Source organism: Pleuronectes platessa, chromosome 17 (genome assembly GCF_947347685.1).
Source record: "Pleuronectes platessa chromosome 17, fPlePla1.1, whole genome shotgun sequence".
Taxonomy (NCBI): domain Eukaryota; kingdom Metazoa; phylum Chordata; class Actinopteri; order Pleuronectiformes; family Pleuronectidae; genus Pleuronectes; species Pleuronectes platessa.
Window position 1 is genome coordinate 6,466,101 of NC_070642.1, and position 121,881 is coordinate 6,587,981.

The 121,881-nt window shown below is 41.3% G+C and overlaps 5 protein-coding genes across 7 annotated transcripts; 3 read left to right on the top strand and 2 right to left on the bottom strand.

Moving 5' to 3' along the window:
• The first annotated feature begins 3,778 nt into the window (after positions 1-3,778).
• LOC128460001 (thrombomodulin) lies at positions 3,779-7,108 on the top strand. Its single transcript, XM_053444986.1, has one exon. It carries the CDS (start codon positions 3,939-3,941, stop codon positions 5,511-5,513), a length of 1,575 nt encoding a protein of 524 aa, XP_053300961.1. The 5' UTR covers positions 3,779-3,938; the 3' UTR covers positions 5,514-7,108.
• Positions 7,109-7,925: 817 nt separating this feature from the next.
• Positions 7,926-11,393, top strand: LOC128460000 (thrombomodulin). The gene has a single exon (XM_053444985.1). It carries the CDS (start codon positions 8,157-8,159, stop codon positions 9,780-9,782), a length of 1,626 nt encoding a protein of 541 aa, XP_053300960.1. The 5' UTR covers positions 7,926-8,156; the 3' UTR covers positions 9,783-11,393.
• A 598-nt stretch (positions 11,394-11,991) lies between these two features.
• LOC128460006 (intraflagellar transport protein 20 homolog) lies at positions 11,992-13,886 on the bottom strand. The gene is made up of 4 exons (XM_053444991.1): positions 13,760-13,886; positions 13,580-13,659; positions 12,928-13,031; positions 11,992-12,073 (listed from the first exon to the last, which is right to left on the bottom strand). The coding sequence occupies exons 1-4, from the start codon at positions 13,884-13,886 to the stop codon at positions 11,992-11,994; spliced, it is 393 nt and encodes a 130-aa protein (XP_053300966.1).
• Positions 13,887-15,475: 1,589 nt separating this feature from the next.
• tlr5a (toll-like receptor 5a) lies at positions 15,476-22,011 on the top strand. Of its 2 annotated transcripts, XM_053444983.1 has the most exons (6): positions 15,476-15,633; positions 15,718-15,848; positions 16,590-16,649; positions 17,486-19,775; positions 20,522-20,610; positions 21,232-22,011. In XM_053444983.1, the coding sequence occupies exons 3-6, from the start codon at positions 16,602-16,604 to the stop codon at positions 21,469-21,471; spliced, it is 2,667 nt and encodes an 888-aa protein (XP_053300958.1). In that variant the 5' UTR covers positions 15,476-15,633; positions 15,718-15,848; positions 16,590-16,601; the 3' UTR covers positions 21,472-22,011. The 2 variants fall into 2 exon arrangements, with proteins under 2 accessions (XP_053300958.1, XP_053300959.1); XM_053444984.1 differs by lacking the exon at positions 16,590-16,649.
• A 4,752-nt stretch (positions 22,012-26,763) lies between these two features.
• Positions 26,764-113,324, bottom strand: disp1 (dispatched homolog 1 (Drosophila)). 2 transcript variants are annotated; one of them, XM_053445690.1, is made up of 12 exons: positions 113,133-113,324; positions 110,949-111,033; positions 87,852-87,929; positions 51,917-52,664; positions 35,620-35,649; positions 34,999-35,122; positions 34,650-34,777; positions 32,585-32,679; positions 32,093-32,190; positions 30,380-31,969; positions 29,306-29,569; positions 26,764-29,158 (listed from the first exon to the last, which is right to left on the bottom strand). In XM_053445690.1, exons 4-12 carry the CDS (start codon positions 52,621-52,623, stop codon positions 27,359-27,361), a joined length of 4,836 nt encoding a protein of 1,611 aa, XP_053301665.1. In that variant the 5' UTR covers positions 52,624-52,664; positions 87,852-87,929; positions 110,949-111,033; positions 113,133-113,324; the 3' UTR covers positions 26,764-27,358. The 2 variants fall into 2 exon arrangements, with proteins under 2 accessions (XP_053301665.1, XP_053301666.1); XM_053445691.1 differs by lacking the exons at positions 87,852-87,929; positions 110,949-111,033; positions 113,133-113,324 and adding an exon at positions 58,991-59,381.
• Positions 113,325-121,881: the final 8,557 nt, after the last annotated feature.

The following is a 121,881-nucleotide window of genomic DNA, read 5'->3' on the forward strand; positions in this document are numbered from 1 at the left end:
TATATGTTACACGATATGGGAGTGTTTTCCTTGTTACTTCAACACTCTCAGAGTGTTTTTTTCATGATTTAATATCTTCCACATTGTATCAGGTTCAGCTAGAGTGTTAGCAGAGCAACTCAGTGTCTGACAAATGTTTCTAGTACAACAAGAAAGTTCATTCAATGACGACACAGATGTTTTGTAGAAAAAACACTTGTTGCAGATGAATTGAAATTGTTTTCATCCATGATTTCAACATTTTAGCACGAACAGGCAAATAAACTATAATTGTTGGCTGAGTTCATGTTATAATACTCTGCTTCGTTTAGTAAAATAATGAAGCAGCACTGGCATAAGCTTGAAAAAACCGCCACACCATCGTGTTATTATGCAGACATTTTCAACTTATTTGACATTATTTAAATTAACATTTTAAGATGCCTGTCATGTCTTGAAGTAATAACTTTTTAAACACCATCATTTCACTGTAATGTTTTGATGAGTCTTGATGAGGGAAACAAACCTTCAGAATCAGCAGAAGAGTTGAATAGCTCCAACTTTATTGTTATTTAGTAATGCATCCGCACCAGTCCATTTGAGAGCAACAGCAGGGTTCAGGTTCAATACTCTGAATACCTCTCTCATGTATCTATGGATTGTGTCTTTAGGTTTCCAATGTTTTATTATGCTAACTCTATACTGCAACCACCTGGGCTACACAGAGATCTTTGTTTGATTACATATATGTAAAGAGTAATACTCTCTGGATATAGCTGACCTTCCACCTTTCACTCAGGGTATAATACAGCTCTAAAATACTGTCAGTCACGTACATCATGTTTTATACTACTATTACGCCCAGTAAAGCCTCAATGGAAGGCACCCAGGAGGCACCCTGACTAGATGCCTGAACCACGTCCACTGACTTGAAGAAGCAACAGTTCTACTCCGAGGTCCTTCCAGATGCCCCCACCCTATCTCTCAGGCTTAGCCCAGAAACCTGATACAGAAAAAGTATTTTGGCTGCAGGTATTTGCAACCTCAATCTTTCAGTCACTTCACAGAGCTTGTGACCATAGGTGGGGGTTAGAACCTAGATCACACATAGACCGGTAAAGTGAAAGCTCTGACCTACAGCTCAGCTCCTTCTACACCACAACAGTCCAATACAACGTCTGCATTACTTGGATGCTGCACTAAGTTGCCTGTCTATCTCACGCTCCTTTTCCCCCTCACTCATGAAAAAGAACCCAAGATACTGAACCTCCTTCACTTTGGGCTGCAACTCACTGCCAACCTAGAGAGAGCAATCCACCATTTTCCAGCAGAGAGACATGGCCTCGGACCTCGAGTAAGTTGTTTGTTTTTTTAAGGCTAACAATGTTTAGGGAAACGACAATGGTGTACACGCGGTTAAATCTGTCAGCCCTTCGGAAAACCCTCTGGTTTTAGGGGATCATTTTCATACAACTCTTAGGTTTCAGAGTGGGTTTATATTTGGTGCATCAGGTCTTAATGGATTAATAAACTCTATTAATATTTACCATGATATCTTCTACAAATACATGGGGTTATCAAATAATAATGTTGTAACTTCTACAAGCATGGCAAAGACTCATTGAACAGGCAAGGGGGACCCACTGGGAGTACCCAGACCTTTGAGTTACGCCCCTGCAGTAGAGGGAGCACATATTACTCATCGGCCGTTGACGTCTATTTACTGAACTTCAACGATATGATAAAGAAGGGGACCTTAACATTTGGCCCTCAGTTGGACGTATTAAGTCTTTCACAGGGAGCAGGAAAACCGTCAAAGCCCACACAGTGTTAGTCAGGCAAGGCGTAATGGATTTTACAAATTTAAACAGAAAATGAAGCAATGTCACAAATATCCAACTAAAAACATAGTTGTACTGAGAATGTTGTTAGTGGCACTGACACCAAACCTTGTTCAAGTGCATCACATGGTTTTACTGTGAAAACACATCGAAAGCGACAACTGGAAAGAATAGTCTTTGATTTAGAAGAATGAAAACAGTCTTCAGGATCGCTTCAATGTCCTCCAGAGTAAACTCAGCGATGCCAATAAAGTTAGAAATCAGAGAAAAACATGTACCAGGGCCGTGCTGCCTGGTTTTTGTCACTGATTTGACTTTGTGTTACCGTTACACAGAAGTGTGTGTCACTGCTTTGGACTTAATCCGTCATCTATGCCATCCAGTGGTGGGCGTCCTGGCAAAGGTTATAATCAAAAAATCTGATTATTTTGTTGCTGCAGCACGAACAAAGCTCACATCCCCTCCACCCCATCCCATTGCACCACACCCCTGTCATAGGGGAAGTGCGGGGGCACTGAGTCTAACACCTCTGTGATTTATCTACAGTTCCTCACTGTGTCATGAATGTCTGTAATCACAGTGATAAGTCTGTTTTCTGATCTCTACGTATAAAAAGTAAGCTTACAGCTACATAGTAACGTCTTTATGATTCTACCTTTCCCCACACAAACACCTCTTTCATCTTCTGAGTCACTCTGTGTCACTTTGGGAGGGAATCAGTCGGATGTGATCACGTTCCTTCAAACCTACTCAACCCAGACTCCACCTGGAAATACAGCAGCTCAAGGAATAACAGCAGACAAAACCACTTTAAATAATGTGGTTGTCACGTATTGCCCCTGCGGCTATAGGACGTCCGTCCAGCTCCCTTGTTTCTACTTCCTCCTCTACGTCCAGTCACTTCCTCCCCTGAGGAAAGTGGAAGGTAGCTCTCTTCCTCCTCTGCTGTGCTGATGAAGAGAAGACATTGAACAATTTAGGAAGAGCTATGATTGATTTAGATTTACCATAAGTCAGACAATTGACTTTCTACCTCTGTAGCTATTATTGTGCCTCAAGGAAGTCTGTCTACTCCGAGAATCTGTGAGTCAGTGCCTGCTCCTGGAGACTTGTTTCTAATATAAGATAGGTCTCTCATCAACAATTTGGTCGGGTCCATTTTCAACAGGCTGTGGATTTATACTTAATAATTTACATAAGCAAAGTTGGTACAGAATATAGCAGCAAGATCCCTTTCAAACAGCGTAGAGAACACATCACACAGGTCCTATCCGAACAACACAGCCTTAAATCATCCGCTTTTTATTTCATAAATTAAACCCTGACTCTTCTCCGAGACCCCAGAGGACCGAGCATCATACGCTGTTTTGTGAATCAATGGCTCATTTTAAAACAGCAATTAAAAGTTAACAGTATGGCATTTTTATATTTCTATTTGGTTTTATTTGATTGTTATTCTTTTACCTGATTTATTTTATTGCATTTCTGAGTATGATCTATTATTACTTTTATAAGAATTATTTTACCATCTGTATACAGTATTATTTATAATATTATATCGATTTACCTCTGATGATACACCGGGCTCTGCCTCACCTTTAGCTTTATCAAGAGCCGCACTTTTTAAGCATTATAATGTGACATGATGACATTATGGAAAGTGTAACATTTATAAGTAATCAGCTTAAAAGACTGACATGAGCGATGAGCTATAATGTGAGAGCTGGATGTTTGGCAAATATCTTTCTTCCCATGAGCCTTAAACTTTCAATTTATCATCTAGATAAAGAAGGTCAAGTTTTACTCATCTCATGGGATTGAGCTCATCTCATTAAAAGTCCCTCTACTCCAGTGTGGGTGTGTCTGTGTGTGTGTTTGTGTGTGTTGGTGGGCTAGTCTCTCTCTGATAAGTGTGGGGGTTGAGCAATCAGACCAGGGCTTAAACCACAAACCAGGACGGAACTTCCTTCCTCGCCTGGTCCAACAAAAAAAAAAAACACACACTCAGCTGGAGGCCTTTATAAATGGAGACTATGTTCAGCTCTCAGTCACTGGATCAGAGTCGGATCGTCGAGCACAGAGTTTCACACCATCGTGGGTTTTTCTAACATCGACATCATGACTCCTACAACACAAGCTCTGCTGATTTGCGTGGTTTTCCTCTGCGGGCTGGAGGACGCGGTGCTCGCCCTGCGCGGACACTGCGACGACAATCGGTGTTTTGTGCTTTTACGCCAATCCGAGGACTTTCCGGGGGCGCAGAGAAACTGCAGTGGCACGGGGGGAAAGTTGCTCACGATCAGCTCTGAACAAGCGGAGGAGACATTAACGGGTCCACTGAGCGGGGAAAACGGGAGTTACTGGCTGGAGCTGCAGGGCACCGGCAAGAAGCCAGAGGAAGCCCCGGCAGATCTTGGAAACTGCTCCTCCGTCTCCATGTCGGGGGAAGGGAACATCCTGGTGTCCGCGAAGCCGTGTCGCAACGTACTGGACGGGTTTCTGTGCCAGTACACGTTCGAGAAGCCTTGCAGTCGCATCGAGGCGGACGGGGGAGCACAGGTGAGGTATAGTACTCAAATGGGGTTCGACGTCAACGATTCTGAAGCGTTTCCACCAGGAACCTTCGCTGTGGCGGAGAAGGTCGGTGGGAAATATCTGGACTCGAAACATTTGTGTGCCTTTGGGTTGTGGATGCGCGCTCCCTGGAACTGTGAGGTGTTTAAGGGAGGGTGCGAGCACAGCTGCAACGAAACAACTGGCACCTGCATCTGCCCCGAGGGACAAGCCCTCCACCCCAACAGCATCACCTGCGCCGCGAAGCCGACGGGTGGCTTTCCTTCCGCTGTCCTTTCCTGCGCCAGTGGCCAAAAGCCGGCGCAGGACGGGAAACGCTGCGTGGACGTGGACGAGTGCAAGGAGGGGGAGGACCCGTGCACAGCCGAGGGCCAGGAGTGTCTGAACACGGATGGAGGGTTCGAGTGCAGGTGCAGAGATGGCTTCGATTTGGAGAACGGGGCGTGCATAGACGTGGCGATCTGCTCAAGGTGCGAGCACATGCAGTGCGTGAAGCCCACTGGGGTGTACGAGTGTGCGTGCATGGACGGGTTCAGGGTGTCGGCCAAGGACCCCACCAAGTGCGAGCGACACTGCACTGAGAGAGACTGTGAGGCCGTGTGCACCGACGACGCAGATGTGCAGAACCCGGAGATGCGACACTGCGAATGCCCCGAGGGCTACATCAGAGACGGCAAGGCCCTTTGCACGGACATCGATGAGTGCGAGACGAAAAGGATGTGTGACCACAAGTGTGAAAACACGTTCGGTGGTTTCAGGTGTTCGTGCTTCGAGGGCTTCAGGCTGCAGGGTGACTCCATGTGTGGGCCAACCGAGGACGTGGATGAGGGTGGGTCAGGCGCTCCTCCTACACAGCCCATACCGGCCACCGCTCACCCAGCCGCGGTGCCCTCCTACATCAGGACCGGCAGCGTCCTGGGCATCACCGTGTTCATGGCACTGTGCGCGGCGCTGCTGTGTCTGCTGGTGCATACCATGGTGAAACGCTGCGGCAGGTTCGAGCTCTCCTCCTTCAGACGTCCAGACATAGATGTTTTCTACCTGCAGCAGGTGACCACGGATACCTACAAGAGGCTGTCCTTCGACAAACAGTTTAAAAGTGACTTGCAAAGACTGTGATGTGGAGTTGGCATATGGAACTTTTATTTTTCACACTTATCCGGAAGGCGGTCATAAGAATATTTTACAGCAGCGATGTATGAGGTGAAATAAGACTTTAAGGAGAAACCGCTTCATGCTTCCTGGATATGTAACAGATTTCTATATGGAATTGGCTGTAAATTAGCTTCATGGTTATAAAAGTTCATCAATTATGGATTTCCTGCAATCAGACCAATATATATCATACAAGGTGATGTTACAACAGTGTCAAGTAATGGTACTAAAAAGTAAGAGGGGTCAGTTTAAACATTTTAAATGCACTCAAAAGTAAAAGTACCACATACGTAACACAATAAGCTCCTTACATTTTATTAGATAAGAAAGTACAGATATTTGCTGATATATGTAGCAGAATAAAAGCTTTTTATATTTAATTCTTTATAGCACAAAATGTGCCTTCGTCTTTGCTCAACATTTTTACATTGCATTTAATGTGTTATTACACATATCAGCTGTTTTACTGTATTTCATCTTTCTATAAGGCCACACTGGATGTATTATCGATTAAAAAAAGCCCAAAAGAAGAAGAAAGTCTCTCCATAGTTAGCACTGACATTGGACCACCACTGTTAGTTTTAATATTAACTGGTTCCATGAATCATGCATGGCCGCCGGCGTAGAGGTCTTTATCAAAACAGCCCAGGACCATTCATGCCCGTTGGTTTATTCACATTCTGGAATTTTCACTAAAATAACTGACATCAGGAGCTTGAAACCTATGGCTGGGTTCCCTCTAACCATCATATTACACAAAGAGAAATAGAAAAGTAGAATATATTTGAAATTTGAAATTCCCAAATTCTGTTTCAGATATGTTTAGTGAAGATTAAACTGTGATTCTTCATGTCATGACTTGTAAAAAAGACCTGATTTTACATCCCCGGGAAAAAATCATAATTTATGAGTAATGAGCTGTAAGAAGTGTATTATGAATAGTTGAATAAGTCTACTGTGCAAATCTATCACACTGATGATGCAGAGATGTTGCACAAGCTGTACTTTAGCATGAAGCTGTATGTTATTCACTGTGTACCCGGCTGCTGCTGACAGATCTGCTAAACACGAATGTAAAACTGTGCTGCTAACGTCTATTTATGTAACAGGAAACACACATGCACCCCCTGATGCACCCAGTCTCTTTGTCTGTATAACAGGCTTTCTGCAAGATTGTTTTTTTTATATTTTGTGATTTAATGATAATGTAAAAAAAACATTGCAGCTAAAGGTTGTATTCTGATTATTCTCCAGGACCAGGGGATTTATTTTTGTTTGGGTGATAGTCCGAGGTGAGGTATTTATTCATTCTTTTATTCATTGAATTATTCACGTTTTCCTTTTTTCTACACCCAAAAGATTTCTTTCTAGCTTTTATTTCAGTTCATTTTCCTCCACTGGCTTCTGTTGACCTCTACTTGCAGATTTAACTCACAAAAAGCTGCTGTTTATTACATTTTTTTACTGTTCTACTATTTCCATTTAGCTGACTAAGACAAATGACCAACATTGTTCTAAATTTCCCACGGGATTAATAAAGTATCCATCTATCATCTACAGCGTGCAAAGGCTAAAGTTGCCCTCTTTGGCTGAGCTGCCCGTCAGGAGAAGAAAAAAAGTTGTTTTTATTGTTGTGGCTGCCTAAATATTAGCATAACAGTTGCTGAAGTTTGACCAAGTCAAATCCCAATATCGTCCAGTCATAAAGATTTTTTTAAAGATGCAAAGCAATGCAAATGGACTTTTTCACCTGTACAGTTTTTTCCTTCACATGATTTACACAATGTCCACTCATAATGAATTTAATTTACTTATTAAGAGTTTATTTTCAGAGTTTGAATATTGTGGCTTGTAGTCAGATGGATGACAATGGTAAGCTCAAGACGCAAAGTCACATTGCTGCTGAAAAAGCTCACAGGAAACTATGGGGGAGGGGGGGGGGGGGTATAAGTGCGAGCGTGGGTCCTGAAGTAATACTTACAACAGAAAGTAAGAGTAGGAGGAAGAACAAGCTTGGCAGAACCTAATCTCTTACTCTGGGTAAAGATATAAACAAACCAGAATTTCAACTTCTGGCCCTTACCACTTTTCACCCTCTGTTGCATTATCTCTGTTTCCTCTTCTCTCCTTTTATCTTGCCCAATAAATAACAGTTCCTCGCACTCCTTATTTTCGATATTATTGCGTTCATACTAGTGAAAATGTGCACGGAAAAAGTTTTATGACGTCACCTCAACTCTTTTCAACAAAAACCACACAACTTAACTCAAACTGACATTCTGTGTTGAGGGGAGTTGGGAGGGGCCAAACTGTAAAAAGAGAAGGGGGCGTTGGTTCGGAGGCCCCTCTTGCGTGCGTGCGTCCTGGTTACGTACGTGCGTAAAAGCCGTGAGTAATTGGGGATGTGGTCCGCCGTGCAGAGGAGAAAGTTTGAATAGACAGTGAGTGGCCCGGCAGGCTGATTAAGAGGGACTTCCTTCCTCCGCCGGCACTGTTGTGGAGCAAGGGCTGGTTTATAAATGCGAGCTAAACACTTTGCCAGACAAACACGTCTCGTCCAGGACCGCTGGACCGCGCCACAGCTCCAACAACAACAGAGGTTCAAACATGAGGGATGTAACGGGACTGTTTGCTGCCGTGTTGGTTTTCCTGTTGGGAAGAGCCGGCGGGATAGAGCAGAATAACGGATACTGTATTGGGACCAAGTGTTTCGCGGTGGCCCAAGAATCCAGCGATTTCACGACAGCGCAGAGGCAATGTAGATCTAAAGGGGGCCACTTAATGACAGTGCGCTCATCTGTATCACATGATGTTCTTTTTATCTTGTTGGGGAATTCGACGGGGCGGTTCTGGATCGGTTTGCATTTAAGCAGCGGCTGTCCTGACGTTGTTCCAGCACTGAGGGGCTTCCAGTGGGTGACCAAGGACATTCAGAGCGACTTCTTCAACTGGGCGCCGGGTTTTGACACCAGCTGCTCTTCTCCTCGCTGCGTCTCAGTTTCCAGAGGGGGCGACTTTACATGGGTACAGGAGCCATGTGGCGACCAGGCGGCCGGGTTCCTCTGTGAGATCGACTTCATTAACCCGTGCACTGGTCTGGAGCTTGCACTGGGCGACTCAGTCGTCTACAGTAACCCCATGGGGTTTTGGGGCGAGGATTGGGTGTCTGTGCCCCCTGGAAGCACCGCCATTCGCATGCCATCTGAGATTAAATACGTCTGCTTCTCCGAGACGTGGCTGCAGGCGCCCTGGAGATGCGAGATCAGCGAGGGAGGGTGTGAGCACAAATGCGCAACGGACCCAAACAGGGTCCCCGTGTGTTACTGTCCGAAGGGACAAACCGTCAACCCTGCAAATAAAGTGACTTGCGAAGTGGGCATAGAAGACCCGTGCCAAGACCTGAGCTGCGCGCACGCCTGTTACGCGACCGGAGATTCCTACGCGTGCTTGTGCGACCACGGCTTTAAACTGGCTGCGGACGGCAGGTCGTGCGTGGACTTCAATGACTGCACGGACCAGCGCCAGTGTCCCGGAGAGAATTTCATGTGCGTCAACACCCTGGGTGGGTTCCAATGCGTCTGCCAGGCTGGATACACGATGACCAGCAGGCTGTGCGTGGACCAGGACGAGTGCGCGTCCGCCCCTTGCGAGCACTCGTGCAAAAACACTCCTGGCAGCTACTTGTGCTCGTGTTACGATGGATATGAAGTGGATCCAACGGCACCGGACAAGTGTCGGCTCTTCTGCGGGATGGAGCGGTGCGCTGCGGAGTGCGACCCGAATGACGCGCTCATCTGCTACTGCCCCCCAGGTTACATCTCTGAGGAGAGAGGGGGCGTGACAGTTTGCATTGACTTGGACGAGTGTGAGCTTCAGTTTTGTGAGCAACGCTGTGAAAACAAATTTGGCGGCTACGTGTGCTCGTGCTATCGAGGATATGAGCTGCAAGACGAGTACATGTGCGTAGCAATCGAAGATTTCACAGGTGAAGCAGAGACCACAGCTCCATTTACATCGTCATATTTACCCTACCCCGACCCAACGAGTCGACCCTCGGGGGTGTCAGTGGGGGCTTTCGTTGGGATAATACTGTGTACTGTCTTTTTTATCGTGTCGCTGGTTTTTCTGGCGCATCACATCCTGAACCGCAGAGGGAAGATTGACCGCGCCAGTGCGCTCACGGCGCGCGAGGATGAGGCGCACGGTTTACGTCAACTAACCAGTTACACTTAAAAACACCTGAGAGAGAGAGAGAGAGAGAAAGAGAGAGAGAGAGAGAAGAAATGCGAATCCACTGTCCAGAGCCACCGAGACATGGACAGATGATAACAGATATGGAGGACAGCGATGTTGTTATGTCATTGGAGCAACAAGTCACTTTAAACTAACTCAACTATAAAATTTGAAAAATCTGAATGAAGGAAAAGTCTGTTTCTCTTTTTTTGTCTCTGTCCCTTCAGACACAGGCGGAGTGCCCCACCATGTGGACGAACACTTGAGTTACAGGTCACCAGGGCAGAGAAACGGCTGCAAAATGGGTTTTATATATTATTACTTCAGTTTTGAAAGATCAGTGGTACATGTACACAATCCTTCACAATGATGAACCAAATGAAACCCATGACGTCAGCACACATTGCATTTATAACTCACAGCAACCCAAGATCATAAAGAGACAGGTATAAGTGAAAATGTATTGAACAGTAGCCTCTTAAAATACATCACACAAAACAAGGAAACATATAAATACTAAACAACGATAGGCAGTAGTTATTGCAGTGTGACTGTACCAATACAGATATATGAAAAACTAGTAGCCTTTTCCACTACAAGAAGTATCTTGTATAACGTTTGAAGTGATACAAGTATATTAACACACAGTGATGGACAAATGTATGTTTAAATATTTATCAATAACATACATGCACATAGCATATCATATCATATAGAATATGTATTGTGTAGATATTTAAATATAACTTCATTTAATTTTACAATTGGTATTATACATAAATGTATATCTACATATATCCATGAGATGTAGCTGTGTGAAAATAATATATCATCTAAGAGGCAACATAAGGAACCACACAACCATCATTCTTGATATATAGCATATACCACATTATTAAATGGGCATTTAAAGCACAGTAAAAGTAGTCGGTTGCCTCTCACCAGTAAGTAGCAGTACTACATGTTGTGTTTAGCAGTGATATTAGAGGTAGTAAGCAGGTTAGGGTTAGGGTTAGGGTTGGGGTTAGGGTTAGAGATTTAGAAGTAGTCAGACAGTTGCAAGGTGGTGGATGTCGCCAGAGTTTGAGCAGAAACTGTGAGTGGAGGATAAACGAGTGTGTGAAAGAGGAAGAGTGCCAAGTTGTGAAATTCCTCTATTTTGTCAGAGTCGATGGCAGGTCAGGTAGGACTGAGTGTAGCGAGCAGCAGATATTTACACTGTCAAACTTTGTTTAGTGTTGCGTGTACACACCAGGTATTACGGTAACAGCGGGTCAGAGATGATTTCAGAATAAAAGCTCCGGTCCGTTGACAATTCAATTAATAGTACAGTTTCCATTATAAACCCTCCCTTTTTGTAATGTTTCGTTCTCTTCACCTGTGTTAAAGCTCTGGAGCTACTTCAGATATAATCCTTGTCATTAGTGACTCTTTTTTATAATCAGTCTATGCTACAGAGAGAAGTTTATCTTCATTATATCTGGTTTATCTAGTGAAGATTTTAGAGCCAATGTTTTTCATAAAATCCAACAAATTGTTTAATTACTGTTTAATGTGTGTGGCTTATACATAGGTTTGAATTATTTTCTTAAATGGTGTTGTTTTTTCATACATTGCAGGTCGGCTATTTCAAAGGCATGTTAAGCAATCAACACAATCTTCAGATATAAGTTCACAAGTTTTGCTATTGCGTTGCATTATGGGAAATGTAGGAATAGGAATTTTGGAGGTTGATCCAAATAGGAGTCGAAAAGACAGGATATTTCTACCACCCTGTTTCTGTTCCTTCCTGTTGAGCTGATACTGATGCTTGATCACTGCATTTTTAAGTGATTCAGCTGAAAGATAAATATATGACCTGGCAGGTGAGGATGCAGCCACTTTCTCACTGAATATGAAGCACTTCAAGGAAATGATTGGTGTTTTAAAAAATCTTCTGACCGCTTCCATATAGAAATAGATATTTAGAAAAACTCGTTTAGCTGCATGAAAGAGTAGTGTTATAATGGATATCAAGTCATTTTTATTGGAACAACACATAATAACACAATGTTTAAAAAAAAGGCAGCTTTTTAGCAAAGCATGATACTTTTTCTTGTCCAATTGACAGAATTTATCTAGTCACAAGAAGTAAATCTACTCGCCCTGTCATCAATGACAGACAGACAGGGAGACACTGTGTTCTCATCCCAGTCTCCCACTCACATCCTCACTTCTGCTTAATGAACTGGTTGATGAGCTTGTTCTGATCTAGCTCCACCTTGGACAAGGCCTCATACTCGATACGGTACCTAAGTCAAGCAAACACAACAGTAAACAAACTGTTATGACCAAATGAATACAATACAAAATAAAAACACCCATCACTCACAGGAAAGCGATTACGAATGTTGTGTGTAGTAGAAATGATGATAGAAGACAACAATTTAAAATGGTAACAATTTGCTACGTCAAAAATCACAACAGTCACCAGATAATGTCATGAGGTCATGGCATGAGCTACCTACTAAATGTTAGAATAAAAATGTGTGTCTATGACCATTTACTGTTATAAAAACTAATAGTACAATCAAACATTGTTCTGGAAAGCTGCCACATAGCACATGACTGTATTGTGCTAGACTCATGAGTGGCTCCATGACACAGCCCACAGCCTGGTCAGCTCTATTTTTTTTTTTTTTTAAATATATACATTTCATAAATGCAAAACTAAATTTCCTATTCAAAATGACCCGACCATTTATGATGGAATTTATGAATGCATCCAAAATAATGTAACCCATGTTTGTATCATGTACTTAACTCTTGTGTGTGGGCTCACTGGAAGACATGGAGAGAGATCTCTCTTCTAGACTGAGAACAGCTAAAATGCATCATAATCAAATTCATTCATCACAGAATTAGTAGGAAAATATGTGAGGATCACAACATTGGATCAGAAGTCTACTTTCGTAATATCTGCAGTGAAGAGAGCAGGGCCGTTAATAATGGAGCTTATCAATACTGTGGCCTTAAACAATTGAGCCCTGGCCTTGTTTAATACTGGGGTTAGGGAACAATCCCTTGTTTAAATGGAACGATCCTATCTGGAACATACTAGCACTATTTAAGTTTTCATAATGAAGTTGACCCACACACAATTTACCTCTCAAGTTGGCTCTTTTTCTGAGCAATGAGAGCCTGCAGTTGCTGCTGTTGAACCTCCCTCTGTCTTGCCAATGACTTCCGGAGATTCCTCGCTGCTATCGCCTAAAGGAGAAGAAAACAGGAATACTTCGGCCAAACAGAGGCACATACTGTATAGTCTATAGCAGGGGTGTCCAAACTATGGCCTGCGGGAAATCTGCGGCCTGCCATCCATTTTCAATTGGCCCGCATCCAAAAAAATGGCACCTACTTATAGCACTTTGTAGTTTTGCTTTATTTAAAAAACAAAAGTACTTGATTCTTGTTGTTCTGGGTTTGTACCCTCGGGGTTGAATGCACTTATTGTGAGTCGCTTTGGATAAAAGCGTCCGCTAAATGAAATGTAATGTAATGTAACGTAATGGACTATGGCCCACTGTATTGCACTTCTCAGTTTAGAAACTAGGTGGCGCCCAACTCACCCCTAACCTGCCAGTTGTCCCTCAAAACGCCACCACGCTCCAGGGCAGGGGGGCGTGGCGGCGTGAATGGCCCAGACATTCGTATTTTTTTCTGTATGTTGGGATAAAAAGTTTGGACACCCCTGGTATATATGTAAGAACAGCTAAAGTGAATTAAAAAAGAGTTTCAGCTTTCAACATCAAGCATACCTTCCTCTTTTGTTTTTCTTTTGCCAGTTCATCAATCAACCGAATCGAACCTGCGGCTATTTTCTGAAACTGATCAATTTCTGGAACAGATAACAAATTCCGACAGATGTACATCAAGTTGGTATGGACAGAGGGAAACACTCATGACCAAATGGCCTCGACAAAATCTTTAGTGCTCACTGTCCACAAAGTCTTTTGCCCCCTCCTGCAGCTCTGAGATCTTCTGGCTGACATCAGGCTCCACTGCATTGAGGTTCTTGAGTTCATCAAAATAAATGCCTGCCTCTGCCAGCGGGTCTTTAGCCATGACTGCTTTAACAAAGGAGACAAAAACATGAAAGATAGAAAATGACTGGAGATATATACACACATATATATATGAATTGTAGCTTTGGAAGACTTTGTGGTGGAGAGCCCTCTTTGAGAATATATATTTCACAGAGTATGACATTCCATTTAGAAGACTACACACTGAAATCAACAGTATCAACCGGACAGCGTGCAACATATCTTAAGCTGTAAAATTACTTTTTATTCGGCTATCACACTGAGACAATATCCATTTTCCTGACAGTGTCTGCCAGCAGCTGATGCATTAAAAAATAACACTTCGGGGGTCTATATTTTCTTCAATGAGAGATTACAATGTGGCAGGACAAGCAGGTGCTTTTCTGCGATTTGAATGCTTAGCTTCTAAAATGCTTGGTTGAAACAAACAAATAATCTTCTTTTCTTTGTTCGGTGCATTACTGGATCTACTGTGCCATCCACTGTCTTCCTCTTCTTTGATCTTCTTTAGATCACAGGCATGTGATGATGCCACATCCGATCAAAGGATTCCAGAGATTTGTCAGACTGCCAAGATGAAAAATTGCCTGTAATGGTCGTTGCATCGACCCAGATTATGCAAGCAGAAATGGCGGGTAGCAACCAACGCACTTGCTAGTGGACTGAGTAGGGGGAGATGAAGAAGAGGAAGTGCTCAACTAATTGTATCGTATTTATCACGATACAGTAAATGGCGGTAATGCAAGTTTGTTGTCACCCGCCAAAAAACTGAACTAAGGCTGTTATGCACCTCGAAGTTGGATGCCACCCGCCAATAAACTGAAAAATGAAGATGTCGTATGCAACCTGAACGGTCCTTAATACCCTGAATGCTTTGATGTTTGAATGGTTGAAATTGGTTGAAGTATGTGGAAGTAGTTCGCGACTCAAAAACCTTGCAGTCAAGTCAGCTGCCATTTGTATCAGTCAACTGAGCCACCTCCTCCAAGAACAATTCCCCAAAGACACAGATACAGGATGAGATCTTTATGATCCCCAAGTCCAAACCATATAGAGCATGAGAATAAATAAGAGTATAAGAGAATAAGAGTCGAGGGTGCTGAACTCATAGAATCAGTTCCTCTTTAGCAAGTTGTCTTCCAAAGCTTTTAATTTGAAAAGGTGTGAATTTGGGACTGAAGATTACAACACTTGCTTAACAGATATCTGGAATAGTCAACATGCAACATATGAAAAATCATTCAAACTTACATATAAACCACATATGTGAAGAGTCAAACTCAGTTTTTATGAAAAACCTCATGAGCACAAAGTCTAATGTCACTGTTTATAAAAAGCTCTGCACACAACGTCCAGCACAAAAACAATAAAAAGTGTCAGTATATTGTAGGAGTGTTTGAGCAGTACTCACTAATGAAAAGGGAGAGAGAGAGAGAGAGAGAGAGAGAGAGAGAGAGAGAGAGAGAGAGAGAGAGAGAGAGAGAGAGAGAGTAATCTTATCTTATTTCCGTATTATGTGTATACTCTGTGTTATCCCTTTATTTTTAAAACCGGAAGTACTACTTGCTTACTTTACTTATGATTAAAATTGTGTTGTTTGCGGTTTGGGACAATAACGAGTTCATAGCCTGTCTCCAAATGAAGGGGGACGTACCTTCATTAACCGTAAATATGGGAATACGGGCGCACTTAAATGTAGGGGCGGCTGGTTTGACCACGGTTTTTTGTAACAGGCGGAGAAAGAAGCGCTAAGGTTTCCAGTGAGGGTGAGATCTCTGCTTTGCTACCTGCTTCACTTTAATTTGTTGATCCACTGAGACACTTTATCTCACTGAACACGTTCTTTACAGTTGGTGAATACTTGGCTGTGGGTTATTTTCGACTTGACGTGTCTTCAAACTTCTCACATTGTGCAACATTCGCTGGAGAATTTCAGCGGCTGCAGCTCGAGGATCTTTGATTCATTATCACCATTTACAAGGTGAGAGTGCGAAAGACTCGGAATCATGAGAGCAGGCAACATGTGGCCTGACATACAGAAGTGAACTTTATGAAAAAAGATCCATACATCTGCAATATTAATATCACGATATATGTCAATACTTTTAAAGACTCCTGAGCAAAGGTTGTGGTAATAATTACTGCTTTGGTCTATGTGGTGGGCTGCAAGTGTGATAAAATACCACAGCTGCAATGCAGAATGCACATATTTTTAATATACTGTTATATCATGGTGACCAAACCTCCCTGCAGGCTGACCTGTTAGGACAATACTCTGATGTATAAAACCTTGACTCGGAATTATGGGCCATCCCAATATGTCTTGATTTCAAATCATGCCACTCATGTGCTATTATTTAAGAAGTAGCCAACTCCAGAGATTATTTATATGTACAAAGTTAGGGGACATTAAAAAACTGTTTCTCACAGTGTAACCTACAAGCACCATGCCAAACTATTTCCTTATCAAAGCTCATGTATCATACTGATGAATGGTTGTGCACTGAGCAGTGTGATGGCGGAGCTGCAGCACCAGTGATCTATGAATCTGCTAAAGCAAACAGCCTGGCAATCCCCCCCCCCCCCCCCCCCCCCCCCCCCCCACCACCTTTAATATTAATATTAATATACCTCTAATATTTGCACTGCTAGCCTGATGCAACAACACAGCATCCTTTAAGCTTTGCTCATTTCTGACTTTTCTCTCTGGACGTCTCTTCAGGGCGAGGACAGCATGTGGACACTGGGCCCTCAGTTGGCCTTCATTGGTTTATACTTACAGGTATGTTTGTATAACAAGGAGCTCACAAAGGATTAGTTATACTTTATTTTCCGCTAACTAAACAGTTGGTGGATTTTGACCTGACAAAAAAGTTAAACCATTCGGATTCATGCCCGACAACAATAAAAGAGGCAGTTCAGTGTTTTCGGAACAATGTTTATTGAATTCAAAATGTTCAGGATTCAGATGAAAAATTTGATAGCGCACTAATATTGTTGGGTAAATAGGAAACTACAGCACATCATTTGTTAGTTTAGTTATGTTATTTAGGTAAGATTAGATGAGATTAGATTAGGTAATGAGGTTGGGCTAGGTTAGGTTAGAGTTGGTTAGTTAGTGAGGTTGAGTTATGTTAGATAAGGTTAGACTATGTTAGTTTGGGTTAATTATATTAGATCAGTTCAGTTAAATTAGTTTATGATGGGTTGGATAGGTTGGATAAATTACCTTTTTAAACCCATCTAGAAATAGACCTCTTAACCCATTTCCACACAGCCTCCCCCTCACTCCCTTTTCTCTCATGACCGATATGGAAAATAAATAAACAAAAGGAAAAAATAATTAAGTTATAATAATATATGACCTGAGCCTCTCAGTGTGTTTTTATACTTATTGTACAAACACTTAAAAAGTTGCTCATTCCTCCTGTTTCAAAGCTAAGATAACAGGCTGTTGGCTCCAGCCCCAACGTTTCTGTGCAGACATTAGAGTTACACCTTCCATCTCATCATACTCTGAGTAACAAAGTGAGCTGGGGTATATTCCAAATACATCAACTGCAGAGTTCAGGGTTTTGGTGTCTATTCACAGACATAATTAAATCTTCCAATCTGCAGGTAACCGCATGCTACCAATCATGCCCTTTGTATGGCCTTGTAGCTGCTTGCCAATACGGGGGTCACTACTGGGTTCCTGCTCTGCCTCCCAACATCACCCACCTGTACCTGGAAATGAACTACATCAGTGAGATCAACAGCACCTCGCTCAGTCAGTACGAGCAGCTGCAGGAATTAGATCTGGGCATGCAGGGAGTGCCGCTCGTCATCAGGAACAACGCTTTCTTCAGACAGAGAAAACTGATCAAGTTGGTTCTAGGCCACAACATTGGGCTTCAGCTGGAGCCGAGAGCATTTGCAGGACTGTTCAAATTGCAAAAGCTGTTTTTGGACTATTGCAGATTGAATGAGTCCATCCTGGCCGACAGCTACCTGCAGAGCCTTGTCTCCTTAGAAATGCTTGATCTCTTCGGGAACCAAATAGAGAGACTCAAACCTGGACTGTTCTTTTCAAGACTCACTAATTTCACACACTTAAACCTCAAATTGAATCCGATCGTAAGATTGTGTGAAGAGGATCTTGTTGGCTTCAGGGGGAAATACTTCGAAACCCTTAACCTGAACTCCAACCACTTGGCTAAAATGTATGAAGGCCACTTTGACGAGGGCAGTTGTGGAAACCCTTTCAGAGATATGGCCTTTGACACCTTGGACTTATCAACCAACGGCTTCAACGTCAACCAAATGAGAAGATTTTTCAATGCGATACAGGGGACTCCGATCGCTAATCTCATATTGTCTGGAAGTATAGGTCAAGGCTTTTCATTTGAGAACTTACCTGATCCGGATGAAAGCACATTCGAAGGCCTCTCGAACAGCGCCGTTAAAATCTTTAATCTGTCTACGAACTTTATATTTGTTTTGCAAAAGTCTATTTTCAGTCCCCTGAAGACTGCGATAATCATTGACATTTCCAAAAACAAAATAAATCAGATCAACAAAAATGCCTTCAATGGTCTTCAGGGACATTTAAGGATGCTCAATCTTTCATCCAACCTACTCGGAGAAATATATTCCGACACATTCGCCAATCTGGAAGACTTAAGAGTACTGGACTTGTCTTACAACCACATCGGTGCGTTGGGATACCGAGCCTTCAGTGATCTTCCTAAATTACGAGCGTTATATCTGACAGGGAACTCGCTGCGAAGGCTGGGTTCTCCGGCATCATTACCAAACCTAGAGTTCCTCCTTTTGGGTGACAACAAGTTGAAGTCACTGTTCAATATCGCTGACTTGGGTATGAACAGCACCTATGTGGACGTCAGCGAAAACCGATTAACGAGCTTGGAGGAGGTTTATTCAACAGTGACCAATTTCAAGCGTCTCAAGACTTTCTTCTACAGCAGCAACTTCATCAAGGGGTGCACACTAAACAAGAATACTACAATACCTTATAATAACACTTTGGAAGTGTTATTTCTTAGTGACAGTTCCCTGCAGATAATTTGGGCACAGGGGAAATGCCTTGACCTGTTTGATCATCTTAATAATCTTCTTGGCCTCAGTATAAGCTCCAACTTGCTCACCGCACTCCCACAAGGGATTTTCCGAGGCCTCAGCTCAATGAAAGAACTAGACCTCTCGACCAATTCCTTGACCTTCCTGCAGCCGGATGTCTTTCCGGTCAGCCTGAAAAGAGTCGACCTCTCAAACAACTTCCTAGCTTACCCGGATCCTATGACTTTTCAGTCTCTCCTCTTTCTCAACCTGGCAGATAATCGGTTCTACTGTGATTGTAATCTGGAGAGCTTCTTGCAATGGCTCAATGTGACGAATGTAACCGTCCTGAGCCCAGCCGAGGGTTACAGATGTGAGTTTCCAGCTGCTCTCCATAACCTTCCCCTGCTGGACTATGCCACCATCGTAGAACCATGTGAGAAGGACGATGAAAAGGCCGTCCAAGATCTTAAGTTTACCCTCTTCATCTTCTCTGCCCTCCTTATTATCACTGTAACCCTCAGTGGGGTCGTCTACGCCCGTCTAAGAGGGCAAATATTTGTGATTTACAAGAAGATCCTCGGAAGGGTTCTCGAGGGGCCGAAAGTTGCGCCTTGCTTCGAAGATATGCAGTACGACGTCTTCTTCTGCTTCAGCAATAGTGACTATAAGTGGGTGGAGGCTGCTTTACTGAATAAACTTGACGACCAGTTTTCAGAGGAGAACGTCTTACACTGTTGTTTCGAGGCCAGAGACTTCCTGCCCGGTGAGGATCACTTGACAAACATCAGAGATGCCATCTGGGGCAGCAGGAAGACCGTGTGCGTCATCTCCAAGGAGTTCCTCAAAGGTACGGCTCATCTTATTTTCACACGGCTACACTGACCGTTTGAGTTCTGGCATTTCTTTCAAGGAATAGTTCAACAAATGTACATTAAATATGAAGCCACAGCTTGGCTTATCTAATTTAAGCCTAGCATTAAGTCTGCAGGTTTCTGGATAGATTAAACAACCAAGCTTTATTTCTTCGTGAGCTTTGGACGAGACCAAGGCTAGCCTTAAAGTCTTTAATCTTAACTACCCTGCTGCTGGCTTCATATTTAATAGACAGATGTGAAAGTGGTTTCATCTAAGGCTGTGAACACTGATATTATCCTAATGTCAAACAAAGACCCTTGAAGCTAGGGTTGGTAATCCTGTAACGGTGCAACAGCGGTGAGGTTGGTCCGTGACAGACGGGTATGACAGCCAATCACTTTATTAGGACTGAATGAGATGATCCGGTTGTTTTTTTTTCAGACATGGGATGACCACAGACACCGGCTTTACATTTTTTTTTTCAGATGATTATATTCATTGATGGCTGTCCCGAAGTAAAAAGGCTTTCAACAAATAAAATAGAAAGTGTTTCAGAACCAAATAAACGACCCCACCTTTAATGCAATCCTGATTTCTGAAAGCTGGCATTATAAATAATACCGTGGTCAGCGAAGGCTCGGTTTCCGTCATCTTTTTTTCTCTGAATTACGAAATTAAGCACAGAGTAAAATAAATCACAGCCTGAGAAAAACAATGTGTGTATGTGTCTCTGTCTAGATGGCTGGTGCCTGGAGGCGTTTACCTTGGCCCAAAGCCGGATGGTGGAGGAGCTGAAAAACGTCCTGATTCTGCTGGTGATAGGGAAGGTGTGTATGAGGCAGCTGAGTTAGTGACTGAACATGCTTCATTACTTGTACACACATCATTGACAGATTATCCCTGTATGTGAGCAAACTGTTAATGAAGACCATTATAACCAGTTTCGAGGGATTTTTCTGATAACCTGACAAATGCAAGCCCAATATTCATTGCATCTAATGCAGTCTCGACCCACTCCTGAGAGAAGTACATGACATTTCCCTGCTAAAAGACCATTTTAGCTGATCAGCTGCCAATAACAACACTAATGATGGCTGCGGGTTGTAATACTATTAAGCCTGCAAACACTAAAACTTTGAACTACAGGGGACCTCATTCATTTGCAAGTAGTCATGTTATACATTGTTAGTATACAATCATTGGTTCGAGGCAACAGCTATCAAACTCTGTTGGTGTCTTGTGCCAGGGGACTACAAGACCATGTAGAGCCTAAGGTCTGCAGCTTCAATGCCAACTTTTCACCAGTAGATGGCAGGCTTCAGTCACATTTAAATGAACATTCCTTCAATCAGGCCAGAAAACTGTTGCTGTGCTGTTTGTTCTGTGTTGAAAACAGAAGATTTTCAATGCTGACTGAAATCTCTTTTCCGTTTGAAATACAACCAAAGGTGGCTCACTACAAGCTAATGAGGTACAATGCAATCAGAGAATTCATTCAGAAGAGAGAGTACCTGACCTGGCCAGAGGACCCTCAGGACCTGGACTGGTTTTATGAGCGACTGATCTCACAGATCCTCCGAAACACCAAGATGAAGATGTTCGCAGAGGACAAACCTCAGGCTGCACAGCCACAGCCTCAGAATGAGGACAGAGTCGAGCTGGAGGACATCCGAGCTGTTGCCATGTGAACTCTGTGTCACAGAATCGGGACTGAAACCTTTCTGCAGTGTCACCAGTAAACTAGCACTAGAATAAGGGTGAAGAAAGATTTTAGGCATTTCAAGTATTTACAACACTCCAAGGTTCAATCACATGCACAGTGCAAACACATGATTGTCTATGTTTTTGAAATGATTAAAATGGTATGTTATTAGAGTGATTTTTGTAATGACAGTGTTTTTAACAATTTCCTTATAGTGACAAAAACTGAGATTTTTCTAGATTTTTTTTACACTCTCTGTAAAGTGTTTTTATTATTTATTTGAATGAGCCTTTAAAAAAGGTAATAGAGGTGGCTCCTGCTGGACGGCTGTTTGATTCCTGAGGGATATACTGTAGAATACATTTTTCAGTGGTTTAATTAATAATTGATAAATATTCTATCTCATAATTAATTTGAGTTGTATGATTGATTTGATCATTCAAATTTACATTGATCAGATTTTTTATTCTAAAACTACAATAGATTGGCTCTTTATTGTCATTATTAAAAAACTATTAATGTCTTATTAGCAGCCCCTAAAGAAGTGTGCAGTATATATATATAAGTAAACAGCTAATTGTTTATGTATATTTGTCGTTTCACTATTTTCAGATATTTAACAATATACATAAGCACAGATAAAGACACAATATAGTGCAAAGACATATAAGAACTAAACACAGAACTTAGTAATGATGTTTGAGTGGATTCATATAATATATACACTATAATAATAAAATTGTTTAAATTAATAATCGTATTATTCAGAACAGAATGTGGGTTTGAATTTAGTACTATCGCCACTAGATGGCGAGAGTCAGCCCATTCGTACTGACCCTTCATGTCAGCCTCGGGTGATCAGGGACAACTCAGTGTTACTTGTTGAGGGAAACACATGGAGACTGTTTACAATTGCACTGGGTGTGTCGCAAAATGACGCTGCTCCTTCTCCGACAGCCACTGCACATGATACCCTGTCCCAAAGCGCTGGGGTTGGTCGGCCTGTAAGATGAGAGTGAGGCCGGGGTCAGCGGCTTCCCTCTCATTCGAGCTGTGTGTCTGAAAACAGGAAGCTACTGGGCAGAGGAAAGCTTCCGTCCTGTTGGCCCCAGCAGCCGCCATCTTCCCGGCCTTTATGAGCCAGCTGCTCAGAACATTACAGCCGCTCCTCAGGCCCCTGCTGCTTATGCACTGCTGACAGTCCATTAATATCTGTCCAGCGTGCTTCTCTTTTTTTCCTTTTGCAGTATCTGGAATTTTCACCACTATCAGGGATAACTTCTGCATTTATTGACCCCAAAGGCAGCAGGCATTATTTGTGAAAACTTTGTGTTGTTTAAAAAACTCTTTGAGTCGTTGAGTTTAGAGTGATATTGCTTCTCATACACAGTGATACAGCTTTGGCTCACATTTATGAAGCTTAAGTACGTGTTACACAAGAATCAAGAAATTTTGCTCAAAACCACAAATGCCAATCTTGTGTTGCTACAGGACCAATCAGGAAACCATCAAAGGGAATGAGGTTCATCCTCTAGGGAAAATACATTTCTGTACAAGATTTTGTAGTAAACATTGGGTCAATCAATACTGGTCCACCTCACAAGGCCATGCTGCTAGTACACAGCAATAACAACACATAAACTGAGGTATTAAAAGAGAGGTGAAAAAGGAGAAACTAATGAGGAGCACTCTTTATTTTCAGAATGGGATTCAATGGAGCAGAGGTGAGAAAATAATAAATGGATGTTAAAAAACAACTCATCTCCTCCACCGATCAACAAAGGAAGAAGAAAAACTCTGGCCCATGAATCTGCCCCTGTGCAGCAGCTCCACCAAAATCTAATTTGAAAAGTGGAAGCAAATGTTTACCTTGTAAACAAGCTCTCCAGCTCGGCGGCCTCTTCACAGTTATTTCAGGCCTGCGGAATATACTTAGAACAGACACACATGCTTCTGAGATTTTCCCTTGAAGGGAAATGTAATAAACCCTGCCCCGCGGCCATAGTTAATATTTGACCTCTGTTTAAGTAAATATAATTACAGGGATGCTCACGCAAGCCGGAGGAGGGATCGTCTGAGGGAAGCGGACTCATCTTCCCTGCAGCGACCCGGCCGAGGGGGGAGAACAAACGCAGCCGTGGGGGATCTGAGGCCGAGGGGGGGGGGAAGCACAAGTCTGAGCGCTACGAGCCAAAATAAAATCTTTCCTTCCACACAGAAGCATCAAGCTTGCCCAGTGTGGCTTGTTGTCTTATGTAATGACTTTATACGACTTGTTTGTTTGTGGGAGTCTGACTTTGGGGTTACGGGCTGTGACGGGCGTTAGAGGGATACAGCAGCAGAAGCCCCACGGTACTTTTCCTCCCTCCTCTGGCACCATCGGCCTAAGCTGAGCCTTTGGTGCATCATCCCTCCATTTTCCAACTGCAGCCCTGAGCCAGACTTGTGGTAGAAAGCAGCAGTTCGTGTTAAAACTAATGCCTTTTGATGGGTTAATTAGGTTTCCACAGAAATCCCCCTCAGTGTGAGAAGTGTCTGTGCCGCAGGATGAAACTCCACATTAGAGAATTCAAAGCAGGCCTTGGATATAGTCAGAAGATTGGTGTGAGGTTCCACATCAAGAGACAAACAGTGGAACGTTGGATCAATGGAGGAGTTGGCTACTTGATTTGGATCTGAAGCCTGAAGAAGATGAAGAAAACAGAGATGACTAACTCAAACTTGATGTCCCAGTGAGTGTATATATTCCACCCGTCATGACAAAAACAGCCTGAACCCAGTGGGGAGCTCACCATAAACTTACAGGGGGAGCAGATTGGCCTTCACATTCCTCAGCGGAGGACGGACAGGGGACAGAAAGACGAGCAGGGAGGACGGCTGCTTCTCGTCCCAGCTGACCTCGTAGGAAACAGGTGTTTTCTGCACTTCCGTTGGAAGGGGTTTGGTAACAGAAAAGAAGGGGGGAAGGTGAGGGGGTCAGGAGAAGGATGAAAAATGAGTGATGTTAGGTCTACAACTGCCAGCTGTTTGGAGAGAGGACTCAATCAGGGACACTTCTCAACGCGCGGCACTTCTGTTTGTTAGCTTGGTGGCGATTGTGTGGAAAGACAGGAAAGGAACATTTGTGGCTTCTGAGCAAATGACTTTCTCCAGTTGCACTAGTGGCGCTTTTATTGGCCACTTGGGGGCAGCGTAATTTACCTAAAAACCAGACGATCATTTATTTTCAGTTGCTCACATTCATCTGAAGTTAATGAACGATAAATGATCACATTCCAATACTGATTCACCATTTAGCCTTGTTCTCGACAAAGAGGGAGAAATCTAAATCTTTAGCTGCAAACACTTCCACAGCTTGTTGCTGATTTGACTGGTCTGTTGTTTTTGTGCTGGTCCAGCAATGGTATTCTTAACTTCATACTAATTATACTTCATTTTTATCCCAAAGAAAGTTGTCTTCGTTCCCTTGTTCAAACTCTTGTCCGATCTCACACATATCTGTGATAAGTAGGAAGATATCTCTTAATTTACATCATCATCATAATAGGAATAATAATACAAATTAATAATAGGTATGTTTTCATTATTTGAACCCTTTCGTTTAAGTCTTTTCATTTACCATCATAAACTGACAAACAGCGTGGGTCATCTCTACACTGGCTGCCAGGAAGCCAGAGGACTGAAATGAAAGTTTTACTGCTCAGTTTTAAATCTCCGAATGGAGCTGCTTCCAAATACATAGCAGACATGTTAGTCCAATATTACCCTGCGGGACCCGACATCAGTGGAGAGTGGTCTGCTAGTGGTGCCCTGGGTAGAATCTACGCATGGAGAAGCAGCTGTAAGTCAATATGGAGCCCAGCACTGGAACCAGCTGCCTGATGATCTGAGGAATGCTCCTTTCATTTAAAAGTTTAAAACCAGGTTTATAATTTTTTATATCCGCAAGTGCATTTAACAAAGCTTATTTATAAGGTCACACCGTCATTGTATTTCATTCTGTTTTTAGTTTATAATCCTCCAGGACATTTTATTCCCCTTTTCCTCTTACAGATTTATCCTTTTACCTCTTTAATCATTTTTACTGCTGTTATTCTGCCCTTTTTAATCTTTTATTTAGTTAGAATTTTTTCTTTAAACTGTGCCTCTAGATTTGACTGGTTTTCCTTCAATTATGTCAGTGTTGTTTTTGATGTCCCTGTACAGCACCTTGAATCTACCCGTGTATGAAAGGTGCTTTATGAATAAAGCCGCCTGGTCTTACCTTAAACAATCTCTTTAGCTGGAGAGGTGACCCAGACCTAAACGATTACATTGAGACAGGGCTTTTCCTGGTAATATTATAATTGAAAAAAACAATATGAAATCTTAATGAATTTTTTTTAAATTAAATTTGGGAACTGCCATTTATGAATGTGAGAAATTTCTCTGAAATAGTTTGCAAAGACAAAAAGAAAAAGAAAAAAAAGCCACAAGACTGAGGTTACAGGTCCAAAACCGAAACAGGCTGAGACACACTAATGATCAGTACACATGTATGGATAAGGAGGAAATTCAAGTGGTAATTTTTGACACCTTTCTTACACTTAAATAATTTGCTCTATTTTTATTTTAAAAATGTTAGTTACAGCTGCTTCAACACTGATTGTGAAAAGTCATTTGGATATGAAAAAGGTTTATTACAATGTGAGGGTTTATTCTGATGTTACACAACTCATTTAAAATTCCAGTTTTTCATACAAGCTTAACCATTGCCGACGACTGCTGTCACAGAACTACATTTACTTTATACAATACATTGAATGAGCCTCACCCCCCCTAACAGCTTTCTCTGTAAAATATATATGAAACCTTTCCCAAAATAAGTTTTTTTTAAAGGGGAAATTCCAAAACCCATTTTCAAAAGTCAACAGTTCCTGTGTAGGAACCCTGATGATGTTCTCTGACTCGCAGGCTTGAGAAGATGAGATCTGTATCACAACCAGTAATAAAATATGAACCATTAGTCTTGTGTAAATGAAGCCGACATGAGCCCAGAGAGCAGGCAGACCCGTTTAAATCCGGGCACTGACCTCAGGCCAGATGTAACAGATATCACTGGAGGCGCCAGCAGTTATGAGACAAAGAAACGGGTGTACACTGTTATGATTAAAGATATTCCTGCTTTGAAATGAGCCTCATCTCATTTCATGGCCTGGTTGTGTGTCTTGTGTGTATGTATGTGTGTGTTTGTAGACAAGACAGAAAGAGCAGACAAAAGCAGACGGCAGGACAATAGTGATAAAAAAGACATTTTAATCATAAAGTACATCTTTTATCTGAGGCATGTGGAGACTTGAACACAACATAGAGATTTCAACACTTGCTCCCACAAAATACAAAAAGTGTCCGGCAATGACTTTTTTTATCAGCTTGTAAAATCTGCCACGTTCTAGATGAAGTTGGTGCGATGGTATCTGACAACGTATATATCTATAATTACACAATATCACAACATTTACTGTACGATTTCCTGTCGGTGCAAATGGCTGCTGTACACTGAACACTTTACTTGAATGGAGTTGTCTTTGTGAAGAAAAAGTGAACATTTATTTCCCACTGTGATATAGCTTTATATCAATGGCGTGTGTTTCACTGTAAAATCAAGCACAGAATCTGTCATGTGAAGAAAAGGTGAGTACAACTAAAAAAAGAGAATGTAAACAGATTATGTTAAGTGGGTCCGTGCTGGTTGATAAAACACATTGAGGCACTTGATCAGCAAACACATCCTGAACACTGTCTCATTGCACAGAAACACTGAGTAGGTTGTTTCTCTTTCTGGACATTTACCATTTGTTCTGGATCAAGTAGATCAAAATATCCGCTCATCATCAACACAAGCTCTCAGATGAGGGATTCGTGTTTATTGCGATAGGAGGCACGCTGGTTTCACTTTTTGGCACGTTAAACTCTGAAGCTGAATTGCACTTCACTTTCAATGTCCTGTTAAAACAGTAGAGCTTCTTTGGAGAGGCAGAGGACGCCCGCTCACTCTTGGAGCTCCGCTTGCACTTTTTGACACTTTGCTCCCGTGTGACGGGAATATTTTCGAGCTTCTCCTGGTTGCCAGGGATTTGACAACAAGCATCCAATTGGGTTGTTGTTTCTGCGGTCGTGGTGGATACGTGGTTATCACCACAACAATGGACTCTGTCCCTCGTCTTCTGTCTTTCGTGACAGGCTGTGTGCGATGAGTCCAGTGAGGGGGAGGGGCACTGAGGGTGAGGTTGCGTTTGGGCTTTGTCGCTGGTATTTTGGTCAAGATTTGACTGACTAATTTCATGTCTCTGATACTCGTCCTGTGCAGCAGAGTCTGAGCTGGAGACTGGGCCTGTGGACCTCTGTTCTCTGGCTGAACCAGCCTGCAGGTCGGCAGCGTGGATGCAGTACTTCCTGAGATGGCAGTTGTGCACAGGTCCTTGTCTGGGGGCCACCATTCCCTGTGAACAGTGGTGGAAGTGGGTGGGGTGACAGTGTATATAGTGCATGCGGCACTCGATGTGTGTGTAGACTGGGTCCACATTTGCAGGTAAGATAGAAGTGTTTTGTTTGCATGGTGTGTTTCCTGAGTGAGGAAAGAGCTGAGGGGTGGGAGGACAGGAAGTAGAGTCCTGGGGAGGCTGAGCGCAGGATGGAGGACTTAATTGCTGAGACGGGTGAGGAGTAGTTGGGTCCCGACAGGTGCAGGGCGTGTTTTGAGAGTACTGGCACATGGAAGGTGCGCTCAGTGTGGCGACAAACCCGTTCTCAGTGCCAGCTCTCCCAGACTCAGTTTTGCTTTTATAATGAATGTGTGAATAAGGGGCTGTGTGGTGGTGTGGCGGGACTCCATTATAAAGCTTAGTACAGACCTCATCCTCATTTCTAGGTTTGTCTTCAGTTTTCTGACTGGACGCCAGCGGCTCCAACTCATAATGCTCCACCTGCCCATCTCTGCTGTCCAGCTGGTACTTGGCCTGGCCAGAGCCTTTCCCCTTAGCTGAGGGGACTGTGGATGTGGCCTCAGTGAAGGCCTGACACTGCATGTTTTTGGGCAGGGGAATCTGCCCACAGGTGCCCTGAGGTCCCAGGCAGCGGCACATGCACTGAAAGAAGAAGGTAGCAAAGGCCCAGCTGATGCACATGATCAGCATCATGAACGTGCCCAGCTGGGTGTAGGCTAACACTGTCGAGGGCATCATCATGGCCCCGGCAACAAAGGTGGTCAGTGCAGCCATGGCGATTGCAGAGCCCATGCGGCTGAGGGAGAAAATCACCTTACCCTCACGGTCAGGCTCTGGAGCGAGGCGGTAGGCCACGCCGTAGTGGACCGCAAAGTCCACCGACAGCCCCACTGCCACAGAGATGGTCACAGACTCCAAGACATTCAGCTCCCAGCCCAGGAGCACCAGGGAGCCCACTGTGACAAATATGGTGCCTGCAATCGACAGGATGGCGTATAGGCTGATGATGACGTTCCAGGTAGTCAGGAGCATGACACTGAAAGCCACAGCCACCGACAGCGCCATTGCAACCAGGGTGCCGTCTGACAGGCTGTCCTGCAGGTCAAAGAACTCCAGGTTGCTGATAAACCAGCCGTGACTCAGGCCTGCAGGGGCGTGGCGTAGCTCCTCTGTGATCCACGCATCGACCTAAACCACAAAGCACTCACGTCTGAAAACTCATCATGTACGTACTGAGCAAGTCAACCCACAAATGTACAAGTCACTGCTACAGAGAGTTTGTGTGCAAATGATGCTGACAATTGAACATGAAATAAGAAATATGATGGGCCCTACCTCGAGGTAGAACTGGTACATCTTCTCATAGGCCAGTGTGAAGAGATAGGTACTCTGGAACTCCAACACTATGGCTCTGATGGTGTCATTGATATCAAAGCGAGGCCCAGGGGTCTTGCTGTCCAGATGGTAGTTGGTGCTGCGGTCCAGCTCCATGATGGCTCTCTTGATGCACAACTCAAAGACCTCAGGCCTGTAGGGGAAGGTGGACTGACTACAGCAGGGGTAGACAGAGCCCTCTGTGCAGTCCTGGTTCTCCATCCACTGTTCAAATCGGGCAAAGGTAAACAGTTTATTATCTCCACTGAAACTTTCATTTAAAAAAATGTTTAAACTTCAGACATTGAAACATGAGTAAATTTATCAGGTCACATTCGGGAATTTGCATTATACTGGGGTAGAGTCGGTAAGATGTCCTTCAATGTCCATTCATATTGAAAACATATACTGACTACTTCCACAATTGTCAAGATAGCATCCAGATCATTTTTAGATGATAATAATAATAATAATAATAAGATATTTATATGTCACCATATCGGACTGACACAAACATTGTCAGGTGCTGATCTGTGTCATGGTAACAACATCAATTCAACTGCTCTACTGCTGTATATCAGCTGAATTACAGGGCTTTTATTTTGAAAGGTTGAGAGCTTGGGACTGAAGATTTTGTCGATTTCTTAACAGACGTCTGAAATAGCCAATAGCCAATGTACGTAAATTAAAGCAGTTCAGTAAATCATTCAAACTTATATATACACCACAAGTGAACAGTAAAAATTGTAAATTTAATTTGAAAGAAAACATCAACTATAAAATCTTCATTGCAGATAAACTAGGTAAGATAAACACAAAGTTTTCTAACTTCACTCTGCTCCTTAAACTGTACACAACGCCCAGCACACAGACATTAGAAATGACAGCATATTGTAGAACTGTTGGAGGAGGTGTCACTAATGATACAGAATAATTCTGAAGTAGCTCCAGAGCAAGAGAACAGCCAGGATTAGAACTGGCACTGAACTTACTACTGTAATTCTTTTGGATATTTAGTGCACATGCAGCACTGACCTGTTTGAATGTCTCAATGAAGCAGCTGGTAAAGTCCTGCTCCTCTGACTGAAAGATAAACGTCTGGTTCCTCAGCCTCTGGCAGAAGTTGAGAATCCACAGCTGAGACGCTTGACTGGAAATGTTGAAGGTGTTATCCAGCATCAGTTTCCCCTTGTTTTTGGGGTTCAGGTTGTCTCCATTATCCAAAGGGGTCACCCCCCAGATGATGGTTATTGGCATGTGAAGGTCCTCGCCATGGTGAACCCTCTCGAACATGAAGAGCTTCTTGTACTCTGCGTCGTAGCGCTCAAACGGGTGCGAAGATCGGAACACCTGAAACTCTGCCAGCTCCAGAGACGGCAGCTTCATCTTTGGGTTGACACAGACCACGTAGGCCCCGCCCACGGTGATGGCGAGGAACCAGAATAGCCAGAGGTAGCGCAGCTTGATGACAATGCAGGGCAGCACCTTCTCAAAGAAGATCCTGGATGCCTCAGAAACAGTGAACAGGCATTTGTTGGCCTTCTGGCAGAGTCCTGCCCAAAAAGTGCGGGTGCAATAACCACTTTGCGGGTGCGGAGGCTTGGTGCAGGTGAACATGTTGGGCAGGTAGCGCTCATGTAGCACAACCACAGCTGGGAGCCATGTCACCATGAGGATATAGTTGACCAAAATGGCAGTCCCAGCGTAGACACCAAAACAGCGTATGGCAGTGATGTTGCTGACATAGTTGGCATAAAATGCTGCAGCAGTAGTGAAGCTGGTGACAAACATAGAGAGGGCGGCATGTTGCAGGGTCACACTGACTGTCTCTGACAGCTCGGCATGGGGTTTGTCAAACTTGGTGTAGTTCCAGACATCACAAAGCACAAAGGCGTCGTCAGCACCAATGCCTACCAGGATGATGAGAGCCGTGAGGTTCATGAAGGGGAAGAACTCAAAGTTGAAGACCATTCGGTAAAGAAAGTAAGACACAATCAGAGAGCTGATGATTGCAATTATTGTCATTAGTGTGATGAAAACTGAGCGTGTGTAGACACACATGACAACTAGGACGATCACTATGGCTATGGCAGGGTACACTGTGTCTGTGAGGAGGTAGTCCTGGAAGAGGTCGTGTTTGATGCCAAACTCGATCCCTGTGACCGTGGTGACGCCATCTGACGAGTTCCAGTTCTCAAAATTGTCTAAGTAAATGTTCATCATGGACTCTCCTTTCTCTGTGGGGGAGAAGAGCATGCTGTACTTGAGCACAGGCGGAGGAAACTCCAAGCTCTTGGGACTGAGGAAGTCCTTGTCCACCAGGAAGTGAAGGATTTGGTAGACGGCGTTGTACTTGGTGCACTTCCGGGGAACACTGGCACACTTCAGCTGGTCTTTTCGCCGCAGGGCCATGTCCCAGCAATCAGAAGCCAGTGTGCCATTGTGGTAGTACTTGGCGCACGAGCGTAGGATCTTGAGCGTGTGCGCCACATCGCGCTCAGTGATCTTCTGGCAGGACGACCTGTTGGTGAGGACGGCAATGTAGTTACCAAGCGTCCAGCTGGGGCAACAGGAGGCGTCATTGGTGCGCTGACAAAGACTCCAATAGTCCCGGTGAGAACGTACCTGAGACGAGGAAGAAACAATAATACACAAGTGGGTTAAAAGAAATATAGAAACTAATGATGACTTCCTCTGCATCACTCAGTACTGCCCATGATCAAGGTTTGTGCTGTTTCATGTACTTACCCTTGTGTTGTCCAGGTTGCACATTGATTTGATGGCCTGAATATTCCACAGGTTCTTCCCCTCAGCTGATGTGAACACCAATCGAGAGTAACTGTCACCTGCATTAAATAAAGTGTTATTACTTTAAGGGAAGAAAACGTTTCCCTGAAACTTGAATAGCTGGGAAATAAGAGACAAACAATCAGACCGGAAAATAACTAGTAGCAGAACACTAGCCCATACTAATGTGACTCATTTAGTTTATCAATAAATAATTTGTTGACTTCTCATATGTGGAAAGTACATGTACAATAAGACAGAGGCATATCCAAGGGCAGGGCCAGTGAAATCTGAGGGCCCCAGTCTGTGCTGTCAGTAGTCTTTAAAAATACATCAATACTAATAATAAATACGATTGTTAAAATATATGTGTTTTGAAAGAACAAAATTTTTTTTGCCTCAGCTTTACCCGTAACCTGGTTTGCTGTATGTTGGTGTGTTTAAGAAACGTACCTGGCACATCACAGAAAAACTCTTTGCTGAAGTCCCACTCTGCTGATCGTTTGTCTCTGTCAAAGTGGTCCTCTGGCCACCGGGGCTCCTGGTGACTGCAAGACAGCAAAGTTTGCCAATGTTAACATTACTCAGATGTAAACTTTATTAAAAATATGCCTCAATGGCAACATTGAAAAGAATGGTCGAGAAATAATCTTCAGTTTAGCAGTTAGTTAAAATAACAGTAGATAAGAGTTTGGGACTTTGAGTCCTGGACAATGCATGTATTGTTCTTTGAGCTTTATGGTTCTTTTCACATTGATGGAGTATATTTAAGATAATTTATCATAAACTAAACAATGTTAAAAAGGCTTGAGATGAAAATCCCAAAATCGGAGATCGGAGTTAGCTACCTAGGAGGCTAAACAAAAAAGTTCATGGAAGAATTCATTGGTGTGCAGTCATTCTCGTCCTCACTAATTCTGTCCAGCACCCAGTGTTCTGTGTGCTTTTGAGAAATTTTTTGATGAAAACATCCCCTACAAGAGGGAAAAGCACCTAAGCATCTCATGATTCCCCACCCCGGTGGAGCCCGCTTGGTCTCTATGAACTCAGGCAAACAGTGAACAGAGACGTTGACATGTCCAAAACTCAGCATGAGACAAAACGAAGGAAGCGGATTTGAAGCTCGGTGATGAAATAAGCAGCAGTAATTGCTCTTCCCTCCAAAATCAGATAAATGATTCCCTACAGTTCTGGGATACTCCTGTCATTATTATAATAATCATAATGGTGGCTCTGATTGAGCATGGAGGACTATGAAATATGTGTTCTTGCAAGAATAATACTGCAGCCAAGTAGTGTTGTGTTTTGTGTGTTGCGTATTTCAACCGAGGATTATGGCTCAGTCACATCCTGAGCTACAAACAGGAAAGGCAGAGCAATCAGGTGACTGTCAGAGAGAGAGACAGAGTGGTTGACAGATAAAGGGGATGAAGCAGGGGGAAGCTTGCTGACAGCAGCAGAGGCCTCTGGTGCACCGTACATGTATAAGTACACAATTACATCTGCAGACAGACATGTGGAGCGCGACCGAGAGGAAGACAAAGACGGCAAGAGACAAGAGACGGGAAGATCTAGGCTGCTGCTGAAAGGATCAATTTTTTAATCAGCAGAGTGGAGCCGCATTTTTTGAATTTCTAATCTTAGCCACGTGGATAGAAAATCTGATTCAGAACGATGTGACCTCACGTCAATGTCATTCAAACTGCACCGTCAAAGTGGAGGAGATGAAGTGATTCAATCTCAGCTCAGCGACACACAATAATCAAAATATTCTGGTATCAATAAAGATTGTGTTTATATATTCAATCATATATATTAAATTATCAGTTCTGAACAATTATTTAAAATTGAGCATGAACAGTCATACAGAGACAGACCCAGATAGACGACAGAGGGAAAGATTGACAGAGGGACAGACAGACGCACGTAAAGACCTGCACTTGATTAGTGAACAGACTCCCCCTGACAGGACAGAGGATGACCTTGCAGACGGACATATCTCTACATCGCGCCCCTTTCTTTCAGGAGGGGATTCAGACTTTTCAGTGTGTCTATCAACAGCATCCCTCAACTCCTCCGGCCCCCTCCTCCCCTCTCATCCTTCTCACACTCTCCTCCCCCGCAAACCCTGTCTCCCACCCTCGTCTACAGGTCCTCTGTAGAAGAAGGGACATTCTGAAATGGTAGTAAGAGACTAGTATTAATAGCTGGATAAAAAAACAAAAACCCTTCAATTGATAAACTGAAAAATATTTAGTTTTTCCTATACTCAACAACAACAGTTGATCTTTCTTCGTTGTGTGGCGGTAAGAGATGTGAAGTCCGCCGCAAACTAAAAAGATACCTCTTCCGATAAAAATTTGAAACTAAAAATCTAGTAGCACTTTTTGAAGAAATTTTACTTTCTTGTTTCTTGGTGTTCTGGGTTTGAACTCGGTGGGTTGAATGCACTTATTGTACGTCGCTTTTGATAAAAGCGTCAGTTACATGAAATGTAATGCAATGTGCATGAAGTTACTTTTTGGCCTGCTCGTCAGCATATTTGAAGGGGTAGTTGGCCAGTGTGGCTCTGTAGCCTGTGTTCTTCACCATGTTGTTCCATGTGACCAGTCGCTGGCCAATGGCTGTTCCCCGTGGCTCAAAACCCTTTGGGAAGACAGAGAAGGATACAAGGTGTTTAAAAGAGAATTCATTCATTACACTGCAATATCATACTTGTGATTTCACGTTTGCGTGTACTATCCAGTATTAATATCAGACCATCAATGTAACATCTCTGGGATGAGGCTGTTTATTTGGAAGCTTTGTGTTGCAGGAGGCTGGATTACATGTATCCAGAAATGAGAGCCTTGTAGTTCTACACTCACCAGCAATGGGTCAGAGAAATCCGGGAGGTCAGGCACCAGGACGCCCACTAGGGCGCACACCACAATGAGCACTGTGCAAACCCCCAGCACCACCACTGGCCAATCGGCTATCAGCTCAGAATAGCTGGAACAAAGAGGAGACTTGGAGTTAGTCAACAAACTGGCAGTAAGAAGAAAAGAAGATGTAAAATATCCAATGCTGCTTATTTCATCTACATTTTGCTTCAGGCTTTTGTCTGTTTAACTGTATTGTAAGTATTAAAGGCAGTCTCAGGTCTTAGTCTTCAACTGTATGCAAAACTCAACGAATTTGTGTTTTTGTAACCCAAAACCTTGGAAAAGCTTTAATCCTCTTTCAATCATTCTCCTTGATTAAAGTTGAGGCAGCAGCATTTACTGTTGCATAATGAAGGGATGAGGAGTTCTAGGCCCATGAGTAACAGAGGCCAGGTACACAGAGAGTCTCACAACTCCCATCAATAACTCTCATGACTCACTACTAAGGAATGATAGCTCCACAGGAGCAGTGATGGATGGATGTCAGGAATAAAGGGAGGAGGAGGAGAGAGCTTTGCAATCCAGAACATCAACAGAGGCAAAAACGATTTTGGCAGGTCTTACCTTTTGGGGAATCGAAAGGGCCTTACAGGGCTGAAAAACAAAAAGAGGGAGATAAATCAGGTTTATATTTTTGAGTCAAAGCAATAGCCAACCCAAAACAGACTTTCTGAGACTTCTCAGCAAGATCTTCTCTTCATGATCTGCCTTCTGCAGCACACGCCTTTTTGTACAGGATCACTGAAGACATGAAAACTGACGCGGCTGTCAAAACTTTTCAGTGATCTCACCATAATACTAAAATTCCTTTTAAGATGTGAAAGAAAATCGTATTTCTTTTTATTATCAGCATATTTCTCCTGCAGACAACTCAAGACATAAGCAATAAATAAACATTTACACTGATTGATTTGATCCAGAAATTCCTGCCGGGCTAAAGATTATCCTAAAGGATTTCTGACTGAATTCAAACCAAGGTTGAAGATGTCAGAACCAAATTAAAGTCCCGAATGGTCCCAATGATTTGTCAATCGGAAAATACACCGATGGAACCAAACCTTTTCATTCAAATCAGATCAGTCAAAAAAGAGCTCTAACCAGCAGCTAGGATTCCACCAGATATGATTCGATTAACACTACCACACACTCTGAATAATGTCGCCTGATCAAGCCTCCTGATATTGACAGCTTTGAATCACATACACATGTTGGTACTTCTATCTTAGTGAGGACACTCATTGGCATAATGCATTCCCTAGCCCCTTACCTCAACCATCCAAAGTAAATGCCTAACCCTAACCTAATTCTAACCCTCAAACAGCTCTTTGAAGAAGTGGGGACCAGTCAAAAATGTCCTCACTCTCCAAAAACGTCCTATGCTTAAAATGGTTTAAGCATAAGAACACACACACACGCGCATGCACACACGCAAAGCCTTCAGCTGCTTAACATCTATCTGGACTTCTCGTTAGCTCCTCATGGGAGCCATGCAGTAGCGTCCGGTATGCTGTGAGCAACGGACAAACCCGGTTGGAGGTGAGGAGGAGGGAAGAAGAGGAAGTAGGAGAATCAGATATGGCCATATGATCCCAGCAGGGCTGCTGGAGATAAATGATACAGGCTTAATGGGGGAGACACTGGTGTATGTGAGGAGAAGTAAGGTCAAAAAGTCAGGAGATCCTGAGATATCCTTAAATCTGCAAAACTCCTAAAAGTAAAGGTTTTACAAAGGGCATAAACATTTACTTAATATACTTATATAATATTCGTCTAACCCTACAAAAGATTTGTGGAAATGAAAAGATGTTAAATTTTTCACAGCACACACCATATATCTATTTATATAATAAGTGTGGCTATGATTAATATCTAGGTACTGATTTTATCACAAGAGGAAAAACTATTTCTATGTTGGTTATCCTCTGCCCTGATTCTCATTGTGGGCATTTTCAGTGGTGGAGGTTTGAGGCAGAGTAGAGTTGACACTTCACTGTGATGTCAATAATAACTAGACTCCCCCACAGACACAGAGTAGAGGGGGCAGCGCAGTTGGACCACTCCTCGAATTAAAATTTCAGATAAACCTCATTCGTAAAAGATAAATCTTCAGCTTTAATGGACTTAATCAAATGCTAACATGATTTAAATAACATTCCCCTGTGCATCACAGACTGGATTTACAAACCTACTATAAAGAAAGCGGCCTTAATTTATCCAGCAAATGGCACCAAGGACCAGGAAGTGAGCGCAGTGGTCGCTCTCTGCCACTGCCAATCGGGTCCTTAGCACTCAAGACGTTTGCAACTGCGATTTAAGCAGTCTGGCCCAAGAGGCAAAAGGGTTGTTGTCGTATTTTAGCCTGTTTTGCCGTCAGAGTAAAATCTTTGGAATGCTGTAATTAGTGGTAATGGGAAGGCGCAAATTAACTCTAGCTATTGGCAAGGAATTTCACTCCATGGGGGAGAACGGCCGTAAATCCCTTCAAGTTTCACTGGACACATTAACATGACAGCCAGATGTCAAGTGGCACCACTTTAGAGCACAGTCTAAAAGTACACACACACAAAGCATCTGGATACATATGTGAAAAACATGAGTTATTAAATCATGCTTCTTTTGGATTTTAGCTCTGGGCGGCTTGTGTGCTACAACACAATAAATAATTCATGAGTTAAAAAAAGCGTTTTTTCTGTAAAGCGGACTTTTAAAGTGACCTTTAACCTACTTTAAACCAACTATGCTAAATCAAAACCACATTTCCTCCGCCCTGCTTTGAACTAGTAACCAAGGGAAAACTCTGTATTGCTAATGTAATTCTTTTCACTGCACTCTTTCCCTCTCTCGGCTTTCCATGTATGGCCTTGAACCTCAGGACAGATATGTGGCCCGAAATGGAGGAGCCGAGTTATTGGAAATAGTTGGAATGGATTCATAACAGTGCTCTCAGGCATATCTATTTGTCTACTAAAGGCCTGTTTTAAATTTTGGTCTGCGCTGCTCCCATTTGTATCCACTCCAGCCAACTGGAAAGATGCATAGCATACCTGCTCCCGCCATTAAGGCCCAGACTCTTAAAACGACGAAGATGAGACGGATCAAGAATCTGTCCAGTCAACAGTAATAATTTATCCTATTCCTCGCATAATGTCAGGTGATTTTTTCGTAGCAATTTGAAGGGATTAATTTCAGATTTATCCAGATGAGATTAATCTCTGTTCCTCAGATTGTGATTTTAGCCTCAATTTGTCGGTTGTCTACAAAAAGCAGAAAAGAAAGGATTCGCCATTACAGTGCACCCAAGATTCAAATATAAATGAAGGGGGTAAAGAAAAGGCCAGGTGGTAGTGTGGTTGAAGAAGAAAGACATGGTGTTGACTGATGATCACAGAGGCTCTAAATTCTGCAACATGACAACCCAGCGCGTCAGGTTTCCCCCGCCGACTCTGATCACTTCTACTCATGACGGCTCAAAAGCAAACTTAAAATGCTGGCACACTCCCTCCCTCTCTTTCTATCCAAGTCTCTCTACCTCTCTCTCTCTTCCTTTCCCCGCCTCCTGCCCTCTCTTATTTTCTTTACCCTCTCCTACGGGCCCTGACTAACCTTTCAGTGTTATTCTATTTACCAGAGGGAGAGTGTTTCTGGATCACTGGGCTAATTAATAAGGTAAACACAGACCACCAGCCGCTCACTCAGCGCTGCGCTGACAGAGGAGAGAAACAGAGAAGCACTTGGGACTGAGTGTGATTGAGAGTAAACCATGTGTATGTGTGTCTGCTTACAGGCCCTACAAGCTCCGCAGTGCTGGGGTAAGACGTGGTGAAATCTTTGGTCAATTCCAAAATGGTGTGGGAGATGTACAGTACATTAATGAACCGGTGAATGGTTTTGGCATTGGTATTTTCTTACAGTCTCTAAAGGCAATAGTGTTTATAGTTGTTTTGAGCAGCCAGACTTGAAGGACCTGACTATAGAGAGAGGGGATACTTGATGAATCTAACACATGGGGGTCTCCTCTCACAGTTTCCCACTGTTGTACTGGTTTCTATAAAAGTAAAATGACAATATGTAGTTGGTGGTCTCAGAGGTGGTCTCAGTCCGGATCAAACCACCATGGTTTGGTCCCTCAACTACAATTTTAAACCATGTTAAACAATGTAACAGTTGTGAATACTTCCTGAGACCCTGTTCAAAAATATAACAAGCACCCTGCTTGAAGCATGTTTAAGTTTTTAGCTGTACAAGACAAACCTGATTCGAAGTTTGTGAAATTCTAACAGAAGAAAGAAGAAAAACCTGGAAAAAAAAGGTGTTAGAAAAAGGTGTTAGGGTTAGGCCTATTCACAATTTTTTTTAAAGCAACGGTTTCTGCTTGAATTGTTAAATCTAAACTGACACAAGACTGACATTGTACAGTCAGAAACAAACCTTGTGACCCGGACACCAATAGACCTAGCTCATGGAACTAATGGCATGATTATTGTGCATGGCATGTAAAATATTAAGTATAGGGACCAAGGATATGTGTGCAAATAGAGGTGTGAGAGATTATTTACTGTATGTGTGATATATGGGGTGGGATGTTTGTACACACACAGTGTAGCAGCAGTATAAGTGTATGCATAAGTATGTGATGTTTTCAGTTAACATAAGATATTGATGTAGATATCATCTGTGATGCAAATAAATGTGACCATACTTGGCCTTTGTGTGTGCTTGTTATTGAACATGAGCGTCTATCTGTACCAAGAGGGGGGGGGGGGGGGGGGGGGGGGGCTGCGGGTGAAGGATCAGAGACGAGGCCTAGGTTAACTGTCAACAGATGGGTGGGTAAATATTTCATGAACAAGGCCTTCAGGTCTGAGCAGGAGCAATTAGTGTCAAGCGTCAGGCTGCTGGGCCTGCCTCGCCCTGATTAGTGCCTCTCGCTGGAACGCTGCACACAATTAGGGGCTCGACCTAGCCGTGAAATAGGCCCGGGCTACCAGCGCTCCCGTACAAATGACATCATGAGACTAGTTAAGGCAGAAAAACACTGGCCTGTGCCTGATAAGTAGACCTGTGTGTGAGTGTGCGTGTGCGCTTACACAAAGTCTCTTGTGGAAAAAGCAGATACTGAGAGGGATATTAACAATCCCCCAAAGTGAGCCTGTGTGTGCAGCAGGAAGACAATAATAAGACTGTAAATATTAAAAAGACCCACAGGGGCAAAGGATTAAACCACAGCAGAGCTAATGGCGTGTGAAACAAGCAGTTCAATAATTAAACCTCATGTCTGAATGTGAGCAGTTAAAGTTTGAGTATATATATATATATATATTATATATATACATAATCTTAGGTGTAATAGTGACGCGTTTGATTGTTGGAGCTCGTTGTTAACAGGGAAATGTTTACCACAACTGGGAAAATTATGCCGGCTATACGATCGGTAGTGATTGGATCATTCAGCATGATTTACTAGGTTACTAAACGCTATATACCTACAAACAAAACACAGACCATAATATATCGCAACACTATACTAATTTGAGTCATTGGAGAGAGGTCATTCACAATGTTTTCTGGGATGTGTAGTTCCATCACTCTTAAAGAAATTATGTACACAGTCTTGCACATTAAATGTATATGTATCACAAATACAAATACATATATAAATGTATATGTATCACAAATACAAATAAGGCTTTAATATTTTCTCTAATAAACCTCCCCAAAACCTTAACATTAAAAAAGGAAAGAATATCTCAAAACTTAAGGCCACTGTTGCATCACGAATCAGGGATCAGTGTTGGTGATAAGTTACAGGAGGACCTGACACATTAGCTTCAGAAGCGACACAGTGTGATTCACAGGGCATCGTGTTTCCAGCAGGCCTCCAATAAACACTGGATCAGGCCAGTGCTGTTCAAACATGGAGTTTAAATCGAGGTCAGCTGGGGACACACTCATTATCACATGGAGGGCAACACAACCAGAGTTTAAGTGCAATAACCAGTGAGTAGAGGAGATTATGTTACTCATCCCTTTGTACATGCAACATCATGTATGAGCATGGGTACATTTTCATACACCAGCCGTGTCTAGATGCTGCATTTGACTTTGAGGAGAAACCACAGGCTTCTATGTTTCCATAATCAAACACATGCCTCATGTGGTACGAATGTGTCATGTGCCATTTGTGAAGATATGATGAAAACAGAAAGAGTTTATGTCCGGCTGCCACAGAAGACGTATGGCCTGAAGATTGTGGAGGGGCTGGAGCCAATCCCAGTTGACACTGGGCTCTCGCCTGAATTTCTGTTTTCTGTGTGACAGACAGTTGCTGATACATTTCAGAGTTATCAACCAATCTGATCTACTATATATATATATATATTCTGCAGCAGTGAGAAATGGTTGTCTACGTGGTTACATGTGTGGGAGGACGTTTTTTTCAATAGCTGAATAGATGGTGAGCATAACCTTTTCTGATTGCACCTGCCATTCCCCTGAATTCTTGGGAGATGAAATACGGGTGCGCACAAATTCCAGACATAGAGGCAGGACTTGAGCACCGTAGCCAATAGTTACAAGCTGTCAGTCAGCATGACATCTATATTAGGTCTCTTCCAAGTCTCATCTTAACGAGAGCTCACAGATCCAGCGTTGTGCTCAGGCAAGGATTAAAAAGGGGGCCACGTCTTTTTGGATCCTGTGCTATCAAAATCCATAATTACAGCCGAAAAGACGAACGTCTGTAAAAGGAGAAAAGTGCCAGAAGGAATCTTCGTTCCAGAGGAATGAAATGAATCCAGAAATCCTTCTTAACCTGCCAACCTCACACTGCATGGTTCAGTGCAATTGTAAGCATGCCAGACAGAAATGGTCATGTGTGGTCAGTGAGAGCAGCAGGCTTTCTTAGAAGACCTCCAGACGTGGAACCAATGCTTTACACCTGTCTCTGCACCGACGAACCTTTAACTTCCTCCCACGGGCAAAAAAGAAGTGCAGCAAGACCTGCAGACCAGTAACCACATAGCAGGAGATCTGATTGAACATGGTCACAGTGACAGGAACAAAAACTAAAGAACTACATGACCGACAGAACAGAAAGAGAAATGTCTTGCACTGATAAAAAACCCATTTATTTGAGGCAGCTTGTTCCCCTGTTAAAGCCAAGACACTGTATTAAAACAAGATGAGTCATTTAATTTAATTAAACAGTGTTTACGATGCATAAAAGACAAAGACACTCGTCTAGGCAAAGTCGCGATGTCTCATTTGAGAGACAATTTAGACAGTGACCTGTTTAAGTAACAAGTCTTATGCTTAATGCAATTTGAGCATGTTCTTGGCCCCATTTCTGAGACGCATGAGTTTGTTGTGTGTTGTGCCGTGCACAGGGAAACGGGAGGGGCGATAAGGTGCGCCGGACAGTTAGTTGAATTTCTGACAATACCTCAAACTCAGTGCCTTTTGGGACATAGCGACATGCTACGTCATATAGACAGAAAAGCCAGATTGGTTGAGCTGTTGCAACATCATTCCTGCCTGTTTGAGGTTTCCTCCTCCTATCACGAAAGACATACCAGAGAGAAATGTGAAATCTTTTTAAAATATATATTTACATTTTGGCACACAGAATGAGACGTATGGACAAGCCAAGGGTTTTTTCCCGTAGTTTTGAAAGCAAATCAATTTCTATTTCCTCGACAATTGGAAGTCTGGAGGAGTCGATGGGTCAAGGAGCTTGGCTTGATGATCGGACTGTACAATTTGAGCACATCAATTTTGAGATTTGGCAACTTACTTGTTCAGCATGAGTTGAATTTTAAGTCACAATATAAAAAAAAAAGACAAAGAACAATGAACCCTGTAGTACTTTGAATACACTGTTCCAAAGGCAAAACAGGATACGAGTCCTTGGCCACACAACCAATACACTATCACAACTTCAAAGCTATCACTTGAACCTCACAGTCAAAGTCACTGTCTTAATTAAAATAAAGTCCATATAAGCCATAATAACAAACATTACTTTCATCATACTTGGATTGTGTTGCCACAAATTCCCTTCAATCGCTAATTCCACCTTCCTGTGTTGACATATGATCTCATGTTCACTCAATGACAGCCTGTAGCTTCAGTCTGACGCTTCTTTTGATGTCATTCATTAACAAAGTAGGGAAAGAAAAGGCAGATTTTTCTGCACCGCTTTACTTCCTCTGTTATTACCTCATCGCACACCATCAATCTTTTTTCCTCTGTGCTTTTACTTGTCCTTGCTTTGTCTGAATATGGGCCATCTGAGGGCGTTATAGCTGCAGGGGTCAACGCTTCTTCTCTTTTCTTTTCTCTGGCACTCCCTCTTCGATCATTTGCTAACCTTTTGTATGGCAGGATTTTTATGTTGTTTGCTTTTCTGCTTTTGGAGCTGTGACATCTCAGACTTGTCTGATGATAAAAAGACGCCTGGTGCAGCTGTGCCTGTCGCTCCAGCCTCATTTATCAATAGCAACTTAAAGATCAACTGTATCTCAGGAAGATGAAATGGAACAAAGATGATATTAGACACTATTTTGACCAAGATGATTTCAGGAGACCTGGCGACAGCTGAGGACCGGAGGCCAGAAGACTTAATGATGATGGTTGGGTCAAAACCTGTCATCCCTACTCCTGTGAGTAGGGACAGACACTGTGTATGTGTGTGTGCATTTGTTAGGAAGGTGTGTGTCTGTGTTGGTAATGGAGGTGTCTGGAAAATTCCAAGTAAAAGTTCACAAAGTGTTGTTTATCTGAAAACATATGTGTTGCCAGTGCCATGAATATAATGGTCATAAATAAATCTTATTATATAAATACTAATATATATTATCTATAGTATATACTTTATATTCCATTAGGAATAAATATGCCCAAATAATTCTGGTAACAAATGCAATGACAACTATTAATCTAACACTTTTTGTTTTTGTTTTGTCTGCGTTTGAATCTTTCTGTAAATTATCCATTTAAGAAACAAATTAGATCATTTCAATTAGTTTGTGTTAAGGTCTAGCAGAGGGCATTGTAAAAAATGATTACTCATTAATAGAAACCAGGGGGACACTTGAGAACAAAGCCATGCTGACCTTATAATTACGGCTACAAAAGATCCAGCATCATGTGGAGTTTTGGGGATTTGTCATAGTCAGAAAAATAACAGAAAACCATGAGACTGTTAATCAACAACTTTTTTCAACAAAGTGTTGCCTTACTCTGTGACAACAAATGTGAAAAGTCCAGTGTGAGCATAATTAGCCTGTGGTATGGTCGATGGACTGCAATCAAACTAGTCTGAATGAATAAAGTGCCAGTTCCCATTTATTCAAACTTGACTTTTGTTTTTGAAAAAATGGGAGCTCCATTCTGCTGCATGTGCTACATTAGAGTGAAGTCCAAGTGATACATTGTTGATTTACAACACGTATTACCTAAATATTTGAAGCTTAACTTTTGTTAAGTGAATTTAAGCTGAACTTGAACTGAACCTAATGGTCCCTTTGAAGCAATGTCACTCTGAACCACTTTAAATGTTGTGCTGATCTTTAAATTCCCCCCCCAGTTTGTTTTAACCCCACAGTTTTGTGCACAAGCCAGAAACTAAAGTACCTAAAATACAATGCTGGTCTCCTTTGAAAGTCAGTAAATTAGAGTTAGAGAAAGATATTGAACCAAATCTACAGAGTCACAAAGATGACAGGTTTGTTTTGCCTCACCCATTTTTCTTGGCATAAAAAGGAAACATAAAGCCTGAAGAACCTTTTGTGTGGAAAGCAGCTTGGAGCCGTAGCCACAAGTCTGAACTAATTCTATGCAAACAGCTGTTACTGCGATACAGGGATGTTAAAACATTTTGCACAGATAGAATCAGAAGACTCGCAGCTTTCAAAACAATGTATTATTTGCCAATGCACATTCACTGAACTCTGGATAATCTCCAGACATTCTCCGGAGCAGTTTGAGAAGCAGTAATTCACTATGCTATGCTGCTATTACACTCTTATTGATTTACATGTGGCACCGCGGTTCAGTTATTTCTGTGAGTGGTGATGATGTTTTTGGTCGGTTGATTTGGATTAAGAGTAAAGGCTTGTTCGCACCAGGCCACTCCCCCCCCCCACTCCAAGTGGCCACTGCTCTTTTTATCTGTGAGCCTTCTGCCGCCACAGCGACAAACAGCTCCTGTTTAGGACAAAAGCACCGAACTTCGTTGCTCTTAAAGGGAAAGCACAACACCTCAGTAGTTACAATGAACACTTGAAATGATAACTTTTGCTAACAACCAGTTAGAGAGGTTTCAGACAATCACCTTTACTATTTGACACAATATTTCATCCTGAATATATATTTGTTTTATTGTATATTATGAATAATGTCCCTTAGTTACAATTTAGTACAGCACAGCATCCTTTATCAAGATATTCTTCAATGTATATCCCATGCAAAGATAACTGAGGTTCACAAAGTCTACTACATGTTGCCAGTCTGGACACATGTAGTGGTTTATCCCCTTCACAGTGTGGTAATAATCTTAACCAGGCAGGAGCAACAAGTCATCTTTATCCAGCTGAGGCCTGGCGAGTTGCTCGGCCAGCTTATGAGAAGTTATGACAACGCTGTGCTCAATAGGGGCTTTGATCATGCTTTATGGGAGAGCATGGGACTTTGATCCGAGACGGCTATCTTTATGGGCTTTGCCTCATACACAGGAACTGTAGCGTAGGACTGAGCACCACAGAGATGAAAATTACTTTTTTAGTATCTAGAACCAGTCACGTTTTATGCATTCTCTCATGTTGTAAATACATTTTTAATTAATATTATCTTTGTTCGAAAACCCCTTTGTGACAAAGTGAAAACATGTTTAAGAGCCCCTAAGCTAGTATTTCATTAATTCATATATTTTATTTATCTGTTTTAGTAATGTTTAAACTTTGTAAAGTGATCTTCAAAGGTGTCGTATAAATCCAATTTATTATGGCCATTCACGTATACTGAACATGTGTGCGCTATAGAAATATGCTGGATTTACATTCACAACAGTTGCTAGCAACAAGGTTGGTCACACTTTATACTCATGTTGCATTCAACACTGTTGGTCAGTTAGATTGATGCCATTTGTTTTCTTATGGAAAAGAGTCATGTCGTAGGAATGTGACAAATTAGGTAAGGATATGTTGTGACAGATAAAACCCTACCAGGAAGTGACTGTGGGGTTCCAAAACTCTGGAGTGTTGATGAATCCTGTCCTGGATACATCTCAATAATTGTAAGGCTAACAGGATACAACGGACTACTACTTAAAGTGCCATAAACAAGGGACAGAATACTTTGGTAAATAGGAATTATATAAATGTAATATTTTTTATAATATTTGCAAAAATCCCTTTTCACTTTGTCATTAAGGGTTATTGAGTATAGACTGATGGGTAGTCTTCAATTATTCCATTTAATTATAAAATACAGAACGCACAATCATCCATGTGCTGTGAATCTTTGTTTTGTACTGACTGTTTGTATGCATCACACATTTATCCTGCCCTAACCTTGTAGCTGTCTATGTTCTGCTGCAGCACAGAGGGGATTAGACACAGGATGTCAGTAGCTATCTATCACAGAGTGTTCACACAAACCCCAGGGGCCACACAAAATAAACTCTTTGCAAACACAATCTCATCTTCTCAGGTGAGTTTAAGAAAGTGTAACTTGACACGTAGGCAGAATATATTCTGCATATAAAGAGGCAACAAACAACAGAGTAAAAGGACAAGAAACAAGCTTTTAAGACACCCAGATTGCTCATTTCTCTCCTTGCAGATTAACTGTGAAGGTGAAGGGGCCCTCAGGGTCACATATTATCCCTATTTTACAACCAGCCGAGGTGTCTTTGAGATGCACCCCCTCCCCCCATCACCTGCTCCAACATATACTTTTCCTGTGCTTTCACATTAATTTTTTTTTTTTTTAAATGTCCCTTTTTCTTGTAAATTATTCTGTTCTACGATCTCCCTGCAGTGACAGACAAATAATGACGAGTACAGCAGCTTATGTTACTGCTACACTCATTATTTGCTCTGAAGCAGAAACTGAGCTAAATGCTTAAAATATTCATGTTAAAGTCTTTAACTGTCAAAGCTAGTGATGAACGGTTCCCTGAGGGAAGAAAAAGCTCTTTCTAACCTGCTTCTGTGGGTCCTGTGTAGAGGAAAGCATGAAGCGAAATCCCTGTTCAACACAGAATAGTTTCAGTGTCAGAGGGAATTCCAAACAGAGTGGGAGTTTGTTTGTATACTGTATTTGTAAAAAAACAAATCTTAGAACTCCACACTTAGAGTGTTGCCCTTCACAAAGCCTGCAGGTTTGTCTGATTAACTACTCCAATTTGTGTGTCAACACTCACTCACATTATTGCAGATCTTCAGAATTAGCCTTTATAAAACTAATAAATAAAACTATTGTATGTTAAACTATTGTATGTTAAACTATTTAATGTAAGCACTTAGTGATTACATTAAAAACTACTGAAATTCCTATTGCAGTTACAAACATTTCCGACAGATATAGAAACAAAACTAGATATTGCTGCACTTGAATCAAATAATCACACTTCAACCTCACAGATTATTGCAAAATAACATGATTTTTGCAAGGAAATTAGGCTGTGTGACTTGGAGTCTTCTTTTATATCTCAGCTTTGAACTTTTTCATGGGGCATGTTCTTGAATTTACTTGGGTGCCAGGTTATTTTATTTATTCTTTTATGTCTATTAGTATTACTATTACCTTTATTCTCTAGGCACTCAGATCATTTGTTTTCTGTTCTGAGGCACTTTCTACTTTGTGTTGAAATGTACAAAGTTATTATTATTATTACTATTATTAATAAATCCCAATGAACATTTTGATAAAATAACACCTTGAAACCCAACAGTGGACTCACATAAAGGGAGACCCACAGCACTCCCATAGGTTTTCAATGGAAATGTAGCTCTGAAGAGAAGCGATGCAAATCTCATCAATAAGAACCAGAAGGCCTTATTTCGTCCAGACGACCAAAATACCAGACAATACACCGCCTCAAAGGCCTTGCATACAGTAGTTATTCTTGATAATGTGCAAAGCCTTGTCAAGTTGACACCCTCAAATGTAGAGCACGCAGATCACTTTCAGATACTGGTTGTCTGACAGAGAGCAAGGGATTGAGGCACAGAAAATAAGGGAGGTAAGGATAGAGAGAAAAAATGTAAAGACAAACAGTATGTAAAGACAAATCTAGAGATTCATATTTTGGCTGAAACAACATAGAAATCAACAACAAAAGGCTTTGCAGTATATGGAGCTCAGGAAGGTGCAGGCACATTGTCCACCAAAAGTATTTAGCCCCATCCAGATGATAAAAAGTTGCTAAATTACACATGATGAACTGCTCAGCACTTTGGACTTGTCATGTTTTCATACAGTTTCTTCCATGCGTCATAGCAACCAAACCACCTGCAGCCTACAAATAAACCACTCCAACTTGCTCAAGATAATAAAAGCTGACCTTTCCTGAGGCAGCTTCGGTGGGAGTGAGACACAGGAATTCTCACTATCTTACAAAACATGAACATAAACCAAACTTTGTGGTTGCCATAAACAACTAGAGGTATCGGTGAGGAGGGCAGAAACATTTCGCTCCAGGAGAGCAATGAGTGAGGTTAAATATTTGACCTGACCCTGGATGGTTGAGTGGCAGTGAGCTGTTTGGTGGCTCATGTGGGGTCATCAGTGCAGGTAGAAGCAGGTTAGCTGAACCTCACGTGCCCTGAAGCTACGCATTAATTACATTTTTTAAAGTATGCACTTTAATCCCCAAGTACAGTCTTGAAACTGTGGCTCTGGTTTAAGTGTGTCTACTTAACTCCAGATTAACAAGTCTGGATTGCACACTCTGAGCTTTTGGTCAACAGCAGCGACTGGTTGACTTCCAAAAAGTTGAATCAGAAAACTAAACCCCAAATAGCTGGGTGCTAAATTTTACTTTTACTTTTACTCCTACGAGTGTTGAAACTCAGAGCTCATGAGTGGCAACACATTCAGTGGCACAACTGGGGTCCAGCCATTTCCACACTGGCTTAAAGGCTTTCACCTGAGGCCTTTAAAACCTGACGGCTCACTGACCTGACCCAGACAGCTGACATGTCAAGGACACCTTGACAAATCTTAAATAATACACATGAAATGGCTGTGAGAGCTAATCTTACCGCAGAGTCACAGACATGTTCCTAATGCCTTTAACAGACCCAGTGAGAGAGAGAGAGAGAGAGAGGGAGAAAAGAGCCACGCATATACGATGGATCGCTGAATCTGTTTTTTTAGACACTTAACAGAACCTGCTGAGTTGTTCCTCAGCTTTTGGGGCTTGAAGGCTTTTGATCGTTCTCAAAATAGAAAATCAAGGAAGCTAAAGAATGAGCTAATCTTGGTAAATGGATTAATGTTTTGCGAAGCTGAGAACTGAGGCATAAAAAACCCCCGTTGTGAAACACACATAAAACGGTCTCCGCGAAGAGCTAATGTTACAACTTATTACTGTGTGTGTGTGTGCATGAGACATAAGTGTGCTGTGATCACAGAAGTAATCCTACGGCTAATCTGGCAAATCACAGCCCTGAGGCAGATCAAACCGATATCTGACACCATCTTGTCTGACTATATACCCTCAAATTATCAGGGGTATTAGGAATATAGAAGGCCCCGGTTTGTGTGTTTGTGTGTGTGTGTGTGTGTGTGTGTGAGTGAGTCTGTGTAAGGTATACTTAAGTAGCAAACTCCAGCACCCGTCAGTTCAGGGGCGATGGACTGGAAAAAAAAGGAGACAAGGTCTGAAGTTTTTTTTGTTAATGTCTGGGTTCAGGGCAAAACTACACAACCGAGGCAGGTATATTGTTTCCTATATGTCTAATCTCAGCATCACACACACGCACAGGCGCACGCACACACTAAAACACCACAGAACAGGAAAGGGGGGAGTTGGGTAGTCTTGGAGGAAACCCAGGCCCTGTAATTCAAACCTGTCATTGCTGAACAAGAGCGACCTGTTTGGTAAATAAGAGAGCAGTTCAACATTAGAGACGCATACATCCCACGCCACATCTGCTCCCCATTCTCATGTGGAACAAGAGACGGAGGAGGGAGGGACAGACTGAGAGAGAGGGGGGAATTAAGAAAGAATGAGTGTTAATAGAGTAAGAGGAAAATCTGAGAAAGAAAAAACAAACCGAGTAGAGGAGGGCTTGGAGAAGATGCCTGCAACACAATACTGTTTTGCCTCTCTCTGCCCACCCAGGGTTTAATGTGTGCACACCAGGTTTGGTGAACATACCCACTGTGGTTACACAAACCTCATCTTTCAGCGCCACCCACAATGCCCCTCTGTCTAATGAAATGGTTATGAGGGGAGATCCGACTTAATTTGACTCAGGAAAATTCCACTTCGCGTAAATGAGGAGAAATAAAGTCTCATCTCTCAGATTCCCCACAACGCGCCGCTACCGTTAAAAAAGGAGCTGACATGAGTAAATAATTACTGCTGCAAAGCTTTCACCTCCTGCACCCCTGCTCCGTGGAGATGGTAAATACGGGATTATGCAAATGATTATGCAAGGCATTAAATGGTTCCAGTTTCAAATGCGGTGGAAGGCCTGTGGTTTTGGAGTAAAAGAGAAACTCACTAAATATGGATCAGTTGAGGAAAGAAAGCAGAGTTAGCAAACCAATGAGTTCAATGCTAACATTCGCTTTTGAATGGAGAAGGGATGGTCGCCACATGTGTATACATGTGTGTGTGTGTGCTTTGCTTGCAGGTTTCACATAATTTGAAGAAAAACTCGGAAAACTCCTTTCTCAGCTGGTGGATAAACTTTGCTTTGGCTGTTTGTATCCCGACAGCCAGGAGGTTTGAGCACACAAGCCATAAAAAGCCCCCAAAAACGTCAGTATAACAACACCAGGGTCCTCATTGTCAACCACATATGGCAAAACTTGAACTCCAACCCACTTCCTATCTCCAAACACAGTTAGTGGACTATACATGATTCTAGAAGCCTGTGTTCAACATTGGAACATTTAGGACACAGGCTTCATTTGAAAAACAGAAATAATTTGAATCAAAGAATAAACAAGGTGATCTCCACTAACCCTTTCAATGGTCTACAAACCATCAACAAATCTGAATCTCTATCATAACTGTGACTAAAAGTGACTTATTCAAACGTTTTTTTTTTTCATCATTAGCTTTTTTGCTTAAATATTATTTATTAATTATTTATCCCCCCCAAAAATCAAGAGATTAACACTTGATTAGTTGATTTAGAGCTTCAGCTTGAGATTCAACCAAAACCTGCTACTGCAATTTGAAGCACAAAAATCAAAACACACTTTAACTTAATACAGAAAAAAACTTGCTCAGACTAAAGCTCATGAAATATATATAAGTTAAAACCATTAGGTCAAGACATTAAGCAGTATATGAGCAATAATATTCCAATAATCGCTTGGTGTTATTCCTTTAACATGGCAGTGAAAACCATGTAATCAACTAGTGGTTCAATTATGCATCAGGCCTCTATCTGGGAAAAACTGTCTGTAAAATAACCCTCAAATAAAACCAAAACATTGTGTTCTGAGCTGCTACCACCTCCTCCAGAGTCTCAGGCCCAGCCTGATCCCTCAGGGGAGCAGGTTGTGGGAGAGACCCTGGTGCCCAAGCTGGGGATGCGTTTGCGCTTAATACACAATCATCCACACATACACAGACACACACATCAGAAAGACTCTTCCTTCCCCTTCCCCGTACCTGATTCCAGTTGCATGTGGATGACTCTGGAGGTGCTCATGCCAGCGCTGGTGATGGTGGTGATGAAGACAGAGAGGGGAGGATGAGTGAGGAGGATGGGAGTGGGGGTGGGAGTATGTGCAGCCAGAGGCGCAGCACGGGCAGGATGAAGTGGTCCCGGGTTGGGGGACCGAGCCGGGGACGGTGCCTGTGCTTGGATTCTGAAAGAGCGGGCACTCTTGCTGTCCGCAGGGGCAGCAGAAGGCGGAGTGGAAGTGACAGTGCTGGCAGCAGAGTGGTGGGGGCTGGAGAGGAGGAGAGGAGGAGGAGGACGAAGAATGGGTGGAGGGAAGGTGGCAGTCGGCCAGTTTCTGGGTGTCTGTGACGGCGGCGGAGGAGGAGGAAGAGAAGGCAGTGGAGGAAGGTGGAAGGTTCTTCAGGGAGCCGTTCTGTTTGACCGTCGCGCCGTTTTGGCTCAGCCTATTTGCTCGCTTGACAACTACTGGTTTCTGCTGCTTCTGCTGCACTTTAGATGCTACGTCCTTTACTGTAACGTCTTCATCGCCATCTGGGGAGAGACAGTCACTACTACAGGCATCTGTGAGAGGGTCCTGGCTGTTGCTGACAAGTGTACTGGTGTTTGAAGGGGCATTGCCATTGGAGCTGAGGGGATGGTGCCCTCCATTACTGAAGGCCACAGGGTCTCCGCTCGCATCACTCAGGGCCATGGTCCTCTCCCAGCGGGCCTGGCAGGGACACTGTCACTCCTCTGGGAGGGAAGAAGAAAAGTGAAGAGAAACACCATTAGGCAAAGCTTATGTTGCTATGACCCCCCCCATTTCCAGTCTTAATGCCATTAAACTAAAAAAAAGGGGCTACTGGTGGTAGTGAAAACTAAAAGGATTAGTGCATTACTTTAAACACAGTATTGCAATATTTAATTAAATTCTTAATGTTAAATATATTTTTTGGATACATTCTTTTCAGATCAAAATCTATTAAATGAAAAGAACAGCTCATTCACACATATATCCTCGATACTGATACAATACTAAAACAAAAAACTCATAAAGGAGGATCTGAATAGATGTTCCACACAATCCCCAAAAAGATAAGATGAAAGTATTATGTATGAGAAGAGGACAGATGATCTCTGGACTGAAGAACCCAGGTGGAAGTGTAGGTCAAATCTTGTGTGCATGTGGGATCTGTTCATCTGGTAATTAACTATAATAAATATCAAACCTTCAATGTAAAACAACATTCTCTTTTTTTCCCTCTTAAACTCAAAAGCACCAGTCTTCAGAATGAGGAGCAACAGGTGAGGGAGGAGGACTGAGACGGCCTTGAGATAAAATGTATGTCTTTATTACAGCATTAACGTGTAGTCACAGAAATAACTGGGAAACACACTAATTAAGTTATAACTGTAAACACATCTAAATAAAAGCCTTAAGTATCAATTTAAGATTTGCCAAAACACAAGTTAGAGCTTGTGCAATGCCCAGTTTGGCACGAAATTGACCCACTTACTGAAAGAGAGTGAAAAATATGCACTTCACCAGATAAGCTTAACAGAGACACATCTGTCAAAAGACATCTGTCCAGTAAAGTTAGATACGTTTCTTTGGAGGTCTCTCGATAGAGCTACTCCAGGTGAATCAGAGAGAGTTGCTGGGAGACCCCGGTGGCTTCTTCAATTGCCACAGTTTCATTTAAGAAACTAATCTGATTTCAGGTCACTTTTATTTATGCAGCATGAAAAGGGCCCAGCACGAGCAGGCAGTGTTCATATACTGCAGGTAACAAAGCATGAATCAGTCCTGCCCTGGAAAGGGTTCCAGGGTGAGAAAAGGTTCATGTTATGCTACAGTTTCAGCCTTGATGCTTTTGTCTGAACTACAAAATGCTCGAAGGAGACAGTAATGTCAAAATGAGATTCCGTGGGCTAGTCTAGTGAAGCTGGGGAGAAAAAGAGGAGAGGTAAAAAAAACTGTATCCGCAGCTTTGTGCTGTGATGTGATTGATGCATATCAAAAGCAGCTGAGTTGTGTTTCACAGGTAATGTGGGGTCGAGGTGGGGTGGGCTAGATCAGAGCCCATGACCTATAGTTGCACAGGGTGGAACACACGAGAGAGGACACGCACTGCATAGAGGCCCTGCATAAGTCTGAAGATCCACCATAAACATCCAAGAAAAAATGACAGTCAATGGAGAACTAGGCCATTAAACCAGAAAACAGATCACTTAATTATTGTTTACCTCTCAGACTGAGCTCCGAAGACACAGACATTTCAGGGACTATGAACCCAAAAACCGAACCCTAAAAAAAGTCTGTCAACCGATTTACCAGCGCCACTTTCTAACCACTGACCAGAGCAAACCTAATTATTACACCAACCAAAGAAGAAAATCTGGAACACTGGACGAAACCAAATCACAACTGTAACGTAACTTCCATCTGGACTCAAAACATGAATGAAAACTGCGAGCGATTCAAAGTGGATACAGTGTAACCACAAGGAAAGGTCAACACAGCAAGTCAAGGCAACACAGAGGAAAAAACTTGGGCTTGTCAAATGTGGATTCAAATCTCCTACATGACACTAACCTATATATGTTTCAGTGTTAAACTCATGGTTGGATAAAGGAAACATTTAATACCTCACACTGTGCTCTGGGAACGTGCATTTTTGTCATCACTTGTGAAAATAACTCGCTATTTGACAAAAATAATTAGTAGAGTAAACACTAATGAATATAATCAGCTGTTAAGCCTCTAAAATATGTAAGCTCAAGATGGAGTAGGCTGGGTAAAAAATGCGGGATCGGATATCCGCGGTGGAAAAGTGGTAAAGATGTAAACAGCACACAAACGCAACATCCTTGACCAGATTCTACCGACGGCCTTTTGTCCATATCTCCATATCTATAAAATCATCTTTAATGATGAACATGTCTGGAGAAATTGTCAGTAAATGTTATGGATGTCTATTGTCTAATAACACATCACCTGATCTGGGAATGACAGTTCATTTCTATGTTATAAGATTGCCAGGGGAAATCTTCAAATGCCTTGTTCATTCTGACCAGCAGTATTCTAAACCCAAAGATATTTTTAATATAAAAGGATGTAAAACTGAGGTAAACGGCAAAGGATCACACTGGAAGGTAGATTAAGAATTTCTAATTTTGGGTGAATTAAAGAACAAAAAAAAGTAATATAAATTGTGATTTGAAAACAAATTAAATGTACTTACTTACACATTTGAACAATGGTTTCGGCTTTAAAGCTCTAACCACTGTACAGTTACTAAAGAAAATGTCAAGATGTTTGCAGTGAACACAGATCACATCTGCGACTGCTACTATTTGACATTATGAAGATGTAATACATTAGACATTTCCACAGTGTAGAACTTAAAAACATCATATATTTGAGTTTGCCTCTAGGTTTATTGTGAATTACTCAGTTCTGATGCGTGAAGACCGAGCCGAGCCTCCACTATCTGTGATGCCATCAAGAGATAAGACCCTGACCTGGAGGCTGATGACATGGATAATGTTTCAGATGCTGCAGACCTAAACAGATTACTGTGGTCCATTGCACATATCCTGTAAGGACTGATTTCTTTGTGCCGTCACAATATCCACTCAGTCACCGTCACTGGAGCCACTTCAGAAGGAATTAGAGGTCATATATCTTATTTGTTCATCTGCAACATGTAACTAAACAATATTTTGGCCACCCCTACAAACGTGACTGTGCATGATTGAGAAAGTTGGTGTAGGACTTTGCCCATTGGCTGCTCATTTTTCAAAAGATTTGGCACAAACAATTATTTCTGCATCATCATTGTGTGTGACTCCTCACTGTTAGCAGCTCCAATACTCTCAGATCAAATGTCAGGTGTTATGCAAAGTTCTGCATCCCAGTTGTGGGAAAGCACACAGCTAAAGCAGAAACTATGGTTGTTGTGCCAAATTAACACCAGCTGACAACACTTTCAGCCACCCAGCAGGAGAGATACGCAATGTATACAACTTTATGTGTATATGGGGAAAACATGGAATGAACCTACATGGCCCAGCCAGATTCATGGTTTTGACCTAGTCTTGTTGAAGAACTTGGATTCTTACGTTCCCCTAGGAGGAGCTAGGAAGCTTTGCTGGAGGGAAGGACATCTGGAATACCTTGGTTAGACTACTGACTCCTGACCTGACCTCAGATAAACTGAGGAAAATGGATGGATTCAATTATTTTATTTTGATTGAAGTAGCTTTGATTCTAAAGTAACATAAGCACCTTGGGTTTAACCTTAGCTAGTCTTCCAAGAAACCTATGCACACACACAAACACAGGTTTTCATTTCACCTATACGTCGTGACCCCTGACAAATACTTTGCCTCAAAATGGATGCGCTTGCATTTGAGCTCTAAACGATACATCACACTGGCCTGTTTTTCCCATCCGACTTCAAGCGTGCTGCGTATGCGACCAATGCGCTCTGTGACACCTCCACATGAGTGAGCGATGAAACATGAGCATGACAGCCCCGTCGGGTCAGGGGTGCATGGGGGGTGAGGGGCTGAGAAAAAGGAAGCAGAGGAAGAATAACTCCGGAGCTCCGAGTGCTCAGAATAGTGGAGTGCTGAGGGAAGTCCAGATGAAGTCATTAGTGCGGCTCCAACAGCTGTCAAGAGCCTGTAATGACTGAAGGAGGCTGGAAGGAACCAGGAAGGATTCATGGAGATTAAGTATTAAAACCGTAGGAGAAGAATAAGGTTTGTATCATAAATGTGCAGCCAAGTGTTCCTGACGTCTGGATGGGAAAGGAATTCAGCCTCAACACTGTGTGTGTGCGTACACCGATGAAGAGCGCTGACAGGCAGGTGAGACATCTAGGATGGTCTGTGTGGACATAGGCAGACTCTTGTGTCTCTCTTCAAAATAAAAGCTGAAACCGCAGACGACTGGAACCGAGGCTCAAACACGGCACCGTCCACAGTTCCATTATTTATGCAGGATGCAAATGAAGCTTGATTACAGAGCCAGAATAACTGAATTAAAGTACATTAGCTCTTCAGCGAGTGTAGCCTGGTAGTAATCAACGGCAACAAAAGAGAAAGGTTAAGCTGGCTAGCAAGGGAGGGATATTAGGTGGAAGCAAGATTTCCTTCCTTGAATTTCTTTACCTCACTGTCGCATTTGTCTTCACACATCATCACTCTCAGTTAATCCGACAGTTCCAACTCTGCCTCGAAGTCCAAATGTGGAAGCGCGTCTTATTTAAAAAAAAACCTGCAGCTTTAAAAATTATTTGTCCCAGTAAAGGGATGAGGCTACATTAAGTTACAAAACATTTTTACGGTCCATTAAACTTATAAATAACCCCAAAAAGTGGACTAAAAACCGACATTTTTAATGATTCCAGGTTTGGTTGAGTGCAGGTGATGACGAAGCACTTCTTTAACCGTCTTTCATGTGAACTTTATGATTATGGGGTGTGAGAGAAACAGAGAGACCTCAGGCGACAGGCAGCTATACGCAACATAAGACGAGGCATCCTGCATCCCTTTAATTAAAACTAATAGGTGGCAATTACCAGGAATCAGTCAAGAGACGGCTAATAACCACACGCTGCTTCTAATAATAATAATAACAACATACACAACAGCAGGCAGTCGTCCCTGCGAGGTACGCTCACGCTTGACGTGTCCTTAGGACATGTATTCTTTGGACAACTCTCTGGTTGTCAGGAGAGATATGGTGCAGATTTGACCCCCTGAGGGCGCTTCTTTTTCACAGCTGGCATGTTATACATACCAATTTGACGGCGCAGAGTCTCCGAGTATATAAGAGGAACGCACTGAGTCAACAACCTGCCGTTCGTATCATCATCAACCCAAAGATGTCAAATACAATGACATTTGGATCATAAAAGTAAGAATTAGAGGGATTTACTTCTTCCTTATAACTATGTTAAAACACCTTGCATGCACATTGGATGCTGCAAATGTAACTAAAACACTTTTAAAGTTTATGATCACGTTTTTTTTTTGTCTCTTCTCTAGGGTGAAGTGTAGAGGACGTTACACCTTGTGATGCCCAATGAGCGAAACTCTGAGTTGTGAATATGTGCTCTTAAAATAAAATTTGATTGATTGATTTAAGACTGTTAGCACAAAAGATAGTACGAGTAGACATAGTAATAATAGTAGGAGAAACATGTACAATCAAATGAAAAACGAAAACCTTCCCTGCCTCATATTTACATCAGCATCATTCAGACTAAAGAAGTCATGAAAACGTAAAAACAGCATCAGATTCTGGAATAAGTGGTAAACTCACTTAACTTTGGCTGATTTTTAAGAACAGACATGGTTCTGGATGAGCACGACATAATAGCAACTATGTAATAAATGGTCTGTATTTATATACCACTTTTCTAGTCTTGATGACCACTGAAATGTTGCCAATTACCCATTCACACACAGAGTGCATCGATGTGACCCACTTTATCACCCACACACTGCTGGCACCGGGGGATTCAGTATCTTGCCCAAAGACACTTTGGCAGGCAGAATGAAGAAGACTGGGATTGAGACTGGGATGGGATCGCAGACCTTCAGGTTTGTGGACGACCCGCACTACCTCCTACGCCCTCATACTGAACTAAGTTAGGGTTGGGTTAGTCAATGGATCCAGGTTAATTGGTAAAGATGTGCACAAAGAAGTTCACAACAGCTGTTCCTTTGAATAAAAATGTATGGTTTTCAAAGAGTAAGTTCTTACACACTCTCCTAATGAGTCCCTTCGGATGATACATATCTTTTTATTCATTTACTCAGTGGTCCTGCTACTTTTTTAAGTGTAGTAACATCAGCTCTAGAAGAGATTAACATATTCTAGCTTCACATCCAAACGCAACAAGAGTAGACGCATGGAGCCGGAATCCACACGACTCCCGATCCTTCCTTTCCCCGCAACTTCCCAACACGAACCCGCACCGTGATCCTCACCCACTCCCACGCCTTTTAAAACAGTCGGGAGAACATGTAGAAGAGCAGCCGGGATTCACCCTGTATCCTACCGTGTTTTCGGCTTTCTTCCTGCGCGCTTCTTGTCGCCGGGCGATCTGCAGCACGCGGCGCTTCGTATCCACCAAGAGAGAACACTCACCGACTGACACACACACACACGGACACACACACGGACTGGACTCCTCCACTTTGGGTTAAAAAAATCCGCGAGGCTCTTAAACAAACAGCGCAGCCCGGGGAGAAGGCAGCTACACGTCTCTGAGAGAGAGAGAGCTGCTTCTCATGGAGTGTGTCCTGCCAGGATGACAAACACACACACACACACACACACACACACACACACACACACACACACACACACACACACACACACACACACACACACACACACACACACACACACACACACACACACACAGACACACACACACACACACACACAGACCGCGGCTCTCTCCGGAGGGACGGAGGAGGCGGTGGGCTGGGACTGCACCGAGGAGCAGCACTGATAGGACGGTCACACGGTGAGCTTTAACCCTCTCGCTGCCAAAGCTTTAACAAAAAACTTCCAAGGAAAAATAAGGAAAACGTCTACAACAAGCCTCAGGAAAACACCGGCGTGTTAACATCTATACATATACAGATAAATACAAACACAAAGGTCCACTATTAATATACACTGTTAATATCTGATATCAGGATTGTTGAAATGAAGCTATTCAAATTTCAAAAATATCAGATTTACAGATGTGGACAGTCCCACATGTGCATAAGTGAATGAACAGGTGAAGCAGTTTCCATTTAGTTTCAACTATATGGTTTCAACACACCGTGCATGCTGCAAAAATACGTAATAAAACCTGGCAACAAGTTTGGCCAGTTTCTTTTATTGTTTAGGCTACTGTTTAGATGCCTGAAATAAGGTCTGTGTTTATTTTCCCATTTTACAAGATGAAATACATCAGTAACAATGCCACTATGACTATGTTATGCTTTTAGGTGCCTTAAATAAGAAGCTGGACAACATAGGGCTAAATGAGACTTAGGGTTGGGTATCATTTTTTTTACTTGCCTGAACCGTTTGCCTGATCGATGCCAGGAGCAATTCCCGTTTTCTTAAAAAAAAAAAGTTGTAATTTAACAAATTTACAAATTTACTGTTAACAGCTATCAAATAGTTATATAGAGCGGCATGATCAGTTCGTTAGTTGTAATTACATAATAAATGAAAGCTAATCCAACTACTATCGTTTAACATTAAATAACAGTATCAGTTCTTAATACAGGATTCACACAAGCAGTCAAATAAGGAGCATCCCTTTACTTTCAAGTGTGTCCGGTGCGTCGCCAATTAGGTTTGTCTCATTCCTCCCTTTACACGGAATTGCTTTGAAACATTTATTCCTTTTGTGTGAAATACATCCAGTCTTTTGTCCGTTTAAGCTACTAGCTACCTGAGGAATAATGGTTCTTGCTGCCAGAGCCATGTAGAGAGCGTGTTGCCACCAGAGTTAAGTGTAATGTTAACTGGGCACATGCAGTAATATTTATTCTACAACATGAAAAACATTGGTAACAAACCCACGTGTGGCTTTCTTATGTTATGTGCCTTAAAAAAGCAGTTTTACAACAAGTGGCTATACATTCAAACTAGCATTCACTAGTCCACCTTTACAGCCTTGTTGTGTTTATACTCCCGCTCTTAAAAATATTTTTTTTTACAAGGGAAAGGCTTTTGCACAATATGTAAGCATTCAATATCAAATTATAAGTTGGAAGTGGTGACGATGAGGTCATGTGACTGTGGTATAGTTTGTTTGTAGCCTAACATTGGCAATGTAATTCTGGTGCTGTTTCTAGGCTTCGTACATGTGCGAAGATTAGCTTCCTGAACCAAACATGGAAGTCATTATCGTGATATTTATTTCCTGCAATTATCCTAAAGCCTTGATAAACACTTCCATTGGCTTTTTTGTCAAGGAAACTATTGGGTGGTGCTTATTCCCTGGTATCCATACAAAAATCATCATCACAATGAAAATTATATTCTTCCAAATGTCACATTTTAAGTTCATTAAACTCAATAACATTGCAGATGGCTTACGGTCTAAACAAAATGGACAGGCTGTTCAATACAGCAAAGTTAAATCTGTATCTTACCTGGATAATTTAGAGTATTCTTATTAAGGTTCAACATTTTGACTTGTAAAGCAGAGTCCTGAATGAAACCCCTAAACCTTGTAGCTTGCTAATCACAGTCCCAGTACAGGAGTCAAAACCCGACCCAAGATAAGATTATTATTTTTTACGAGACAAACACTACAGTAGATCAAACAGGAGCGTCGGATAGCATTTATTCTATTGAGTAGATGTTAACAAAATGACCACAGTAGGCTTGCAACAACCCTATATGGTTACTTAAAGTCACAGTAAACATCCTTTAATTATCAGACATTCGACCACATAATTCCTTAATATGGCTGCACCCGTTCTTCACACACACAGTTTACTTAAATTATAGATTACTGTTCAGATGTGTTGGCTCCTCTTCTAGGTTTAGTTTAATAACTACTTGAGCATGCTCCCTTTCGTCTCTCTATCCCCACCCAAGGCAACAAATGCTCTGGATAACTGTGTTCATTCAAACCTCAGAGAGGGTGGAACTGTCCAAGTCAATAAATCCTGAATTTAATACGTTTCATTTAACTATCTTCATTATCCAGGTTCAGGCCACAGTTCATACTCAGAGTTTTGATAGTTCATGAACAAAAATGCAGTTTTTTTAAAGAGTTTGAATGTAGATACCAGTTTACCGCAAAGAAAGTATTTCAAGTGATGAATGAGGTCAGATAGGTGTGTGTTCATTTTATGTCCTGTTGCTGCTGTTGTCTATTATGTCAAGCCCTATAGAGCAAAATTACTTATGTCTTTGATTAAGAGATTATGAACAGGAAATAACTATGAAGATAAAAATGTAGGGTCCACATAAGGTCTGCAAAGTTGGAAGTTTCACACACACAAATTGTGATCTCAGGCAGGAACCAAATGGAAAATAATAATTTTGATCTGGCAGTTCCATCAGTGGCCCCTGATTTTCTTTAAGAAGTGCCTCATATTTACAGACTAGAGACTCTTCTGGAAAAAAATTTTTGCTCACAAACAACTGATTCCTCTCAGCAGGGGAGGAAGTTCACCACAGGGAATGCTGGGAAGGCAGAGGGCCATACCTGGCTTTAATTTCAGCTGTCCACCAGGATTAGGACATGGTTCATATAGCCAGCTGTAATCATCTGCAGTGGTGAGGTACTCGCAGATGGCCCCAAGTCGCAGTCAAAGCCGAAGCCATTTAGTGCTTTGTAGTTTTCTCTAATGATAATAGCCCCCTATTGATAAGTTGTCTAGAGCTTGTTGTGTTGTATTGTGATTCTCTTTTATTTGACAAGAAATAACATTTAGATTTTGTGCATATAGATACCAAGGGATACTTTTTGGTAGTTTTTCATCACTTGATGTTGAAACACATATTTTAGATCAGAGGTAACCAGCAGGTCGATCACAAGCGACCGCTCTATCTGGAAAGCCTCGGATGTTGATTCCCTCACTGCTTGGGACAAACTGGCTGTGTTTTCTCTGTGGATCTGCTACATGTCGCTGTTGTGTGTTGTCCACACTGGCAGCGTGTCTGCTAGGGTACTGCTGGTAAAAATTCTGTATTTACCTTGAATAAAAGTTGGGTTCTTTTCTCAACTAAATGCCTCAACCCTACTGTATGAAGCTGTGCATCTTCCAGTCTTGCGATAACAATCAAGCCTTGTTAAAAACATATGGATTGAGTCAACAGAAACGCTTGAGTGCTTTTGGTTTTGAAACAGGTACAGGAAGTATTGCAAATATGTATGTTTGTGACATATTCAAAAGATAGACAGCCCTGCGGTTCACAACAGAATGGACAGTGAACATTTTCTTTCACCTGAGTTTGAATGTTTATCGGTCGGATATGTCACTTCCTGTACCCGTTTCAAAATAAAAGCACTCGTTTCTGTTGACTCAATCCATGGATTTGTTGTGAAATATGTGCAGAAGCGGAAGATACAAGGCTACATACTTTATAGTATTGGTATGTATTTGAGTACACAGGACTACTTTTAAACAAGAAAAAATACAGTAGTTAGCTCTGTTGCAGAACTTATTGTTGAACTGAGAAGCTACAGCAAATACTGAAGAGATGCCAAAGCGAATATTATGCATTCAATAGATAAAGTTGCATGACAGTCTTTCTTTGTGTATATTTATGCTTGTACATTGAGCCTGTTGTAACAGAAATCGCAAAAATAATAAATATGACCATCCTTAGTGTTTCGTTGTCCAAGAATGAACAACACAGAAAAAGAGTTTTGTTCCCATTCTACAGCCTTTTAGAAACATATTTTCAACTCCAAAACACGCTTCATATCATGCTGCTGAGGCTCGGAGCCAGCTCCCTGTGGGTGCAGCAGTGACAGAGCAGTTTGTGAATTATTACACTGCCCATCACCGGCTCACTGATGGTGGTCATGCGGCCTGTCAGCTCAGGGCAGTCCTTTGAAATCACAGCACCAAAGTATTTCAGCGCTTCCAACACTGTGTCTAGCATCATACCTCCAATAGGATTAACACTGAGTTGATTTGTGGGGTTAAACATTAGAGAAACTGGGTTTTGGTTTTGCCAGCCTGGGCCAAGGTCTGCCTGCTAAAGAAGGAACCACATCAAAGGCCACACTGTACCAGGAAGGACAGAGGCCCTGGTGGAAGCCCAACGGCCTGTGATGATTGCCCACAACTCTTCAAAGTGACAGGTTTAGCAGACAACTTAAAAGGAGGGGGGGGGGGGAGAGAGAGACGAGAATGAGGGAGAGAAAGATAGAGGACTAGATGTTTTTGAATCATTGACATGTAAAAAAATAATGCTCAACGTGGTCCATCATGGTTTCACATCATTTTAAGAGGGCTAATTCAATAGCCAATAGTCCCTTTCATTTTTGGATTTGAATGAAGCAGATAAGCAGCCCAAACAATTATTGTTGATTTCTCTGTATGCCCAACCAAACACTTTATACATCTGCAAAAAAGAAAGACAGTTAAAAAAAAAAAAAAAACTGTAGGTGTAATGACCCAACTCATTGTGTGCTTTAAAAGCATGTTAACAGTCCTCTTATGGCTGAGCATTCAGGTGCTGGATTGTCATGTGCTCTGACATAGGCAGGAAAGAAGCAGGTAATCCTAGAAGCCCCTCTGAGCATTTCACCCACCCCTGCATGTGATAATGTCTGTCTGTGAAAGTAAAGGAGAGAGGGGGGCAATCAAGGAAGAAGTGAGAGCTGATAGACTGCATTAAGAAGGTTTTGCTCGGGTGATTGTGGGTTGTTGACTGAAGAAAGAGGAAAAAGAAAAAGGTGTAACTGCATTTATTCGTCCCAAACACATGCACAGTCATGCAAAGGCACACTCATGCAGGTAGGGAAATTTAATCTCTGCTTTTGACCCATCTTGTGCAGTACACACAGAGCAGTGAGCAGCCGCGTACAGGCGCTCGGGGAGCAGATGTTGGGGGAGTAAGGTGCCTTGCTCAGGGGCACTAGACAGGGTAGGGAGACTCTTGGATTTTTGGACAGATCAATCCAGGTTCGTCTTTTGTTGTCTCTCCGTGGAGTCGAACCAGAGACGAACCAGAGACCTTCTCTGCCCATAGTCCAAGTTTCTGCCACTAGACCACCGCCTCTCCACGATTGACTGGATGAATACGAGACCGAGACAAAAAGCAGACAGCCGCTGCCTGGCACACTGATCAGGCTGCTCTCTGGCTTCCGTAGGTCAGAGATTCGGAAAACAGGGAAACCCAATCCCTTCGACAACTTGGCAGTGAGGATGGACATCTCCGACCCAATTAGTGAGGAGCTCCCTGATGTCTGCCCAGAAGGACCCAAGGGGGCTGAGGAATGGCTGCAACATGAATGAGAGCTTATGTTTGAGATACACGCCATTTTAGTGACAGGATGCCTTATCTGTATAGTTTGGTTTCTTTTATGTCCCCTGCTAAAAAATTTGAATGCCGTAAAAAAGCGAATTATACATAAACATTTATTATACATAAAATGTACGAGAAATAACTGACTCAGGACTCAAGCTGTGACATAAGATGACTAATGCTCTTCTTAATGACCTCCAGCACCTGTATGGCCGAGGCTTTTTCTCAAGGGAAAAGATTATTGTTTGGGAGTGTCAGGATCATTGAGTGAGTTTTAATCCCCCCACTATGCTATGCTGGTGCTTTTGGAATCTATTAACCCAATGTTATCAATGAATTCCACAGACAGAATGCCTCAAGAGTTAAATTCAAATATAAACAGGAAAAACAGCCACAAATCACATCAATAACACGCATAACTCATCCAGTTTTCATTACCAGGATGGAATTCCATAGTTCTCATTTAGATATTTGCAGTATTTAGACGGCAATGGGTCCTTCCAATGTTTGTGAGGACACATCAATCATATCGATAACGTTTTTGGTATTGCATCTTTTACTGTAGATAGAGCTGTTAAACTAGAGAATAATATCAGTTGGGAGCTTAACAGTGTGCAGACCTCCTCTTTTATCCTGTGGTGGATGAGGTTTTGTCCTATAATCCCTGGATGTGTGAACATTTAGTCCCTAGTTTCTACATTTTTCTTGGATCACTGCCTGAAAAGCCCATGGGGGAAGTTAAAGTATTTCAAATCTTTGAACCATGTGTCTCCCATGTCCATTTGATTTACTTTGTTGTGTAGAGATGGTGTGATGGATTCACTTTTCTTTGGCAAACTATTGTCTGTTTATTTGTTAAGCTACCATTGAGGGCCTGTTTGTAGCTCTGTCTGTCTGTCTATATGTATGGTGCTTGAGATAAAGACGTATTTTGGAGCTGTAGAGTAAGCATAACGACAAATGTCTTCGTGTTTTGACGTCAGCGTTAGGTAAACAATGTGGTTGGTTTGATTTGGGGACATTTGTCGAGTTTGGGAAGATGTCGCAATAATTATATAAAAAAATCATCAATTTCAAAATAATTTCTGCAGTGGGTTCTGATTAACAGGGTAAAGTCAATCTGAGAAATGTGTCCATGTCGAGTTTGACCTTAGGTAAACATTGATGTATTAATTTGGGTTGTGGACCAATCACAAGCAGTTTTGACAACGTCTCGGTTTATGCAAGTTCATACAATGTGCCCCAGAGACATACAACTTAGCATTTAAACTAAGGCAACAGTGATGTATTTTAAAACTAAAACTAAATAGTGTGGAAGTCACCTCAAAGGCCAGCCCTGTGAAGATGGTTTGGAACTGGTGAACAACATAGGTTCCCAAAGGTCTAAAGAGATACATTGTACAGAAGGTAGATTTTTTTTTACTTTATTTTGGAAAAGTCAATCCAGTGAGTACATTAAAAAGAACATATTTGGGTTGAAACTTTGCTTTTACATATGTCGGCGAGGCCTCTCCCTTTGGTCTGGTTTATGATACAGGTTGTTCAGGTTTATGACACAGCTGCATTATACAGCTGCACAGTATAGATTTCTGATGATAAAAAATGAGTTGCAGCTCAGGGACTTAACACACATTGTGCCGTCTGTGGGTCGACACCTGACCTGTGACAAACAGAGGGTATCTGGACTTAGTGACACTTTGTAGGGCGGGTGCAGAACGAGTGAGTGGGGCAGCCATGTGGTTGTGGTTGTGCAGAGACATGCTGAAACCAGATGACCCATCTGTCTGCTTCTTATCATTTCCTTTCATACACAGCACAGAGATAAAAGAAAATGACAGATACAAGGGTGAGAGGAATGCAGAAAAAAGTGAAAGCGGTTGGCTACATCTTATAGAGATTGGCAGAGCATTTTAGGTCCACTTCTAGTCATCATTCTTCTCCGAAGTGTTGCGGAAGACATCAAATGCACATGTTCGATTCACAAGGGTTGGCAGGTGCAAAACCCGAAGGCAATAATACTTGTTGATTTGTGGATGATAAAATGATTTTAATGTGCTATGATCTTACAGCAATTTGAGATTAATGAACCGCAGCCAAAATGCTTTCCCTACCATCACTCATCTCATTTTATTAACAGAATTGACAGAGCTGCTCGACTCTTCTCCAATGAGCTAAAACAATTGGCTCAAACACAGCATTGGGAGAGAAAAAGCCAAAATGTACAAAAATGATCCTATAAAAAAAAGGCAACAATCAAATATCTTTAGATGTACTCAAAATTGGTTAATAAAGTTTTGTATTCTATCTTAAATATGGATCCCTTTTAATCAGAGAGATTCTACTATACCTCAATTTTCCTTCCGGTTATATATTAGTTAATATTATTGTGATCACAGCAAATCAAAAATAATGACTTGTGGAAATGAAGGTTCACAAAACAAGAGAATAATTCTGCACTAGATGGCTGTGCAGATTGGCTACATGACCCTTCCCAAGGGTCACCACATATAGGGATTTTTTTTAATCTTAAAATTATTTTCAAATCTGCTTTTTCAAAATCCCCACCCTTACAAAGTAGCAGTTTGGTGTTTGGATGGGGGAGAAAAGATGTTTTTCAAAGTTTAAAAATCTGTAATAATAACTAATAAAAATAAAACAAGAGAATTCCATCACGATTCTTGACAAAAAATATCTGGAAAGAAACAGACCTCACTTTGATGACAAATCCAGGAAGTACCATCAGGTTTTTGAATTGCATGCAGAATCAATAGTAGCAAGCTGCTATTATTTGGCAGACGAACACGACGGTATTAAGAAATTAGAAACAGAGGCCTGTTGTTTTACTGCTGTTGCTTTAACGCATTAAAGTATCCACACTTTTGGCACAAAACTAGGCTCAGCCTTCTAATTACATCTGTTTTTCCTAAGGATTTCACATGTAGTCATGGGCTTTAGAGCGGCTCAACCAGGCCTTTGTTGTTCTTCAACACGGATCACCCCTGCCTTTCTTCCCGCCACTCCTCACTACCTCTCCCTCTTCCCAAGTTCCTGAGCAACTTTTCTAGTAAGGGGAAAGACACAACTCCATCAAAACTTTTCTTTCTTCTGTCTTTGAGAGGGACAGAGGTGGAAATGGGAGGGACAGACCAAAAGAGGGGAGAGTAAAGAAGGGAGAGGGATGGAATGCAAACGCAGGTTCTTATCCAGTTGAAGAGAGGAAGCACAGAAGAGTCCAGCAAATGAGGAGAGTCTGCAAAGCACAGAAGAGATCTGGATTTGTTTGAACGGAGCCTTGGTTTGATCTCGGACACAAACAGGACAACAGGGAAGTTATGCAGAGTGGAGAGAGGGAAAGTTGGAAGGAGAGAGGGATGAGAGGCTTTGAGGGGAGCGAAGTTAGCGTTTGCTCATCAAAAGGACAACGGTCTTTGAGGAATTGCCCAAACACACACACAGCCAGCAGCCTTTTTACACTCAACATCCCCCCCAGCCTCCACTCAACAAACACAAAGTGTGTGTGTCTTTGAGTGGGTTGTCCACCCTTTGGGAAAGGAGCAGGGGTATTTTTACGCAACTGTGTCCATGTGTTTATGCTAACACGTGTATTTCCCTGTCCAGAAACTATTTTTTATTTGTGAGAATACCCAAGAATGAAGAGGCAGAATTTCCTCAGCAGAGGGAAGAGACACGTTCATTTTATTTGTGGTGCAGTGTAAGAGAATTGCTGAAACTTTTTTAGGAAGTGTCCTCTTGAGCTTTGTGACACCTTTTTAAAATGTTGGTGTTCAGGATATGCACAGGCTGCCCTTAAGCTCGGTCAAGGAAATGCACCAGGGACAATATTATTTATGAGCTCCATAATTTATTCATAGAAATTTAAAAACTATATTTAAAATTCAACACTGTGGGCATGCAACTAATTTAATTGGTTTTGGATCAAAATTATGATAATATTAAGTTTATTGGTCCCATCTAATCACATATATAAATATACAAACATGTAAATAAATATAATATATATTGTTTAACTATACAAATACATATAATGGTATATTTATAAAATTTGTAGTTATAAATACATTTAAATATTTTCTCTTTATTATCCAATCTCAAATTTGAAGCAGTGATTGTTTCCAGCAACCTGAGAAAAAAAAAATCTATCTAAAAATGAATTTTTGGCAACCACAGGACCTGAAGCTCTCTTTTAGTTACAGCGAATTAATGAGAAAAGTAAATCAATACTTATTACTCTTCTGTCTAATGTGATTGGTCAACCCTCGACGCCGTCTCAGGTACATCCGCCGTCTCTGAGTTACTTCCAATGCAGACTGACCCTTCATTTATTTACAAAAACACCCTTTTAACAAGGCGAGCACTCCAACAAAAATAGGTTATTTACGTTTTACAGATTCAGCAACAAGTGATGAGGACGAGCTGATACCTGGGGCCTCTCCCTCTTTTGTTATGAGAAACAGAGCTGGCTAAGTGGATGTGGTGTAAGAAATAAGTAATGTCTTTTACTGCTTTCCCTGTTTGCTGTTTCAAAGTGTCGACACAGAGGTACTGTGGACAACGACGTGGGTGTGAGACCTAAAACATCTCTCTGAAATATGCAAACGGCATGAAAGTTGCCACAGTCACTTAGACAACACAATGAGGCGACATTTTTGTGGCAGGCTTAGCATTGCTCAGCAGCTCGATGAAGGATACAGGAATGGCATATTGTGTTGTTTTGTTAAGTTTGGCTTCAGTTTGTTTGTCTCCTCCCCCAACAAACTGTATCACTAGCTGCCACTGCAATAAACTGATGACATCTCCAATATATTGATTAGAGTGAAAATAATGTACAAGTCCACAGGGTGATGCTGATTTAAATTACTTGCCTGGTCTAACTAGCCCTCTGAGCTGAAGAATATTGCACATACATTTGAGAAGCTGGTATAAGTAATTTTTTGGGGCATTTTGTCTTATGCAAGAACCACTGACTTACTTCAGCTGACCCCGAAAAAGAATGTACAGATTCCCCTACGGAAAATTCCAATAATAATGTAAGAAAACAGTGACCAAAAGGAAATCATTAAATTATTGCTATTTGAGACATTTCCGGGCAGCAGACAAAGGCCTGAGCAGTGGAGCTCTTAATGTCTGACACAGAGAATCCAAAGCAGAAACGACTCTGGTGGGATTTTTTTTTATAAAACTTGACAGATCGCATCCATGTGTCAAATTTCTCTGGGAGCCACAGTCTCCCAGAGGGTGGGGGACTGGAAGGCCTCACGGCGGAAAATACGTAAAGAAAATCATGAGATTTTTGGTGTGGTTGAAAAAGCAGAAGGAGGTGCGAGATCACATCCTGCTGTCATAAACCCTTTTGGCAGTCAGAGACGCAGAGGCAGAGGTGAACATGTGCAGGAGAGGCAGTGAGCGGATGAAACGAAGGCGAGTTTATTGGAAAGGGCAGAGAAAGAAGGATGGAAAGGGCGCAAGGGTGAGAGGAAGGGAGCGGCGGCGAGAGAGACAAACTACATACAGTACAGACATACTGGAAATGCTGCAGTGTCACCACACATTACTCAGCCGTAATGCACACAAGGTCAGTGTAGAAACTTCTCCGAGACTTCCAGGCCACTTCAAAACAATCTCTGCATCTGAATCATCATCTGCTCTCCAAGGATACTCGCATGGCCAACTTTATTGTGGACAGATGAGCTTGATATACGAGGTAAACTTTATATGACAGGAGGTTCAGTTTTCCTCTGGTTTCCATCACATGGCCAGATCTTATCCAATGCAATGTTTTTCAAAAAGTAGAATGTGTTATTTGTGACCGACCACAAAATGTGACAAAAGGTTGCCACAAACACATTTCTAATACTGACTGTCTGTTTCGTGGCGTTTGGTGTCTTATTCTTCCCAGATGCAGCCACCACGAAATGACACAAAGACCTGTGTCACTGCAAAGTTTTCACGCTGTTTAGACAAGTCGCAGCATTTCTGTTTTCCTCTATTCTCCATTGTTTCTCCAGCAAAGCCAAGACACTGTTAGAGCAAGAGCTTAGAGTTTCCAGCTAATAATATTACATTAGGAAAATCAAAAGCATGTGGTATAACGAATGGCAGCTCATTTATTGCTAAGCTATCTCTCAGGGACTGTTTGAGTTCAAGGTGAAGCGGTACAAAAAGCTGCCTGCACAGTGTTCAAGCCCAACAGCATTTTATGGAATGGGAATCCAGTAATGAATCTGATAATCAGATCTGAATTGTTTCCAACCCTTTCAGAATCTTTTTAGATTCATCTTTCAACAACTTTTCACTAACATAAATCATCATTAAACACAATATTTGAGAACAAAACACACCTTTACAATCCATTGTAACTCAATACAACAGCTATGCCATGGTGTCAAGCTTAAAAAGTTGTTATCCAATTTTTGCAGAGATTACACATAATGTGTAAATCGCTTTAGCATTAATATTTATTTGTACTATTGAAGTAATAGTTAAATGTGATGATACACCAATTGATTGATTGTACATGCTCCACCTCTGCAAAACCTGCTGCACATGAAATCAGAACTAGAATAACATCCAGGTCTCCTCCATTTTATTATCCAGAGGATCCCCTGCTTCTCCTGGATTTCTACGGACTTACTATTAGGGGGCCAGGTGGATAAAGTCTGTAGAAACTGTGGAGGTGTCTGACTCAGACATTTGCATTTATACATGCACTTCCTCCGTAGAAGATAAGGAGGTTCGGCAGAGTCCATTGCATGTCTGAATGCAGCTATATTGATCCCATCCATTGCTGTTTAATGAAGCATTACAAATTTCCCTGAAGCTAAAGATAATATATTTATCAAACATTTAAAACTTCTTCATGAGATCAGTCACTTTCATATGAGGCTGGACACATCTCAAATATTGCATGAAACTCTGAACTCATTACTATTTACAAACTTAACATTGAATGGTTAGTATAGTACATTTCTCATTAAATAATTATTTTAGTTTAATAATAATTATTGTGTATATTATGTATATTTTGGCCTATTTTATTCTCTTGTCTACTTCATTCTGACTACCTTCTACTGTGAATGTGAACATGTGAATTTTCCTGGCAAGGGATCAAAGCTCATCTTACTACTACTGCTATCCACAGACTGCCTGAATGTTTTGTGCATTACTCTTGGCTGACAGAAAAAGGGGGAACATATTACCTGCAGTAATCTACATCAACAATAAACAATAATTTGTCAACCATACTATATTTTGTTCTTATGCGTTTGGCTGGTAAAATAGTAACATAGTTGATTTGAACAATGAAGTGAACTCTTTGGATGACAAGACAAAGAAACGTTTCCTGCCATGCTTTAGCTTGACACGCTCCTTTCTACACAACCATTTGTTGTGCTACACAGACGGTACTTCAGTTTTTATGGCCTTGTCCCGCTCTCAGGGAACTGGGCAGAACACTGTGCTGTGGGAACATAGCCCTTGGCACATCAACGCAGTGCCTGAAACAAAGATGCCGGTGCCAAAGCAAATGGAGTGACTTCATCCCGTGTCATCTCACTGAAGGACAAGTGGACTCTCGGAGGGCCCTCGGAGGGTTCATGGGGTGCGGAGCCGGGAAGAAGGAGCTGAATTAAATTTACTAAAATGGCTTTCTGGCTCCAGAAAACTGCTCTGCATGCAAGAGACAGAGAGAATATATATCTGAGCATAAGTTCTATTGTTATGCTAAATATTGCCTCTTTAGCCTAATGTGCCTGGGCGCTGTCGAAATATTATGAATGTCAGTAAGGTTTGCTTAACTGAATTGAAAATTATACAGAGGGCCAAAAATACTCAATTACAGAGGAAATAAGGTAGAAAACAAGTGGGGACCCATGAGTAAGAAGTATGTGTGCTCGTAATGTAGAGTATATAAGCATGCGTGTGTGGTTGTGTGTGTGAGGGTTGTCTCCGGTTCTGGAGGCGGTTAGAGCTGAGCTCAGGGCACTTGGAGCCCTGCTTACTCCCTGTGGAGAGGTGTGCGCCAGCAAGAAGGGAACCAGGGCCTCTGCAGCTGCACACACACACACACACACACACACACACACACACACACACACACACACACACACACACACACACACACACACACACACACACACACACACACACACACACACACACACACACACACACACACACACACACACATATATTGCCTCCTCTGTGTCTTTCTCACACATCCTCTCTTAATTTTTTGTTATCTGAGCTGACAAAATAAAATAAAACAGAAGTTGTGTCACAGGGTGCATTAAGTAAGTAACAACATAACAGAATTACAGTGATAAGCTGCACATAGACAAAAGAAACACAAAAGAACTGAAGAAAACTGTATCAGGACTGGTACTCAGGTGCAAAGGCAGGTTTAGAACTGAGCTCTTCCCAACCCTCCGGTACAGAGAAGTGATTTTGGCACTACAGGTTATTGCAACTTTCCTGTTCATAATATGACGCACACTGGCTCAAAAAGTATTTTTCCTCGCATGCAATCACTGGAAAAGGAGCATTGTAAAACGGTGACTGCATTATTTGAGTGTCTCAAACGCCCAGAATGATTCTTGGATTTTTACTCTCAGAATTTCATCCGTTTAAGATTTGGAGAGTATAAAAGAACTATATCCAACTATTTTATCTTATGCACGTGTGCAGGAAGTCATCAAGGAGTCTCAGATCTGCATGCTTTAAACTTGCTCGAAGGGTTGAAGGATTCTAGTCAATACTTGATTAACACCAAAAAATTTGCAGGAACGAGGAGGGTTTGTGACCAAGAAACTTACATGTAAATAAATGAGGTGGTATCTTTGAGGAGGGTATTCAGCTGTCCTGAATACACCCAGTTAAACCTAACAAATTATTCAGCAATGGAATCCAACATATTCTAGTCTAAATTTGGATATAATTATTTTAAGAGCATCTCAGTCAGTGAAATAAAAAATTGTCTACGAGTTGCTCCACGGTCACTTTCCCCATCCATGTCTAGCTAGTACTTGCTTCCAGGAGAAATCTGGCTCAGGAACAAACTAATTGATAAAATATTTGAAATAAGTACGCGACAGAAATACAACAGAATATGGTACTTTCTGGCAGGTTACAGACATGATCTTTTTACAGCTCTGCAGGGACAGTGTGTTGCTCAAAGACACTTACGCAGAGCAGATGCCGGTGTCAGGACAGCTGCCAGCCGCCAGCTGCCAGACCCTCTGTTTGAGAAGCAGCTGAAGGATGCTCTGCGAGTTCATGGTTCCAGTTCACGAAAATTTCAGCACAACATGAATGGTAAAAATAATCAGGGTGGAATCCAGTCTCATTACTAAAATGCACTGCAGGGACCGAATGCAAAACAAGCCTGCAATGCATTTAGACTCCAGGAGATCTTCACTGAATCAGATTGAAGTAAATTAAGGGAAAGAAGAAAAAGGAAATGGGGAATCTTGCTTTTTTGGGGGGGGAAATGGGTTTTATTAAATTATGTTAAATTTTCAGAATGGGGGTATTTTTCTGATTTCATTTATATTCAGTTTCTGTTTTTTAAAATTTGTTATACCTTTCATCTTCTCTAGCCGGGGTCTAGTAGAGTTATGGTGTGCAGGTGTGTGTTTGCATGCATTTTTCTGTGGAGAAGTGTTTGTGTATGAGTAGGTGTAGAGTGTCTAAGCGAGTACCAGCAGAGCGTAATGGAGCCGTGGTGGGAATGCAGCAGGTCTGACATCAGTGGGCTCCATGATAAATGTGTACTTTGCCAAATGGACCCTTGAAATAATCCTGTATACGCATGGCTACTTTCTACACAACTACACACACACATGCACGCAAAGGTGGCTTCAATACAGTGGACAGAGTGCATTTAATACAGTGTGTGTGTAAAAACAAAATGAAAGAAAAGAGGAATGGTGGATGTTTTCACTTTTCTAAACTCCACCGGAAGAAATCGTCAAAGATGGCATGTTTAAGGATAAACACACTGTACTATGACAATAATGGTGCCCCCTTTCTCCTACTAACAGCTCATCCGCTTCACACAACATCGACTCCCCTGTGGGCACTGAGCCTCGACAACCGAAAACAAATTCGACATTAAACAGAAAACTGATACTGTAAAACAAGGGCAGAGAGGGGCTACAGGTGTCTGTGTGTGAGTACAGGTGTGTGTGCGTGCTACAAAGTATGCACAGGGGCTGTGTGAAAATGTGCGGGCAAGTACAGGTGGGTGTATGTTTCCCTCAACCCATCAGTCAATGGATACGTTAACACATGAGGGTATGTTTGTCCCGACCATGCATGTAGATGCATACTTATGGAGCTGAAGGTCTGTTTTCAATATTTCCCTTTTGTTTTTTTTCTTCTTATGTGAGAAAACAAGTTTTTATTACTACGACGCAAATGGTGGGTAAAGCTTTTTGGCACCAGTGAAGCGGGGCGTCAAAGAGGACCAGTAATGCTCAAAAATGAAAATAAGTGCAAAGTTGTCCAGTTTCCTTTAGCCAATGCTGACTTTATTAACTGTCTGTATATGTCCATAAATATTTATATACAGAATAAAATTAATATAAAAGCAGACAAGGGGAGTAAAAAAACACTCCACACCCTGAATGTGACGGAGGCCAAGCCTAGTCTGGCATTAATCTCAGAGTCATTAAAAAATGAGTGGGAAATTATTAGTGACAGGCTTATGGAATTACATCATGCTTAGGGTCAATGGGACTCTCCCCAAAGGTATAATGAAAAGCATCGGAGGGGCGATGATTACCCTGCACACGCTCTGTACCTCAATCAGGCAATGCTCTTTTCTATTTTTTCTTGTAATAATACCGTTTTAAATTGAATAATTTATACCAATTGAAAACAAATGATCGGTTAATCTAAATAAGATGTAGAGTAACCAATCTTATGGTTTCATCTTGGAGATTTTATCATGAAAATATTCCATATGATCAATCGATCATTGTATATAACCTGAGGTTTTGTCTGTAGTCCGATGGGGTTGAACAATACCGGGAAATATAACATTTTGAACTATGCATCATTTCAACTTCTGACTTCTTCGTAACTTCATCACTAATCATAAGACATTATATCACAATGAATACTACTCTGATCACTATGAGCTTTAAATTGTGTCTCGAACAATCTTATCATTGAACTTGAAAATCCATCCAGGTGTTGGTCAGTTATTTTGTACAGATACACAGACGCTACTCAATATAGTTCAACTGAAGTTTAAATTAGGGCTTTCCCAGTTAAATTTGGCATGTTTGCTACTGGAAAAAATTTAGAATAATGCCACCATTGCCTGCGTTTGGTTACCAAGATCATGCTTTGTGATTTTCAAATGTGGTCTTTGGATGCATATTTGCAGTTAAGCTGTTCTTTATATTATTTCCACATTAGGAAGCCAGACCTACAGTGACAAAGAGATGAATCAATTCCAGCAGAATTGGAAAGAGGTTCTTGTTCCGGATCTCTGCAGGCTCGGTCATCTGCCAAGACTGTTGATGTTTTCCACATTGTACAGCTGCAGTTTCCCTGCTAATTACACTCAATCTTCTACTAAGGTACATGCAACTAGCAGGACGACTTCTCAAGCTTTCCCCCTGATTTATCATGTCTGTACCTCCATTTACTCACTCCTGAACAAAAAAAGAAAGCACATGGTAGCACACTTCTGATATGATTTAGGCCAAAACCTCTCCCGACATTCGACCAAAAAAATGGTATCAATGCATCTCTATACTGCCTAAATCCCGTTTATGGCTAACATGTGCATTCAAAGAACTTTAAAACATACAGAAAAATCTAACCACATGTACGATCCAACACGCAGATCCTTAAAACCACAGAACCTAAGTCACGTGTCTTGAAAACAATGTTTTCTGGCCGGCACCAGCAAACCCTCCACCCCCGGCTATTTCACACCACATCTTAAATATATGCGTCTCAATGTATCTATGGACGCAAGTAGCTACTTATGTCCTCCATCTGGTTTGACTGCCGTTGTGAAAACTGTTGAATAATGCATTTATTCAAGAAAATCTGGAAATGTATGTTTGTTTATGTCAAAGATAGGGGTGAACAAAGAAAGGCAAAGTAAGTGGAGAAATGTATAAATGATTTTCAGCATGTGTTGCAGAATACAGAAGTCGCCGTCCATACCCATTTTATTATAATGGGCAGATTTATGCAATGTGACAATATCCCTTGAATGCCTTTGTACTTATCAGTTATATTGACATGTATTTGAAATGATGAGTTGTACACAAAAGATATCATTACCTCATTCTTTATTGTGAATGCAACATCGGAAAGTTGAGCAAAGTTGTCTTCAAACCATAAAAACCTAAATATTTAGCAACTGAGTGAGTCCAGCATTTATACACGCGACCGTAATGAAGGTTTAACTACCTAATTATCCCTCATACTGAACATGTGTGAAAGCACCTGCTTGTAATATGCTCAATATTAGTCATTTAAGCAGGTGTTTCCTTCATTGTGTATAACATGCTATTTTGTCCTGAATATATTCAAGGATTTTGTGATTATTATCTCCCTACAGCTGCAATAATACTGCTTGCTTAAAACATGTATGGTTCTACAATATTGTTTCTATGTTAAATCTTACTTTGTCAACTTGCAGTGAAGGATAAGCCATCTCTTGATGGACAATACATTTTGTCTCATTCGTAAAAATAAATGTCTTCACTTGTAAAACAACAACCAAAGCCAGATAAGTTTGCCTTGTCCCTGACATCAATATAGGGTCCAAATATTTTACAGGATCCACGTCAGACAAAATGTCCAATAATGTCACTCAAAGAGTGGTAGCACGTGACACAAAACAAAGACCATCTTCAACACTGTCAGTGTCCATACGGCTACAGCCAGGCTCTGTCCTCAACGTGTGCCTACTGATTGTAATGAATTTTAGTGATGAGGGGAGGAAAATACACTTAATGTGTCACAGGGGCAGCTAAAACCGATTATTCTTGTTTTCAATCTCTCCAAACAATTTACATATACACTAACAAATCGAAATATACACTACCATAATTACATGATTTGTATTTACATATACAAATCATTGAATGATATTGTATATTTTACATGTAAACTCACAAATCGAAGTATATATTATTTTTATTATTATTATTATCTTTTTAGAATAGGGCAAACACACAACAATATATTGAGCATGGATTGTCGCTCTATATACTCAATAATAAACAAACAAAACAGAATTCAATTATTTTGTTTTGATTGAAAATGTGTAGACTGGAAAACCTGTACACAAAAAGAAGTAGAATTGACCGTATTATAAACATTTGTAATAACACTGATGCTAACGTTCTGTTAGCTTCAATGGCAATGCCAAAACGCTAATGACTGACAGGTATAATGTTTTCCATGTGCATCGTCTTAATATTGCAAGCTAACATGCTAGCATTTGCTAATGGCTACGAAACCCGAAGTACAGTTTAGGGTTTTGGTCATTCAAAAACTGGACAAATGAAAATCTCTACCTTATGATTGCATAGATCAAAAGGAATAGACAAATGGAAAAATCCAGATCTGGACCAACCGCTTAAGTACTTATTACCAGAGGTGTAAAGTAAGGAATTACATTTACTCACGTTACTGTAATTGAGTAGTTTTTTTGTGTACTTTGACATTTTTTGAGTAGTTTTTAACATGGGTAATTTTACTTTTACTTAAGTAGATTTTGACTGAAGTATTGTACTTCGCTACATTGGAAATTACATCTGTTGCTGAGTAAAAATAAAACATAGTTCAAGGCGCAAGGCAATTCTCACTGCAGTGGTAGACAGTGTTGTGAATGAACGCGTTCAAAAGAACGCGTTCAAAAGAACGCGTTCATTCCAACAGCGAGGCACACCTGCCAGTAGCGGTATTTTTTGTATTTTTCAGGAAGTGCCTTTTCAAAATAAAAGAAACCATTTCAAAATAAATGTATCAAAACATTTTTATTTTTTTTATTTTAGTAATTATTGCATATGAAGTACAGTTTAAGGCAAGGGGTAGTGATGGATACAGTTTCTTTAAAAAACAAGTTAAGCCTTTCATTCTCACTTTCCACCTTATAACTATGAAATGAACTGAACTATGAAACTAGTTCAGAATTAAAATGAACTGTGAACTATTCATGTTTACATGTATGAACTGAACTTTGAACAAGTTCATGAGGTGTGAACTTGCACAACACTGGTGGTAGATGTTGCATAGAGTGGATGATGGAGTCGATGCAAGCCGCCGGTGCCGAGTCACGAGAGCTAGAGAAGGATGATATTGCGGACGACCAACAAGCGGAAGCATCAAACTTTCCGCCAGTTGAGATTAAAGCAGATGAAGAAAATCCGTGGCCACATCTCACTAAGCAGTTTGCCTTCAAGCACAAAAGAGGCAACAGCTATATAATGCTCAAACTCAACAAGAAGTTTGTAGACTAGTGCTCTAAAAGGTGGACCAAAGTTTAACCAAAAGTTTATATATACAGTGGGAGAGCAGCATTTTAAATTTTTATTTTAGCGGTCATGTGGTTCATGTCTTGACATGTCCTCCCAAAAGTTCTTAAATGTTTTGTTGATATGTTAAATGTTTGACATGTTTAATGTCATTGCACTTATATTTGTAAAGATTCTCCTGTAATTAAAAATAACTGTTTTTGGAATTGATTTATGACCCCTTGTCCTTTTTTGCACTGTATAGGAGCGGCCCCCATCAAGTAGTTGGAAGTAACTAAGTAACTTTTACTTAAAGAACATTTTAAATGAACTACTTTTTACTTTTACTTGAGTAGATTTTTAGATGGGTACTTTTACTTGTACTTAAGTAAAATTTCATCAAAGTAAAGGTACAATATTTCAGTACTTTTTACACCTCTCCTTATTACAGCGTGGATTTATGAGGTGGACCAACCATCTGACCCATATTGCCAACCCTGGAGCCATGCTAGTCGTTTGGCTAAATTAAAATACTAAATATAATTTAAGGTAATCAATCATTATGCAATTATTGGTCCCAACATTGTTTCTCCAAGTTTTAGGGTTTAACTGACAGTCACTCAAGAACTAGATTTGTATAATCTTCTGTGTAAAGCTTTTTACCAACTCAGCCAGTCTTAGATTCAGCCTTTAGAATCAGTACAATTCAAGCTGAGTAACATAACCACAAACTTAAGGAATTTATTTTAATTAAAATGATTCAAAGGCTCCATTTTAATCTTTCTGCCAGCCATCTTTAGGCCCCGACAGACACAAGTGTTGCCTATACAGGCCTTGCATGAGCTCTGGTCAAAGTCTCTTTCTCCTCCGAGCTGGCCATTGTTGTGAGGACTGATAAATATTTACTCTTCCCAGCTTGGCAGGGAAATGAGTGGGAGGGGAAAGGGACCCATTGTGACAGAGGGGTCAGAGATGCTGACAAGCCAGCAGGGTCCTTCCTTCCCCACTGGCACTCAAAACCCCAATACACTTTTCTGTCTAAGATCCACTGCCAGTAATGGTTAGAGCTGGGATGTTCGTGTGAGTGGGTGTGTGATGGTGATGGAGGAACAGAGCGGGATGGGGAAAAGAGACATAGACAAGCAGACAGGCAAAAAAGGCGCAGGCCCAGATAAAAAAAGTGCTTTGGAAATATAAGAGTAAAGAAGGTTCCCCTCTGAGAGCTGACAGACCACCAGCCGAACCCACAAGACAATAGAGCAAAGGGGGATCCACAACACCAGACAATACAGACAGAGAGAAAGAGGCTCTGGTGTTATGAATACACATGTCCCTCCGGGCTTCGTCTCCCCACATACCCACTCCTCGACAAAGGAAACCAAATAGTCATTTTCTAAGGCCGAACAAAACAGGGCTTTCCAGGGGCATCCAAATTTAATTGTCTATGTCAAAGTATCAATAGCTGTTTAGTTTTTGTTATTTTTACGAAATGAAAAAGAGTGGCTGTTGGTCATCGTCTGTAGGGATGTGAGAAGGGAGATTACTTACCTCCTCACTAGCCTGAGCATTCAGGTCAAACCTGTAGATCAGGTGTCGGGAATGATTTTCCTTTTAAGGGTCTTTTAAGATTTTAAAACATCCTTTGAGGGCCATATTAAAGCGTATCTGACTAACCTCTAATGTGATGGTTGGAACTGCTTATCTTTGGCAAAGTATCGGATGTCAAATGGTAGTCTTGAATGGACTACTCACAGCTGGTTTTCAGGTTTGGGTCAGTCAGCTTTGAGCTGCATCGACTCTTTTCAAGCTTCAGTTATCAAAAGATTCTCAAAGCCATAGGTTGTCGCAAACAGAAAGATGCAAAGTTCAGTGCATGTCTGAGCAGTGGGAAGTTGTTGTCCGTAGCTTTGAGTTTGTAGTTGCTTGGTAGGTCAATAATTGTGGGCCGTAGTTTGTAAGACACATCAGCTGGCTCTTTCCTGAAGGGCGTAGCAAATATATTCACTTCCTTCAGTTTACTGTGCATAGTTTGCTGAATCCTCTCACTAAATGCCTTAGGGTGTTTTGAAAACTTACTGACATTTTCAGATGTACAACCCGGATGTTCCCCACCCCAGCTCTAGATCAACTGCGCCTCCCAATCCCCCCAAGTTTCCTTCAATAGTTTCCCCATTAAGAGCTGAAGAAAAGAAACAGTTAATTTCAATCACAGTGTAATAAATGTGTGTAAATATCTGTTACTGAAAGAATTATCTTTTATGTACACGCACATAACCAGCAAGTCAACTAGGTGTCAAACACACATGTACAGGTCAAGCTTCCTACTGCTGCGATCAAACACAGTTTTTCTCTAATAAAACCTCAGCACCTACAACAATAAACAGAGCTCGGATTTGCATTGATGTGAAGCAGCGTATCCGTGCCTTTCCTTCATTCATCATTTCCTGTCCCATTCCCTGGTTATAACAGTTGTTTCCTGTCTGAGAGAGGCTTGTATATAAGTACAAGGTCAGTGAATTCAAAGCAAACATTTCCCAGACTAAGAGTTGAATTATACATGAGACTAGTGAAACTACATACTGTGTATCCATGACAGAAGAAAGTCCAACAGACACTACATCACATAGATACAGTTAGTGTTCACACTCTTGGTGAACTGTGGGGGAGGGAATGTGTGCTTTTGCTCTACTCTATCAAAAGGCTTTTAGTAAAATGTCCTAAGACTTGGAATTTGAAGTTAATACGTTCCAATTTTTTGTACTCAGGTGGCCTAGTGGCCATGATGGAACAATTGACAGCATAAAATTCATCAACTTGCAGGTCTTAAAGAATATTCCTGGATTCTGCTAGATAACGACAACAAATTCAAATTCGTAATATTTGAGTAAACCAATAACTGCACTATAGATACATTTTGTTAAATCAAAGAAAATAATTCCACTGTGAATTTGCCATTTTCAATACTGATTTGGGCCACTGACTGACAGAGGCAGGAAGTGACGTATTAACTCTGATGCGGAGACCATTTGATTTTCTGTACAACGCACAGACATCGGAGTCAGCTCTTATCAACACAAACTCTCTAGAAATCTTTGTTGGGGTCTTCTAAATGTATGACACTGTTTTTTCACAGAGATATTTGTTTTCTTTTTGTTTTTATATTTCTCACGTTGTCACTCGTTAGAAGCATCATCAACCCTTCCGCTCGTTCACACTTCAGAGCATGGTGTGTTTTTGCTCAAACTAAGTGTTTAACTGACACCAACATTCCAAAAATGTGGAGCCCTGTTCACATGTGCTTAAAATGTCACACTATAATGTACATTACCGGCTTTGTGGCAATACAAATGGGTTTAAAAGATGTATCAGAATTCATGCTACTTATATGGTCACTTCTATGTTAACGTTGTCAACACTTCAGATGATGAGGAGCTGTAATGGAAGGGGACGTTGAGTTGTAGAGGCCACCAATTCTCCCCCCCCCCCCCCCCCCCCAATGTCGCACAGAGATCATGTCACGGACAGAAAAGCTAAAAACAACATCTGCATTACAATGTGTATTATATAACTATTATTGTGCATAATAACTTAACCAAACAACATGGCTGGACACAACATCTGGTATGAGTACAACATCCAATAAGAGAATGAGCATCTGTATTGGCGACAAAGAGGATTCAAAGTGGTTCATTGAAATTTCACTGAGCATACTGTATATTTTTCCTCTTATAACCTCATGAGATTCCCGCCAGATGGCTCATGTCTCATATTTTAGATTTTATTATATAACCTGCAGGAAGTGCTCTGGTATGCTTGTAATACAGAGCTGATAATTAGGGTATGGTCATTTTCTTTTGGCAAGTCAACCATCTATTGCAACAACTGAATGCAAGTGAATTGTGCTTTTAGAGGACAATTCTTTGCTACACTTGATACCTTGAACACTGAAAAGGCAGAAATACTTATCAAATATTTGTGTATCTAGATTGTTAAATAGATTCCTTGTTGGTGGATGTATAAGCCTAACCCTAATGTTCTTAATATTGGGACAATCAAGCCTTAGGATCTGTTATTGATAACTAACCGAGACTCCATTGACAAATTCCAAAATGTTTCAACATTAGCAGTTTTTCCATCACATTTATTGTCCCTTTACATTACTTGGTCTCATTACACCAGACATTTTCAGCTATGTCATAAACTGTGGACAAGCTCCAAGTAAAATCATAATTTGGCTGCAGAGCCACCTCCACCTCATTTTTCACACTGATGTCATTTCATGACACCTGCGCCTTGTTATATTGAGGAGTCGTGTTTTCCAAATGCCCCTCCAACAATCACACCGAGGACCACAACAGATTATTAAAATCAACAAATCATAAACTTTAATGATGGCATCATCCCGAGCCATCACAGCTGAGGCTTCTAATGAAGCAAAAAACACGCAACTATCTGCCAACATAAGCTAATTGGACATGAAACAGCCGCCGGAGGGATCTTCAGACAGACGTACTGTAGTAGATAAACATCCAAAACCATTCATGAGGCCATTAAAGTCCGGTGGACAACCTGAGGCACTAGATGATGACGCAGCAGTCATTTACAACTCTCCAGGATCAAAGTTTCAAAGTGTGTGTGTGTGTGAGAGTGTGAGTGTGAGTGTGTGTGTGTGGAAGAGGGAGGCACAATAAGCTGGCTGCCAGGTTCAGCCCAAATGTACACCCAACCTAGTAATCAAGGGTTCCCATGCACGAGACAGTCAACACAGCTGTGGAGAGCAGAGAGGGTGGATCAATCGCTGGTTACCGGCAGATTTGTTGAGTCAGCAAGCTAGGAGACATTAGAGTAAATCACGAAAACCTTTTTAACTTTCCCTCTAACCACCTCCCTGCGGTTTTTCAATCACTCACTAGGCATGTTTCTTGAGTATATTAGGCCAGGCTATTATTTAATGATTGAATGAATACAGCTGTGAATATTTTCACACTGCATATTGGGGCTTTGCAATATGATCACAATCTCAAATGCGGAAAGTGTATATTTCAGCAGGTAACGATAGGTTTTATTACTCATAACTTATACATAGGTCTGACCATGCAAATTGTGGCTGTGTCATTGCAGACGGGAAGTGTAAACGCGGGCGTCATCTCCTTCCATCTTTGCGATTCTTTGCCAGATGTTGTGCCATGGGCAACAGCCTTTCGCAATGTCTGGTCTTCATGCCAGATGTGCATAAGAAACGAAATACACATTTGAAACACCACCTAATGAGAAACGTGTGCCCTTTTCAGACATGAATGCTGGAAAATGTCCAGACATTTGGGCCCGGATATTATACAAACATTGCCTTTCACATATGAACAACATCGGACATTTTCAGGAGAATATCAAGAGCTCAGTGCATTTGGATAAGTAGCTATATTTAGAACTTCATCTATGAGCTGAACTGAACAGGAGATGTGTCGGATATGTCTGATTTAGCTCAGCAGGGTATGCTGATTGTTCAATAACTATTATACATTCGCTTTGTGGTCATTAAACGAAGCAATATCATTATGTCAGGGAAAGAAGCTTGTGAAGTTGGGAAACATAAAAGCAAGAAACTTTATCAGTTACAATAAGGAAAAACAAACCCCACAAGCAGAGGAGCACAAGCAGCAGAGTTGACAGATGTTACGATAGTGTGAAGTTTCATGATCTACTGCTCTACAGCCAATGTACAGGATTAAAAGCATTGAGGCCTCAGTGTGCATTTAACATTTCATGGAGTTATTTAATGATTAAGTTAATTGAGGATTGTACTACCACAACTAATATCCGAATAATTTGTTGATCACATTCATTTTTAGCTTCTTCCCCAGCTACTTCAATTTACATCCCTAAAGCAACCACCACTACCTCATTCGCTGTAATTTTGGTTTACTTAATTATGACCACAATTTGCTTCCCAATTTGCTGACTCTCAAACTGGGAGAACACATGCGGAGGGAAATGATTCAAGTCGATGTAACAGAATAAAAGCTGCCAAAAAACTGCTGAACAATTCAATAAATAACAATTATTATTTGCAGATTTACGCTATATAACTTGATAAAGAAGGCCAGTGTTTTCTTTCTCTCAGGCTCTACAGAGCTTTTCCCAGGCCATGAAATCTAGTGAAGGGAGAGTCCGAGCTGCTGCAGGCAGGAGAAGTTGGGCCTGGCACAGCTGAAACCTCCAGTCCTGCACAATCAACAACAGACGCTGTCCATGTTTCAAAACCGCCTCAGCTGCTTTTTTTCCAAACTGTTCTTTTAATTCATGAATTCAATGAACAGACACACAATGACTAAACATAATAATAAATGGAGCCAGGCACACACAGTCAGACTTTTAAACGTGTGTGCACTCGCAAACCTCTTTGCATGCACCTCGCCAACACTGAACTCTTACGCTAAAGCAGTGGTTCCCAAACTTTTTACAGTCTCGTACCCCTTCAGACATTCAATCTCCAGCTACGTAACCCCCCCCCCCCCCCCCCCCCGACGCACGTATACAGCCTATAACACTTGAAACTTTGAAATTGTCAGGGATTTCAGGACTTATAATAATCGTACATGACAAAATAATGTCATCTACGAAATTCTTAAGGATCAATTAATCGATTGTCGATTAATTATGCCCATCCCTAGTTTTGACTAACGGTCACTAACCTACCTGTAACTTTTTTTGGCAGTGTAATTATTTTGCTGAATATGGGTATTTTTGGCAATGCGAGTTGGCTATTCAGACTATTTAATATTGCGCGATTATTTATAGCTCAGTTTGAAAATGTAATGGGCTTTTTCACTTTGAAAACGCAGATAAAATGTTCTCCCCACGTACCCCCTGAACCACTTCGCGTACCCCTTGGGGTACATGTACCCCAGTTTGGGAACCGAGGCGCTAAAGCATCCATTTAATGCATAGGCACACACACCAGATTAAGTTCTCTCGATCTTAACGTGAAAAAGCAGCCAATGTGAAAGAACGAGGAGGGAGGACAGGCTGGCGTCCAACTTGAACCTGCTGAGACTCTGAACGGAGAGAGTTGTTGGCTGACTGACACGGCCCTGAAGGGCTTTCAGCAGGTCAGGGCAGAATGAAGAAGAAAGACCGAATGAGCGAGTGTCAGAGACTAGTGTGTGTGTCTGTGTGTGTGTGTGTAGGAAGTCCAGAAGAATTGGGTTAGTGAGAGAAGTGTGTTTGTGCTGGTGATTGCATGTCAATGTAAGGCTGCTCTGCTGCCTGACTTATACTTGAACAAAAGTCATGTGCTGGACAAAGTAAGAGGACACACTAGAACCGGAACTGTTGATATCGTTTTTCTATAATAATATGAGAACAGTCAAAAGCCTTAGCAATCTGCTGTACCCACAAATAATCCTACAATCATGCTTTGAAAGTTATCCATAAACTTAAATGAGCAGAATTTAATTAAACCAATGTACATGTTGTAAAAGTGGTTGAGAGATATACGTTTTCCTGATACATCTTCCCAGAATATGAATCCAATTAAAAAAGTTCTGTGAGGGTGCAGGCGGACCTGTGAGTTATGAGTCTGAGGTAAACAGCTTTATCCTGCTCACTGACCCTGTTGTAGCAACGTGAAGAACAAACATCCTCTCAACGTTTACCTGAGGCTTGTCTGGACTCGCAAGAGAGAGGGACAGGGTGAAAGGATGAAGACCGGCAGTAGGTGCTTTACTCTTATATACAAAAAGGCTTTTTCTTTGTCTGGCTGCTTGTGATTAAGACACTGATTGAGGGATACACATTTTCCACTTGGATGCTCTAAATTAGTCTGTGCAATGTATAGCTGAGGTACTAGGAAGGTCACAAAAGTCAGGTGTCGCAGTAGAACCATTTACTTTTTCTCATATTTTGAGTGTTGAAAGGACAGCAGAGGCTGATGGGAATGTCAAAAGTCTAGTATACCAAAGTATTTCACAAAGTAAACATTTGGAACTGGTGACGGTTTTAGATGAAAAGTGAGCAAAGAGATGTTGCCACACTAGTGGGGCTACAGGATATTCTCTTGCAACTGAATTGGTTACATGAGCAAGTACATGTACAGTTCCCCTAACTGCACTCACACATTTATCTCAGACTGATCACAACTATTATACTACAGTATTTGTCAGTCAATAAAATAACAATAATCTGTCCAAAAGTGGGATATATTGTCAACTAACAATTCTTTGTTTATTCATTAAAAAAACACTACCGACATGTTACTTAGGTAAACCTGTGTTAGGGGAAACTCAATAGGGCAGACTTGCCAAGGCTCTTGAAAGATGTGCTATATAGAGTTATAAACTATATGATGATATGCTTTGCTCAGTTACGAGATTTTTGATGTGTATTGTGTACATGGCTTACCTGTAGGATGACAATGTAGCATGCTCTGCATCTATTCATGCGTTCAGGCACTTGAAGACCTCAGAGAAACAAGTAAATCTGTGGACAAAAAGAAAACATTAATCCTTCATTGTTCTTTTTTCGGGATACATTAGCATCACAATTATGAACAAAGCCTCTGCCAGGTTTTTAGTATTGGTGTATATGAACTACCTTGAAAAGAAAAAACTTATTGGAAACAAGCAATTCTAAAAATAAATATTCTAAAATGCTCCGGCTACAGAGACTGCTCTGCAAACCAAGTGATGGTAGAAAAACACAGGAGAAAGATGAACAAGACGAGGAGCCCCACACAGAGCTGGGTGCCTGCAAACCCAGAAAAAACCGACTTAATAACCGATGTTAACATGTCAGCCTCCTTCTTTAAGAAAATTAAGAATTAAGGTGTTCTATGGACTGGGTGGGACAACCTGTTGCTTTATACAACATTGTTGTTGTGCCTGGGGTGAAGCATGCTGAAAGGATGGAAAGGATTGTACCCTGGAAAGAAAGTCATAGCCATGGAGGTTTGATGAATATTTAATCTGAGCCAGGTGGAATATACTAAAAGAACTGTAAGAGACTCTCTAAATGATAGAAATACATGCGATCCAAGTCTACAGTTTTGACTTCAGCAACTGGCATGGGAAAAGTCAGCATCATTGCATAAACTCTTTTAGTCCCAGGACAATGTGTGGAAACACTAGCTGAGGAGCACTTTCCAACCCTGACCTCTGATGCTGCAGCTCAAGCTACAAGATGCTCAGCAGGCTCCTGTTCCACACCATGCCTGAAGGAGCCGCAGGGGAAAAGGATCGGCGACAAAGACAAGTGGGAAAAACCAGAGGGAAATCCTCCACCCACTAAAACCTCCTTCAAAGCTAAGGCTAGAAAAGCCGTCCATGGTGATAAATCCAGATCCATCCCCTGAGTGTCATGAGGCAACACCACAAGTCAGGTTTGCAGCTGTCCAATGTCCACCATTTCCCCAGAACTCAGTTTACAGCAGTACTTGGGAAATACTGTAAAAGAACTGTAAAAATCCTTGAATTCTAGGGATCCATTCCAACTTTCAAAAAGGGACACAGAAAAATTGAATCTGAGCTGAAAATAGCATGATCAATACACGGTCCTTTGTATACATAAGTGACTTTCTTTGGGCCCAACTACTGTCTTTAAACATGATTGACTGCACTTACCGACTGAGACTCTCAAACACAATATTGAACAGATTATATAATACAGATGAGGCCCTTATTTGGACTTTCATCTCGCAGAACTGCCAACAAAGTTACAGCCTTGTTATGTTTCCCAAAGACAAAATCAAATTTTTAATGATCAGAAAAGTCCCTTTGTATCAATTACCTTTTCCTGTTCAAACGTCCAGGTTTGATAGATGGATTGGGGACTGGCCGCAAATCATACAGGACACTCTGAAGGGCTTAAATTCTCATCCTACTTTTCTTACAGAGAAATCTTAGCTTTTCTAAATGAATTGAAACCAACAAATAGTCAGTTATACCCACAATGATATATTTACTTTATTAGGGATTTTTGCAAAAAAAATTCCGGCACATACCAGTGTCAAATTGGAATTACTTCTTTTAGACTTTTAAAAGACTTTTAGACAGCATGTCAACATACTAACTTACAAACATGGATACATCTTGGATTTGATTGTCAAAATATTCACATTTTGTCCCAAAGTACCAAGAACATGTCGAAAACCATTACACTACCCCCTGATTTACGTGGTTATTTCTATGTGGCCGTTCAATTGGTCAGAGAGAGAAACCAAACTTCAGACTTAATACATTGGGACTCAAACCAAGCAGCGAGAAGGCTTATGGTGACTTTAATTTCAAAGGTCTGGTGCAGGCCGGGGTCTTGCAAAAACAGCACCTTTATCATTTAAAGAACATTTCAAAAGTCACTTAATGATGAGGATAACACATAATGACTGGACAAAATCCAGTCACACATACTAGAGGCTGTAGGGGATGATTTGACAGGTGATGAGAAGATAAGAAGGTTTGACAGGAGGGGATAAGACTGAGAAACTATATCCCCTGCCTTTGACGCCAATCCAGGAAAAAACAGGTAGCCTAACGACAAGGTTCTGATATGACCTTGAGTGTGTCAGAAGTCCCTGCCGAACAAGAGGCCATTCAAAGCCAACATATGGTCCACATCACCAATTACCAAGGTGTGCGTCGATAGGGAGAAGATGAAGAGAGTGGTAGCCACAGAGGGAGTTTAAATATGGACAGATGAGGAGAGGGGGACTTTTAACCAATTTAGAGTAACAACCTCAAGTCAAAGGAACGTTTTTAAGCTAACACAATGGTTCAATGTTGCTCTACAGTTTCTGTCTCACAACTAAATTTCTCAAATAAAAAAAAAATATATATTATTACATAGAATTAGTGTAGCAGCTTTGAAACAACTGCTCAAATACTCAGTTGTCACATCTTGGCATATGATGCAATTTTTTGTTTTCAAATATTACTTTCTGCTTCATGCATATTGACTATGTGTCCCATGTGGTCAAACAAATGTAAAGGAATCAATTTCTCACAGGGTCATAAATCATATTCAACGTCACTGACGCAGATATTAAGATATCAAAAAACATATAAATGAGCCTTGACTATTCATCTGCTAACTGCTGCTTCTTCCAATATATTTTCTGTGGGTTATACTTAAGGCTTGCATGGGACCTTCTAGAAAAGAAATCAGCAGGGAGTTGAGTAGAGTACATAAGATAATGGTCCCCACAAACAGACATCTTCGTCGGTGTCTTTCCATGTGTGTGTCCGCTTTTCACAGGGAGATATTTGTTTTGTTTATTTTTGAACCTTACACATGTTACAATCAACTCCCCCACTTTATTTGCGGTGAATCTAGAGGGATCTCCTGTTGAATGCTCATGACTTTCTATAGACTTTATACTAGGAGGCCAGGCAGAGAAAGTCCGCAGATAATCTGGAGCCTCCCGCTTGGACTTTTGCGTTCACATAAAAGAGAAAATACATCGGATCTAAGTTCAGTGCATGTCTGTAAGCAGCTTTAAATGTAGGTAGATAGGACAAGGAAAACAAATGGGCATAAATTCAAAAAGGAAGAGGGCCCTAAAATTTGTTATCAAAGTTCTTGATAATGTAGAAGTGCTACAAATGATAATTTTCTTAATTGTTGTAATCTACAAAAATGTGAATATAGTGTGTTGCAGTGGAAAGGACTCCATGCTGATTTCATCCCACACTGACCCTAATTATTTGGCATACAATGATCTTGCAGACAATTCTAATCAACCAACAGTCCCAGTCTGTTCTCATTTCCAAGGGAGTCAGTCAAATTCTGGAGTCAAGTCGAGAAATCTGCCTCCCAATGCCAAACTCCCTTCAAGACACTAAACCTTAGGAATCACACTATACACGGCTAACTCAAGTCGCTGGTTTCACAAGGGGAGGGTTAAGCTCGAAGAAACTACTCCCCAAATTCCTATCTTTCCACAATTCTGTAAAATGTTCCCTTTGAGCCTGTGAAGACACAAACAATCTGTTGATTCAGTGGTAGAATCCTTTTCCTTAAGCCGCTATTTGCTTTAGCTGCGATGACACAAGAGGAGGAATTTGAGCAATGCCTGTGTAACATAGACTCATTTCCTCTGAGTGAGAGGCATCTCCAGACAGAAAAGACATCACTGAAGTCTGGTTTATTCCTGGGCCTCTGGCTCCAGGTTAGCAAGTGTCCAGACATGTTACACACTGATGTCTCTGTCATGGGGCACTCTGTTGTATGCATTCTCTCACAAATACATCTGGGCTAACAATGCATTCATTCTATTATTCATAACCAGTAGCAAACATGTAGTTCCATGACGCACACAAAGACAGAAACACTCTGAATCAGTCATAAAAGATTTGTTTTCCCAGTGACCTCATTAGATTCAACAAGGATGAAAGACATTCACTCATCACTTCTTTTTTTAACTGAATGATAAGTGGAACCCAACCATTATCTATAAAGACGATAAATGTACCTGACTGGCTCTGGAGGAAGACGCTAACTATCTTTGAGCACACTCAAATCCCTCTTATTATATTTAGTTGCACCTCAAAGAAACAGCTAATTACCTATAGGAATCCAAAAGGCTAACCATCTTCCGACTGTACAAATGAAAAGCTCATCAGATTGTAAGGGATCAAAGTAGCCTCATAAGTGCACCACTTTCAAGTAGACAATGAAAATGTGAAAAGCAGAGAGAGCACAGCTTCTCTGACAAAAATCCTCTCCAACTCAAGCAGCCTTGAGAAAACTTTGCTTGTTCAATAGGGGATCAATGCCAAGGATTGCAGTGCTTTGCCATTAACCTTCATTCTCCCTTTGGTTTTCCATCATATTTTCCAGTGGCAGGTCAATGACATGTCATGAATTTACATGCTAGTAGAATGCCACGTGAAGTTTAAAAAGGCACTGAAGGATGCCCTTTTCCTCAAGTGCTCCAAATGTCAAGGAAAAGATAAATGGAACGGACTGTGCACGCAGATTAGCAATCTTTGCGCTTCATGGAGACCGGCCAGGAAGTATGTACCCTGCTCCTCTCTCCACTTGTTTCTTTTTTCCGCTCTGCGATTTCATGCCAGATATGTAAAGTACACAGGAGCTTATACAGGTTAAGTCAGAATTTAAAAGCAAAAAAATAAATAAATTAAACCGGTATCAGATGACATGGGGATATCAACATGAAAAATCTCCAGTGATGAAAGCAGTGGGGAGAGTGAGTCAGAAGAGGCAACAGCAAGACGAAAATAGGCTGTGCTAACGTGGACTAAACAAATTAAATAATCATTGGATGAAGGAGTTGCGGTTAAAAGGGATGAATGAACTTAAAAGTAAAGTCAGCCCTCAGAGTTAATCCAATTACAGACTATAAACTGCCGGACTGAAACTACCTTTAAAATATAGTAATAATATAATACAGATAATAATATCATATTTTAACTAAAATAACGCAGATGAATAAATACCTACAACTGCAGGGAAGGGTGTATCCACCCATACATTCAACTGTCACCTCTTTCTTCTGTGTGTAACCCTCAATACATTTTACGATTTTAAGAGAGCTGGTAGAAACAGCTTTTCAGAGATCACAAAATAAATAGTTCTTTAAAACTAGTGGTAGCCCAACAAGACACTGGCTTGAGGCCTTAGCCTGAAGGAAATTAATAATCTGATATTATTAATAAATAAATTATTAACATTAACATATCAAAAACTATTTCTAAAGTAAACAATAAATTACCTTAACTTCAATACATTTTCAAATGGCAGTACCTTCACAAAAGTCACACAGAATTTGCAGAGTTCAGAAGAGTGTACTGACACCTGAAGAGAACCAGTTAAGAAGATTTCTTTTGTTTGTATTTCAGTTTTCTTGTGTGTGAAATGACAAATGGGCATCAGAGCAGGCCAGAGCACACAAGCCGGCAGCCTTGCAGCTGTTCCTGTGTGCCTTACTATCGTCACTGTTTGTGTTCCCAGGAGAGGTGGACAAAGCGCTTCCAGGTCGCCTGCTAACCTGCCTTCTCATTACCAAAGGTCGGCCTGCTGGAACACAATGCTGACCTCTCATGCCAAAGGTTACTTGGAGAAGAGGAGTTTGGGGAAGAGGTGGGGGGGATAAGGAGGAAAGAGAGGCGTGGAGAAGATGATCTAGAGTTAAATCCAAGAACAATTCTCCTACCTCACCCCTCACATTAATTTAACCTCATCATCCATCTTGGAACTGGTTGTTCCTGGATTCTCACTTTGTGTGACTTTCTGGAGGTCAATCCGAGCAAACAATCAGATCTTGATTCTGCAAATGAGGCCTCTTTAGGGCTCTAATGTGAGGGTTCTCTTCTATCACTTCCTCCTGGTTCTAGGTTAAGTGTTTGGCATTTGGCACAGGCTGAGGTGAATGCCTATAGATGGCATTGCTTGCTCTTAGATCACAGCAAGCTCATTAGCTCTGGCCCGCTGTTGCATTCACTCAAAACAGACCAAAGACGTGATCGGGTGGAAATTCAAAGAGGGCCAGAGGAAGGAGGAAGGAGGGGGGATAAAGATATGTTTCCTTGGATAAGGCAGAGCCTTAAAATTACTTCCTGTGTGTGGCGTGGAAAACAAAACAGAGGGGCACCATGCACAATGGTGCGAACCCAAGTGCTATTCAAAAAGACACAACATAATCCATCGTTATGGTTACATACAGTAGACATGAGGATGACAGGGCGGTGACTGTTGGGGGTTACAACATCTGGATCTCATAGTGAATGCCTCTGGAGTTTCTGACAGTCGTCCTCTCACATGAGCAACCCCCCCCCCCTCATTACATCGAAGTTGCTCCCTCCCCCTCTTGTTTGCGTCTTCCTTTTCCTCCATCCTCCAACCTTTACTCCTCACCTTCAGGGCCATGTAAAAACTCCCAATTATCAGAAACACGAGAACCGCTAACGAATGAGCATGAAGTCGGAATATGCTATACACGGGAGCCCTCACAAAGGGCCATGTTGAAATGTGATTGAATGCGTCAGCAGGTTGTAAAAGCCCCCATCCCCTTTAGATCAATGTAATTGTGAAAGCTTTACACTGAGGACTTTCCGGACTGGGGAGCGACAGGAGGAGGAGGAGGATGCTGCCAGCATTATGCTCCACCAACAGAGACCCCTTTTAACCCAACAAGTGGAGAACAGGCAAGGTCTTCCAGCTGCCTTCCATCAGCAACTATAGCAGACAAGGGAAAAGTAAGACGGGACGAAAGAAAAGAGGTTTGTAACACCTGCAGCAGGGTGCCAGCAAATATTCCTAGTTCCTCTGGCCTCTTGGTGATACATTATAAATCCTTGTGATTAGCTACAGTAGCAGGCCTAAGTGCCACTTAAATCAAACCCCAAAGGGGAAGTTGTTGTGACCTCCGAGCTTCGGAAATGTAATTTAGGCCCAAGTGATTTTTACAAAAACAAAGCAAGCTCTGTTTTTCTTATTAGAGAGGATGGAAGAAGGAAGGGTGTGATGGACGTGAGCGTGACAGCAGGTTTGCAATAATAAGCCATTATTTGAGGGATTCCAGAGAATTAGGAGAAATAACTCCTGGTTATTAAAGCTATTTAGTAAACCTCAACTAATTAGCCACTATACTTTAGTATTCTAGGAAGACACATGCACCCAAACAAGACACAGATGTTTATACAAGAGCTAAGCCAATGTTTTCATATAGATGATGTGCAAACTGCATTTGTAGCGTCTGTTATTGCTCTGAAATGCACCGATCCATTTATCATGTTTTCAAAGCATCTCCCACAGGACCGCATCTCCAAAAAAAGTGGCAGCAAAGATGGGAAAGGGGGTTTTAGGTTTTAAATCAGACTCAAAGCACGTCACTGAAAAATTCACCCATCCATGACATGCTGGGGTAATCACAACATTAACCTGAACCACAGTGAGTCACCAAATGAGAAGGGGATTGAACCCAGGCACAGAAACATCAGAAATCACAATTAAGTTCACCAAAATGAAGCAGCAGACCTGACAGAAGGACGCCATCAACACAGGTCTATAAACCTGCTGTGCTTACGGGAACAGAAGGGATGGCACAGCTCAGGTCAAAGCTGCCGAAGTATTGTTGACAGCTGACACAGACCAGACCCAAGTGCGCACTGGGACTTGCAAGAGTGCAACCAGTATTTCAACATATAATCTGGCAGTATGACTACACTACTACTTTTAGACCCCTGCAGTCAATTTGTTTTTGTTATCGATTTTTCTCTGATAACATATAAACCAGGTGACAAGATATACAGCAGCACATTTCTCTAACCTTTTCATTTTCTATTTTCCACCTCAATCCACAATATAATAATGATGTTAGTTATAATGAAAATAGGTTTACAGACCTTTTCTTTTTGTGCATACGTAACTTCAATAGAAAGTTTTTTGCTAAGCTATTAAAGCCACTATAATGTTAAGTCAGTCAGTCGGTCAGACCACTTTGGGCCACTTGGTCTTCGGCTGCTATGATACTATTACAGTGTGTTCATTGTATATATTGTATTGCATGCTGAATATAACAATGTTTTAGTGGTATGAATTATATATTTAAATGTACATTAAACAGTACACGGATTGGTTAAAATACTTAATATGCAGCGGGGCTGTCTTAAAAGTTGCTTAACTGTTGAATTGGTTTGTTGATATAAAGTACCGTCCTATGAGACAAAATAAAGTTGTAATAATAATAGTAATAATACATTTTATTTGTAAGGCACTCTTCATCCGAGAATCTCAGAGTGCCACAAGTACATAGTTAAAATCAAAAAAAAAAAAAAAAAAATTGTAATAAAGAAGCCATAAATCACGGAATATTCACTTCCATTAGGTGATAGTTAAGTTCTTGAATTTATCCTCATTGTAATTTCAATTTAATCTACTTGGCATACATCTTGTGTTAATATCTTGTACATAAAAAAGTAGGACTGGGACAATACATTAATTTCCTGATTCCATACTACCACGACACTTCGGTACCGATTCAGCATGTATTGCGATTTTTAAGTTTTAAATATGTTAGAAGGTACAAAAAATCTAAAAAGATGTCAAAAAGTCACCTCATTTTAAGAACCAAATTTGTGAAGATGACGCCAGAAACGTTGTGACAGATATGCTGAGGATCACTGGCGTATCACAAATCTACAAAAAGTTTGGCCAAACTTTAGGTAAACACTTACCAATTGATGTTCATGAAAACTAAATGTTTTGAAGTTTGACTTTTGTCTTTCTCTGCCCCCTACATGCAGTTTTTCTCACTGAAGCTCTACTATGCGAGTATGCTTTTATGTTTGGCACTCATTGTTTAACAGGGAGGACACAGCTTTTAATGCACACATCCAAAGCGATTAATGCAATGCATGATCTGTAATTTGGTTTATAAAGCTTTATCTAACAGTGTAGCTTTTTCCTTTCTTTATTATGTATAATTGATTCAATTCTATGTGAGGGGAAAAAAATGGGCAGGCCAGAGGGACCAGTCTGACATCATCGAACCTCAACCCTTCATCTCAAACACACATCAGTGGTAGAACAGAGTGCTTTTACATCCCAAAACTGCAATAAGGGGCTCCCAAGGACAGCAACACAACAGTACACACACACACACACATCACAGTGAAATGCTCTTGAGCTGGCCTTGACAGCTGAGGACATTGTGTAAGAGGGCTCAAGTCTGTGCTGGCAGCCAGAGAAGATGTAGAGTCCTACAGGGTGACGTGAGACTTGGAGATCCTCGCCAAGAGTTGTGTGTGTTCATCTGCACATGTATGGGCTGTGATGCTTTTGGGAGAGAGTTATCTGGCTTCAAGCCCCATGTCCTTATCGGCCTTGCTGTCTAAAGAAGACAGGAAACAACTAAATGGTCCAAGTTCCAAAGCCACTATAAAGAGGAATTGTTTTAATCAAGTTGATGCAATATATTACCAATTAGTACGCAACTACGAATCATCGAACCGCAGTCTCATATAGTGATTCTTGTTAAACTTTTATTTTAAAAGTATCGTTAAAGTAAGGGTGTGTTATGTTACTCTCAATAACCAAATGACACCAAAACAGTGACATAAGAACAAACCAATTGTATAAAAAAAATTGATATTTGTGATCCAAACATTATATTTGTCAAGTATGTCTTTCTGTAAAAACATTCCAGAACAAGAGGGAAAAAAAATTCCAGTGAAAACAGCTCGTCTTGTATCAATTATTGATGAGCAGAGAATTTCCCATTAAAGACCACTAAACCAGTAACTGACAAAGGTATAACAGTCAAACAGCAACACATAATAAATATAATAATTTCTATAACATACTTTTGCCAAGACTTCAATCCAAACACTAACCACATATCTTAAGCAAAGCTTCCTGCCATTTAAACAGGTCAAGTTTAAAAATCTACTTTAATAATAATAACTTCAGTTATTTAAAGCAGAACTTTGAAGTCTCCAAGATAATGTGGCATTTCTAAGGTTATCACCTCTGCCAAGGAGCTCATGTTACACTCATGTTTGTTTGTCAGCAGGTTTACGCAAAAACTACTGAAAACATTTGCAGGACACTTTATAGAAGGATTGGACATGGGCCCAGAAAGAACCCATCACATTTTGGCATGGATCCAGGATTTATCTTATCACTTTCGCATTTTGAGATAGTGCAGGATTCTTTTTACATTTCAATACATTTTTCAGGGAATGCAAGAACCTTGATGGAAAAAACTCAATTGCAAATAAAAATCTGCATTTATTGAATTTCCATGACATATTTGTTGAGGAATTTAAGGGTACAGTTGAGCCTTGCCGTTTCATTCTGTTGTTTTTGTCTGAAGGTGAATTGAGTTGGGTTTAGACTATTGGTTAAAGAAATGGATAATTTGATCAATGATTAAGATCATCATTAGTTACAGATCTACTACAAAAAGGTGCTGCTCAGTTGTGTACTTGGAGGTCAATCCTGTGTTAGAAGACAGCTCTGTATATCTTGCCTCTACACAATCATGCAGCATGAACCACAGAGACCATATAGAGGGGATTGAGGAGTTGCCAAGATCCTGAGTGAGCGCCATTAGGAAATATACCCTGAAGCCAGCCCTGAGCGGCTCTGCCAGAACCCTCAGCTCACCACAGCCGCGAGCTTGAGACTGGCCAGGGTCAAAGTCAGCCACTCAGAGCTCTGTCCACCAGGAATCCAAAACAAAAAAAAGCATTAGAGGAACGCCACTAAAACAGAGTGCTTTGAAGTGCTGTGTCCCTTATGGGTTCCTATTCAATCTACACCACCCTTCCGCTACAAAGGACTGTGCAAGCGTGTGTACCATATGTGATTGTCTGCATGCAGGTGTGTCCATATAACTTTCTCAAAGAGGCAGGCAGGAGAGTGAGCATGCTCTTTATCAACTACAATCCACATAACACAAGGGAAAGTTGTTGGCTGAGAACGTAAAATATCTGGTTCCTCCGTAGGAGGCTAAAAATGCAAAAGTTTAAAAACAAAAACAGAAATGATAACTGATGTGAACAACTTTTAACATAATTAATGATTTACGCAATTACATTTTTGCAAAAGTAATGCCTGCCCCTCTCTAAAGGGGAAAGGAGAGCACTCAGCGCAGAGCAAGATAACATGAAGATAAGAAAGTTGACGAGAACGACAGAGAAGAAGAGAGATATACAGGATAGAGATAAGAAGGGGAAAATCAGACAGAGAGGGATGGGGGAACAAAGAAAAGGAGGGAGTCATGTTGAAATGCTTGGCAGCAGCTCCACATTCTGCCTTTATGTCCAGTTTGCGATTGGACTCAAGCTTCACCAAGATCTTCAACAAGGGAAACAAAAGAGATGGACGAGACCCCCCTGCCTCTCCATCACGCCATCTGTACATAACCATCCACCTCTGTACGGTGACCCAAACAACAAGCCCCCCAGGGTCAGCGGATTGGGCCTGGGACAAGATTTATCCGTCCCTGCCTTCCACCACCCCTTCCCACCCTCACAAACCCTCCCTGGTTTGTGTCAGTCTAATGAGCAGACTCCTAACTGCAGTCCAGCAAGGGAGCAGATGGATCTCTGTGACGATTTACAGCACACGGAGTGAGAAGATGGAGGGAGGAGGGCAGTTAAGTTGCAAAGGGGAGTAAAAAAAAGCACTCTCAAAATCTTCTGACCGGGGAACCCAAAATATGCCTCAAAATTGCACATTTTTCCAATTTATCTCTTATTGAATTAAGGCCTCAGACTGCTGGACGCCTTTAAGGAGAATATACCAGAGGAGGAAGAGAAAGACAAAGTGAGAGAGAGCTACGCGTGTCTGTGCCATTCCTCCTGAAACAGCTTCATCGTGAGAATGATGGGTAATATATGATGATGATAATGATGATGATGATGATGATAGTGGTGTTGGTGGGAACACGGCCTACTGTGAATATACAGTCGCACTGAGACCCCAATTTAATCTTCATGCTTCATCAGTGTTTCCCCTAGGTTTACAGCTTTTTTTACTTGACCTTCCAGGGGGGGCGTGGGGTGCCGTTTGGGGGGCGGGGAGCCCCCCTAATATAATGGTGGGGGAAACACTGTTCATGATACATTAACTGCCAACTTCAGCCAACATGGAAAGTCTAACTCATGTTAAACATCGGCTACATTTATATTTCCATGAGGTTTTAATCAACAAATAATAATTTATATTTATAAATCGGTTTATCCCAGTGGTCCTACACACAGGGAGGAAACAGGGGGGCCTCCCCAAGAGATGGGATCGTAATAATTACCAGGGGGGAATTTAGTGATTTGGGGGCAAAACATAGACATGAGACCTTAAGGGCTGTCGCTTTCAAATGTGGGGGGGAAATTTCGTATTTGGCCAGAAATGTACAGTCTAGAAAGTCCAATCAGTCTGTCTGAAGTAGTTTGTCTCCTGATCAGGCAGGGGGTGATCACTATCAGCTTGATCTATGGCCTTCCCTCTTGACCTATCAGTAAAGTAAGTGAGTTATGTTTTGTTGTTTTGCTATAAAAAAAAAAGAAAAAAGGAGGAGACTAGCAAGAAAAGCTGTCCCAAAGAAACAATAATGATACCAGAGCTTCTAAGAAGCATCGTGTGTTTTGGATTCTACACCGTAGACAGCCAGGTAACAATCAAAAGTGAGGCTATTTGTCGCCTTTGTACCATGCAACTCTCTAAGATTTTTATTTTTTATTTATTATTATTTATTTTTAGTTGCGAGGGAGAATTTCTATGTTTCATTATATTGTCATTGTCTGAATACCACTAAAGAGACCAGCCCTTCGCTGCACAATATCACAAGAGATGGGGGAATGGGGGTTGGTGCTCCCATCATCTAACAAGTGAATTGATGTGAAAGGAACATTTTTAACTTTGATCCTGCTAGTGGTTTAAAAGGCACCACATTTATATTATATATAATAATAATAATAATAATAAATGATCACTTTAATTAATTTAAGGGTTTCTATTCACAAGTAAAAATAAAAATAAAAGTCGAATAAGAAGCACAAGGGGCCATCATTAAGTCCAAAGCCTTTACTGTGGAAGTAGTGCCATGGACCACTCAAGCAAACCCGGTTTGTGGCAAACCACTTGTTGAATGTACCAATGTTCTGGCTGTGGTGAAAGAAGCCAGAGGAGGAAAAATAGTTTGTTCTGTAGGGGTTAGGGTAAGCCAGTTCTCCATCTGTGATCTCTATGGTCCAGTTTTCCATCCAAGCTGCCTCTCGGCTCTGTCACAGGGGCACACTCTCAGGTATTATAGGTTTCTACAGCATTCAAGAGTCGCCAATTTCAACTTAGGGTCTCAGAGCAAAGGCTTCAGTCATATAATGCAGGCATTGTGTGAGTTGACAGAGTAATGACAAGAGCCTCGTAGAATAGAGACTTTCAAAAGAGTTAACATTTTAAGTTCACAGTTCATTGTGCCAATTGCTCTTAAAATAAATAAAGGCACAGAGGAGAGGCTGATAAGGCTGATAATTTAACCTAAGATAGGTTAAATTCCTTATTTTCAAACATTGATTTCCTTCAGTATTTGGGAATATACTGTAAAGAAGTAGCACATTCACTCAATTCAATATTTTGTTTAACTGCAATTATTTTTAAATGGGTGGGCCGCCACAGTCACGTCTGTAATGATTAAATGGTTTGGGGTGATTTGGTGTGAATTATTGACAGAATTTGAACATGTCCTCTCCATCAGCATTGAGAAGGTCGATGGTGCACTGTGTGAAGGTCAGCTGTGTTCTGTGCCACTTATATTACAATAAGTTCCAGTGGTTAATGGGATTACGTGTGAGAAGTATATCAGGAAAGACAAGCATGAAAAAGAAAAGGTAATTATACTGAATGCAATAAATGAGGTGTGAAAGATGATAATTTAACACCACTTTCAGGTTGGGTGACTATAGAAAGAATGGAGAATTGTGGATTCAGACACATCCCATTTAGATCTCAGACACTTGCTGGTGAATCATTCATCATCCATGAGCTTCTTGCCAACTTCAGTGCCAATCCTTCCTGAACACTTAGCAGCAGTTGGTAGCAGATTTCATAGTAGCAAAGGAAAAGTCTGGCTCCTTAGTCTAAACCCATTTTCAGACATGACCTCCAGAAATTGGATCCCATGTATAACTTTGACATTTGAAGATTGCAGCAGGAGATTCTTTGGTCGGACGCGTTCACAACAATGCAGAAGTCTCCAGACCATTTAGGCGCTTTTATAGAGCCGGCGGGAGGCAGCACGTAACGTTGAATTTTGTTTACAGCACATCGACACCAGTATCAGCTTGTTTCTGGCCACAGAATTATTAAATATAATTGAACAGTGTTTGTGCACCATCACTGTCACTTTTCAATCTCAGCTCAGAAAAGTAAAACTAAACCATTAACAAGAAACAGATAAATTCAGCAACAGATCCATGTTTCTTTCACCTCAAAATTACAGGCAAAAAAATGATTACGTCTACTAGTTATAGACTAAAAAAAACATGTTGAAGCAGTTGAACACACCCTGAAAAGCAATCTCCTCCAATACTCTACCAGGCGGATTCAGAGATGCTCAGACAAGGTCTAGCCTGCATGGTAAAACCAAGAATAAAAGAAAATGAGCTAGTGTCATTGATCCAAAGTCAACTTAACTCTAGGTGCAGCGAGTAAAACCCGTCATCACTTGACTTTTGTCAGTGCTCAGAGAAGCAGGAGTGAATTCTCTGTGACATCTTTTCCCCCTTCCTTTTCTTAATTCTTTTCATGCATCTTGCAGTGTTTGAGCCGTGCCAACTGGACAAGAACAAGGCTCTCCAGGTTATTGATTTGCATGGTGTCTCTGGTTTGTCCAACAGGAAATTGCTTTTCTTCATAAAGGGAAAAGGGTAGTTAAATTTATTTAGTTGGTCATACTTTGGAGGAAATGTGTGCTACGTTAAGTGACCGGGACAAAGGTCTGGTTGAAACCAGAGGTTATGTGTTGAAGAGTCCCTGAGACTCAGTGGCGAGTTACATCTTCCATATGTCCGGTGTTACTCAACATTGGCTAGCAGCGGTTCCTGTGGGAGGGAGCCCTTTCAACCATTCCACGCTAATGAGCTGAAAGAGAGTAAGACTTCAGGGCACCTTTGCTGTATCGTCCGTGTGGTGTGAGATACAGGACGGTGGTGGGAGTAGAGACTGGCAGAGGTGGGAATAATTCAACAGTGCTGAGAAGAGGAGACAATCAACATCTCTGTTCCTTCATCCCTGTATTGTGCTAAACATATTTAATGCACTAAATGTGATTCTTTCTTGATATTGTTTTCCATGGAATTCCTTCACATAAGTCTTTGATTTTCTCCATTTGCTTCTCCAAGGTCCATCTGCACCGCCCAGGGAGAACTACCCGCCCTTTTTAAATCAGAGCTCTGACAGTCAATGCCACACATGACTGACAGGGACATTATCAAGCTTAGATGGTTGAGAAGAGACAGAGGTGACCTGTGTGCTTTACCTCTGTCTGTCAAGGACATCATGACGACATGACTCGCACATCTGCAATCTAACCTTCAAAATGTGCAATGCAGAAATAGTGCAATGTAAAGCCGTCTTTTATTATCCTTTAATATCACGTAAATGGTGAAATGTGCTCTCGTGCCAACACAAAGTTACGAAACGCACGTCAACGAGGGGGGAAATGGCAATATCTTAAAAAAGTATGCAACAGACTTAGACCAACAGCTGCAATAACAACATGATATACAACAGTAAAACAGAATCAAGAGTGGTCATAAAACATAATTATTTCGGTAAAGTTGGGTTTATGTAACCACGTAAAGTCCTCAGCAGACGTGTTTTTCCATCCTGTTACTTTTCGGCAGTATCAAATACAGCTGCGGTGATACAGCAAGGTTCTGGGCCTGGCTGATGATGAAGACAGAGAAAGGGGTTGTTTTTCCGAGCGCTTCTTCATTCTTTCTCTACCACGTAAAGGCAGTAAAAGCCGCGTTTCATCCCAGTTATCAGTACTGGCGAAAATGTTTTATGTATTGTGAATAAAGCAAACTACCGTAATAACTATTTACAATAGAAAACAAGTAAAGATGAAACCCTCTTCTAGTTGATTCTAAATATGAACAGTGTCAAATTTGCCCTTTTTGTGTGTCATGTGTGTGACTCCAGGTATAGGCATGCGTCATTATTAACAGAAAATGTGTTGTTCATGAGGTCACACTGAATATTATCTGATGAAGCTCCAGGGGGCCAAAATGGTGTTAATAAAGTCACTAAGAAAGTGTGAAATAAAAAAGGTGGAATATTCCTTGATATCTTAAACATTTTAAAGGAAAAAATGCATTGACTTTTGGCAGTTTGTTTATGGTATAGTATATTTAACCAAATTTTTCACTCTTGCTGCTGTAATACTGCAAATTTCCATTTTGTGAGACTTATAAAGGATTATCTTATCTTATGCTGGAAACCTGTCCAGTGTGTACCCCACCTCTCGCCTGATGTCAGCTAGGAATGGCTTCAGCTCCCCTGTGACCCTCAAAAGGACAATCTATAATGATAATGGATGGATGGATGGAAATGCTGGATAAGAATATGTGTAAAGAAATGTCTGTCCCTCTCATGGACTAGATATGACGTCGGATGACACACCTTGAATTACTCCCTGAGACTGTATTGCAATAGGTCAAGCGCCTGAATTGGCGCGACCTTGACCAATCGCGAGTCGGTCTCAGCTTTCAATCACTATGTTTCACCCTGTTTATATAGCATCAAATAACAATTTACCAGCCACTAGGGGCTGATCAAGTTGATTTGGCTTCATTTTTGGGGAGCCATCATGTTGTCCATCTTATCATAAAGTCTAAGGTCCCTCCTAACAACTTCATTAACTATCAGTACTATATGTAATAAAGAGAAAAGTGACGCAAATGCAATTAGTCATGATTATTACTATAGTAATGATTACTATAAGAGCCTGGGTACTCAGTGCACTCAATGCATCACCTGACTCGTATACACTGCAGTTCTCTTTCACTACACCTTGATTTAAAATAACACCCTAAGAGTAACAACACAGGGTGCAATGATCACTCAACTTCCCACCTCGTGATCGCAACATCAGCTCCCAGTGTTGCCTCAACAAGTTTCCCTGTGTACAAAAACCGTAAGCTCAATTTTGCATACAGGCCTCAGTGAAGGAGCAGAAAGGTTGATCCCAGGGTAACCGAGCCCCTGGCTGGAAGGCATCTGAGCCAAATGTGATTCGACAAGGCCTAGAACTCCGGGGTCATGCCGCAGTGAGGAACATGTGTCCCTGCAAGTGAAGGCCTTGCTGCTCTCTCAGCCAGTCAACATTTTCCAGTTTGTGCAACAAATCCTAATGAGGCTATCCTCTGTGGGGGGAGCCAGGCTCCTGTCTGTGGAGATTTGTCTGCAGAGCTAAACAACCAAGGAAAGATGCAGTGAAGCGACATGCTCGCTCACACTCTGTTTCGTACACACACACAAACCAAGACTAATGAGGTGAGGGAAGCCAAACTGTTCTGCAGGCCGGTGCAAGGCAGGGGATTAAAAATGTCTTCACGCAACGAATCAAGGCTAGAAAAAAAATCAAGCAGAATGATGGCCCCATGACAGAATACAGTGCATATTTGGTTAAGCTGCTTGCAGTATGGGAAGACTCAGTAGGTGAGAGTATGATAGTAAGTCCTCAGTTTGTTCAGTTCACGAGTTGGGTTTTATAGCTGTGACATTAAACGAGTTTAACACGGAAATGATCAGACCTGGCCTGTGGAATAATATTCAAGTATAGTGGACATAAATGTCAAATCCATATATGGAAGAGTTTCCATCTGTAGTTGGTATTCCTACAAATTCAATACAGGCCAGCATAACGTACCGAGAGAAGACAGCAGGAGAGAAAAGGGTTAATGTTCAAAGACATTCCCATGTTTCTGATCCGTCTTTGGGGTCAGTCCACCTGAACCACATTAATTCCTGTTCTCTCTCTGTGCCTCTTCCTTTTCCTAAGGAAATCTGTAGAGGTAATGCTTTGTAACAAAGCTCAGTTTAAAAGTCACATTGCCATATGTTACTATGATACACTCTGACAACTCTATTGGCCGCAGTCCACTTCTTTTTCCGGGGGGTGAAATAAAATAGTGGCACTAATGCGCAGCACCTGTTCCTTGTCGGCATCCGTCACGATATCAAATATACAAACAATGACAGCTGTGGTGATATGGCGAAGCTGTGGGCCTGGCCGATGCAACAGGACGTGCCAAGGGTCGTTTCTTCAAGCACTTGTATTCACAAAGGGTGGAGAGACCCTCCCTGGGTCAGATAGCTGAAAGCAGAGTGCAGTGGCCAGAGCCTGTAAATTTTCACATGTGGTTTCTGAGGAGCAGCAGGCGCTATCGATTTCTTTAATCTAAAGCCGGGACCCCGACAGGAAAAAGGGCCTATGGGGGCCGCCTGCTTTCAATTACGAGGTCCGTAAAGACATTGAGATAGGGGATGATGTGATGGATGGTCGGTGAAATGCCATGATGGGGTCCATGCCTCTGTCTGCTTAGGCTCCAGCCTGCCTGGTGAGGATCATCTACATGCCAGAGACACGCCCCAACCTTAAATCCAGGGGTGTAATCAAAAAGTAGAAGGATTAGGCTTTAGTATTGTGGATTTGCCCGTATGCATCTTCACAGCTGAGTGGCATTTAAAATGTCTTGTCAGTGAGATAATCAGAGCTGACAATCACATAAAAAAAAAAATGGGTGGGGAAGAGATACCAAAAAACACTATTGTTTTAAAGGGATAAAAGAAGGACAAGAAAACTAGAGAGAAAAAGAGAGACCTGTGGCTCTACTTCTGATCAAGGGATTCATTCTTCAATGAGAAGAGATAAAAATGAAGGGCATGGCGGCTGGAGCCTGAACTTCGCCTAAATAATTTCCAGTAAATTACACAGTATGAATGTGTGAGTGCATGAGTCAGAACTCATCTAGTGGTTCAGACACTTAGTTTGGAATAAAAACATCTATTTTCAGCTCACAGGGAACATGAGACTCACTTATACACCACATTATTTTAGTTAGTCATCACTTATTATTTCACCTTGCTATCTACTGGGTTTTAAGACAGACATGAAATGCAGAGGACGTGTAAATAAGATCAGTTCCTTTTCACTTCCTTTTATATTAACTGTTTTTGGCATCTCCACCAAAACTCCACTAAGGCTGTTTATCCTTCACTTACTGACTTGAGAATTTAACTCAAAACAGGACAACCTGCACTAAATTTAAAATGCAATAACAACATTTTTTAGTTGTGATATCTTATTCCCCATGAAATTGAATGTCAGTGTATTGGTTGTTACGTTGGATTTCTCATGTCGTAAATTAAATCATTTATATTTTAATGCACACTGAACATCTATTTAAAATGTGCATGTAAAGTTACAGTCGAATACAGGGCAAAATCAGCTGCTGTGTCACAAGCTGTGTTTGTAACTTTAATAAAAGTTGAGTTTACAACTTTCTATAAATCATAGTGAAATCCTACATGGATGATGATATTAAAAGAAAACTACAACCATGAGCAAACTAGTTACATTTCTGTGAGTAAATAAATACAATTAAATCCTAATTATTAATTATTAATTAATAATTATTCATGGCGGCATAGTGACCATTAACCACGTCCTTGTGTCATTCAATGCTTTCCGTCAGAACTTCAAGTCTCTGTTACTTGGAAAAAAATTGATTATTTTTATTATTTAACAAAGTTCAAATGCAACACTTGTAATTGGACCAATCACACAAGAAAATCAATTTTAAGACTGTATCTTGATGATTGGGTTATCTCACAGAGCGAAACAGTTAAGAAGTCGTGGTGTCTCATCTTGGAATTGATCCATTCTTGTTACTTGAATCCCAAATCAAGTAAAATATCAGCTTTTCACCAACTCTACATCAAAGCCTGAATCTGCCTGTTTATCTCATTCATTTGCTCACATCTCAGCCGGACTTGATTAGCACATTTCCCTCCACTCCGGCCAAACAGTCCTCCATCAATAGATAATAATCGAACCCAGGTAGCTTAGAATGAGGCACAATAAATAAAAGCGTATTGAAATGTTCAAAAAAAAAAGCCCATGTGCACATTTTAATAAGCTTTATTACTTTAAATATGTGTACATAAAACTGTTTGGCTACCATTTTTCTATACAGAAAATCTTCTCACAGGGTTGGACAATCCTCACAGGCCAGGTCTACAACTTTGAAATTTGACCTCTGGATTGGATTTCATTCGTACTGAGATCTAAATATTTATCTCACTCTGATCTAAATCCATGTCTTTGACAGGCCTGATAGTGAAAGGCTTTGTCTCATCGGAGCTAGGAGAGCATCTCTCCCTCTGTCTTTCAGTGGATGTGACCTGCTGGCCTGTCAGCACCAAAAAAGACCCAAATCCAAACTGTGTAGCAGTTTGAAGTCTCTACGAAGACAGCCAGAGATTAGGCATGCCGGTGCCATGGTCCACAAGATCCACCAGCGTCTCCATGCCTCAGCTCAACATCAAAGAGTGCGGTGCAACAGTTTGAATGATAGACAGCAAGTGTGCAGTCATGCCTCCAGTGGCAACAAGTCCCGGCCCGATTAACCTCGTTGCCAACCCGAGAAGGGAGAGCAGAGGATACAGCTCATAGCAGGGCAAGATAAATTACAGTACCAACAACTGCACAACAGACACCGGACAAAGAGTCACTGAGGTCCTGCAGCAATTTGATGGCTCAATTCCTCACCTCCAGTCTGAGGCACATGTGAAGTCCTGTGAAGGAACTCAAGAGCATTGGGTCCGGTCCCTCACTCGCTCACGATGAACTCATCAGATTCTGTGGACCTTCGGCTGACTGTGTACTAGGGGGCCAGGCAGAGAAAGTCTGCAGAAACTGTGGAGGCTCTCCGGATTTCAGTGCATGTCTGAAAGCAGCTTAAAACTGTCAAAGTGACCAATAGTAATTGAGCTCTAGCAAGTGAAGTTGTTGTTTCTGTTGCCCTGAAGGGGCCCATTGTTGTGATCTCATGATCACTTACAGGTATGAGTCCCGACTTATTTCCAAACAAGAAATGTATTTTCAGATTGTTCGTGCAGTCCCTCACTTTTCCTTGACTGCCACTGCTCAGGGGAACATTTCCCTCGACTTAACATCAGCAGTTACAACCAAGAAAGATTACACCATATTATCAGCAGATGGACAGAAGACGATTCAGACCAGGGGTTACAGCGCAGATGACACATGGGATTCATTCTGAGGCAGCGGGAAAGAATAGTGATGTCGTCAGTAAAAGGCAGGAGTGGTAAATGGAGTAAAAGGAAACAAAGAGAGAATGATATAACCAATAGCGGCTGATGCAGACAATAGCAATTTTGTGAACTCTTATTTTCATCCATGAGTATGTATTCTGCTGAAGGTAGCGGATTTTACAGACACATCTAGGCCACATGAGCAAGAGGAAGCATCATAAAAGCTTCCAACATCAAAACGTATAATAATAAAAGAAAGAACTGGAGTTTGGTTTTAGCATACTTTTTGATGAATGCTGACACAAAGATAGAACAAAGACTGATATAGAAACAAAATGACCGGCTTACGAAAAGGCAAGCTCTATGGGAAAAGTTGTCCAGATGGAGATGGGCCAAAAATGAGATGGCAGGCAGCTGTTTAAGCCAGCTGTCCTGGCCAGTTGTTCATAAGGGCTTGGAGGCCAGGATGGAGGGATTCAGAGACATTTGGGATGGAAGGGGGCACGGACATAACAATGAAGGATGACAGGGAGGGAGGAAAAGTGGAGAAAAAAAAATTGATTTAAAAAGGAAAAGGTGTGTGTTCAGTGGGGCACAGTCAATTTTAGAGTGCGACACATTTATCTGTAGACATCACAAGGCCCAGACTTGGCTGTGTTCTACATTGCAGCTTCTTTAAATTGCTGTGTGAATAATCTCCACTTCCTTGCTGTTGCATTAAAAAACCGATAAATCACAGCAGATCAATTTGACATAAACAATGTATCCATTTCCTTGAGCAGCGGTAGAATAATTATTGCACTAAAATAGTTTGTTGTACAAGCCATTGCTATCTAAGTAATAACACTTTCATGGCTAAAAGACCAAATGAGTCTATTGATTAGATAAGATTTATTATCAAGCCTTTAGTCTCCTCTCAATCTGTATAAGTATGTCTAAATATACACAGTGCTGGCTAATTGCTGCATGAAAGCCTTCATCACTCCGGTGGCCCATTAGTGATCAGGAGTCTAATACTGCTGATGGTGCATGGCAGCATATTAATTGGAGGTATTACCATGCTTGACTCCTCTCTTTACTGTAATCGCAGGATCAAATAAGGATTTACAGCCACTTCTGACTTTAATGAAGTATTAAATGTAACATTAAACCTTGCATAATGACATGCAGGTAGTTTATTTGGGCATCCAACTAATTACAGATTATTGACATACAAATTAGCCACCATGTTGACTTTAAGTTAGCACTGAGCTGGACAGGATTGTTAACAGTGCAATGGAGAACTTTTTTTCTCACAGAAAAAAAGCCTCAGGACATTTTGGACCACTGGGGCTGATGTGATAATATCTAGCCTAATGGTGCCCCCTGGTGGCCTTGAGTAGACAAGCAGCTTCCAAGCGGATATAGAAGTATCATAAAGCGAGCAAAACCTAGCTGCAGGCTATACAAATACACCCAATAGTTTGCCACTGCTGATCTCTAAAAACCATCAGTAAAAATCCAGATAATACACTTTCAAGTTTCACATATGGACAGGCTAACCATGGTGCTCCCAACATATGGCTAAGGGCGGTATGTTTAATTTGTTGATGTATGCTGCTCCAATGCTTATACACTCGTTTTGGAACATTATATGGCAAGCATCCTTCATGGTCATGGTGTTTGAGGTGTGGGAAATGTTCTGCTCCAGATGCTTACTGTAAATTCTTGAGATGAGTACTCTGTGTTTCCAAGCGTTTCCAGCAGCAACGTGACGAACACACCTGACAGCCTCCGAGGAACTCTGATAAGAGGGGAAAGATATTTAGAATTCACATTGCGCAAGCCAAGATTATACAACATATGGGTGGACTTGACCTTTCAGAAAAAAACTTGATGAAGGAAATTGTCAGAGATGGGAACAGATGTTTATAATGTTAAAAACAAAAAAATATTAATTTACAAATTAAAAGAAAAGAAAAGAGAAAGGCCTCGACCCACAGTTTAAAAGTTTTCTTTCTGTACCCATTGACCTGGTGCTTTTTGCCTTTTCATTTTCCACCTCTGTTTCTGAAAACAGTTTTATTGGCTCGGAAGCTGCTGGTCGCGTTCATATGATGTTGAGAGGCTATAAGTAGTGGATTAGTTTGCTAATGCTCGTGAGAGAAACACTTGCACGACAAAGCAACAACACCATGGGCAAAGTCCAAACTCGCCGGGAATTTAAGATCTACTTACTTTTTCCATAAACAAGTCATTGCTCCTAAAACCACTTTGACTGACACTGCTGTAATGTTGCTGTGTGATTGAATGAAGTGAAGGATTTGTGTCATGGTGCCGTGCACCACAGCATTAACAAGTGAAGGTCAGTTGTTAGGTCTGGCTTGGTAATGGTCAAAGAATTTCTCGCCAATCATATCATATCAGGTTCAGAGAGGTCAGACCACTAACATTGAATTCAACATTTGCAATGTCGCCCGTCAGGAGGCCTCTGAACATATACCACAGGCTTTAAAATCAAAAGGACTGACAGAATAGAGTTCTGAGGCGAACGGGACATTTCAGGGACGGGATTCTTTTTTAATTATGGAATGAAAATAATTACTTTATTTATCAAGGGATGAGCTACTCATACACATTCTTATACCTATACTCTTGTGTATGACTTACATTATGCCTGACCCAGGTGGATGACCTTAGAGGTCTGAAGGCCTCTGCGGGAGTGCTTTAGGTTGGATGCTTTTGTTTTGTTTTGGTAGTTGTCATAAGGTGAACCTTGAGAGTCTGCACCTAATAAGGATAATGGGCATAAATTGACATGACTTCATTTGCTATCTGATCGCTCTCATACGGTTTGATACTGAAATGTTTCTGCTGTTAGTTTTTAGGTTTGACCGTCCACATGTAAAATAGACCAAGAACCTTCTCCATCGACCGATCCATGTTGTAATAAACTCATGTACAATATTCAAGTAAGAGCAAAGGAAGCTTATTCACCACTTTTATCACTAATTGTAAATTCAACTATCTCTCATCAGACATCTGTGCAGATTTCTCTGGATCATTGCTGATTATAACCGATTTGGTGAAAAACACGAGGCTGGGAATATAATAATATGAGGATTAAACACCAAGGGTTTAAAGAAATGGCGCTATATATATATATATATATATATATTGGGAAAGGGAGGTGTTGCACAGATAATTGCTTCAGTGATAAAGGGTTGTCTGACACTTCCCTCCCCTGCAAACACGACTCCCACAGGCAGGTGTTCAAATACACGAGTTGAGCAGCTTCCCTTTCAAACCCAGGACAAATAAAACAAAACTACAGGAACAACACATGGAAGAGAGAAGCCGTTTTCATTCATGAACTCCGGAGATGATCCAGAGTTCAGAGCACCGGGTCTGTCCATCAGGTGATGTTTGAGAGACAACTTTGAGCAAACTAACCAAGCAAAAACTGACAAACATTCAAATCGCGCTCAGTTTATTCTTACGACTTAACCACAACTAAAGAGCCATTACAATCTAGCGCGTGTGTTAAATGCAGCTGTTTCTTCTGACTTTTTACTGTGAGTTTCGTGCTGGAGCGTGTTTCGCAGCGAAAGATGGCGTTATCACCCCAGCTTCGGCCTTACGTCAAATCACAGCTGACCCTCTCACTTCCCCCCGCTGGCGTAAACCTTCACAAGACTGAAGCGTGTATCTGCTGGAAGACGAAGCCTCCTCCCTCCCGACATGTTTAGCAGCCGAACAAACCCACACGCTGCGGTTGGCTCTGGCCGAGGTGCAGCTAAGTTGGCGTTAGCCGGCGGACGCTGCTAAGCTAACCTCCCCTCCCGGCCAAAACAGCTGGCTAAACAATAGCGGCCGCTCGCTGCTGTCTGTGCGGATACTCACATGAGCGCAGAGCCGCTGTGAAGGCGATGAAGCACAGGGTGAGAACTTCCAGAGGAACACACATGTATCCCTGCTCCTCCGCTGTGGTTTTCCTTCTTGCCGGATGCTGATGTATCCACTACACAAGCATCAAACCATGTTGAGTGGGCAGCTGCGCACTGACGACTTGTTCTCACTCCACAGCCATTAGGAGCTTTCTGGAAAACCGTAGGAAACTTGGAAGGGCCCTAGAAGGGAACAGTGTGCCCTAGCCTCTCATCCCCTCATGTACTCTGTGCAGGGGGGAAGAATGTTTATGTTATTCCAGTGGTTTTCATTATGATGAATCAAATAATGCAGACAGTTGTTTTATTAGGTGGCCTGAATACACCTTTAAATGACAAAAGGGCTAAGTCATTTTTTTTGGTTAGGTGTAAACAAAGTTCTTCACTAATAATAACAAGAATCCACTAATAAAACAACAACATATGTGTTCGTATTACTAATAAAATAAACAACATCCATTCGACTCCTATCTTCTTTTAGTCTCTGTAGTGATGAAGTAATTTATATATTTTGTATTATCACAATGTACTCTGGGTATAATAATAATAATACACATTTAGCAATACATGGGAGTAAAAACAACACAGAAAAAAAAACAAAAATAAGAAATATAACATGAAAAAAACTATTCAAATCAAAGAACATTAAAGGAAGGGACGGTCATTTATTTCCTGAACCTGTTTGATGTTGGTAGGAGGTTTCTGGACATTTGTAGGGAACTTAGAAGGGCACTTTAGAGGGACAGTGTACCATAGACTCTTATCTCCTTTTAGTCTGTGTAGTGATACAGTAATTAGGGCCCGAGCACTGACAGTGGGAGGCCCTATTGAAATTGTAATGATTATTATGATTATTATTATTATTCAGGCAAATGAATTGGCTTTTTGAGGGCTTTAACAAGCTCAAATTCATACCAAAATTTGCAGAAGGTTAGAAAGTAGTGAAAATGTACGTATTATGGAGGAATTTTCAATGGGCCCTTTTACTAGGGCTTTCATGACATCAACTTCAAATTGAGATGAGTGACGGAGAGGCGGTGGACTAGTGGCAGAAACTTGGACTATGGGCAGAAAAGGTCTCTGGTCTTCTCTGGTTCGATTCCACAGAGAAACAACAAAAATCTGTCCTAATATCCAAGAGGATTCTCCTTACCTTGTCTAGTGCCCCTGAGCAAGGCACCTTACTCCCCCAAAATCTGCTCCCCGGGCGCCGTACATGGTCGCTCACTGCTCTGTGTGTCCTGCACCAGATGGGTCAAAAGCAGAGGTTAAATTTCCCTACCTGCATGAGTGTGCCTGTGCATGTCTGTGCATGTGTTTGGGACAAATAAATGCATCTTAATTTTAATCACAACAAGAAAAAGTTATTAAAAGATCGATTTTTCATCACAGGGTGTGACCGTGGCGTTGAAATTGTATTTATATTTATTTATTATTCAATAATTTTTCTTTCTCAACCCTCATTCACTTCTCATAGTAGATGGTAAATTAATATAATGCACATTGTAACTAGAAATGGTGCCACCTCCCACATGTAGTGTGTGTAGTGTGGTGTCTAGATTGCTGCAAATGTTTTCTCTACATTATCTATCGGCTGTAATTGAGTGGTAAATGTTATCTTATCTTATCTTGCGCTTTTGCCATCATTTGGAGCCAGAGTCGTTTTATTTAATTTGATTTGTCTTTATCTACACCTTACACTTCAGCACTGATGACCTATCAACTGACTTTGACCCCTTTTGGTTTTGTGTATAAGCATGTGTGTGCTTGTCTGGGATATAGGGGCTGCATCACTATACTCTTACTACTGCTTCAAATAGGACAGGTAATCGTGACAGTGATATTTACTCTTGTTTTACTTGAATTCTCATTTAGATTCGATCTAAAACAGTCAGTTTTGTACTTTTGTCAAATATTGTCCCAGGAACTCTGCAGTCCTCTGTGCTTTTTGTTGATTTTTGGGAAAAGGGGAAATGTAAAGTTATAGTTCCCACGTATGTTTTAATAATTGAAATGTGAGGAAGAACAGAAAAAAAAAATTAAATATGAACATTTCATTCATTTCAAGTAATATTTCCCACATGAGTTTCCATTGAAATCTTAGTGGGGGTGGAGCCTGCTCACTTCCTTGAGTCAGCTGTGTTCTTCAACAAAAGGGAGAGCCTTGGTGCCCTCTTCCCTTTCTCTGCGATGAACTCCAGCTGGTTATAGTAGGAGTCCATCACTTCCTTTGACGTCACCACCTCCAGGTCCTGCTGGATCAGCTGGAGGAGCTCACAGAGGCTCTCAAGAGACGACCCGTCTCCTTTTTGCAACAGCCTCCTAATGCAGCAGTGCATGGCTTTCTCAGCCAGTACCTTGGAGAGGAACAGCTCCCCAATAAACCTGAGCGTATTGAGGAACTGATCGGAAGGTTTGGCGTTCTTTTGCTCTTCCCTCAGCCGGTCGATAACCCTCACGTCCCTGACTGGCTCCAGGCAGGACCCACTCTTCTGATGATTGCCCTCACTGTCACAGTTCTTCATGAACTCTGCCTGGCAGTGTTTGACCAGCAGAGACCTGAAGGTGACACTGGCTGACAAGTCGGTCAAGGATTGGACTTCCACCTGAAGAGGAAAAAACCATAGAGAAATATTAACACAAATGCAAATCACATACTTAGGAAAACATCGTGATTATTTATATGCAAAGTATCATTTTATACATCAAACACCAAATGCAGTCAACTCTAAATTAACTTATTATTTGATAACCAAAGTGACGATTCATTCGGTATTTCAGGTATTCCTAAGTTTACCTTGTTTTTGATCATCACAAATCCTTATTTTTTTCCTTTCTTACTATTTGAAAAGAAAAACTGTTTGTATCGCTACCCTTCTAGTTCACAAAAAAGATAAACTTCTCAACTAAGTAAGAAACAGGATAAAGTATCTTCCAGTCATGAGGCATCACTTACTGTTGAGAGGTGTTGACACAGCTCGGCGAAGACTGCAGCAGAGTGTGGTTTCTGCACGGCCCTCTTGAAAACGAGCTCAACCATTTCCTGCAGGCTCTCCTCAGCGTTCAACTCCTCGTGACTCAGATCCGTCATGAAAGCTTGAAAGTTTGCAGTGATGCAGCTGACGGACTCCTCCGGCCGGACCTGCTTCTTCCTCACATCTTCTTCAGAGGCGGCTGGAGCTTCGTCCTTTGTCGTCTCGATCATCTGGATGGAGGGAGCGCAAGAGGAGATGTCCACCTGCGGCTGATCCTCGTAGGAGGGAGCGCCAAAGGTGATGTCCACCTGCGGACGATCCTCGTAGGAGGCAGCGCCGAGAAAGACCACGGGCTCGGATGGAATGCGTCGCCTCTTCCCGTCCCTCTGATCAGCTGGGTTCCATGGCTTCTTTGAGGAGCAGGAAGCCTCCAAGAACACAACCGGCTCCGTGTCACGGGGCCACCGGAACATCTTCCTCTTCTCTCCCAGCACAAGAGGAGCTGGCTTGGAAGTTAATTCCACGCTTTTCTTTTGTTTTGTACGGGGATGATGTTGATTCAAATAAGTTGTCTTCAAGGCAAATCCAAAGAAACAAGTTCCGGTGCAAGAAACGAGTTCAAATAAATCGTAGATGTCTTCAAGGCAAATCCAAAGAAACGAGTTCAGGTGCAAGAAACGAGTTCAGGTGCAAGAAACGAGTTCAGGTGCAACCAGCCAAGTAGTCAGAAGTGAACCGAGCGAAAACATAGTGAAAACTGAAGCTTAAGTAACGACAGACTTCAAAGTTCTGTTGTATCCTTTGATATGAGATGCTCAGATTAAAGGAAAACAGAACGTTGAAGTCAGTCGTCACTTAACCGTCAGTTGTAAGTCAGTTTTCCTCTGATATACATACATACATACATATATATGCAAACTGTACAAAATATAAAACTATAAGAACATACTAAACTACATAAGATATAAGGAATACAAAATATATATAATATAATAAAATTGAATATATATTTATTAATTTGATCATATAAATCATCAGTTGTTTACACATAATATGCATAGAATAAAAAAAAATCTAACTTCACAATGCTGTGATTCTTCTTCTTAAAGTTTTAACACATGTAAATGAACTGCACTCTTCTGATCTGTAAAGTTCATATTCATTCATATAGTGCATTGTGTAACACTCGCACAGCAACTTGGGGCTCGGCGTCATGCATAAGGTCACACAGGGATCGAACCACCGACATTTGGATTATTAGATGACCAGCCTCCTCGCCATACCCAACCCTACTTAAAACTGCTGCAAATTGAATATGGTGCTACTTAAAAATGATCTGTTCTCTCTGGCCCATCCAGCAGTTTATTCAAGCATCATCATTAAAACATCCACAAACACAAACCACAAACCAGCAATGGCAGTGTGGCTACTCCAAGTAATAATCTGCACAATAGGCCTTAGGTAAAGTAAGAAAAAAGATTTTTTTTTTTAAAGTAGTGAGGAGGAGAGATTCCTGTGGGTGGTTAAACACTACCCTTACAGGCAGAGACAGTATACGCCTTAGGCAAGATGCCAGGCTCATGACTGTGGACGGATTATGAGACACTTGGGATTATGGGCACAGACGTGTGAAAGGATGCACCCCACACCTACACAAGAACCAGAGCCACAGATTCAGAGATAGTGTTCTGTTTTGTTTTGTCTCTTTTATGAGTTGCATTATGTCTCTTTGTTTGTCTCTCTGTGGTTTTCTTTTAATTGTTGTGGTTTGCCTAAAAACACACTTGTATGAATCTACTCACCTTCTGTCTTTTGACCCTGACCAGAGGAGATCAGGGCCGTCACAAAGACAGCAAGACAATCTATTCTATCCTATTCTATTATTTTCTAATTGTATTTTTAATATTTTTTAATATTTTCTTGCATTCGTAGTAAGTATTACATGTACTTATTATTACTGTTCTGGTGTCTATTTTTGACTGTTCCCTTTGCTGCTGTAACAAGGCAGAGGGTGTCGCTCCTTGTACGGTTTGTTAAGCCCTATGAGGCAAATTGTGATTTGTGAATATGGAGTATACAAATAAAAAAAAGTTTTGATTTCATTCTGGCTCTCCATCCACTGAGATGTTAAAGGGGAAAGACAGTTTAGAAAATGTATGGAAATATTATTCAGATTTATCCATTGCACGTATATACAACAAGAAATCGTAATAACAGAACAGATAAATACAGATTTATAAAGTGGATAGAAGTTTTATATAAAGAGTTTAAGCATATCATCTTAAAGAAAGCTTCTAGTTAGTTCTTAAGTAAACAAATGAAGTGGACAACATGATCAGATTAACGCAACTTGGAGCTGCACTATCAGAAAGTGTATGAATATCAGTCTGTTTTCGGGATTGGTTATGTTTCCTTCTCTTCCTTCATAATTACTGGATTCAGCAGTTACGGCGATTAGAAATCAGAAACCAATATCACACTCTGTGTAATATCACGTCATATCGTTTATTTAAAATAGAAAAAAGCACAAGTGTATTTACATTGACATGTACAGTGGCATACAATACAAGACAACTCCAGTAGTTTTGGTTTTCATTAAATAACTATTAAAACAAATAACATCCGCTAACGGTAGGGTGGGTAATTTATTTCTGAAACCATCTATCTTTAATGTTAAAATCCTCTTCACATCCTGATGATATAAATTAAATAATCTTGGAAAAAAAAAAAAAAGCCACCCTCTGTGGTCCTCAGAGCCTAATAACAAACCCAATTTCACTGGGTCCAAATGAAATGAAAGGTCAACTTCTCTCTCTGTCATGAACCGACCTGCCCGTGCTCTCACTGCTCATGACCGGAGTCTTCAGCCGGAGAGGCATAGGTGAGACCCGAGATATTCACTTTGCAACTTCTTATTTATGTGCCCTGACCCATGGCCCTGACACATGATATCAAAACGCACATTGTAAGTCAAAGTTCTCCAAAGTTAAACTCCCCACAAAGCTATGTTAAGCATTTGCTTCGCCACAAATAGTGAATGTTTTATTTGCCTCCTGGCTCGTTTTGATTGGAAGTGAACAGGGAGCTACAATGTTACATTCATGTATGTGTGACCGCTTGTGCATCTTTGAAGCAGAAACGATAGCCACGTGAAGCTTTTCTAGTTCAGCAAAAGACAGAGCGGATTTGATTTTGGCTATAAATCTCATGTGAAAGTTCCAAGAATGATATATCCTTCTTTGTGGTACTCTCAACAACCAGTTACCAGCCTTGATTTAGAAACTACTAGCAAGTGTTGGTTGGAAGATTGCAGTGTACAGCTTGGAGCATAGGAGGTGAGTAGCTCTGTAATACAACTGGGGGCTAGACACTACGATAAATCAGTGGTTACAAATTCATAAAAGGCCACCGGAGAAAAAAGGAGGAACAGAAAGGAACTACTGAAAAGACATTCCAGTTTTGACAGACAGACATTACTGCAGCTACATGATGCTGTCCTTCATCATAAATAATATTTCATACATTCATTTTGCCACCCAGGTCTTCAATAATATATATGGCAATAATGTGTTGACAAGTGAGTTTTGCAAACCACAATAAATGAGCAGAAGATATGACAAGAATTGTGACAAAAAAAAAAGCTGTGAAATTACAAACCTTTTTCGTATTTTCTCTCTCGCTGTTGAAAAGTGCATTTCATGAGTGTATAATTGTTTGCTTTACCACTTTTTTTGACCAAAGCATGATATAATTTGCTTCACAATTCCTTTATTTCCAGTATGCAGTCCCATTTACTATTAGTATTATAGTTTGGTTTACAATATATCCCATATGTGTCAACCTGTATGTAAACCCACTATAAAGTGCATTCTCAGTCCACAGAGGCAGCTCTGTGCTGCTGCACATGCACATATTCTGTCATCATAGATTCTCTCTATAACACAGAGGAGAGCTCTGTGTTCCTGTGCGACTTCAGAGACTCACTCTTCCAGCCCAAGGCCCAAAAAAACAATATAATACATCACACTGCAGCAATAATGTTTGCATATATGAAACCACATAAAAGCTTCACATTGAACTCAGGTTCAGAGAATGAACAATGATATTCGTTTGAAGCGTGTCATCAACCCGTAGGCCTGCAGGAGAAAATAAATAAATAAAAACTCCTTTAACCAACAATATTCCTGAAACCCCCACAATGATCAAAGTTTCACATTATATCCGGGGCAATCTAGTTTTGTTTAAAAAATCCAGTGCTAAGAGCAAAACCTTCACATATATAAATGTGTTTTTTTTTCTGACAAAAAAAACAACTCTTGTTTTCGAAAAGACTCACATGTCAACAGGGTCATAACAGTTTATTACTTTATTCAGGAAAGGCAAGTGTTTCATGGACAGATATCACAATTGTAATCAAACAAACATCACAGCATACACACATTAATGTTTCTCAAAATAAAGAGTTGAAAGCACAGCTAGTTATCATTGATGGCATTTAGATATAATCAGGTTGACAGAGCCTTCTCACTCTGACCCCATTCAATCAATCAATGTGTAATGATGCCTAACCCTGTTTTTATGTTTAGTGTGTCTCTCTTTTAACTCCATGTAAAGTGTCTTTGAGTTCCTTAAAAAAGCGCGACGCAAATAAAATGTGTTATCGTTATTGTAAAAATATATATATTTTGAGTGGAAGAAATCTCATTTGATTCGCCAATTGAACAGCTTTGATTGTAGTGAAGAAACAAACTGTATAAAGAACATAAAAAATCCACATAAATATCCTTCTACTGCACATACAGCCTTTAACTGTATTTCTGCCCCACATCTACACTGATATATAATCATTTAATTGTTAAAATCCATAAATGATAACCTGAGGGGGTATATATCTTTACAGCATATGATGCCAAATATACATAATAACTGATTCATTCATCATCCTCTGCTCCTTTTTTTGGGACAATAGTTGTCACATGGGGGCAGTATGGCTGCCGGGCTGTACAGTAAATCGCACAGATTCTGCATAGCAGCATTCACACCTCGCTTACAGAATGTGTGGTGTTCCATTCTGAGTGGAAGCTATAGTGCCTCTCATACAGCAGACTGTAAATATGGCATCATAAGCACCTTTATAAGAGTCCATTATGCATTATGCATGACATTTAGGTCACAGACGCCTGCTCTAACAGCATTAATATTAATCATATTCTACTTTGCAATACAAATGTTTTCCAATGCGTCTGACCACTGTCGCTGTGGCAGATAATGGGGCCGACCATTTTGTTCAAAAGCTCTTTGTGTAGTCAAATGAGAGCAGAGCACTTGTCAGTCACTTCTGCCCTGCTCTGATTTACCCAGCATGACCTCTGGATCAAACTGTGCATTTAGAAATAATGATCATTTATAGAAATTTACCTGACACAAAAAAACTGCTTATTAGCTCATCCCATAACAGTGAGTTTAAGAATAAACTGTTTATTTAAGATGCAAAACCGGCAACAACATGGTGTCACCTCCATTGTTTTTCTGGAGATGGATCATAATTGTACAACTCTGCGGAGGCGAAGCAGGTGCTGGCTGAAATGAAGCAGAACAGTACAGAAAAAAACAAATAGGAGGGGTTAACTTAAACGGGCTGTGGTTTTCATTTGAAATGTCTGACTGTTGCGCAATGCTAAATAAGCCACCTGCACCCATTTACTCTGCAGAATTAAGCCCTTTTTCATT

Bases quoted from the DNA above. Each gene is read 5' to 3' on its own strand.
- LOC128460001 (XM_053444986.1), top strand. From the start codon at position 3,939: ATGACTCCTACAACACAAGCTCTGCTGATTTGCGTGGTTTTCCTCTGC.
- LOC128460000 (XM_053444985.1), top strand. From the start codon at position 8,157: ATGAGGGATGTAACGGGACTGTTTGCTGCCGTGTTGGTTTTCCTGTTG.
- LOC128460006 (XM_053444991.1), bottom strand. From the start codon at position 13,886: ATGGCTAAAGACCCGCTGGCAGAGGCAGGCATTTATTTTGATGAACTC. The intron at 13,660-13,759 runs GTGAGCACTAAA...TATCTGTTCCAG, and splicing joins GGCAAAAGACTTTGTGGACA to AAATTGATCAGTTTCAGAAA. The intron at 12,074-12,927 runs GTAAATTGTGTG...TGCTTGACTTAG, and splicing joins AAAAAGAGCCAACTTGAGAG to GTACCGTATCGAGTATGAGG.
- tlr5a (XM_053444983.1), top strand. From the start codon at position 16,602: ATGTGGACACTGGGCCCTCAGTTGGCCTTCATTGGTTTATACTTACAG. The intron at 16,650-17,485 runs GTATGTTTGTAT...TCCAATCTGCAG, and splicing joins TCATTGGTTTATACTTACAG to GTAACCGCATGCTACCAATC. The intron at 20,611-21,231 runs GTGTGTATGAGG...ATACAACCAAAG, and splicing joins TTCTGCTGGTGATAGGGAAG to GTGGCTCACTACAAGCTAAT.
- disp1 (XM_053445690.1), bottom strand. From the start codon at position 52,623: ATGGCCCTGAGTGATGCGAGCGGAGACCCTGTGGCCTTCAGTAATGGA. The intron at 29,570-30,379 runs GTCAGTGCTGCA...CGATTTGAACAG, and splicing joins TCATTGAGACATTCAAACAG to TGGATGGAGAACCAGGACTG. The intron at 29,159-29,305 runs GTAGGGCCCATC...TTTGTGGTTTAG, and splicing joins TGTACCAGTTCTACCTCGAG to GTCGATGCGTGGATCACAGA.